Source organism: Dromaius novaehollandiae, chromosome 2 (genome assembly GCF_036370855.1).
Source record: "Dromaius novaehollandiae isolate bDroNov1 chromosome 2, bDroNov1.hap1, whole genome shotgun sequence".
In the NCBI taxonomy this organism is placed as follows: domain Eukaryota; kingdom Metazoa; phylum Chordata; class Aves; order Casuariiformes; family Dromaiidae; genus Dromaius; species Dromaius novaehollandiae.
In genome coordinates this window covers 127038326-127182504 of record NC_088099.1, presented here as the reverse complement: position 1 = coordinate 127182504, position 144179 = coordinate 127038326, and the positions used below count along the sequence as shown (strand labels likewise).

The following is a 144179-nucleotide window of genomic DNA, read 5'->3' as shown; positions in this document are numbered from 1 at the left end:
ATTCTTCTTTCCAAAAATTCTCCAAATATCTTTTGTGACTGACAGTCTGGGACTGTTGGCTGGTGAATTTGGTTCACCAAACCACAGATTACTCAAAGGCTTCTGACATCCAAGTCAAGAACTCAAAACGGGGTGAGTAATAAGCTTATATCAGCTGTCATGCACAGGCTGGACCAGATGACCTACTATCTGCCTGGCCTCAAATTACATAAATATCTTTGAAACTGAGGCTGTACTGTCTTGTGCCTGAACACTTTGAAGGGAGCAGGTTTACACAAAGAGAAAGGAAGAGCTCCTGGGTTGAAATAATCTATTTTTAAATTCATTATTAATTTCAATAGAAATCTTTTATAGGTAGAACTAGATCAGGCCTTGAATTAGAAAGATGAACTATTGCGAAATGACAGCAGAAAATCAGTGGAGAGAGCAGAAAGAAAAAAACACAGAAAACAAAAGGAGTGGAGAAAGCTACATTAGAGAAAGCATCGTTTGCAAAACACTGAAGTCTTCTTTCTTTCATTTCTTTAATTTTGTATTCAACGAGAACAGGTTAGAAGTGGACAGAGTTCTTATAGCTTAGTGATAGGATAAAAACTGACAAACAGGACTTTTAAGAAGAGACTTCATGAAGTTGTAGGAGATTAAATGATTCCTAAAAGGAAAAATTACCTCTGATTAGTAGGAAGCAGCACAAGCCAAGGATAAAATGAGAGAGCTAAGGGGTAGACAACAACAACAAATCATAAAAAAGGGTAATGATAGAAAGGAGGGATGAAAGCATGACTGTGAGGGCTTCAATTCTGTGTACAAAGACAGGGAGCCAGTAGACTGCCTCAGGGACTCAGAGAAGAGAAAGTGGACATGTGATATGGTGAAAATGATTAATAGGAAAGTGGTTTGCCCAAAATGAAAAGACAAATACAGAGATGAAAATAAAAAGAAAGATAAGGCAGAGTTTATTTAGAAATTTAACTATACCAAACCTTGACCACAATTTTGCATACACTATGAATTGTTTCTCAGATATTTGTATATCTTCATAAATGCATGGAAAATCTCAGGTTCCTCATATTATTAGCTTTAATATTACATGAGCTAATAAACAACATTATTAATTTAAAGCGGTCTTTATAAATCACAGTTTTAAAATGGGAATATGTTTCTTTGTTGTTAGAATGTGTCTCATGAGCATCAAATGAATGATCATGAATCAAATGAAAGTTACCACTATCACAGACTTCTCTCATACTTTCCCCTTCTGTAAAATGATAGATCTTTTTTCCTCCTTCCTCTATCTCTACCATTTAAAATGCAAGCTCTTTGAAGAAGGGAGTCTGTCTTTCTATGTGTCTGTGGAGTGCCAAGCAGAGTGAGAATTTAACCTCACCTGGAGCTTCTAAAAAAAAGAAAACTATGAAGCTGATATTCAAAGCTGCCCAAAAATGCCATATTTATAAGAATTATGAATGATAAATATATACTCTGTGTATTCCAGATAAATCAAAATAAACTTGTTGCGTCATGTGACATTAGGATCAAAAAACTTTGTGTTGTAAATGGGTCCATAGTAAGACATAAAGATCTATTATTTCTGTTCACTGTCATACTCTGGAATCATTCCTAATCCCAAATCGTAAACTTTTATTATTGTCATATTTTTAGACTTTAGCCAGCTCAGCATATTTTCAACATAATTATGAGTTGTGAAATTGGTATTTTAAAATGCAGTATATCTGTATAATTGCAATCTGTACCTCAGAGCTCACTTTTCAACTGCTAAATTGAACTACAAACCTCTGTGGTATTGTTTATGGAAAATTCCATATGCTTTTTACGACTTTTGACCTAGATTCCTTAATGTTTTCCTAAGCAGAACTTTCAGGACTTTACCAAGAGACTTGTTAGGTAAAACACACAGGAAATCAGGGAAAACTACATTTCCATGTTCTGGTTTCTGAAGTTAAAGATCTCATAATCCAGAAGAAAACTAATTTCTGCCAAAACATTGCCACTGTACAGAATAGTCATCTGTAGGACCAGTATCCTATCATTACAGAAATAACACAAACTCAAACAAACAGCAACCACAGTTAAAGGAAATGAGAAAGTTACTGATAAATGAATTGAGCTATATGAATAATCTTATAAAGAAGTGATGTGTTTCATACTGCCAGTGGAGAAATGCAATCACAAGGAATGCCTAACAGTTTATAGAGTTCTTTGTCTTGCTAAAATCTTCAAAATGACTTTTCTGTAAGGGACACCAGGTTCATAGTCTAAGAAACATGTATTAATTTATAATGTTTCTCTGAATGGTTTTAGCCAATGGTATCACCAGCACTTAGAGCCTTGTGAAGTATTATTAAAAAGGGTTAGCTTTTTCACTATACATTTGCATGAATATGCAGTGGTGCAAAGCTGAAGAAAAATCTTTAAGTCTCTGACCTAGGGTTACTAGAGCTCTTTTCTTCAAATACTTACTTGACCTTACGCTGATGTGTCAGCAAATTTGATTTAGGTAATGCTGTTCCCAAGCTCTCATTATGGCTCATATGTACATCCTGCAATTCATTAAAAAAACCTGCGTTATAACAGGCTAACTGTACACTTATTTGCATACACATCAAAATATAATTTGAATAACTCAAATTTACAGAATGGCTTTATTTTTTTAAAGTATTTAGATGTTTCATAAATACTCATAACTATTATTCATAGTTGACATGCATTTCTTGAACTGTCTAGGTAAGGATAATTTACATTTGTTTTTGGAAGTGGCTGGCACAGATAACTGGTCTGCTCAAGAACATCTAGTAATGTGAAATATGATTCTTAAAAAAAAAAAAAGAAAAAAAAAAAGAGCAGATTGCCCTGGGTGTGACATCTATGGAGGACAAGGAGAACACAGTAATGAGAACGGCTTATGTTTGCTATTCCTCATTCACACTGCAAACTTGTGATAAAAATGGATTACTTGCAGTTCTGTGCTGTTTTCAATTCTTGTCTTGTCATGATAATAAGACATCAGAAGTTTAATGTTTAATATACCCTGCGAAATACAATAGCATACAAAAATGCCTGGATATTAAAATATTTGCTACCTCGACCTCTTCTCTTTTCCTGATGTATCTAGAAGGCTGGCAAATTGGCATCACTTCTGCTGTTGCCTTCACTTTTTAGTTTCTTGGAATAATATTACATGCTTGCAGGAACCATGCACATCCTCCTTTACCAAAAAAGCAAAACAAAACAAAACAAAATCCCTCAAAAAATGATAAAGTTTTGATTTGCCAGCAATCTCCAAGTTTGGGGTTACTTAACTAATATTGGTAATATTTTTTTAGCAGCTGAGCTGCACTTCAACTTTTTTGACTCAAGAGGGAATTCTGCAAGGTGCTGAGCGTCTCTTGCAATGTGGTGTCAGTTCTGAGTTTCTAGTGACCACAAGGAGACCCTCAGCATCTTGTCAAGATGACTTTCTATTTTGCTAATTTACTGACAGGGTCTAGTATTCAGGATTGAACTCACTGAAACGAAGGAAACCAAGGATACCATCCGAAAACATTCAAGAGAGAAGCTGAGCCATTACACCTTAACTCACATGAAATTAGACTTGATGGACCACCCCTTGACAGGTACCTCAAAGGTGATAGAAAGGACCAAAATATTTGAATGGCTGTGGAGGAAAACCCTAATTTCTTGTTGCTGTTGAGGGCTGAATCTAGTCTTTATTCCATGAAAAGTGGCCACATTACTACAGATATAGTTTTACTTGTGATTTCTATATTTCTATATTTCTATATTTCTATATTAAAATGTTACAAAGGTCCCTTTAATACTGGTATATTTACTGAAGAGTTATGTTTATTTATGCAGCTATTCATTATGAGTCTCTATAGTCTATCTACAGGTATACCTCACCAAGGTTTGCAGATTAGGGTGCTATGGCTTCTCTCTCATTTAGTGTGTTGCCTCTGCCTTCGGTACTCTAGTAAAGACAGTTCTATTTATGGACACTGCATTTACTTGCAAGGGGCAGAGGAGAGTGTTGAATTAATGCTAGTAAGAATGGGACTGAATGCATATCTAACAACACCTATATTTCAAAAGACGTTATAGTTATTCAGTTTTCTGAGCTCCTCCATTCAAATGTTGCTTGTCTGAATAAACTCAAACTCAAACTCAAACTCAAACTCAAACTCAAACTCAAAAAAAAAAAAAAAAAAAAAAAAAGAACAGGAGTACAATTGAAAATGTCAGGCCAAAAGGAGCTTTTCTGTGGCAGCTAAACAAAAGCAGTGAAAATTTATGTTGATAATAGAAAAGTGTCTCAACCTTACCCTATAGAACCATTGCCCTAATGTAAGAGTGTGTGTAATCCTTCTAAAAATGTCATTAGAAGAGAATTTGTCACTCCAAACTGTAGTTACATTTACAGTAGAGTATTTGTACAAGCCAGTCACTGAAATACATCTGTTTTGATTCCTTAGTAAAGAGAGAGGAAAGGCAAGAAGCTCTAGCCTGTGTTTACCATGGCAAAGGCTCAAGATAAGCCTTAAAATTACTTTTTGGTGTCCAAACAGTGTGGTTTCCCCATCAAAAGGTTGTTTGTTATAAAAGAGCTTTATTTGGCAAAACATTGGGAACATTCACTTTTTAATTAGAGCAGCAAACTTCTGAGCAATCTGAGGCCAGAGTTATGGCATTTTATGATGCTTCTTTTCCTAAATATAAAAGAAACAACAAGTGCAGCAGAATCTATTTCATCCCCTGGGAATTCCCTATAGGTCAGCTACACTATGAAAAAATAAACCAGAAACTGTAACACTGAGTAATCTTTCTTAATGTCTTGAGGACTTGTTTAAATCCTGTGGAGCTGGAGGTTAGCTCCTGGTGTTGTTTCTTTGTTGAACCTCATAGTGTTAGAAATTTTAAAAATATGTTTCATTATTTTCCTTTATATATATATAAATATATTCTTATTTTTAACTCCATTTTTATTTGCATTTAATTTTATTAGTTAAGTGCAAGTAGGTCAAATGTCCATTTAGGTGACTTTTTTTTCAGTCTTTGAAAGAATGGGAGCTTTTGTTTCACTGGATATTTTTAGTAACTCTGCTCCCAACTACACATCGTGCTAAGCAGTTATAAGTCTTCCGGTCAAATCTAGGAAGATCTAAATCTAGGTCATCAACTTTGAAAATTGTAGCCAAACTTCCCAAAATAATACATAATCACATGAAATAGTTGACATAATAGAATAAATACTAGATTAAACTAAACTTACTCTTTCTAAAAAAAAAAAAAGAAGAAGAAGAGATACAACCTGCATTCAGTTTTTGGCCAAAGCAATGACACCTGTCTTTTCACATGGTAAGGGTTAGTAAGCCCATTAATTAAAACAACCATAGTGCATCCACGGTAGTTTTGAATGAATGAAAGGTTAAAATTGTCTAGTCTCTCTTTATGGATTAGGTAGCATTTTGGGTAGCATACAAGAAATTGAAAGTTAAAATCCTATGAAAAACTTGCCATACCAATTTTCTAGACTAAATGCAAAAATCTGATTTTAATACTAAATTTAGTGTTAACAAAATGCTAAATTTAAAGGAGAGCTTTAAAATAACCACAGAATCATCCATCATGCCTAAACAGTTTGGCTTAGCAAACTAAAAGTAAGTTTTGGAAGAGGCACAAAAGGTTACATTTAAGCAGAGAGAATAGAATTAGTCACTAAGGCAGTTTGAACAGGAATAAACCTGAGACACTACTTGAATGGAAAGACAGATCTGAGCATGCCTCAGCTGATGAGTGTTTTAAGGCTCTCTGATCAGGAAAGGTGTGTAACTGAATTCTTCATCAACCCTTAAGAACTGAAACAAAACAAAAAATATTCTTAGGCCACTATTTTTCTCTGTGTTGGACTAACATCTTAAATACTGTGTCCACAGTGAAAAGGTTCTAGCATAACTAGAAAAAGTACAAAGAAAGGCAACAGGGATAATGAGTGGTATGGAGCAGCTGAACAGAAGTTACGTAAACTGGGACTTTTCAGCTGGGAAAAGACAGCTGAGGAAGGCTCTCATAGAGATCTATAAAGATGAATTATGACAGGGCAAAGAGGAGGCGGCATGCATATTACTGTACAAACAAAAGGAAATGTTTGTGTAAAGCAGAGAATTAGATCGTGTAACTCAGTACCACAGGATGCTGTGGAGGCCAAGAGTATAAATGGCTTCAAAAAAGGACCAGATGACTTTCATAGACTTTCATAGGTCCATTGGTAATGATTAAACATGATGGTCTATGCCCACACTCTGGCACAAGATTTCTTTAAACTAGTGGCTGCCAGGAGTTGAGAGACAGCATTGAGGAACCTTTTTAGGAAGACTAAAGAGGCAGCTCATGAAAAACTCAGGTCAGTTGAGGTCATAAATATAAAATTAGGTTCCTGTATGGCAGTATCAAATACTCAAACAGTGCACACTAGCCTAAAAAGGCAGTTCAGAAGATATGAAGACCCAAGGCAACAGAAATGCAGTCATATCCTACTACTCATCAAGGATGCATTCCAGAAAAATGTGGCAGTTAGTGATATGAAAGCAAAGCAAATTAATTTAATAGTGAGGGGTTTTAAGATACACATGGATCACACATTGCAAGATAAGATTTTTCCCACCTGCTTTCGGTCAACCTGATGTTGTGAGGATTGTGACATTTTCAGAAATAGTCAAACCAGCCATGACTTCCTGTAAAGAACTCTTCCTTTCCCAGGGAAGAACTTGTGGGCTCCTGCTGCCTCAAGTACACAGGCTTTCAGCTTTCTCCTTTCTGGTGAGCTCACTCACTGGCATGTTCTTTTCATTCAGCTCTTCAGGCCAGGCCAAAAAATGTTCAATTTTCCCCATGACAGAGCTTCTCTGTTATATAATTTTCTTTGACAACAAAAGCACATAGCATTGTTGGGGGCTGGAGCACATGCTCTAGGAAAAGAGCTTCTTTTCCTTGGGGGGACCTAGTAGCATCCTTTCAATATCTACAGGGAGGTAGGCCAGAGCACGAGAGACAATAGGCATAAGTTGAAATAAGAGAGGTTCAGAGTGGGCATAGGGGGAAAAAAAAACCATTATGCAGACAGTCAAGCAGTGAAGCAGGTAGACCAGCAAGGCTGTGCAGTCTCCATCCTTGGAGTTTCTCAGCACCTGACTGGTCAAAACCTTGAGCAACCTGGTCTGATCCCATAGCTGACCCTGCTCTGAGCAAGAGGCTGGACGAGAGACCCCCTGATATCCTTTCCAACATGACTTATCCTATATTCCTACAAGTTCTGAAGCTCTGTGGAGATCCCAAATGAAGAATGCCTGAATCAGAAGGTGTAGAAAAAAGTGAAGGAAGGAGAAGTCTGCCTGGCACACTTAGTGTAAATAGTGAACACATTTTCCCTTTTCCACAGAGGTCATAAGGGTCATAACCGGAAAGCTTAGGGGAAGGTGTTCAAGAAGGAAGTATTATGAAAGGCTTACTTCCTAGAAGACATCATGGCTTGATAGAGTGGATGAGATCTGTCCATAACACAGGGTTTATCCAGTCCCTCTGTCAGTAGTCCATGAGTTTTTCAGTCATAGCACCTTTCAAAATACCAAACTGCCTATGCTATCTGTAAACTGTTTTAGGGACTGTACAGGAATTCTGCATAGAAACCCTCTCAATGGCTACAGTGGAAATTGTCACTGAAAACAGTTTGCATGTTCTAAGGAGATCCTGCTAGAAAAATAGCAGCTCGATATTGTCAGAGACACTGAGACTGTGTGAACATAAAAGAGCTGCTTTGACATATCAGAGTCCTTGGAGGCAGGGAAGGAAAGTATGTGTCAGTGTATTCTGTTTTGTCACAGAGGAGCTACAAGACCAGAGGTACCTATGGTTGGTGTACAGCAGTGCTCATGTTTCTTAGTCCCAGCTCTTTGTCTGAAACAGCATTATTTGCTTTACAAGCAGCTTAATCTATAATAACGTTTGTATTTCATAAGATCCTTGAACAAAGTGTGTTCCTTCACTCAAGTATACATTGTTACAAGAAGTGGATTCTTAAAAAGCTTTCATCCCCTTTCCCTGCCTCTGGCTACTTCTGCTACCCTTCATCTGAGTCCATCATTTCAATTATGCTCAGAGAATTGTTCATGAGGCCGTTCTGTGAAATGAATCAGAAAAATGATTTGGATTAAAAGCCATGCTCCAAAAGCTAGGGTTATTTTAATCTAAGGCAGGCAAGGGGAGATGGGAAATTTAGAGAAAGCATTTGAATAACTGCTAAATGCAGGAGCAATATTCCTTGCCAGTGCTACTTTGTTCTTTATTTTACATCTAGATACTTCCTACTAGAAGTGACTGCGTATGAGCTGATATTGTTATAGGATTACGGTCTGTTGAGTCTTAGCTTGCCACAGACATTTCTAAGCAGTGTTGCTACATTTTCTTGGGAAAAGCTAGAGTTTCTAGCAATTAAAGGGCTATAACTGAAAAATTTCATGACCTCTAAAAATAAAAGATGATAATCTTCTATATTTTGAAGCTGAACACTACAAAAAATAGAACACAAAATTAACTGACTTATTTCAATGCTAAATATTGAACAATGAAATGTAATCTGTAGGCAGATGTTTTCCAAACTGATATGAAAAAATAAGACTCAGTACATGGAAGAAACAAGCAAATTATTGCTTCTGGTATCTTATAGTCTTTGGATGTACAAAAGATAACAACATGTTGTGGCCAATAGATAGCAGTAACTGGTCAGTAACTTGCAGTTAATAACAGGTAGTAGTCTACCAGCTCTGCCAACAGGGTATTTCTCTGGGACAGTGATGACACATATCCTATCAGATGATACTTGGGAAGCGTAGAAGGAAAAGTTGGTCATTTTCTTCGATGATTTTAAGGTACACAGCTAGTAGTTAGGAAAGAAAAGCTGACAATACCGTAAAATCTCAGCACTACCTTGATGGTTGCATTTGATAATGACTGAATATCTAATTGGAAAAACAAAGTTAAATTATACCTCAAATGATTCAGAATTTCAAGAACTGTGTGAATTTATATAAGTTTGGACATGCTTTAAGCAACAGGAAGTTTACCAACATATTTACTTTCCACTGAATATGATAGTTCTGGCTGGCCCCTCTGAGATTGTGTAACCACACAAATATGGCTTTGTCACACTGGCTCGTTCAAACCTGTTACAATCAGTTCAGGCAAGACTGTGGCAGACAAGTTCCTAAATGATTTTTTTTAATTTATAAAATTTGATTTCCTGAAGAAGATTTACCATTTAAAATTATTTTTTATATGGTACTATGGCAAAAGTGAAATCCCACACACAAACACATAAGGCAGTGGGAAAGTACATATGTTATACTATATCAGCTTGCACTAGAAGAATATAAAACAAATTGGGATGGATTTCTGAAGCCAGGGGTTTATTTCCCTGCCAACACATAGCAGTAGGGAATACTTCTCTTTGTATTTTTTATATGGAAGACAATGTTTGCTTAGTGATATCTCATTTTTTTTCCTGTCAGCTTGAATTTTTACCTGGCACCATCATTAGTGAGGTGATATTTATTAGATATATCCTAAAGACGTCTTGTGTGTCCAGTGATTTTGAGCTACATAGTTATTCCCTAGATTATTGTTAATAATGAACTTTCTCAGTCTCTCAACTAGGACAATAAATCTGTGACTATATATCCTTAATCTGACTATGGACCATATGGTGAGAAACTAAAAAAAGTGAAAAAAGTGCAACTATGAAATCACGGTAGTCATGCAAAATATGGATTTCCTGATATTTCAGAAAACAAGTCCTGGAAAGAAGCCTGTCACTTAAAGATGAACATATACATTCTACTATCACCAAGTGCCCCCTACATTATAGAGTAATTACAAAAGTAAACTGCAAGCTCAAGAAATCTGCTCAAGTAATCCTTTTTATGGCATTCAATACAACTGTAGTTTTAATCTGTGACCTCTATTTGATAAGCATCTGTAAAATGCTCCATGTGGAATCAGTGGCTGCAACTTTGTGAGTTTATTAAATCATCCTACTACAATGCCAGTGATTTGAACAGCCACTATTGTACACAAAATATGAAAGTATCAGTCATGCTGAAGAACAAGTATTTTTATGGGCCTCCCCAAAAAAACAATACCTGTTTTTTGATGCCAAACAAATAACATTTTAGGATGGCATCTGAAAAGTGTGTTAAAGCTTTACTTGCTTACTTTAAGTTATGTGTCGCTCTGTACATGCTCTGTTTTCTATTCTTTCCTCATTCAACTCCTAGTCCCTCAGACTAGATAGACTTTTGCCTTGACCCACCCTGACTGTTCTTACAATCTGCTTACAATTTTCCCCATAGCCACTACCAAAAGCTGACGTTTCTGTCAGGTGGAGAACATTATAAGGACATCCCCCAAAACCCCACATTTTGAATTCTATCACTTCAAAAGACTTGCATTAGGTTTCCTAATCTCTCAGAGAATGAAATAGAAACCAGCATCCCCAAGACTTCAGAAGATCATTTCCCTCCTGTGGGTCACCCAAAAAAGAAGCGATCTTCAATCAATCTGAGCCAAATAGGAACCTGAACATAACAAAACTTGCTTGCAAACGTGCTAGAAAGATTTTGCAAAGGTCATCGACTTTGCAAAGTCAGCACACCCTTCCACCTATTGATTCTGCAAATCAAGAAACTCGCAAGCTTCTGCAAGTAAATCCAAATCCTATGAACATCAGGAACATGAAGGTTCCAGTAAATAATTCCTGTCAAAGTCAAGTCTATAAACAACTTATTAAAACACGTCAAAGTGTCAGACATCCTTTATATTTTCAATACCCTTTCCAGTACAAGAGATAAAATAAGAACTTGCTGATATTACACTACAGAAGGCTGTTGGGCTTGATGGTACCTTTCCAAAGGTCCTTAAGAACTTTGGACCAAAGGGAATGATTTGGCAAATTTCTTTAGAAATACTCATATCTCTGGCAAACTACTTAAGAATATAAAGTTGGAAAAGTTATAGCCTTGGAAGCAAACAGTCAATTCTACCATCTAGCAGCCAGTGTATTTTGCTGTACAGTGTTTATCACAGGTTGTTAAAGAGCTTTCTCCTCAAATAACATCAAACAGGCTTTTGAAACATGAGTCCAGATAGAGAAAGTGGAGGTCTGATTTAGTAATAATAGTCCTGGTAAGGTTCTAGCATAGTCCACCTTTGCAGAAATCAGCTATCAAAAGAAATTTAAGAAACAGTTGCATTACTTATGTTCCACATGTAATATTTGCAGGCAGAGACGTGTGTCAGTTAAGCTTATGTTACTTGTATTATCAAACATCCCTAACCTCCACCCAGCTCTCACATTGTTCAACAAAGTGTCCAACAGTAGAAAATCATGCATGCTTACCTCAGTAATCAAATCTTGGTAGATAGGCGCACCCAAGATCCACAATCAGTGATATTTTACCTACCACTCCATGCAAATTTATATATGCAAATCACTTTGCACTTGCAATCAATCTCCGTGCCTGAGCTGAGATCAGCAGACACTTCATGATGATCCTCAGAGCCTAATAGAAAAAATGAGCCAGAGACAGCTCAGCCCTGAAGGCAAATCACATTGCCCAGCTCACATCTGGGCATTGAAAAAATACTCTTCCCCTCCAGAACAGGATGGCTGCATCTGTACTACTTTCTGGGAACGTCTTTTGTGGAATGGCCACCTGTGCAAGAATATCTAAGCATTTTTCTGTCAGTTGACAGACAAAGTCCTAGTCGGTAAAGGCTAATGCAGTGCTGGTGAGTAAGCTAAGAATTAAATAGCATGGACAGTTCTGATGCAATGCTTAGCTCCAGCCCTTCTTTATTTCATAGCATAAATGTAACCTTAGATAAATACTTCATAATTGGGCAACTAAAACCTGACCTTAGGTTCCATGACCATGACTTTTGCTTTCTCTCAGAACAGGTAGAAAAATTATACGGAGTTATAGAAAAGTAGTAGCTGGTAGAAAGTCATAAAATGGCTCAAGAGGTTTGTTCAGAAACACTAATTAAATCACAAAATCATAGGATAATGCAGTTTGGAATGGACCTCAGGAGGCCATCTAAGCCTGCATCCTGCTCAGAGCAGTGTGAGCACTGCATTCAGACCAGGTCAGAGCTTCTAGCTGAAGTACTTTAGAATCGGCCTGGAAGCAACTGACAGTTACCAAGAACATTTTGAGAACACCAAGCAAAAGACAAAAGCCCAAGTAAATATTAGAAGGTAATAGGAACAACTCGGGGTAGTAATACATACGCCCTCAGGATTTTAAAACAAGGATTGGTCCTATCTACAGCAACGGATTGCTCATCTGTTTGTTATAACAATCTTCATACATAGTTGATCCCCCCTCAAATAAATAGCTCTTTGAGAGTAATAAGCAGCGCATTAAACTCAAATCCAATTTCTTGGCTTTCAATACTATTGAACATTCTGCCATCCAAATATTAAATGTGAAGCAGCTGTGCTATAGGAGTGCCAGAAATTTATGGTCAATAAAGATCTGCCACTCGAGGCTAACATAAACGAAGAATGAGCCATCTGCCTAAAATCTAGAAAACTGCTTTAAATATATGTCTCAAATCTCTGGGCAGTACATAACGATCTCACATCTCGATGGTATTTAGTATAGGTAGCCAGTAGTATCCTAAGAAATGCAATAAGAAATACATTTTTAATCCCACATGAGTAGTGCCAGGATTTACCATACCTCAGCAATACAGGACTAAACTCATTTGCAGCCAAATAATTCACAGAGAGTGTACACATCGTCTGCATAAGTGGACATAACTTTTTGAAGAGAACTTCAGACCAACATCCACATTATTAAACAACTCTGGAATGTACCGTGATGTAGGGAACATAAAGAAATCCATCAAGCCCTCCCAAAGTCTGGTGTAGCTTTTCTGTGAATACATAGAATATTGGTGCTTTTTTGAATGCCATTTGTAAGGCAGAAAGAGCACATTGAACAATAATTACCTAGATACATGCTGTTTTATAAGATATCAGGTATTCATGATTTTAGGAATTTATGATAAGGCATGCTTGATTATTTCTGCATTTAAGTGCTAGGAGTTTGGAGGCAATAGGCCTACCACTTCCACAGATTCCCTCTTACTCTAGAATGAACCAAAAACAGATGATGGAAATTTCTATCCTTTCTAAGAGAGCTCTTGAGAACATAGAAAGAAAAAGACTCCATAAGAAGTGTTCTTTTTAACCTGTGGAAGTCAAAGGAAAGTCAAAGTTAAAAAGCTGAGAACACAAGGACTAATATTCCATTTTGTTACTAGGAATTTTGGAACAATATTGATTTTTTGAGGAAAGAAGGCTTTAACACTTCTACAGAAATGAAGGGAGAATAATATCTTCCATTAAATTATTTTTTGATAATTCAAGATTTTAAATAAAGCTTAATAATGTATAGATGCTGAAAAAAAGTATTCATTCAAGAAAGGATAGAGCAACATGTGTGAGGATGCTGAGCTCTTTTGTTTATTATAACTTTTGTTATCAAAGATATCCATGCTTTGGGACTGCAACACATCCACAGTATTCAGATCTTCCTACAGAATGATAGCTATAAAATGCATCTTAAGACAGAGATTAACAATATATGAACATTCATACATACTGTGAAGCAATCTTACTTCATCAAAATAAGCTATGCTACAACACCAGAAAGTACCTTGAAAGGTTACTTTGAAGTATTGTCAGACATTTTTCTTTTCCTCATGAAAAGATTTTTTAAATTGTTTTTTACTACATCTCATGTAGGACACAGTATGCAGTTATCAGGTACAATAAACAAATATGTAATTCTGGCTCTGATGAAATCAATATAACGTGCTAAATTTGTGAAAAAATTACATCGCCTGATATTATTTATGGTCATCAAGAACACTACAAGCTTTTTTTTTCATAATTAAGTTTAAAACATAGTAAGAAGAAGAAAAAGCCCACATGGCCATCTAGTGTTTACTGCGAGAAATGCAAGTGATCTTCAGATTATCATTCCTCATTTCTTAATGAGTTCATAGGTCTCCTTTAACGGTGAAAATACTTTCATCACGCACGCTATTTCTGCAAATATGGGATCTGAAATTCTGGCTGTAACATCGAAAACCATATTAAACTGGCTTATCTTGTAGCTTCAGTTATTCCTATTAATGATATCTTTCTGTCTAGACTTTCACAATGCACATCAATATGAAGCAGAGATACTGTTGCATACAGCAGGGATTTTCAAAGGCACTCTCAGGGGTTAAGTAAAAACACTGAATTTCAGCTGTCAAATGGCAGTTGAGTATCTAACTCCATTTGGTTATGTAAATAACGCCACTTGTTATGCTAATACTCCAAATTGTTATTTGAGGTCAAATAAAGATTTTCTGCCTCTTCACATGGAAAGGCGCTCTGAGGTCAACAGCTACATCCACACTGCTCTGAAAGGGTGTTGTCCTGAGCAGCTCGGCAGCTCTCTGCCACACACAGTTGCCAGGCGTACCCTGACATGCGGGGTCCTGACAACATGCTGTAAGCCTCAAGTCTTGCTTTGAGGACAGGTTTAAACTCATAGTCTACGAGATAAAGACAGATTTTCAGGTTCAGTATTACTTAGAGTTGAACCAGAGCAAGTATTTGCAGAAGATCTGTAAGTCAGAGAGTGCTTATGCCTGTCAGCACATTTCAGGGTGGAATTATGATAAATAATTGTTATGATTGTATTATAACGTTTGCCTGTACATTCTATAAACGTATTCAATGCAATCAATTCATATTCTACCACACACAAAAATAGTTTTGTTTCCTTTGAAGGCAAGAGGAATTTTGCCATTGACTTTGGCATCAGTACATTTCTTATGACTTTGATTCATTTGTGCTAATATTAGTTACTCTTCACTCTTCAGTTGTAGAAATGATCATGGACTCATGGAAGAATTTAGGTTGGAAGGGGTCTACAGAGGTCATCTAGCCCAGGACCCATGATGAGCTGAAAAGAAGGGAGAACTCATTCCCCTGTCATCAGGATACTTCTTGACAAGGGCACCCAAAAATTCAGGCTGAATTCTTTTTGCAGATAGACAATATTTTTAGTACACATTTGCTATTTCAGTATGTTCTACCTGTCACTACTGGCTTCCATGCAGATGCAAAGGTAATGACCAAAATTTTTCAGGCAAATCAACAACTCTTCCTGGAAAGGGAAATCTGCCATGAAAGCAACTCTTAATACATCTGAAGGCACAAGAGGCACAGCTAAACATCTCATCAGTATATACTCATTAGAAATGGCCCTTTTGTGCATAATGAGTTTTAATTAGCACTACCCTTATCCTGACTGGGGTGTTCCCAATGACAGCTGAGTTCACTAGCTTGCTGTCATTCATAAACATAGTGAAGTGTGCCACTGACAGGAATCTATTCTGTACTCATATATTTTGGTTCTTTCTTGTCCTACTTTTGCCTTGTTTGTTAATTATGGCAACAGATAATTATGCCATCAAGCTTTATTTGAAGGTACTTCCAGCATAAAGATGGAAGAAATTAAATGACATTACAGCTAATGAGGGTTCACCTGAGCCCTTTAGCAGTCTCTACAGGCATGTGGGATCTCGAGGACTATTCAAGAATGTTGAAGAAATATCTGAGGTGATTTAGCTCATTAAATAATTCCCTAGGTTCTCACTAAGTACTGCATACACACAAGTCACAGTGCTCTCCTTTTCTTTTTTCCAGTATACAGTTAATGAGATGGCACGCTGAGAAGTAGCTGGATTTAAGTAAAAGAAGAAATGCCACATATGCAAATATCTTGAGGGAAACTCAGATAGGCATTCCGCAGGAAAAATATGTTAGTGTAATGTGGCACAACAACATTAAGGAATCTAGATAACTGGATTTACCCCAGAAGAGTGGGTGTTGCACTAAGGCAAAGTAGAAATCTTTTAAAAAACATCTCAGGGGTTATACATACATCTTCCAATAGATTTAGTGAAAAATGTGGCTAAGTCTCTGAAATAGTTTGAAAAATCTCATCATCCTATCAGCCAAATATTTATCGCCTATCACATTTCGAAAGACCAGATTCAGTCCTAGGAGAACTGCAAATAACAGCATGCTGTTAAAAAAATGGTAGGACTTAGATGAATATGATGAGAAGGCTACAAGCACTTCTGACTATGTCTAATATATCCAGCACAACCTGTAGCTCTTGTCACTTTGGTGTCTAGATAGGGGATGGTGTAGAAAGCATAGAAAGCACTCTAATTCTTCTCTAGCCTAAACTCTGAAGTTTTCCTTCCCATAAAAAGACAGGAACAGAGGAGAGTAGAGGCAGGACTGTTGACTCCTGAGTCTTACCCAGGTCCGTTAGTATGGATATAGTTCAAGGGCCTAAGCTTGTGTCTGTTAAAAACTGTAGCAGTTTTGCCTCCTTTTTAGAAAAGATTGAAATGAGACACAGAATCCTCACCTTCCCAGTAAAAGCAGAGGACAATGTTTGTGGCAAAACTCTTTACTCAATACTGAAAGAAGAGGAAAAGCCCTTTGCTGGATGTACCTACCTCATTGATTACTGGAAAGGTTTGATGTGGACAGGTTGCAATGATTCTAGGGCCATATGTCCACCTCATATACTTACCAGAAGTCAATTGCCAGTCCCACATGAGATCCATGCATCTACACCTAATAGGCAATGCAACGAAGATTTCTGTACCAGAATCCCAAATTGCTTTGATGCTGCTAACATAATTCCATGCATCCATCAAATGCGAATTCCTGGAGATCCTTGTGTCCACACTGCTAGTGGGGCACTGAGGATGATGGCCTAATGTGATGCCTCCACTGGGAAAGAAACTACTTTGAGCGTGTCATTGCTGCACTAGAGTGTGTACCACCTGAATTCTAGTATAGAGGCAAGGCAAGTTCTCGTCCAAACAAGAACACCTCCAGCACACTGGATCACTACTGTAGATGCAGCTGTGGTTCTCACATTCTCTTCCTCTGGACTTCAAGGAGAATGGTTCCATGCACACACAGAATTACAGAAGTACACATATAAAGAGATCAATCATTGCAGAGACAGGTGTTATTTTAAGTAATTGCTCTTCTAACATTCCCCTGCAGCCAGAACTGAGGAAGGAAAAGCCCTCTAACAATTAAAGGATGGATTCTGGCATAGTCTTACTTCAAATTCATATCTAACTCTCTTATTGCTACTATATCAGAACACTTCATAATCTCTCTGTATTTGTCTGTGCACTGTACAACCCCAAGATAGGGAAGTTTTAGCAAATTTTCCTTACAGATGAGAGACAGAGGCATAAAGATATTTCTTTTTTTTGTTCAGCTCCACAAAAGGAGACAACTGAACCAAAACCTTTCAGTAACAAGGCCCAGACTGACTATGGTGTAAAATTCAGACGCGAAAACATACTTTCAATAGTAATGAAATTATTTAGTTTATGAAATTCTGTTCTACTTTCTCATTTAGTGAATTATCTCCATTTTCCACAGTAATTGTAAAGCTTTCAAAATCTTACTACCAGTTTAAGAGCAGCTTATTACATTGAATTTAACTTCCTTAGTTGTTTCAAGGATTTCCCGATACCTTTTGAATGGATATTAGATGCCATTCTGCAAATGAAATTGTTTAGGGGACTGGTAACAGGGTACACAGCCCTACACTTGCTGGTCTGTGGCTGACATCTAACTTCTATCAATATTGATTATAGTAATGTGTGGTAGCTTATATAAAATAAATTGGAATTCCAGCTCAGCTTGCTAATTGATAATAACTATATCAGAAAACCACCCAGATGACTGACTTCTAAGTTGTGATGCCTGAATAAAATTGGTAAAAGAAGAGTTACCAGACTTCATTGTTATGCTTCTGGGACAGGCTTGGATCACTGGATAATTTGTGGAATTACTTACTATCTATACAGTACCTAGTAAATGACCAAAGAGAGAACTTCACTTTCCAGGACTGTCAATCTATCACCTTTCAGGAGCATTAAGTTCACTTAAAAAAATAACTTTAGCAGAAAAGGATGTTATTGCTTTTACTGAGGTCACTGAAAGGGTAATACTATTCTCAGTGATGCTAATGTGAAGGTACAGGGGTGAAATAAGTTAATTGCACAGTTACCACTCTATTATTGATTTATAATCTCCTGACATTTACAGAGAAATAAAATAGAGTTTACTTTATACACACTCTATCATGGACTATAGTCACAGGACTACTGTAGAAGGTGCGGAGTTGAATTATTAAAACTGTTGCATATAAAGGAATGAAACTAAGAAAAATATATATTTTATTTCTTTAAAATTTCTTTCCCTGAAGCTTTAAGGCTGTCATTAAGGGGGTTTGAATGAAAGCAGGGAAAAGGGATTCATTTACTGAACTGGTCAACTTTTCCAGTAGCTTATAGAAATGTTCTGCCTCTGTGACTGTCATAATTGCTGTAGTTAAGGCCCACAAGAAGACCACATAAATTTAGTTTGGTTTACGTATATCCAAGTGTCAAAAAATGAGTATCTTCAGTAGTAGATGAAGCATGAATGTAAGGGAATTGGTGTAATTTTACCTTTTTGCACTCTGACTATGACTCCTACTAATTTGTGTAAATAACTGTTCTTCCCATCTTCTGCCAACCAAACCAGACTGGTAACTCAGTTTGGTCTCTTTTGTTCATTCATAAGCCAGGACATCAGACTTTCTGAAAGCTGTACTTCTCAAGAAGTCTCAGTGCATGCAGGTTCTGCTGAACTACATCTGAAATTTGCTTCAGCCATAGGAAAGGTTTAAAAATCACATGCTTCTGAACCCCTTCCCTGTTTTGTATAGCACTGTATGATGCAGGGTACTAGGAAGTGATCCCCCAGTAGGCAAGCAGGTATGAACTCCACTTCATAGTACACATTTCCAGCCCTGGGGCTCAAACAAGATAATAGAAGATGAATCCGATACACACTGATGCTCGGATGCAACACAAACAGAACCTGGAAAAGAAGGCCCCAGTGCATGTTTCACATTAAGCACTTGAAAAATATATCTTAGGTCTACTCACCTGCACGTTCTATATACTTGTCTCAATTCCCATGCTAGACCTGTGGAGCGTACGGCTTTGTTTCTGGGCAGCATGGAGCCTGTTTTCTTTGCTGTATGTACCTATATCTCTCCTAGGTACTTATATTTCTCCCAACACTAGGAAGGTAACACTATACCAGCCGTATGAATTAGGAACTGGAACACAGAGAGCCTAAGCGACACAGTAAGTCTGTTGAGAAAGTAGATGCCTCAGCTATGTAATCTCAGAGCTACTGTCATAACCACTAAGCCACACTTCCACCTTTGAGCCTCCCATGTCTTTACCATTTTAAGTGCATATTCCACATAAAAAGCTGAACTGTGTCCCAAAGCGTTCCTCAACAGCAACCCATAAGCTCTGTCACAAGAGGCTCCAAAACCAGAAAATACAAATGTATAAATATTGATCACCCCTTAAAGTCAAATCAGCTGTTCCATGATGATAATAGCACATAAAACAGAGAAGCAGCAGCTCTCCAAGGGCATCCTTCTTGGAGGATCCAATATATCCCACATTGATGAGAGAGTTTCCTTTCAAGGTACTCTTTCCCTCTTTTGTTTTGCCTCTTTTGTATTATAGTGGTAAACCAATGAACTCCTAAAGTATTTTTTTAATAATAAGTTTGATGCATCTCCATTTCTCATGACCAACACACCATCCTAACTCATATGGTCTTTCTTTTTCTTTTTCTCATGAAAATGTGGACACTCTCAAAATTCGTTTACCATGAACTGGTTGTGCTAGCATGACGTCAAACTACATATACAAACTTTTCAAGAAAAAAACAATTGGAGTACTTTACTAAAATATCCTACTGTCAGGCTGGCAAAAAATAGGTATCAATCTTTCCCATCCCTTGAAAGAAAATACTTGTTTCTACAAATCAGTATAAGAAAAATACACTGCAAGCTAACAAGTGTCAATTTATATAGTGCGATATGAATTGTGTAGTGTGGTTATTCTTTACGGTGACCTTGACATATTTCCTTTTTTTGGTGACTGTCCTTTACTCATGATTTAATAGGTAAATATAGCCTTCTCTCAGCAAACTTAAGTGATGTTTAATTTCACACTTTTTTTTAGTAAGCTTTTAATGTAAAACGTTTAAATAAATGACAACCTATGGTTCATCATCAATAATATAAGCATATCTATGCTGTAATTTGGCTTTAGGCTAGAGTTAAGGTAGACTGTATTCTTTAACAAGGTTCTTACTGGGAATGTAAACACTGAGTTTTGGATCTATACCTATGTTAAATGTCAATGCTGAAAACAAGCTTGCTAAAAAGCCATTCTTCTCCATGTGTGTATTAGCTTAGAAATTAAAATTGGTTTATATTGTTAAAACAAATATGAGCATAATGGAAATTGAACACATCTTCTGAATCTTGTTGTGCTCCATATAGAGCATTAGGAATGTACAAAAATCTCAGAGATGCAGCTGGGTTCCAAACAACTTTATTTGGTAATTATATGAGCACATGCAAGATACACATAGAATGAGTTAGTCCTTTTGGATCTCGTGACATGAGAAATCATAGATAAAGAGAGATTCTTCCCCTCCCAGATTGTTGAAGTCATGGCTCCAAATTTTTAAACACTGCAGTTGCCCCAGTGTAGAGATACTCCTCTTCAGCTGCAAGCTGCCTGTCCCCTTTAATTTACATTTTGAAGATTATATCCACCCTCAAATCTGCTATCAGAACTGCATGCATATTCAATTCTATTAAAATCATCTCATTAAAGAGCAAACAAGCTAACATTTTAAAATTTCAATTAGATCATTTTAACATGGTTATACCAGGGGTGGTTGCTGGTAGATGTCAGGAACTGGCAGCTTTCAGCTGATGTGGGGGGAGTGGAAAGTTTAGGGAGAACTGTTTGGAAAAAGGAAAGAGTGTCACTATTTTTCAGCACTCCTTTGACTCAGCCCCCTGCTTACTGTTGATAAACATTTGCCACCAGACTCAGCTGCTGCTGTTGACAGTCAGGCCTTGGTCTGCACTGGAGAACTGAACCATGTGTTTTTGAGCAGACTGTGTTGAAGCGGTTTCAGTGCAACCAGCTCACTGAAACCACAGTAGTCATGAAGAATCAGTTTATGTTTTCCTAAACCAGCAGTTTTCAGCTGGTGATCTGTGAATCCTTGGGGTATGTGTGGGTTAAGGGGTCCTTGAGGGGTAACTGTGAAAAGTAAAAAAAAGCAAAGCAAGAGTATTGCTTTTATTTATGAGTCTGTACTTCCACTGGTGGGGGGAAGGTGAAGATCGACAAATGGAATGAGTTGAAAAGCATTCTTTTGAGTAATTTATCCTCCAAAATAGGCTCCAAAGCTTATTCTGTAAATCCAATGCCTGGCACAATGCATTCTGGGTTGCTATAAAAATAGCTGGTCAAGTTTAAGATTTAGGCAAAGTTGAACTGATTCATCTTCTCTGCATCTACACAAGAGCAAAAATGGCCCAGACAGACCAATTAGCTTTAACCATCATTTCTAACTTCTCAAAAGGGAATTTGTTTAAACTTTTTATTAGACTGATGGGAGGCTATTTTTTTTCCTGTGCCAACTAAAAGCATTGTAGAAGCTTCCATCAGCTGATTTCACTGAGATTGAATTATTCCCAATTCGCAACAAAAGATCATTTTCTTTTATCATGTCTACAATGGTAGTATCTACACATACACTCTGTGGATCCATATACGTAGAGTGTGATTTATGCTCACTCATTAGCTAAAGAAAATTTTCTTATGCCACATCTACCTTTTGAATTGAATCATCTCCAATTGAATCACTGAGAATCACTCATCCTTTTAATCTATATTCTCACTTGTTTTGGCTTAGCTGTGTTTTTACCATTGGCACTGTTGCAATCTCTTTCAGCAGCAATGTCCTCCATTTCTCTGCTGTTAGAGTTTCTAAGATATTTCCCAAGACCTGTATTACCTGGTAGACAGTCTACGGCTACCACTACCTATTCAGACATAGAAGGTGAACTTCTTGAGTTGAGAAGGAGAACACTTGAGTAAGAATCATTTCAGAGTAGCCCACGTTGGACAGGGCATATAGACTGACTGCTTTACCCATGTTGAAACTAAGTAAGTCATTCATATACACCTTTTTGGTCATTTATTTTATGGATAAGCATGAAGTATTCAAAATGAGATCAAAGGCACCAAATAGTGATAGAACTTCTCAAGTTCAGACCATGCAGCTAATCCTTAGAAAGCTATTTGGGCATGGACAATGTTTTTAGATGTAGTACATTGAAGTGCTTGAAATAACTATGAAATATTTTTCATCGCATCTTTTGTTCATGTTTTGTTCATCTGTTGACTATATTTTGGGAGGAAAAGCAATTAATCATGATTTGCATGGACACACCCTGGATTAAGCAACAAGAACAAAATAATATCTCTCAAAACACGGTTACTTTCTTCTTTGGGGGAATAGTTTTCACTGTATTCATTCTCATTCTAACAGTAACTACATTTGTGCTCCTGAGTTCTCATTCCTGCTAGTTAAAAAAAAAAAAGAAATAAAAAAAAACCCCACGGTGAGCGTGATTTGTACATCCACACATTCACTGCCATTATGTCAATGGCAGTGTCCTAGATGATAATGTCCCCCCCCCCCCCTTTATTTGCATGATTAGAGGACGTGCTTTTTCTGGCTGGGGAAGAAATTGATAGGATCACTGACATGGGTCAGGTGGAACAAACAGGACTGACACCCTGGCTCTTATGCTCTGTTTAGCAATCTATCTACGTGATGAATAAATGCAGGGTGAAAGGGTCAAGATGGGGGGTGGGGGGTGGCGGAGAGATGAATGAAGCATGTAGGGGGGGGCATATCTTTTGGTAGTTGGTTGTTTCCTTTTTCCCCGCAGCAGCTGGGATGCAACATTGTGACACGGGAACAGGCTTCTTTTGCTCACTTTTCTCGTCTAAAAGCGCTGCTGACGGGCGGCGCGGTCCTTCCCCGCAGCTCGAGCTGCTGGCTGCCGCTATCCCGCGGGGTCCCGGCGCGCCGCAGCCTCCCTCCGAGCGCCGCCGCGGGGCCGAGCCCGGGCCGGGCAGCGCGGCCGGGGCTGCGCGGTGCGGCGCGGTGCGGTGCCGCTAGGTGGCGCGGCCGGGTCTCGCACGGCGCCGCCGCCACCCGCCCGGCCCGGCCGCGCTACCTGCGGCGCTGCGCTCCCGCGGGCGCGCATCCAGCGCCCTCGCGCAGCGCAGCTCACTAGCTGCCTCCTCGCCGCGGTATAAAGCGAGCGAGACCGGGGCAGCAGGAGCCCCTTCTTCCCTCCGCTGCTAATGAGGGGAATGACGGGGGAGGGGAGGGGGCTGCCGGGCATCTTAAAAGCGAGACAGAAAATTACCATGGGAAACCGCCACGAGGCTGTTTTTGTTTCTCCGCTCTCGCAATAAACTCTTGTAATCTGCAGTCATTAGCATAATCTTCAAAGATCTTTAGGAGGATAATCTTTAAAATGCCTAGGGTGCTCGCTTGTGAGGCTCTTAAATACAGTATCATTGGAGGATTGTCAATATCCTTTGAGGTGCTTTTCTTCAGACTCGAGGGGTTCCTCCTCGCCTTCTGTTGTGCAGGACGATAATGTAATCTCCGCCTTGATGGGGGTCAGGAGAGCATTAGAGCCCTGAATACTCAAATCTGCTCTCTCGCGGGCTTTTAATTTACAAGGGGGAAAGGCATATATTTTCCCTCGAAGTTTACTTTTCGTCAAGGGTAATTATCTCAGTTGCATTTGAACTCTTCGGGGGACTAGAATGAGTTTCCAATCATTTGATTCCCCTGCCTGAAATCCATAGCTCTTTTGTGTGAGCCTTCAGAGCTCTGGAAATGAACAACCCAACCCGCGGTTTGCAGAAATGTTCATTGCAGCGAAGGGCGTGTTCGGAGAATACAAACAGCACCCACAGATAGTTGCCAAGGGCACCTAATACATCTCTGCATTACACCTTGAACTAGTCTGCTCATATCTGCGCGTTTTTATTGCACGGATCATAAATGGTTGTAAAGTCTGCAAATCTTTCATGAAACCCTGGCAATTAATAGTTTAGCCAGGGAACCTTTAAAGAAAACAGACTCTCTAATGCAGCCCTTGAAATCAGTTCATAGCCGCGTGGTGCCGGCGTAATCTTACGATTCAGAGTTTTAAGAGGTTTACAGCTTTTCTCTCTCTTTTGAACAATGCACTTTCTCTCTCTGTGTTTTTCGAGACAAGAAAACACAGGGACATCAGTTAGCACCAGAATGCCAGGTGTTCTCTGATCGGGGGAAGAAAAGGCTCTGCAGACTCCACTGGAACGCTCAAAAAAGATCCTGTAAATTTTCCCATTTATGGTTTCAGGTAACCACATAAAGCTAGCTGTTTTTTTAAACCAGTTTGGTCCTGGTCGTTTCCTGCATTGCGCTTTTAAAGCCAGAAGCACCCCGTGACCGTAAGTGACTACAGTTCCTGGCACCCGTTTAGACGGTGTTTGAAGGCACGCTGGGGTCCTTTATCAATTATTCGTGTTAACAAAGAAAAGCCTCTTGCCTGAAGATAGGAAAGTTTTCCAAGGGAAGCTCCTGAGAAGAGAGAAGTAGTGCTCAGTTCCCCATAAATGTTTTACAAGGCATGGATCAGTAACAGGGAAAAAGCAGCCCGGAGAAGCGAGAGAGGGCACACAAACAGTTCCTTCACCCAGAGGTTAATGTTAGCGAAATGAATCGAGGGGAGGGAGGCAGGGAGGGCTGCCGCCACGAGGTGCCGTCGGCCCCCGGAGCCTGGCTGCACCCGATCGCCTGCCCGACCAGCTGCAGAGGAAGCCCCATAAGCTCCCCGTGTTTTCCCCCCAGATTAACTGCTAGGTTCCTGGCCAGAGAAAGAGAAAAAAAAAGGAAAAGAAAAAAAGCCGCTGCTGGGAGCAGGTCGGGGAAGGGCAGATGATCTCAGAGGCGGCGGGAGCTGCCCGGTGGGGGCGAGCGGGGGCCGTGCGGGCGCAGGCTGCTCTCAGAGAGGGACGGGGGGAACCGGCTCCGCGGCCGCCGCCCGGCTCCAGCCGCCCGGCCCGGGGCTGCAGCCACAAGCGGCGGCAGCCCAGCGCGCAGGGGGACTTCTCCAAATTGGCGCAGAAAGTGCGCTGTCTGGGACTTTCCCCTGGAGGTCAGCCCCTGGAAATACTCGTTATCTGCCTTGCAAAAGGCTGCGCGGATTTCCTCCCCTTCCTAACCTCAGAGCCGTCGCACAGCCTTGCCTCCCGGGCTGCAGCTGGGGGAGAGACGGGGCCGGCAAAAGGACGGCGCAGAGGCGACGCCGCCTGCCCTGACGGCCCGGATGGGGGTCCCAGGCAGAGGGTCCCCGCCGCTACCGCCGTGCCTGGGTGCTCCGCCCCAAACTGCCGCGGGGGGGGGAGGGGGACAGGACTGCAGGCGGCGGGACCCCGCGCCCAGGTGGGAAGCGGAAAAGGTCTCGGCCGCGGGGGTCGGGGCGACTCCCGGCTACTGCGGCTCTTTTGGCGGTCGCATGATTTCGTCGTGGAGGTGACACGTGAAAATGCTGCTTCAGAGGTAGCTCTGGCGGCGAGGTGACCGTCAAGGGACTCTATGCTGCCCCCCACTCTTCCTCAAAAACGTTGCTGATAACTAAAAGAGGCAACCACTTCGTAAAAACCATTTAAAGAAACGCTGAAGTCGAAATGAAAACCACTAGTTACATTAAGGTTAAATCAAACGTGGCCTTATGTGATGAGAAATAAGCACAAATATTCCCCGCACAGCAAAGAAATTCCATTTACTATTCTGCAAGCTATTTGCTTTTGTTACAAAGCAGCACCTTTCCCGCAGAAAGAATAATAATGACGTTTGTATACTCTGAAGTGATTAGAATCAAAACATCCTGAGCCCCACCATTAAATCTGCCCGCATCTGCTTTTACGATCCATATATAAGTGTGGATATATAGCTGCTACAGATGACCGTACGGCTTTAGTATGTTAATTTCATTCCAATTGAGAGGGCAAAGAAATTATGACCAATCCTCTTTATTCATATCAGAAAAGTGATTATTAACCCCGACACTCAGGCATGGATGAGAATATAAGAAAAAAGGTAAAAAGAAAACAAGAAAAAAAACCCACACACCTCATGCAAGTGACAGTCACTTTTTAAATCGGCTATTTGCTCCTGCAGATTGCTCCGAGGCGCGCTTTAGCCAGCAGCAGTAACGTTTATTTCACTGTCGCTACTGCCCTTGCCTGCAGTATTTTATCTGCGGCAGGAGATGGGCAAGAACTCGTCAGAAACAACACTTCCTAGATGACTTTTATTGACCTTTCAAAAACACCTTGAAATAGCACGGAAGGACCTTGCGTGTATTTACACCTTCCTGGTGGATAACTGGGCAATTATTTCCACTGATTACTAACGTTTCGTAAGGGGGGAAATCGCCATGCAAAATTCTGTCTGTTCGCTCCCAATGACGATCGAAAGCCCCTAGAATTTGGATCCAGAATTCCCATGTGCAACCTCTGGAAATGAAGAATTGGCCATCTTAACGAGATATAATAGCATGGCAAGGTACCATCGGTAAGAAAGCAGTGCAGACTTGCTGATCTCCTTTCTGGGGAAACCAATCAATCACTGGCCGCTTTCAAAGGCTAGAGGAAGGGGGCATTTTTCATATATTTTCCCCAACTCTTTCCTGTGTGAAACCTGTGTAGTCTTTCTTCTGCGAGAGTGTCGTTAAATCATTGACACGTGTCTCCTGCTATGGGAGTCAGACATGTTAACACATCCAAGGCAAAAGCGAGTCCCTTTCCACGTCCAGCGAGGGGCTTCCTCCTTCCCGCACGGGAACTTCTTCCCAAGGAGGCCCCCCCGGGCGTTGCCTGGAGGGGCAAGACACCACCTTCACTACCTCGAATTTTTTCTTTCCTTCCTGATGCCTGCCTGGGTGTGAGCTGGTGATATCATAGTCAAGGCGTTAATTATTGTTTCGAGTCTGTGAGCGGGCAATGTCAGAGGAAAGTAACAATTATTATTTTATAAATACTTCCTTGTGTCGCGACTTTCCAACGGTAAGCGGCCGACAACGTGCCTCTAGGGTCAGGAACCGATGGCTTGTAGTGGATCCTAGGATCTGGTCCAGTTTCAGGACATAATCAGAGTCCTGCTAGAAAAGGGTCTTTTTCCCGTGACAGCTTCCGCGGAACAAGGAGAAGGAAGCTCGATGGGGAAGGCGCGAGGTCTCGGCGCCCCCCAGATCTGTGCCTACCCAACAGCTGCAGAGACCCGAGGACGGCGGGGTGGGCAGGAGGGGAGGGCGAGCCGCGCCGTACCCCTAGCCGGGGGGCCCGGCCGGCTTAGCTAGGCGCGGCGGGGCGGTATTTCCGTGCCCAACCGCGGGGCCACCTGCACTGCCGCGGCGGTCACCGCCCGGTGCGGCCGAGGCGGCCTTCTGCCGGCGCCGCGCAGGGGACGTCGCCACGCGGAGGCGCCGGCCGCAGGGCCGCACGTGTCCGCGCCCCGCGCAGCTGGCCCGGCCCGGCCGCCGGGAGGCACAGGTGCGGCCCGGCCGCCCGCACCGAGCTCACCGCGGCCAGGAGCTGCGCCGGGCCGGGCCGGGGCTGGGCCGGGCCGGGCCGGGCCGGGCCGGGCCGGGGCTGCCCTGCCCGTGCGGCCGGCGGCGCGGCTCGGGGTGCACGCAGGGCAACCTGCTGTCGACAGCAGCTTTCAGTTTTCATTGAGGCTGCTGGTTACTGTTTAACATCCCCACCCACGTTTCAGTTTGTTTAGTAAATCGATCCGATGCTTGGGCTGAGGCTGCTGCCCTGTCGCCATTGAGCAAAGTTAATTCCCCCCCCCTCCACAAACACACACACACACACACACACACACACACACACACACACACTCTCTCTCCTCCTCCTCCTCCTTGCCGCTACGGTATATGGTAAAGACGGTGCCAGCAATACCAAACAAGTCGCGCAGCCCAGAGCCGGGACGCCCGCGGGGAGCCGGGGGGCGCGGCGAAGGCAGGCGGCCCGGGGGATGCCGCGGCGGCCGCCGCCGCCGCACTGAGCTGCGACCGCGGCGCCGGAGGCCGAGGGACGGCGCTGCCCCGCCGGTAAGTTTCCCTCGGGCTGGCGGCGCCGGCGGTGAGGAGTGACAGAGCAGCGCGCAGCGCCGCGCAGCGCAGCGCCGCGCACCGCCCCGCCGCGGCCGCCGGCGCCGCCGGGGAAGCGAAGCTCCGCGCTGCGGGAAGTGGACCCGGATCGCGTGAGAAGGAACAATTGCCGCTTTGGAGGACTCCTTTATTTGCTTTCTATATATTCATACAGACGTCTATATGTATATACCTGCACACTTTTTTTGGCTATACGGCTGGTCACGTGCGCGTTTTGTCAGCGCCCCGGCGCAGGTCCCCGCGGGGGGCGGTGTTCGCGGCCGGGGCTCCGTCTGCGCGCCGGCGCCGCGGGAGCGCAGCGTGGCGGTGCGGGGAAGCCCGGCCTCCCCTGTGCACTTTTGCACCCCGGACGGCGGCCTGCTTCCTGCCCGCCGCGGCGCGGTGTGCCTTGGAGCTGCGCAGGTATTTGTGGCGCTTCAGCAGGTGAAGCCCCAGGTTTGCATCAGGTTTAGGGTGATTTTTTTAAAAAACTGCTCCTGCCTCCCCTCTTTATTTCTCACCACCCCCACCCTCAGGATTACCTGTGCAGCAGATGGATTTATTATTGTAGCGCTGTTCTTGGTAATAGTACCTGGCCATTGCTAGACACCTTGTTAGGGAGTCCTGAAATACTTCCCTGGGGCCTATGGGGGGGGGGGGGGGACGACAACAACAACAACAACAACAACAATAACAAAAGGCATTAAAAGGGTAAAAAAAGTCAAGGATGAATTCTGTATGCAGATCCAGCAGTGTCCGTGCTGCTTTTATGCTGTTGCAGGTGCACAGTTTACAGAGTATCTTTGTAACTTTCACAAAAGCCAGCTTGCTGGAGGAAATAGTGCAGCCTGTGAGCCTGACATCTGTTCCTGTACACTGACATGGGAGATGTAGTCAAACATTTTCTGAAATAGTAGATTGCAATGATAACAGTATTTTAAAACAACTAGTCGCATGTGCTGTAGCAAATAGTACCCCATAGTAAACCATGGTTATGTTAAATTGAACTTTCCTTTGTGTAGGCCATTTTTTGTACAATGCTGCATGTACTTTCGCTTATTGTGATTTCTCATCCATATTAAGAAGACAGTAGAGTCGTTTAAAGTGACATCTCTATTGTTATTGCTGCTGACTTTGTTAAAACTCACTTAGTGAATGACTGATTATGCTACACAGCTTTCCAAGTCCCTGAGTCTCTTATGTGCCTGAGAAAACTACAATGCGCTATATAGTTCCCTATATTCCTTAAGAACAGTAGGTCTTTCGACTTATATAGGAGGAATATGAAATATTTATATACATGCAGCTGTTTTTCAAATGTTATGAAAGCTAGATTGGTCATTTCTTCCCTAACCTGTCTCATTTTTCTTATCATAAAGTGGAAAAAGAAAAAAAATGCTTAAAATGCTCTATTCTTACTCAGTTCACAGTTCCCATCATCTCTGAGTCTCTGTGAAGCTTTGAGATGAAAAAAAAAAACCCAAAAAAATCAAGTGTAGGACAAGATCAGAGATTCATTTTAGCAGCTTGCATATCTGGAGCATACAACATTCCCAGAACTAATTCCTCGATACAAAGCAGAACTTTCCTTCCGACTTATCTTGCATAACTAGAGGAACATCTTAGGCCAAATTTTGCTCTCGGTAGAGCTACTGTGAAACTAGAACAATGCAAAGGTCCAACTTGCATTTCCAAGATGGCTATTGCAAATACTGATGTGCAGTATATCGAGGAGAGCTTCAGGTGGCATTGAGCTGGCACTGAAGTGCAACAAAGGTATTCCTGTCGTCTGGCAACATCCAATAATATATGAGTGCTTGAATGGTCAAGTGTAAATTAGGGCAGCCCTGATGTTGACTGCTATTTTCCAAATATCACTAAATCATTTCCAGGTCAGTTCCTTTTTAAAGGCATTCTTGTATAAACCCATCTCTCCAGAAAATGTCCTAGTATTGGTTGGCCAGATTTGAATTTCTGGATTGTATTTTTGATTCCATTGAGTTTAGTAAGAAATTGCAGCATATTAAAATTTGGTCTTCTGGACATGACTTCTGATTCAAACTTTGCTTCAGAATTGCTGTCTACCTGGTGCATATGGGCTTGATATTACAACAGGCTAGGTATCACCAATTCCTATTGTCTCTCTGGACTTTTCAGGATGGAAATACGAGGTGCAGCACATATGTTTAGTGTTACTTGTAAATCTAGAGTCATATGCATCCCTTTCCATTGGCTTTTCATCAACTACAAGGTATAAAACATTACTTGAAGCAATACTAATTCTTTTCTTAGAGCTCATCATTAGAAAAAAAAAGTTCTTGAAAAGATTCAAAACTAGTGATGTAGTAACCTACCCTACGGTTGTTCCCTTGTTTTCACTTTTAAAACAGCACATTCTAAAAATCAGGTCAGAATGCTGTGCATAATGTCAGAGCTGAGATCTATCAAACTGAAAGGCTCCAACAACATTTTCAAACCTTTCTCAATTGTCAATTCAAGTTAATTGAAAATGAAAGGTCTTGGTTTCAGGATTGGGCCATTCAAATGGAATCCTGCTGCTTTCATTTTGTAGAAGGGCAATCTCCCTCCACATACGTGTTTTTAAAAGGTTCATTCATAATTCTCCCTTCACACTTCTATTGGAAATGACAGAATTCATTATTTTGAGTTCTTGAACTATTTTTCTGCAACTTGGGTGATGAATTGTATGAGATCTAGTTCATAACATGACATGGCAACTCACAAGATTTAAAATTCTCAAGGCTAGATCTGTCTCTTCATGGCACTTGGCTGGCAACAATGCAAGAAGCCTCCACGTGCATCTTCGACATGTTATGAAGTAGTAGGTTGGGATTTTTTATCTAATATTGTCTAGAAAAGAGACTCGCACCCTTGCTTGGTAATTCACCAGAGGTATTGAAGCAACAAGGACATACATACATTACAGTTAGCAGCATACAGGGTGCTGTGTGAATTTTCTTTGCTGCCTGCGTATCTGGAAATCTGACTGCAATAGAACTATACAAATAATGCTGTTTCCACGATCTATTCTTAGCATGGTAAAGTTTGCCCCTAGACTTCTCTTTTATAATTGCATATAATTCTCTGACGGAAGAAGATTTCTCAATGTGAAAATACCCCGCTGAACATAGGGATTAGACTCAAGTGGGAGAGGGACAGAGAGGTAGTACTAAATGCTCCGAACTGTGCCCAAGAATAAGTTCCACCTACCTGAAAAGGCAAATAAGATTCGGCTTGCAAGTGATAGTGCATCTATGACAGTGTTGCAATGAGAATCTCGTTGATCCTTTTTATATAGAGTTGCTAGGCTACTTGAACCTGGTTTCTGCTTGACTGAGGAAGAGCTAGTTACACTGTCCATCAGTAACCAGCTACTTGTTAACCAAGATGGTCCTTACTCACAGTAAGTGATGCGGTTCTTTGAACTTCCCTAGTCTTTCTTAAACAAGGCATTAACTCATTAATTGTTGACATATAGAGTATCAGCACTGGGCTCTGGATGGGACCAGCTTATGCTCTCAGAGCTTTTCCAGACACTTGAAGATTGCTCACTGCAAGGATCATGTGTTCTCACAGATCTTAAGGCATTTTGTGTCTCTAGCAGCCAGAGCATTTTCTTTTTTTTGGATTGATAATTCTGATGAAAAGCATGGTTCCTGTTCATACCGCCTGTTTTAGAATCCTGCCCAAAATTGTCTTGTATACAGTGTCTTTTGATATGCCCTTCAGAATAATAGTATGTATTCCTCTTGTAAGGAAATGTCAGGTTAACGTTGTATTAACAGATGAAATTCCTTCAGTAGAGAACTAGAGAGTACTCAGAGAACTCAGACGGTGGCTACACTGTCACTGCACATGAACACTCACTGTCTTCTGTCTGCACTTGATAGGTGTAGTCAAGTGTTGCTTTGTACCTGCTATTGAAGTTACAACAATTAAATTATGATTTCGTGAATTGATAGCATTTTGTTCTCCTAATTGCTAAGCATTTAATCTATTTATTACTACCCCACTTCTCACTGGCAAGCAATATTGGAATATAAAATGGTTGTAGTTTTTTTGCACTTAAAGGTTTAAATGGACTGATTTAAAATAAAAAAAGAAAAAGAAAGAAACTTTTGTACTTACTCAGTACAGATCAGGTAAAAGTGGGTGCAGGCTAGCAGCAGTATAGAGTTTGCTTATAACGCTTCACCAAATATTTCATTTCAGATTTGGAGATTCTTCTCGTAAGGGAGAATAACATCTATAACACCCTTGGCCAATATGCTGAAATTTAGCATGGATGCAAGTTACTTTTTTTTTATATATATAGCGATGTTTGTTTCATTAAAATTAAGAAGGTACAATAACATTATTCAAGTTGCCACATAAGCATTAGATAGCACAAAATCAGTTCATTATTAGTCTGAGATACATTTCAACAGAGGTGCATGGAGCAGAGAAGTTCTGTATTTCATTTCAAGTGGTTATAAACTGTTTACTGTCCATCAGTGTCAGTGGTTTCTCAGATAAGTTGAACAAAGTCTTTTCTATTAGAGTGTTTGGTAGGCACTCCGTAACCATGTTAGGTTGGTTAGCTACCTCTTATGTTGCTGACCAAATCATTAGTTTCATATGATTTCTGGCCAGTTACCCTTTGGTCTTATGGTATTTCTGGTGTTATGGTCTTAAGGTATTTTTTACCTTGGCATCATCAAAATGAACGTATTTTTTTTACTTACTAATAGTGAAAACAGAACATAGTTTTTACTTCTAGGTCAGATTTTGGTGGTAAATGCTATCTCCATAATAGGTATATATATTCTCCTTATTGCCTTTTGGGAGAACAGTGATATTCTCATTTTTAATGTCCAAATTCAAAACATTTCAAAAAGATTTACATTTTTAAAGAGCCTTTAATGTGTTACTCTTGTCTCAGTTCACTTTAACAGTGTCTTATGTTACTGCTTTTAACTTTCTTTTTTAACTTTCTTTTTTCCCCCCTTATTATCTGGCTTTTTCTTTGAGTTTCGGTGACTTTTTATATTAATATTAAACATGTAATTTTAACAAAGGGTTTAGGGAGACTTGGAGACAATGCTTTTTTATTTTCAGACAGTTTTGAAGTGCCAGAACTTGATCTGACATACATTTAAGGCAGAACTTTAGATTTGAGTATTATGACAGGAATAACTTTGGCCACGACAATAAGAGTGAAAAAAATAATAAGCTAAGAAAGGCATACTAAGTTTTAGTATGAGATTTACACTTCTGTGTTTCACTGCAGAATCCAGTAGATAAATTACAGGAATTCGCACTAGTCCTTTTAAGAGTTTGGGGTCGACACCCAAGCTTACATGGAAAGCCTTGTCATTATATCAAAGGCAACCCCGCATCTGCAAAAATAAAACAAAACAAAACAAAAAGGAGGCCCTACACTGGACTTTCTCCAAATAGTGAAAAGTAGCAGCAGGATTACGGTGAAGTTTTTATAGTTGTAAAAATGTAAAATGTATTCGGCTAATTCCAAATGTATTAGGCTAACTTTGTGTATTTTCTTTCACTTATTCTATTTTTTGCTTTGGTTTGGTTTAAAGCAAGTCAAGATGAAAACAACATATCTCTTAAAAAAAGCAGTTACAGGGTCCATATCTCCTTACTGCTGTTACTCAGCATTGAGTGTAAAATGTAAATGGAATAAAGCAGAGCCTTGGCTCCCAGGAATGTACAGTCCGTATTGTGTATAAAATGGGTGCACTCTGGACTTTGCAGAACACAGGTTTAGCTTGCACTTTTGAATTGGCTTGGGATACACCTCCCCAGCCAAATTTGTCAGGCTTTTTTCAGATACTTTTCTTTGCAGATAAATAAAAGCTGAGTAAAAACAGCACGAGTTTCCTGACACAGGCTGACACAATTCACTTCCATTTTCAGACTCGACTGAAACAACTGAGGCAGGTTAAGGCCTTATCGCCACTTGCTTGTCCACTTCATCTCCCACCTCTCCTGAAGGTCATTGTCCCTATAGCAAAGATAACAGAATTAATACAAGTCCTTGTGCACAGTTGGGATACTAGCTTAACTTGGTGAATACGGGGCAGCTTGCATTGATCTGTGAATGCTGAACCTGAGGTGCAGGTGCATACCTGCCTCTGCTGTCCCCGCTGAAGGGAATGATCAGCTCTGAGGAGAGCTGAGGCTGCTGTTTTAAAACATTGCAGCCAGACCTGAGCAAATTGTTCTGTCAGAAAAAGCAGTCATTTCTCTTCTTGCCAAAAGAATGAACTATACTGGTGGATGGGTATTTGCTTACTCAAAAACGGACAGAGGGCAACTCATTACACATTTTTAACAGCATGTTAATTAGTGGTAAAGAGGAGAACAAGTATCTCCACTATAGTAATCTTTCCAATAACAAGTCAATGAAGATATCTTTAATAATATAGCAAATATGTGAAAATTTAAATTAATAGGCTTACATTTCAAGGGCAATGAACTGTAACAAACTGTAGGTTCTGGACAAGAAAGGAATTTAAATTTTAACAAAAATTTCCATATAAATTTTGTTAGCACTGAGCTTAACAGTGGAATTTTTGTCTTATTTTAATCCAATTGGTCAAGTAATTTATTTCCCAAGATTTATTTGAAGCTGAAAGAAGGTAGAAAATGAAAAGCATTTCCAGTGATCATTCCCAAGTTCCTATGGTACCATAGAGCACAAGTAGGTATTCTGAAATTAAGATACGTGTATTAATAGCAAAGGCAGAAAATGAGCACAGCTATGACTGTTTGGAAGAACGTATCTACAAGGTTACAGCAACCATTTTAACTCTTTTGGATCTCCTTTGGAATGTAGAAGCCTCAGTTTTTTAAACTTCCATGAGTTTAACTTCCATAAGAGGAAGAAAAACAGCATTGTTGAGCAGTTCAAGTCAACAAGGTACTTGTTAAAAGTTAGCTTTAGTAGGAAGGTCCTTGAGGAAAACATCTCCTAATGTAAATGTAGTTCATCAGTTGAGCAAAATAACGTAGTTACACAGATGTGGGGAAGCTGCTGTTTAGTAAGGACTAAAAACATCACCAAACTTGGAAAGATGATATGCTCTGGGAGATGACTACAAAAAATGGCTTCTTTGCCTGCCTTATCTGGTAATTGTAGGTGATCAAAGTAATAGATTTCTGTTTCTCAGTCTATGAGCTCTATTCTACCTCAGACCAGTATAGCTGAAAGTAGAAACCTTAGGGAGCCCTGGCTTCAACCCTGTAACAGTTTAGAAACCTTGAAAATGGATTTTATGGTGCACTTCTCCACAAGGGATACATCTGCCTACCACAACCACAGCTTATGATCCTGAAATATTAAAGATGCTCCATTGCTCTTAGATAGCTAAAGAATCCAACAGGTCCTGTACTCCTTAATGAGACAAGATCTTTTTTCTCAGATATCAAGGATATCTGTGGCTTGCTAGTGGCTGCTGCTTGCAGGAATCTTTCATTTTTACCTAAGATGCTTTCTATGCAGAGTTTGGATTCAGTGTGCCAAAGAACCCAAAACCTTCATCTTTGCCTCTTTCTCTGTATCCTGATCCTAACCCCACTGAATCCAAAATTCTAACTCATTTTGGGTCAGGTCCAGTGCTGGCTGCCTCAGATGGCCATGACCAGAGGGTCTATGTGGTTATATTAGAACCGTTAAAGGAGCTTGTGCATGCACAAGGACACCTTCTACGTGGAAACCCTGGGAACGAATTGTAGTGTATGTCAGCATTTGGCTGAGTGTATATTTTCTATGGTTGGGGGTAAATCTGCACATAATACGAGTTTGCAAGTTTCTTGCCTTCTTGCCCTGACACAAAACATTTAATCCAGTTATTGGTATGTGACAGATTCCTGTTGAAAATCAATAACCTTCCTATAAAGTGAGCCTTACAGCTTTTCCTAAATCCATTTAAAATCATTTTATATGCCTCGTTAGCCTTGTAATTTAAGAAAGAACAAAAGAAGACAAACAAGCCACCTACTGTGAAACAGGGTATTTCATTTAATTTTTCCAACCAAAGGGAATGTTTATGATATTACATATATCTGCTAGTCTATAAATATCTGTGTTTGGAGTTGAACAGAGTAGTGTTTCTCAAACTGAGGTCTGTCAAATGCTTAGTGATGATATACAGTGTACTGTATGGTAGTATGATACTACTAGTACATTTCTTCCTTATTTCATCTGCTACATTGCTTTCATGGGAACTAAATGCACTATATTAAATTTATTCCTAAGTATTCTGTGCAATTGTCCATTAGAAGGTGGGTGGTTAATGTGAATAGATAGGAAAATTGTTTTGAAGACAGGCCCTTTACTTAAGCACGGTCAAAAATTTAAAGAAAACGATACTGAGTTCCTGAAAGGAAAGATACCAGATGACATGGAAGAATAAAACTGACTTTAATATAAAACTTCCAGTGAATTTTTTGGAAGTTCTCTGAGCAGATGACCGTGAGACAAAGGGTCATCTACTTTTATACATCTTTGTCAACCTTTAATGATACTGAATCTTTGAAATTCTTTGCAGTAACCCTGTGAGAATTATGCCAAATTAATTAAATGGGATGGGACTGATGATGACCTACAGAGAAACCAAAGATAGGCATTATTTGAGTTAGAAGTCTATCGAGTGTCATATATAATGAATGTCTGAAGAACTAAGATCTGCTATGTTTATAAGGACAGCAGCACCTACTTTTTCATGTAGTAAAATGTCCAGCAATGCCAAAGCAGATGGAGGTATACTAGATATAGTTGCAATTAAAAAATACCGTTAAGAGCTGCTTTATTAAACAGTTCTTCATTTTTATAATATTTTTTACTGTATTTGTATTTCTTTCTCAATGATAGTCAGTGGTTAGGAATTCCACTGACCTAAATTAAGCTGTTTGCTCACCTAAATTTTAGTTTTTAGAATAACCCTCACCAAAAGGAATCTAGAAGCAATGAATAATTTAAAGATTTGGATTTTTAAATAGATCCTTAAAATAAAATTTAAAATAAAAATATAAAACTTAAAATAAAATTGAAAGAAGTGATTGATTAGTCTAGGTCTCGGCAACAGATTCTTCAAATTCCTTCATTTCTAGGAAATCTACTTAGAAGACTTTGGAACGATGTTCCACATATATTTTGTGTCATATTAAATTTACAGTTGGCTATTATTTAAATTAAAAAAAATAGCGGTTTATTAAGCTACTCTAAGAAACAAAGTTGATTATGATTAAGGAAAGAATCCAATAGATTTTAAGCTTCCTGAGTAATTTTTTGTTTCATCCTGTTGCCTTTTATCACATTTTGTGCCCACACTGAGAGGTTTTACTTGATATGTGTTATGTCTGTATTGACACCTATGTTCCAACAACTAATTTCAAACTTTCTGTGTGTGTATCTGAGGAAGGAGAACAACTATGGACACTTATTTTAACAAAACTGTAAATAATTTACATTATATGAAGGTAAAACTTGATTGCTGCCATTATGTAATTTTTCCCTGTTTTTCTAATATAGCTGGCATCTTCCTTCAAGATTGCCTTACCCTACCGAATCAAGATAGGGTTGGGCAAGTTATTTATACACATTAGGACTAATAAATAAGAATAGAGTGCAAACATATGGGTTTTTTTCTGTACAAAAGCTGATCATGTATGCTTTTTCTGTTTGGTTGTTTATTTCTGAGTAGCCCACCAGCTTTTGCTAAAGACACAAATAAAGCAGGTGGAATATTAACTGTTTGCTGGTTCGTTGGCAGTTGTAGAATAAAAAAATGTGGCATACAATATTCTTCTTCCATTGTTGTAGATTACTTCCAAGCAAATATTTTGGAGAGGAAGAGGCTGAATGTTGGAGGAAATTTATTCTTTCTTTTTAACTTATTTTTTGGGGAGGAACAGGAGCATCATTCTGTATGTAAAAGGGATTAAAATCCGTATATTGTAAGACTGGAGAGCTTGGATTTAAAGCAGATGGAGATGTAACAGAATTGAAAAAAAGATGAATATCAAGATGACAAATTTGGGGAAGATGTATGTAGGGTCTATTTTCAAAGGCTTTACTTTCCCCATCCTATGTTTGGAAGGAATAAAGTAGAGTGACTGGCTTCCAGCAGCTGCACTTGCTATGGCCAGGAAGACATCAGGTTCAACATCACTCCTAGTGGATGCTGAACAGTGGAGGACTTCTAGGTGGAGGTATTTTGAAATGTGACAAAGCCTGCAAAACTCTCCATTGCAAGGTCTCTACAGTTAAACATCACTGAAGTGAGTATGGTGATTAAGTTACAGGTGACTCATGACTACAGGTAAGATGCTTAAGAAGAAGTAGCAAGGTGATGGGAGAGAATAGAATAGAGGGCTCATAACTGAGCCTTGCAGGACTCCACCAAGGAAGGATTCTCTACTTAGAAGAAAATAAAACACTGAAATATGAAAAATGACTGTTTCCCAGACAAAGTAGTAACAGGAAATTTAGTTTCCAGTACAGCACAGAGAAAGTAGGAAGAATTAGAGAAATGTGTATGTATTAAAATAAATGTATACATATGCATTTTAGGTTATTTTTAGTATGTTGCAGCTTGCCAAGTTCATTAAGATCTCATTCTATACCACGTGCACACTTATGGAGTCACACCAGGGTAAACCTGTTAACAATGAGGTACAGCCCTGAAAAGCTGTGGAGAAATGCTGGCAATTTTCAACAGTAACCTAATTTTTTAAAAGGTCAGTTGAAGAGTCAGAACCTTGCTTTTTTTAATAACATATCCTATTTGCAGGTGAATAAAGTATTCTAAGTACTGCTTTTCAACAAACTGTGAAACTTTCATTGGTCATGGAGACTATAAGGACATCTGCATCACACTACAATATGCTATTATTGGTACATTGCCGTTTACTGTCATGCGGGAACTGTTCACACCAATTCTGCATACTCTTTTTTTTCTTTCTTTTTTTTTTTTTTTTTTGCTAATCTAACTTCTATTAATTGAGTTACATCAGTTTAAAATCACTGTGACAGAAGGAAAAATGAGTTCCATTATTTTAATGAAGATTAACAATGATTGTGCAAAACACAGTAACTTTTTAATTCAGGGATAACTCTCCTTGCATGTAATTCCAGTTCTAATTGCATGGACTTGTATAGATTGTACTTTGACAATGGTACCATAGGGACACAGTCAATGACTTCTTGATTGCAGAAATTACCTACAGATACTATTATCTGACAAGTCTTTTCTAATTGTAGGGAACTTAAATAGATCCTTTGCTCAACCCTTTTAACTTGCAGGCCCACATGTAGTGGCTCAGTTCCAATATATATAAATGTTTGGTACATAAGTGTTTTACTTTTGGTATTTTCCAGAGTTGCATTTGAAGGAAAGGCTTCATGATCTGGTCCTATGAGTTATAGCTATTACAGATTTCTTGGGAAGGCTTTTGCAGGTGGGGGTCCTAAGAAAACAATTGTGGGCATATGAATGGGAGAAAAAAACACATACAGAAAGCTGAGGGAAGAAATTACAAAGCTTTCAAAAGGCAGTCTAAGAAAATGCAATGAATACCATACATTTTGAAACAAACAGAAAAAAATCATTCTTATCTAAAAGTTCTATAAACTGAGATTTTCTATAGCTTAGCACTCTGTGTATAGGTATAGAGAGCAAGAATATAAACCTTTTCTCTGCCTTCCTTGTTGCTAGGACTGTTAAATGTCTCCTAGAAAACTCAGCTGAGCATAAAGGATTTCAGGTATTGCCGTTCCAATAAATAATTACTATTTATAGCAATCATGGTTTAGTAAGTAATTCTGCCAGATGTGTGATAGTATGCTTCCTCATTTATTCAAGCAATAGAGTTTCTGCTGTTTGTATTTCACTTTTAAGATCAAGAAGGATATTTCAGTAGTGCCAAATCAGTGATTAACATTGACACTCCAATGTCCCTGGAAGAAGTTCTTGTTTTTATTAACACTTTCTCATTTGGCAATGGGAGAGGTGATAGCACTTTTCCGTAGTTCAGGTTTACTTGATGAAACAAAATAACTTGCAGACGTTGTGAGAATGGGACCCGTAGGATTGGTTGTGGTCCACTTTCTCCTTTGTGATTTTCTCTTTTTCATTTTGTCTGAGATGATTGAATTTGAGAGAGAGCTTTGTTCCGGACAGTAGTTTTTGGCAGTGGGCTGAAGAGATGAGATTTCACTGAATCATAGAACTAATACACAAAAAGAAAATATGTGAAAATTGAAATGACAAGGTAGAGGAGCTTGGTTGTTGAGGTAGATAAAATAACTAGGTTCTCAGGGAAATGAGGTGGGGATTTTTTCCTGAACTAGATTTAGTCTGAAAGAGAATAGTTGAGATGGAAATCCTAGACATTATAAAAACTTCATAAAAATAGGGGGAAAAAAGTCCTCCTTTTTCTCATAACTTTTTGTTGAAGGATTGTAATGTTTTGATCCCACAGCCCAAAGAAAGCAAACCAGAGTCCATTTTGTCAAATTAACACAGTTTAAAGGAATCATGAATATGTTTGATGAGAGGAGATTTCTTTTTACTTTATTAACTATGCAACGTTGGTGTCAGAGCAGCTTGTGATATTGGAATGCACAGGAAAATCAGTAGTACTCAAAGAAATATGTGTGTTCTGCCAATTTTTTTTTAGCCTAGAATAATAGTATATTTATTTTTCTTCCTTTTTCCTTTAGAATCACTGGGGCAAGTTGTGACTGATCTAAGACATGTGAAGTACCTCTTTGTGAACAGAAGAATAAAGTCAGCTTGGTGTAATCATGTCGCAGCACTGACAGAGATGTATTATTCTGAGCTAAAAAAAAAGCCAGGAGGGCTGCCAGGACTCTCCAATTTCCACCTAACTGTCCAGTCCTCTCTGATGTGACTGGAAGAAAGGGAATTATTTTGCCTTTGATTAATAAACAGTTAATTTCAGTAAAGCTTCCTTTAGCGCTTTTACAAATGCTCATGGAAAAAACAATCAGCACTGGCATTGGTGGCACACAAGGGAGTACGCCTTGGGGAATGCGGAGCTTTGTATTGAGTGGAACAAGCCTGGGCTGAACCCCAAGCAGGGCAGGATTTCTGATTTTTTTTTATTTTCTTGCTTTCAGTGCTTGAACAAATGTCCATTACAGTCAAATCTCATTTATTTTGAACTTAGGAAAACTGTGAGAGAGAGATCAGATTTTGTTGATTTGTTAAGGTTTCACACAAAGAGATATGTTTTTTTCTGCTTTTAAAATTTTGTGTTGCTTCCAGTAGATTACCATGCGGTATTGCTTAAAAATACATCATGTTTTGTCACCCTTTTCCAAAATCATTACTCTGGCACAAAACAGCCAGCTTCTCTTCCTCACACTATCCACTAAGAATTGCTTCACCTGTGAGGAACACTTAGCAAAAAGTGGTTGTAACTAGCTCCAGCTCCTCTTCCTCACATAAACAAGTGGTGACATCTCATCCTATAGTTTCACTTTTCCGTTTTGCTGATAGCTAAATACCTCTGTTGAAAGCTGCCTTAATCTGGAAGTGTTAATGGTGCTACACAAAAGTATATGATGGGGAAGTTTAAAAGTCAGTAATTTAATTTGAGTGCTGACTTATTTCTTTCCCTACATCTAAGGCTCAGAGCAGACCAAAAACTCAGTTGGATCATTATTGTTTTTCATATATTACAGTGACGCCTGTTGGCCTTACTGAGGCTGGATGCTATGTGCTGGCACAATAAAAAGATGGCCTTTGCTCTAGCGCCTTTAGTGTTTTCTAAAGTATTATCAGTAAAGTTAATATTTCTAGTGCAGGCCTGACTTTCACAGCCCCTTCCTTCTATTTGCCAGAACAAATCAAATTGGCTTCATATTCCACATGTGGAGCTTTCTGGCAAAACTGGGTTAGCTTTTGAAAATCAGAGTTTACCTGATCTGCTTGTTTGCCTGGATGGCAATTTGCAAACAAGGGAGAACTTTTAACTTTTTGAAAGCATCTTAATATTTTTTTTGTTTGCAACATAGAAATCTTTTTGGCTTTTTGTTGTAAAATGAATTAGCTTGTCTTCCTTGGAAAGCACAAGTGCCTCTGTTTTGGGAAAGTTGATGGCTTTTGGAGGTGTTAAGTAGGTGTATTAGCCAATGTGTAATTTTGAAGAGCCATAAAGCTCAGTCAAGGTCTGCACTGTCCAATGTGTCCATCACAGTCTCTAAAATAAATTGACTGAACATTGCAAAAAATGTAAAAAATAGATTTTTTACTCTTGGATGACTTTTTACCAATTCTTTTCCCCCACACTTCTTGCTGCCACCTGCTGAGGTGGGTTTTTGTTTGACACTGACACCTTGCCACAAGGAACTTGGCTGGAAGTGACTCTTTCGAGTGTTCTGGTGACAGTTGGTTAGTTGTTAAACAACCCAGTGGGACTGCCAAGTTCCTTTCTTAAAAACCACAGAGTTAATTAGTCACCATGGATAGTATAAGAGGGTGATGAGGCATATTTAATATGAGTGAGAAGAGTGATCATCATAGGAGATAGATAAGTTGTCTAGGGTAATATTTTCATTAAGTTCGCTTTTTCATTCTTTTGCTGTACAATGTCATAGATACAAACAGCTCTGATAGCTCCCTAGGTCTTCCTACACTTACTAGAGCACTGCTACAATTTAGGTTGCATTACAGAGGTGAAAACTAAGTGCCATGGTATCTTGAGACGGGGAGTATGTGTGATTACTGGGAGGTACTAATGCTATGACACTCCCAGTAAACCTATGCTTGGTTTCACGCCATGCAGTAGGTAATAGACTAGACCAGAAAGGTATTTTCAGGCTTCCACTACGGTAGCTTCATATCAACTAATTTTGTTTTGAAGTACTTTTTGTTGCATTAGAGAATTAAACCTTTTTAAAGCAGAATTTTACTCCCTGGTTCAATAACAACTTTCTCAAATATTTTATCTTGATATATGTTGCAGAAGGATTCAAAATGTACTGGTCATTGTCCAATAGCAGAGGAGGACACAGCCCATGTCCCAGAAAACAGTTAATGCAATGAACATTTTCAACTGACTTTAGAAATTAAATTGTTTTCTACAGTTAGCTTGTCTTTATTCTTATCAAAACTGTGGGGCGTTCCAATGTCAGGACACTTAGTTGGGTGGATACTTCTCAGAAGACTAGAGGACTTATCAATGTTTGCTTAGGATCTATTGCATTCTCAGCCATAAAAGTAGCTATGTTGTCTATAGCACTCATAAATCTTCATCTAGTCAAGGCTACTGTCTCTTTCCTCATTCAAGCTTGCATTTAAAAATATGGGCATAAACCAATTACATGAAGTAGTTATAATCTCAAAATGCCTGATTTCTTCATTACCGGTTTTAAAAAGTGATATCATAATTCAGTTTGCAAAATTGTCCAAATACTCATTAGCTCTGCCACAAAGTCTCTGTCTTAAACCTCGTAATGAAAGGATATTGCTAGGGCACGTACTCACCAGAGAGCACTGTTACACATATTCTTACAGATAATTTTTCTTTTGGTGAGAATAATGTCTGATCTTTGAGGAGAGGTATATTAGTGTTAGATTTTGATGCATACTTTATTTAGGGGAGCTGTTGCTAATAAGCTAGTTTCAACTGTGTTTAAGTCTCTTTAACTGGATAGAGTACATTCTTCCTATTGAAGAATATAGTGAATGAGGTGAGGTGGCCACTGGTATGAAAGCTGAAATTTCTGAAGAGGTCAATTCTTAATGTGTGTAAATTATGTAATTATGTAAATTATGTATAAAGTACATATACTTATAAAAGTAAATTATGGCAAAACTCTTCAGACTGCATATAATTTTAAAAGGTAAAGTTTAAAAGCCCTGAATCTGTAGATTTCTGCTGAAATGGTAGCAGAAGGGCAGTGACATTTCTGTTCTTCCCGTTTGTTTGGATGTTGAAAAGAACGTACAGGTAATATCAAGTAAAACCAGTAACTCAGCTTTAGATAATTAGTATGTCTGCTATTTATTAATTAAAAAAAATACTTATGCAAAAATGTGATTACACAGGAGATCTCTTGATCTACTCATTTACACAGATTTCCATTGCTATTAGGTGAATAAAGGTAGATGGAAAACTAAACAGTGGTAAAGTAAATGCTTCAGGCTATGTTTTTTTTGTGTAAATAGATTAGTTTTGCCAGCTTTCTTAAGAGAATCTTGCTCCAGTAGCCTTTTGGCATGATTATGTATTTCCTGAACTGTTTGCTTATATTTTTTTGTAGCAAAAGGTGTTTCAGGTTCTCTAGTATCCATTTGGGCTTTCGTATGTATATTTTTGTTTTGTTTTGTTTTAGCTTTTCCAGATAAAATCATGCACACAACAAGCTTAGCATTACCACAAACTATATATGCATTTCAGAAGCCTGAGGGTCAGAAAAATAGGCATGACAGAGGAGGAGGTGTTGGGTCTGAGAATCAATAATAGTTTGGTTCTGAGCCCTAGCAATAGCATCTGAAGTTTGTTATCACACGATAGCTCCTTCATGTTAATAGAGCATGCCTTCACAGTATGATTCCTCACCACTTTAAGAGCTGACATCTGTATTGGCAGCTTGAATTTGTGCCCTTGCGTTTACTGGGAGAGAGTGAAGTGCAGTTCTTGGGCCTGTAAAGAATGTCCTAGCAGGTGCTGTTGGGTGTGTGGGGGAACCACAGAAGAGAAAAAAAAATTAGAAAAGAAAAAACAAGAAAAATAATAAGAGATTTTGGAAGAAATTCCTGGAAGTCTGAAAATATTTTTGTGTTAATAAGCTCTAAACCTATCAGAAGAATTTCTGGTTTACTGTCACTGCTCAGGTCTACCTAGTTTGCCCTTGTACATAAAGGTTCCCTCAGTGTATATTCTTGGGGGTACAAAATGCTTCCTGTAGATGCCCTGGGACTGACTGAAGTTCATACTGAAATGTTTTCGTTTGCCTTCTCATCTGACCTAGGCAAAACCAAAACTGCAAAACTTTGCCAGTGCAAATGCGTTGGCTTTTGAGAGGCTGCATTTTCTTATCTCTGTCCTTTTGATAATAGCAGAAATTAAATTACAGGTTGGCAAAGTTATATAAGATGAAGCCCAGCTGTACTGCAGCCACTATACAGTCTTCTCCTTGATCCTCCCCCCCAAAAAACCCCCCCACCAAGATGAAATAACATTCATCATGCCAAAAAGAGACCTTCCGCTATAAATAAAAACAGACATTTATTAAAGGCCACATATGTTCCTTGTTTTTATTAGGTGTGCTCCAATATCTGTTATTTGTGAATTTCAGTGTTTTATTTGATAACAGAAGGTTTTGTGTTTTTTTGTTTTTTAAATGAGTTCATTTTCACTGATCTGTTTGGCTATGGCTGAAAGAGAGAGAGCTGCCATCAAGAGTCTGAGCTGGCTACTCTTCATTTCGTATTATGAACAGTGAGCTGGTAATTTCCTTTGTCCCTGTGGAAGCAGTCTGCATGACTTCAGGAATCGGAGAACCAATATTCTTCTTGTTCTGCCTTAAATGTTTTCTGACTCACCTGTTAGACTTTTCCACAGGAGGTTATTACACATAGCACTGGTAAAAAGGTGTGCTATTTTAGCATGCTTTTCACAAGTAGGAAAGATTCCAGAAGGTTTTATTATTTTGGCTATCTTGTTACAGAATGATTCCTATTCACTGATCTGCCTCACTGCTCTGTCTGTTATGCCACCCTATATCCCTGTATCAAGGTACCAGAATTTTGTGCAAGACAGTAAATGCCATGCAAATTTTTTTCAAAAAGGACTCCACTTGAAATCTGAGGAAGTGTGGTGTGAGCTCTTTGCAGAAGAACTTATTTAGATCGACGATAAATAGAATCTTCAGCAGGACTAGACACTGTATAACCTTTGAATTCTTTTAAGGAAAGAGAGATATTATTGATATAGGTTATGCCTCAGCTGACATCCTGGTGTTCTGTGCTCACTTTATCCTGCTCCCTTGATTGCCCTGTCCTGAAAAAGTAAGAAGAAGCCATTGCTCCTCTTCCACCACCAAAGCTAGTGAGAGGAAGACCTGCTGCACATCCAGGTCTTGTCCCAGTACAATTTGGGGCACAGCTGAGGTATGTCAGGCTTAGGAGCTTTGAAGTACTTTCTGGTCATGGTTTTAGACATGGTCACAGTACACTTAATTTTACAAAAAGCATGTGGAAAATTTCATCAGAAAAGGCAATTAGAGAAAGGAAGCCAGCATGGGTTAAGATGGAAGTATTTCTCATGGATTAGTGATTGCTTAATAGATAGGAAACAAAGGGTAGGGCTAGGGTTAGGCTTAAGGTTAGCTTTCGTAATGAAAGGAAATTGCTAACAAAGTCACGCATAGATCTGTGTGAAGAAACAGATATCCCTGGGACTTCTGCTATTCAAAATATTCATAAGCATTTTTTGAAAAGGGTTGATTTAAGAGGTGATGAAATTTGTTGCTGTTGCAAATCTATTGCCGCTGGGTACAGCCAGGGTGCAGCCACATCTTGAGCTGTGGCCATGGATCTGGCAACCTACTTAAAAAGATTTAAGAGGACTTGAAAAGATACATTTTGCATGTCATTTTGGTGTCAGTCAAGATGGCAGCCATCACAGTGATACTGGACAGGTTTTTGTAACTACTTCAAGATTAATAGCTTTGGGAAAGGAGCATGATAGTTATGCACTGATACATTAGTTCTGTTCTCCATAGACTCTATACTAGAAAGCCTAATAAAACAGATGTTTTAAAATAGTCAAACAATGCTAAGTTTGTGGGACTTCTGAGCATGTCACTTTCTTTTGTATTAAGTGTTCTGTAATTTCTACTGAGTTTTCTGCAAGCCCATTTGATTATACTTAGTGCAGTCTTGATGCAGTGTGCTTGAATTGCTGTATCAGTGAGATTTGCTAAAATAAGTCACACATGAATTGTAGGCTATTATCTGTCATTAACTCATCTAGAATTCCATGGTGAACTAAGTGCTACGTATAATGTGTTTTCTCAGTTGCTACTTGCTGTGTTGTCTTGGTACAGCATAATGCAGCTATGCTAAGCCACAGGCTTAGTCCAGTCACGTGTAGTTCTAGTACATGGGAATGAATTTTGGGGGAAAACATGGGTTTATTTAATAACTACACTTATTTAGAATGATTTCAGTTATTTCAATTAATTGAAAATCATTGTAGCTAATATTTATTATGTGTTTATTTTACACTTATTAAGTGCATACATTGCCCATGAAACTAACATGTATACCCATAAAAAAATAAAGAAGAATGGAACTTGGGCACTTTTTTATGATATATCTATTACAAAAATGAATTTTCCAGTTAATCAGTCAATATTTGTATTTTATAAGACTTTGTTTTATAAAACAGATTTCATTTTCACCTGGAGCTGAGCTCTAAGAATTTTCCACTAGCCTTTATGAGTGCCTTAATTGCTTACAGTTAATTGACAACTGATGAGCCCAAAGCAAAAAATGGTCTAGCAAATGCAAACTCTTACGATTCATACTTCTCCAGGGAATACTTAGGACTGGAGGTCAGATTTTCAAAAGGGTTCATACATCAAAAGATGCAAATAGACAGCTAGTGAAATACAACCTGCTTATCCTATGCAGTGTCTGTAAATTTGGCTCCCTATCTGTCAGCAAAAAGGAGCAGGGTGATCAAAACTGTCATAAATAATAGCAGTTGCTAATTCTTTTTCATGTTCAGAATGGCATTACAGTGAATGCTCCATCTACCTCTGTGCGTGCATGTGTGTGTGTATGTGTGTGTTTTAGGGGGAATCCTCTTCAGTTTAGGAAAAGTCCCCATACAGGATACCTGCTCTTACTTCAGCTTCTTCTGAATGAGTGTTCCTCTCCTTTCCTCTTTCAGTCTTTCAGCTGAGAATCCCATGTTTCAGCATGCTGGTTCCCAGCAGAGTGAGGCCAGCTGCTACCAGGCACTGCTGGTGCTCTGGAAGCACATATGTGCATCTTAAGGTTCCTGAATGCTTTTGAAAATATCTTTGGCTTCTTTTTTGGGGGGAACTTGATCTTCTGCTGGCCAGTTGTCTATGTTTCTCCTTTCAGTTTGCCCAGTGTTGTTTTGCTGAGAGCATGAGTTGTAAGCTGGTCCAAGATCTTTGCCCTCAGTTTCTTTGTCAGTGTTTAGAAATGATGGGGACAAAATGTAGTCTATAGAAAGCACATTACTAGGCTGGAATATTTCACTCTTTCTATTTCATTTCATTTCATTTCATGGAGACCAGCTAGTGCTTTGCACAATGATGTTTTCTATACCATGTTTTGCAATAGTTAATGATCTGTTTCAACTAAAATCAATGGCTACCTCTGATATAGCATAAAACAATTGCAGAGTTTCTTTTAATGGTATAAAACAATCACAAACTTTCTTTTCTCTGAGTAAATTACAGTTCTCTTTTAATCAGTTTTGACATCAAGCCACCATCTGAAGCTTATCCTCAGACTCAATGTGAGCTTCTATTTCTAGACTTACATGTCTTTCCTAATCTTATGAGTATGATTTTTATACAGCTTTTCTCCCAGACTTTTTTGAAAGAAGCATCCTGAATGGTGCACCTTTTTGTAAGCTTAAAGAGAGTTGCATTCTTCTTTGTCTCTCAGTATAATCTAGAAGATGATGTGTATTGCTGTTGTGGCAATTGTTGTACTGCATTGTAATAATTTGTGCATATTGTGTGTGGATTTGGTTTCTGAGCAGTATACTCTATGACTACATTCAATTAAATTTTGGAAATATATTGTATGAACATATTTGTTTAGATTAATAAGGATATGTTGGAAAATCAAGAACAGTGGTTTAAGAAAGCACTAATCTACTGAAACTTGTGGGATTATTATAACGGTTGACTTTTGCATACCTCAGGCCAGCAATGATTTCACTGATGAACTAATCAATGTGAGTGGTAAAGTCTATGTTCATTAACACTGGAAAATAAAAGCCTAATAAGACTGAAGAGGATAAGAAGCAAGAGGGGTGGCATGAAGAGGTAACAGCAAAGAACAAGTTAGAAATTTCTTTTTTTTTGCTAATGCTTTAAAGGATATTTTTTGTTTACTTTGATTAGTAATTTTTCATAGCACTATTTGATTGTTTATTTAAGAACCTGAGACTCCAACTAACATTTAATGATTTTGATAACCAACTTGATCCTTTTTTTCATTTGTTACTGCCAGTCTAATTTTTCTGTAGATGTTTTTTCATAAAAACTATTGGATATATCAACTAAATTTTTGACCAAGCCTGGTAGTTATCATTCACATTCTGGAAAAGTTTTCCTGATAGAAAGTCAAGAAATAAATCTATTATATTTCTATAAATGCACATCTTTCAACTTTTCAACTTAGCAACAAATTTCTTTAAAGAGAATAAAGAATAACGTTTAAACATAACCCTTTCATAAAATAGTCACCAACCCAAGTTGCATAACACTCTTATTCTCTGTCTATATATACATACACACAAACACACATATATGTAGACAAAAATAAATATCCTAATACAAAATTTTCAGGCATTAATGTACTTATATATTTCTGTATTTGTTTACTTAGTTTCAGTATCCAGGCAAATTGGCACTGTATTTCATTCTGCAGTCTAAAATTATAACTATTAATGTGAATATATTTGCTTATCCAAGACTTTGGTGCCAACATATGTAATTAAGATTAGGTAAGGTTCATGTTAGCCAACATTTAGTTTTAACTTTGAATTCTTACAATAGTTTAAATATGTAAGTAAACAGTATATATAGGCAGCGTCATTTGAAAAAAAAGAAAAAGTAGAAAAGGTCATCTATGGAAGTCAGCTACAAATCACATTTTCTTTCTGTTGCCAGTCAAGTTTCATTGCCACTATTTATGTTATAAAAGTTCTATTTAAATATATTAAAACTGCCTTCAAGTATGTTATTGTTAGATAATTCAAACTCCATTATTGGCATTGCTTCCTGATTTATATTTAGTTTCCCTATTCAGAAAAGTCTTCTAAATTTAGGGAGACATAAAGTTGACATAAAACTACATATGTTTTCCCAGCCCTATTCCAATTGCTTGACATTTTGTCAACAGTATAAAATTACGTAGCAGAGAGTAAAATATGGATTAAACAAAATTCAGTCATCCTGAAAGGGGCACTCTTTTGTTTTGTTCTTTCTCCTATTATTTTCTTCTTCTTTTTCTTTTTTTTTCTTCTATCTTTCCATGTTTTGTTCTCCCCAGCTTTTAAGCAAAATGCTGTGATTTATACACAGTGTTTTACTTTGGACTCTGGCTCAATGAAGCAATTCAACACATAGCTCTTTTTTATTGTGTTTTTATTCCAGCAAGCCAGTTTTGCACAATAGCATACTGTCTGGTCTCTTGAAAATTCATGTGAAATGGGAAACTTTTTTCTTCAGGGTAGTTTTTGAGCAGCTTTCCTATTCAGAATGTGTTTTTTAGAAAATGTTACCAAGCAATATGATCTTTCTATATATCGTGTACACTTGCTTATGCAAACACAACCTGTTGTATCTTATTGCTTCCAATATTAATGCAACATATCACATGCTATCCATGTCAGGTAATTTATTTGTTCTGAGCAGTTGCTAGTTTATGGCTGGGCTTCCACATCTTGTGTAGCTCATCCCAATTTGAAAGAGAAGGACAGGTTCCCAGAGCTCACAGATGAGGAACAAACCACTGCTGAAATCTGTAGTAAAAAAAGTCCCTGACAAAAGACAGGGAAGAGGGAACATCTCTGGAAAAATCCAGAGAAGATGGAGAAAACAAGAGCAAGCAATATTAATCTGTGTTAAGAGGAATGCGTTTAAACAAACAAACAAACAAAATATTTAAAAGAAAACTGCAAATCTTATTTCTCATTTAAACAGACTAAATAGGAAGCCATTCAAAGAGCTGTTCTGTTCAAATTGCCACAGGAGTTTTATAGTTGCACTCAAGTACACTGCTTAAAAATTTACTATGAATGTTTTAAAGAAGAAAGAGTGACATCTGCTCACATTTCAGTAGGATATAGTAAGTAATGCAACAGTATTCCCGGTTCGGGAGTCTAATGTTTCCCTAGTCCTGAAAAGTGGTTCCATGAAAGAATTTCTCAAATTTCAATACCAGTCTAAAGACATGTTGACTTCATGATATATGCTATTTTTAATTAGTTTGAAGTGTCTTTTATATATTATTATACAAAACAGCCAAATCAAGAAGAGAAGAGAGTGACTGAAAAGCAAATGGGGCGGGTAAAGAAGGAAGAGATATTAGCAAGGAAAGACTGGAACGTACAGAGCTCATGGGTGAGGTGAACGTAAAGTGACTGCAAACATTTTACATGATACCAAAAGGCATCCCTAAAATGATAAAATAGATTAATTTTTACGAAAAAAAAAAAAAAAAAAAGACACCCAAAACCATAGAAGTCAGGAAAGGCTGAAAGGCCTCCAAACTGAGAATACGTTACTGTTATTTACCTTTGACAGTAATTGGCCCCTAGAGTTTTGGTAGATTCTATGACATTGTCATCCTTAAATCAAAAGGGGTTATTCTAAAGGACAAGCACAAGTTCTTGGTCCATATTAACTCCGTCAAATTGCATTTTTCTGTGTTATTCAGAAGTCAGTGAAGATTATCAGAATTTCCTCTTATGGGAACTGTGTTTTAAAGCTTTTTAGAGAATTAAATAAATGGAAAAGCATAGACAGAGGAAACTCTACTTACCTCATTGATAGTTGATTATATCTATTTTAATTGGAGAGATGTGGTATTTTAATAAGAATGGATTTTAGATCAACATAGTAGCGATTGTAACAGTAATCACAACATGTTATAGTTAGTACATCTTAAATTTGACTGCTTGTCAAATGTTTTGAAGTGAGGAAAGCCTGGCTGGCCATCATACTCTCAAGCACATCCTTAGATTTTAAATACTTTTCTTTCCACTAAGGATATGTCTAGACACTAATCACTACAGCCACCGAACACTATTCAGTATTTCAACCATTTGTGTAGATGATTTAGATAATATGCTTAAAGATTTAAAGCATATGCTGAGAAATTTTAACACAATCTCAGTGCAGCTATATGATTTTTGCATTGCATCTGACTCACATCCAGCCAAGTCAGAGTATGGGCAACAGAACTGCAATCTGTACCCACCTGTAGAGACAGACCAGATGTTCACCTTCTCTACCATTCTGCCTCCTCTACCAACACTTTATGTATTGCTTTAAAAGAAAATTGATTTTTGCTGAATTTGCCAACACTTCTTCATAAAAATAATCTTCCTTTCTGTGAGGGGTTTTTTTTTTTTTGGCATGGTTTGTGTGAGGTAGGCTTTAAAGCATTGGACATAAGTATGAGAATAATGGTATCCAGAGTTTTGAGACAGAGGAGAATTAGTAGCAGCTCCAGGTATCACTGAGTACGAAGGTCTCTGTCATTAAGAACCACAACTAAGTAAACATGCTGGGATATGATTGCTTTATTGCCCTTTGCTCATTTTATGCCATTTTATTGCCTTACTAATGGCTGTAGGATTAGGTGTGGAAGGGAGTTCTGAAAATGTAGAAATGGAAGAGGTATATAAAAAATTGCGTGCTTCCCATAGAGATTCTAACTTTTCCTAATCATGAATGATGAAGAGACTAATTTACCTTGTATACATGAAGGAAGGTAGAGAGAGAGATGCAGAGGGACTTCAAGGATGCATCCATTTCTAGGCTTCATCCTCACTTCAGTACAGCTGACAATTTTTATGTGCCTTTATAGTGGCCCCAAGGGAGAGGCTACATTATTACAAGTACTGCACTTTTCCTCCACAATTAGCCAAGTGGTACATTTCTGATCCATGGTCTATGCATGAAAATATGATCACAAGAATTAATTTTATATACACTTAACTACTAAATAATACACTCTCATTTCTGATATTGCCAAAATCAATCTGGGATACTGGTGTTGCACTATCACTTCTGAGGACAGAAAGTACTGATGGGCTAATAATTTTACTGCTTTCTATTTTGCATGCACTGCAGTTTACAAGATCAATAAAGAATATAGTGCCTCAGAAGACCTACAATTTAGACTGTAAGAATCTCTGTTCCTGACTAAAGTCTTGTTGTACCTAAATAAGGGGAGCTATTTTCATCCCTGGTGTCCAGAAATGATTTTCTGTGTTGTCAGTTACTTCCAAGGGCAAGAACAATGTATGACCCATAAGGTTTCTAGTAAAATAAAAAGCAAAGCAAAGAGTGCTGTTGTAGCTGAAGCTACTGAATTTTTTTTTTTAATACAAAATCCTGAAAATGGCATGCTATTATTTGGATTTTAATAGCAAGGAGTTAGATTTGGGATGCAGAAGAAAATTTGTCTTTCAGAACTTTATCAGTGGCCAGTGTATATTTTGTTTATACTTAAGAATTGCTCATAAATATAAAGAATGAACATATATAAAATGTATAGAATTAATAGGTAGCCTTAACATAAATATATAGAATAGAAAGAGATAGTAATTCCCCAGCTAAGGCTTATCATTTAAAGCTGTAAGTTGACCCAGAAAAGTCGGTGTGTTTACAGAAGGTGTAAACAAGTTCTCAAGGTTACTATAAAATGTCCTTTTGTTTCCCTCATATCTTCATCCTTCTTGAAATCCTCTGCAAATGGCCAAATTAAACTTATTTTTCTTTTGGGCTTTTCTACTGCAAATCCCATTTTAGTATGTAGTTTACCCAGTACCTAAACATTAGAGTCATCCAAAGAGCAGGGTATCTTTTATTCATATGCTTCTACGTGTCAATGGTACTGCAGTCTTAAAAACATTTTGTCTTTTTTTCCCTATATTTAATCCTTCCAGATAGTATTTCAAGACATTGTATAAATTCTATGCTTTTTATTTTACTCTCTTTTCTATTTTCTTTTATTCTATTCTTTTCTAAGTGGAATAAAATCTGACAACACTGTTTGATGACTTAAGCATCTTCTTTAAGATTTTTTAATCTTCAGAAATGCCTTTATACCTTGAGTGAAAGCACTGTATTCTCAGCCTTTATAAACCAAATAAGGATTTTCTTTAGCAGCATGATTTGTTTGCATTAGTTTAGCATTTATTTTACTCTTGCTGGCTGCAGGTATTACTTATAGGTGAGAATGGAAATGGTCTAGGAAATCAGCCTTCCATCATCTGTGTGTGGAGAACTGAAACTACTGTACTCTGTTGCTTTGCTTTTGAATGTAAGTAAAGATTTGCTGCATGCTTCAATAATCTACTTGTGTACTAGAGACTACATAATTAACTGCCCAATTTCAACATGCAGCTCCCTCAGAAAATGATGAGCAGTTAGAGACAGAACTGTTGGGAACGTAATGTGCTCCTGAAAGCCACATAAATGCCTATTTCCAGATTGTATTACCTTTTTCATACTATCGAAAATTGATATTTTGTACCACTTTTGGAAGGCTTAGGGAACAGGGCACATGAAGGAGCTACAGATTCACTGGAGAAATTGGCAGCAGAGAGATGGAAAGTACGTACACCGTGAAGATTTTGCCAAATGATATCAGTATGTTATTCACCCAAGGCTGTGTGAACCATATGAGGCAGCTCTCATCATATATCCCAGCTTTCTCCAGCAATATGTGTCTTCCACTATCCTTCTGGGAAAGATGAACAGCTGACCTGTGAACCACTAGTTTCTTCTTCCTTTTTTAATTGGTTTGATTTAATCAGCTAAGTAGGAACTTTGCAACTCCCCTATGTATTGCCCTTTCTCTTGCTTTCTTTCTTTAAGATCCTGAAAGACAAGGAATTTTTCTACTGATTTCATTAGGCAGTGAATGATCAGAAATTCTTCAGTTCTGGGCCTTAAATATAAAGAACTTAAAAAATATTTTTCCCTTTGCCACTGTTAACATTTCCCTCTCTCCTCCAGTGAACTCCATGATTCTTTTTCCTTCCTACCTGGCAGCAACTCACATTGTTTTGAATTCAATCCCACTTGGTCCATCGGGATGACTTCTTGCACATTTTTCCTGTTTAATTATATAATGCTTCTTTTGTTCAATTTGTGCAAACATCCTTTAGACTTATTACAATTTGATTTTCTGTCAGGGATAGTTCCAAAGAAGAGAAAATCATGGGCAAAGGAAATGATACTGGTGTATATCTTATTTGCAATTCTAATAACAGCTTTGTGAATTCAAACACGTTAGTAAAGAGCACTTCAGTGAAGTGTACATTACTTTACTGCAGAACTTGCTAAACATGCCTAAGAATAATGCTATTCCAGTCTGGACAAATTAGATGGATAACATCATTTGCAACACTTGTTAATTATGTATCAGCTGTAGTAACAGCATAATTCTATTAATTGCTTATCACACTAAGTTAGCTTTCTGTCATTCAATGTTGTTCAAATCATAATTGGAATACCAGGCATGGTATTGTTTACTGACTGATTTTTTTTAAAAAACAGTCATGATGAAGATTTCAAGGAACATAAGGAGTAAGACTAGAAGAGATCTCCTGAGTCATCAAGTTGACTGATGTCACTAATGCGCTACCAACTTATACTATCCCTTTCGTAGATCTCTCTCTCTTAAAACCAGTTAGGTTTCTTGCCTTCACCACCAAAATGGAAGTTTGTTACAGTGCCTTAATCCTCTCATGTTTAGAAGCTTTCCACTTCACAGTCTAAATTTTACTCCTTTGTTTTTGTGTCAGCACTCTCTTATTATCTAAATGTTTTTTCCCCCTCTATGATGTTTAGTCTGCATGATTTATTTGTAGAATAATCTCCCTCTAGTTTTTCACTTCCCTGAGCAGGGCAAACTGACTCCTTTTAGTCTGCTTCTGTAAGATGTACATTCTCATGCCATGAACATGGCTGGCAAGTCGTTAGTGCTCCTTAATTCTGGCTGTAATGGCAGCTTTTACACCCCCCCCAGTGTAGATGGAAATAGAAACACAGTTTACTTTCAGATGAATGACAGATAGCAGGAGGTGTTAGATGAGTTCTGATGGCTCTACAAAATGTATCCAGACATACTGATGGAAGCGACTGGCTGATCTCTTGTTCTGGCTAAGTGAGCAGATACAGCAGTGTTTTAATTAAAACTGTCTGAGACACCTGAGTCAATCTTCTCGAATCAAATCCATCATGGTAACAGCTAGTTTATGTATAAATCTTAAAAAAATAGCACAAATAGAGAATGGTGTTGTAATTTACCCGGGGGAGGCTACAAAGGTTTTATGATTCTTAGAGAATAAAAATTGAATTGAGAACTGAAACTGGGGATGGACTGGCTAGGGAGCAGCTCTGCTGAGAAGGACCGAGGGATCTTGGTAGACAGCAGACTTAGCGTGAGCCAACAGCGTGCCCTGGCAGCTGAGAAGGCCAACAGCATCCTGGACTGCATTAACGGGAGCGGTAGACTGACAAAAGTGATTATCCTCTTTTACTCAGCACTCGTTAGATGACATCTCAAATACTGCATCCAGTTTTGTCCCTTCCCCCTGCCCCCAGTACAGGAGAGACATTGATAAATTGGAATGAGTTCAGTGGAGGACCACCAAGATGGTCAGGGACTGGAGCACTTGCCCAGTGAGGAGAGGCTGGGGCTGGTTCAGCCTGGGTGAGAGATGGCTGTAGTGGACCCCACAGTAACCCCTCAGTATCTGTGAGGAAGTTAGAAAACAGAGCCATACTATTCACTGTGGTGCTGGTGTGGGGACAAAAGACAATGGACATAAGTGGGAAAAAGAGAGCTTCATACTGGATATAAGGGGAAAAACTTCCCCTCTGAGGACTGAGGGTACAGGTCCAGCAGTGGAACAAGTTGCCAGTCTCCATCCTTTGAGACATAGAGCCTGACTGGATAAAGACCTGAGCAACCACATCTGACCTCACAGCTGAGCTGCTTTGAGCAGGAGGTTGAACTAGATGATGTCCTGAGATCCCACTAAAATAGTGGATTAAGAATGTATTCAGGACTGCTTATACCCATAGTGGTATTTTATATACTTCCTCCTTTGGACTCATAAAACTGATTATTGGATGCCATAGAGGTGCCCGGACTTTTAGTTCACTTCTGCATCTTTTCTTTTTTGACAGAATTTTATTTTCAGATCCCCCTCAGAGAGCAAAATCAAACCAGTCTTTTTTTTTTCTTCTCCTATTCAGAACTATATTCCACAGCAATCTACTACTGTGCTCCTTTGGTGGCTTTCATTTTCTTCAGCTTCAGGAGTTAGCAAAGAACCCTGTGTCTTGTTTCTCCTTTGAGTCTTCTCTTTGTTTTTCTGTCCTGACGAATGAAAAATGTGACTTTACTTACACAAAATACAACTTTGCTTACAACAAGGATTGTGTCTTCATCTCTTTTTAGGATTTCATTATTCTGAAGACTTTGGGGTCCCAAAGTAATGATTTTAGACACACTTCTCCGAAATTGGCAGTCTTCATATTTTTTAAAGACTATTGTTTCCAAGAGATGTGCTGTAATTTTGTTTCATTTTTTTCCCAAGAATGCTATGCAAGTCCATTAGATAAGCCACATCAAAAATGTTTGTACATTTGCAATGGGAAAATATTTATCATGTTTCCTGTCTCTAACCCTCATTACCCAAAAAAGCCTGACAAGAAGTCAGAGTGTTTTAGTTGTACCTATCCAAAGGCCCAGACAAGCGGTTTGTAGCAGGAGGTCTCATCCTTTATTAGACCAAACAAGCAGCAGTTCCTCCAATTCCAGAGCTTACATCACCTATAAAAATAAAATTCTACTACCTGTAGATTTTGAGTTTTCAAATATGTGCTGTATTTGTAATAAAACCTTAAGATAATGGTTAGGATACACCCAGTAGTGACCTTCCTTTCACCTATCTAGGTTAAGTCACCTTAGTTTGCTTGCACACTACGTCTACTGACTCAGCCTTCCTGATTCCTGAAAAAAAAAATTAGTCCTATTGTTCTTTCTGACTAAGACCTTGTTTTCTACTATGCTTTTGCTTACCTTTGGAAGTTAAAAGACTAACTTTTCACAGGAAGGTATTTTTACCATTCCCCCAAATTAGTTAGGGGTATTTAAATACTAATGTATTTTAAATGCTGATGTATTTACAGAACTTATTGATCAAGTGGACTGTTACCTTGTGTATGTTTTCACATATCTAATTAAAGCAATATTATTATGTGGAGAATTAATCAGTTTTAGTTAGTGAGGGTTACCAGAACATTTATTCAGTACAGAATACGGTTTACAGCTGCTTTTTCTCTTTAATCAGATGAAAAGATCTATATCTTCACAGAATTGTTTTCGAAAAATCACCAAAAGCCTAGCGTGCAACAACTTTTATGTCTCTCTTCTGAAATATATTTAACAGATTAGATGTGATTTCTCCTTTCATTCAATATAGAGTATACCTTTATTAAGGCAGCTTAATCTCTAGTGGAAAGCTGCTTCTGTGGGTTTTCCTACACTGTGGGATAAGTGTTTCACAGCCCTGACCCCAGGGAATACCCCTGAGTAGTATCTCAAGAGGAAGAGCTGAGGAAGTGGGCTGTGTCCACAGCATGCCCTGTATTTCTGGGTCCCCAGAGCAGAGGATGTATTAGCTTGGCTCTGAGCCAGTCCACATGCTTGGTTTTCTTTCCAAAGGAAACTATGGCAGAAGGAGGCATATCCTCAGGTTTTATCGCAGCAGGGATTTTGGGTAGACATCCACAAACCAGGAGTGCAGGCAAGACCATGCAGTATATCCATCCTGCATTCAGGTAAGGCCATTCCATGTTTGCCTTGTTGTTTACTGTTATGAGGAGCATTCTTTACTTAGATTATTTTGGTGATTTTATTAAACATATCTCCATTTTTATTGAGTGGAGATATACCTGGGTATGATTCTATTATTCATCACTCGGTACAGTGGCCATCATTTTTTGACTGCACAACGGCTGTTCTTGTTAGGTTGGCTGACTTTCTCCCTAGAGCTCACGTATTCTGAAACGTGTCTTCAGCTCAAGCAAGCATCCATTATATGCACTAGGACCAGAATAATGTTTTGAGTATGTTTTAAAATGTGATAAAGGATGTGTTTTCTCTGTTATTCATAACATGTAGAAGGGAAGTAGTTTCAGAAAAAGTACGATGGAGAGTTCAGGAGTTAGGGCTCCATCTAGGGTCTTGGCCTTAAATTCCCTCTTCTGCGACTTTTGAGAGTCATATGGGTGAGACTCACCTCACCTAATTTTAGATATCTGCTTTGTATGTGGAAAGAAACTGACGTTTTTGAAAGGTGACTCAACTCTTCCTATTGTCAAAAATAGATTTGATGAATCTCTGTTTAGACACGCCTGTTTCTGTTCCTTGTTTACAAGGGAGTTAGACATCTAGTTCATGTATAGATGACTATATGGTAGAACCATACAGTCAGGTGTCATAACCCCTTTTTTGTTGTCCTTGTTCTTTATTCATAAAACAAGCAATGCAATTCAGCCCTCTTTGATTGGTACAAAGATCATGTTACTAACTGGAAGATTCTCAGATATAATGATGGTGGAGCCTATATGAACACATTAAAATCAAGGAATATGACCACATGAATATTGCTGACATCAGGAAAACTCAACCAGACACAAGGGGTTATCTATAATATTTAAGATAGCATTGATCTTGTAACCTAGGTTGTTGTAGCTACACATAATTTTTCAGATTGGAACTTGATGATCTGCATTGTGCGTTGACCCATAATTGCACCCATGACCATTTCTCAGAGTTTCCTCTTGGTTAAGACCAGGTTCAACTTTGAGGCGCTGCTTCCCTCATAGTTTCCACACCGGTGAATTTTTCAGGCTCAGCTCAGTGTGATTATTCTGACTTTATTAATCAGAGATGCCCTCCATCTTATTTTTATAATATTTATCACCAGTGTTTTAAAAGAGACTTTCACTGATTTTGAACTAATTAAAATTACTGTTAAAAGTTCTGTTGGGATCAGGTTTATTTGCAGCTCTTGGAAGGTACAGTAGTTAATGTTTTATTCCTTCCTGGGAACACACCAAGCATCCGTTAAAACTAAGGCATAACCATTGGCCAATTGCAGAGCTGGTCACTATGTGTACAACAAAGAATAGACTTAATCTCCTTCCCCCAGAGGTTTCTACATTTTATTTGCTGTGAGATCTGAATTTACTGCACTTACAGCTCTGCCCATAAACATACCAAGTGTACAGAACCTTCCAGATTCTTAGGACAGCCCTGTTGTTTCTGTTTTTAAGGAGCTACTTCCGTCCTTTCACATCTGATGAAACCAAGAATGACTTGTTTCTCTTTGGAAAAAATGTAATAATTTTAATGTGAAATTTCTTGGCTTGTAACCTAACATAATGATTTTATTGGCCCAATTTTTGATTTTTAGCAGCTTGGAATTATTAATTTTAATAGGATCTATGAGCTAAATTTTCAACAGTACTCAGTCCCATCATTTATTATTGTTCTCAGTGGAAAAAAATATTTCTTTGAAAATCAGGTTATCTTATATACATTTCTCCCTAGCAGATGAGTTGTTCTAAAAATCTTCACATTTATTTGGTGCATAAAATGGACTTATTTTGATACCTTAAAGAGCTGACCCCAAATATTATTAAAACAAAATGTATGCCTTTAAGCTTTCATGTTGTTCCCTAATTCAGGTAGTATTTTGGATTTTCTCTTTACTGTATTTTAATTTTACATTCATACTCTTTAACACAAAAACTTCCCATTAACTGATCTTCATAACAATAAAAATGAGAGATGTTGTTAAGCTGAGCGTGGTCATGACAGTGGCCTTGCAAGAGTTAAGTGAAGTGTGTTGACACAATGTTTTTTCTGCAGGAATGTGATGAGTCAGTTTAGACTCCAGTTAAAATTTTTAATTTTAAATAGAGTAACTGGAAATAATGGGACTTGTCTGACTATTCAGTCATTTAAGTAGCCTTTTGCTTAGGACCCAGAGTTATATAGTCACTAACATGGGCAGAAGTCTATTTGTGCTGAAATATTATGCAGGATATAGATTAGCTCATTCAGCAGGGGATAGACTATAGAAGACTGCCGTGATTAATTCACCACACAGAAAAGAGATATTCTAGGAAGGCTAAAAAACCCTACCCAGATATTAGATAACCCTTTTTCAACTCTTGTTGTGTATGACAAAGACGAGGCTGTTTATCTGTGAGAAAAAGAAAAATATATGTCATTAGATGGTATTTGTCAAGATAAACATGGATGACTTGTATGTAAAAGTTATCTAATTAGCTATATAAAACATTGTTTATGAGGAAGGTTGAATAAAAACCTGCCGAGAAGGCTTTTTAAGAAATTACAAATCACATGAGGATTTCTTTAACAGGCGTGTTTAATCTTACTTATCAACATCACGATGATTTAGTTTTATCTTACACCTGAACTCTCTCCTCTTTTCTTCTCATTTCATTTGGTTTTCCAGGACAAGTCTCTGATTAATTTTCCTGTGTCTATCAGAAAATAATAAGTTACCTAATCTAAGCAAATAATTAACAAGTGGCTCCAGTCATTTAACTGTAACTCAGCAAATACCACCACAAAATTATATGCTACAAAAATCCTTTAAGCTCTCTAGACTGGCAATACCTCATGGCTACTGTGAGTTTTCAAAATAAAATGAACTAAGGAATATTCAGTTAAAATATAAATATTAAATACTAAGGTCTACCTAATAGTAATTCACATACCTAACAGTAAACCTTATCTGCTGTCATGTAAAAAGCAAATATATCCTATTTTTTATCCTTTCTCCCCATGAAAATGTACAATTATCTAATAGTGTCTGCTAACCCCAGATAGGGTTAGAAAATTTACTGTTAATCTGGACACAAAGCAAGAACTGGAATGGATTGAAGTGGCACAATACAGCTTTACTACTAGCTAATGGAGAGAATCTGCACATGCACAGTATACTGTCAAGAATTAGTAGGATTCAGTACTTAGGTAACAAGTGTCAAATGAGATTTTTTAGAACAAGAGCGAGAGCTTCCTCCTGTCAAATCCGTTTTCGTAGTTCTATTGAATGGTAATTCATAAGCCAAATCCAGCTGTCACCAAAACACTTAAAAGAATTTCATACTTACATACACACACACACACACACACACACAAACACCAATATGTATATTATATATTATATATGTATGAATATATATATATACACAGATACATGAAACAAGATTTTAAATCTGCATGACGTTTGATATCTACATGTGTCTCAAAGTCCAGTGTGCCTGTGTTAGATGCCTCCTGGAACTGCTAGATAAAGGAATATAACTGCATTGTGTCCTCAGTCTTTATCTCCTAATCCCCATACCTGGCATACTATGTCCTGACTGTTGTCAGATTGCCACTTTTTCATTAGCTATCCCTCTAAATCTTGCCTTATAAATGCACTTCTTCAACAGGCACCATCATGGCCTTGGGTTGTCCATCACCCAGACCATGCTGCTGTCCATCGGTGTAGTTGCACTGCTACTGACATTTTGTGGTGGCTTATATGCAGTGGTCCATGTGTGACCTCTTGGCTGTGAGCTGGCTTTCACTGGACTATTTCCTGCTCTTTAATGGTGGTATGCCTTGGTCTAAAGCTGTCCAAAATCTCTATGCTAAGGTGGAGTCTGAGTAGTCTCTGGGGAAAGTTTCTACATATTAGCTGCTGACATACTATCATTATAGATATAATCCAGCTCTCTGTAACTGAAGAAATTTACAACAATATGAAAGCAATAAAGAAGTAAAATAATAACAGTAGCAAAAATCTTCCTGAATCTGGTAGGTGCTTAAGGGTTGGGGAATGCAGCTGCAGGACCACCACACATGCATACATCACTGATTTCATTAAACCATTGACAGAGAGTAGCACAGCACATGGATTAATGACTGCAAAAAAGCAAAAGATATTGTCTTAGTAATTTTGGTCTGTGCAGAATTTGGGTGAATGTGATATGAGAAAAGCCCTCAAAACACACCTTTCTGTAAAAGAAAGAGAACAACTAAGGGTTTACTATCTGAAATGTGTCTTGTACTTTGCAAGATGTACACAAGGCACTCACTGCAATTCTGCAAACTGATGTGTATGTGCATGTATAATTAATCAATAAAATCAGATAAACCAGATAGCTTTGTTTATCTTGACCTTACATAGTGGGTGTAACATCTTCCCTTTATGTCTGGCACCATTATATTACTGTTGCTATGCCAGTAGCATTTCCATTCAATGATATAGTGGAATATAGAATATATAAAACTTTTATTCCTTTATAATAAGATGTAGAGAAAGATATTTGGAATATGGAGGGAGCATCTGAAAGCTGGCTAAATCCTCAGCCAGAGTAAATTATCCTCAAAAGCTCTAGCAAGTATTCATCATGGTTAAAATATTTTAGAGCTTTAATATTCCTTTCATATGTTCCCTCAAGTACAGACATGGCAAAGACCTCAGTGAGTGCAAGATGGAAATTATAAATTGTGATTCGTAGGATTTGGAGTATTGAATCTCCTACTCAGTTTTAAACTCTAATGTAGACCAGTCATTGACATCTTCATAACTGTTTGGGCAATGTTTTCAGCTTGTCAAACAAGCTAAAAATGGTGGACCTGTAATGTTCCAAAAATCAGAAGCCAGCCATATTATTTTGTCTCTGTATGTGTATTTGTGGCTGTTGAAGTTACAGCTGAATGTTCTGAAAAATGGATTCTTTATGAAGCCAAAAGCACAAAGACAATTCAGACATCAGAGTAATGGTCTGTTCCCTGTTACTCCAAAATGAAAAAATACCCCTCATCATACCTTATTAAAGAAAGCTGTGAGCTTTTTTTTGCTGCATGATACAGCTCAACATAAAGAATCACCAATTCAAATGAAAAAAGAGGCAAATTCAATATGCACAAGAATCTGGCTTTTTACAGAATGCTTGGGGTGGTCTAAGTGTCCAAAAATGTGTTTAACGGAAACAGGCTAAACCAAGATTTCCCACAAAGATTTATACTTATGTTTCACCTGGCATGATTTGTTGCAGCTAATCTTACTGCCTAGCCTAGTAAGTGTGCCATGAAAACCTGTTATTCAATTCCGGTACTGGCTTTGCTTTTCTAGTGTTTTATTTAACCACTGTACTTCCAGAATAAAGTCAAAAGAAAGACGCAGCTTGAAAAAAAGACAGAACAGCACCTAAGTGCCATAAACATATCCAGTAAGGGTGATAGTTGGTGCTGAGTTTGAGAAGGATGTATTGGATTGTGCCTTTGATCAGCTTACTGGGAGCAGTTATTCTGCTGTGCATTTACTCTCATGATTCAGAAATTGCTTTGAAAATTCCTGTAACATTAACCGGCTCAAAAAGCAAGTTTGTTCTTGTTTGTCTCTGAACTTTTTTCCTGGGCAGGGGCAGTAGGAATGTCAATGTCTGATACTTTCTGTAATGTTTCAGAATTATAGAGGACTGCAACCATGTTTCCATCATGATATTTAGGTCTTAAGCACAAGAGGCTATTTATTTTCCAGACTTCTAAGAAGTCCAGTATGCACATTTAGATTTAACATTCATTTTTAGATCTATCTGATTCAATTCTGACATTTTAATTACTATTTTCTAAATTAGCCAATGATCTCTATCAGATAAATATACTAACAATATTACAAATCTTTACATGCCAAACATTCATAACATCATAATCCTAAGAATACAAACCAACATTTCACAGTCATTCCTCATTGATCATTTATGAAATAATTAGGGGTGGGTATCAGCAGGGCCGAGGCAGCCGTTCTGCATCGTGTTAAGGGCACGTTGCAGGAGAGGGACATTCAACCACCGATACGCTGTGGAGGTGTGCCTTTCTAAGCCAAAGGTGAGATTCCCTGCTGGAGTGAGGAAGTGCACACACAGCTTCCTGTCTAGCAAGCTTTTGGCAAATAAACAGAAACTCTAACTTGGAGATCTTTGGCTCAGTTTAATAAGGTGACGTTTTGGCCTGGTGCATGAGGTTTCATTAGGCTCAGTTAGTGCAGAATCCCTGCGTACCCGGTCTCTCTTGTGTGCCTGCAAAGGGCGGGAGAGAGCTGTAGCACAGTGTCTGTTTTACCAACATGCTGGATAACTCTGCCAGCTTATTGATAAAAATAGGATGCATTTAGAGAGGGTCCGCTGCAATTTACTCTTCTTATAAAACAAAGAGATACTGGGACAATGTATTCCTTACTCAGAATATATTACAAAAGTGCACTGGAAAACAAGGAAAAACAACAACAACAACAAAACCTACCTTCAGATAAAGACCTCCTTATAGGGTCTTTAGATCCTAAAGGACATTCCAGTAAGCAGGAATAATAAAAGGACCTATTGCTGCATTAAAAAAAAAAATGTTTTTTCAATAGAGATAGTAGCTTGAGATTTGTTTTTCTTTTCAGGAAGACTTTTATTGAAATAACCTTGATTTTATTAGCTTATGTTCTATTTTATACCATAATCAGAAAGAATGATTACATCTCATATGGAGAGCTGAACAATTAACAGGCTTAATAGTCCTAAAGATAAGACAGGAATGCTTACTGTATGTGATTAAGTTCAGTTTTAAAGAAAAAACAAAACCACATGAACAAAACCATTATTGTGTAGCTTCCTCGTTCTTCAGAATTGCTCCTAAATTAATTCTGAAAAATCATTTCTTACTCAAGTTTACATAATCATTTATCTGCAAGGAGTGTTTTACAGTCTGACTAGTTATATAGTTTTAAAACTTCTGCTTATTTAAGGCTACTATTTCTTGGCTGTCAGCAGTAGATGGCTTGACTTAGAATTTGAAAGAACATCTTATACTACAAGCTGCAAGGTCTTACAGCATTTGAAAAACACTATAAGTGTCGAGCAAGAAAAGAATACTGCTGAGTGTGGGTCTGAATGTTAGTGAACATTTTAAAGCTTGGACTGACATAGGACCAAAAGCCATTGTTCATCATTGGCATCTCTTCTCAAGCTGTCTAATTCCAGAACTGCATTGTGATCCACCTAAGACAGAAAGAAAACATATTAATATTTTATGGTAGTCATTTAGTGTACATTAATTGTTGATGATTTACCTCATGCCAGAATCCCCCCAGAATGCAGATTTTTATGAATGCAAGATTTGACTCTAATAAGTTTCTTTAGCAAAACATGAAAAGAATAGTGTAAAGAACAGCTTTCCTGTACTGTACATTTTTCCATATTAAAAAATCAATTGAAATGCGTTTTTATGTGACAGAAATACAAAGGGTCAATTCATTCCCTCTCTTTAGTAGTCACTGAGGGGCCTGGTTTGGCAGCACTGAAGAAGTTCTATTAACAGTGGAGGCAATGGTAGGATTCGATCATGTCATACATGATACCTTCCACCTTACATTCATTCCTTTATTTTAAAGCTATTCACATGCTGAAGTGCTTTCAGAGCTGGAATTTTGAAATATAACTCAACTAGTCTTAGATATCTTCATATTTGTGCAACATCAGTATGAAAGAGCCAGAGATTATTTATAGAAAATCCTATCAAAAATACGCCCTAAGGAACAAAGATAATTCTAATTAACATTAATACCGTTGTATATCATTTTAAGTAGCATATTTAATGCAATGGATCATTTTAGTAACTATTAGCTAGGTTTTAGCAATTACTGCATTGCAGCAAATTCTGCTATTGAAGAAACTTTTCAAACTGAACTGTCAGATGATACAAAACGATTCCATTTCATGATGAAACTGCTGTGATTTCCTAAATAAATATGGGCTTTCAGTAATGAATATAGCTTTTCATCAATCTTAATTTACAAAAATACTTAATCCATTTCTTTAGAAAAAGAAAAAAATATGGTAGCTGTGGTTAAAGACAGGAAAACATCATACACTTCCAATTCTGTGAAATTATACTTTCTGAAGAGAATTTCGTCCATGTTTCTAGACATGAAACAGTTATTGGCTCTAACTAATTAAAAAAACCGGATAGTTCTCCTATATATGCAATCTTTAATGCAACTGTTGTTCAGTTGTGTAAAGAATAGCTTTCTGTAATAAATTACTTGAGATATCACATTGTTTGAAATTCTGCTCTCCACCATTTAAAAGCTGATTAGCAAGTCAGATTCAGCTATCTTCTTCCCTCCTGCACCGAGACTCAAACAGCTTTACAGAAAGGTTTTTACCTGGGTTTGTACATGCAGTGTGTACTAATGAACAATGAATTTGCCCACAATTTCTGCCTTCTTTTCAGAGAAGATGAATGATTTGTTTTCCTGTGCCTCTCAATGGTGCTTGAAAACGACATGCTGCCGTGACATCCTTGTATGAAGAAGAGTAAAAGCAGGAAGCCCATCATCTGAGAGTATGCAAGGTCCAGTGCCTAGAGCCATCACAACAACACAGTATGTGGTGGAGAGGGTCTTTAAACTGGCATTTCTTGCTGCAGAGTTTGTGTTGTGTAGGGTGTCTGAACAGGCAATTCAGCCGTTCAGCTAACGGTTGTAGAAACGGGAAGTTTTGCAGTTGTCTTTTAAAATATGATGATGAATGTATCGCCCACTAAGAGAGTCCATACTCACATCATATTTTCTTACTGCTCTGAAGAGGGAGAGAAAAATGTCACATGGAAATAGAGTCTCTTTACACAAAACCACCAGAGTGGTGGGTTTAGGACCTTTTACACCACGCATTCACACAAAGTGTGTAGTAGGGCATAAGAGACAGGAAGCTTCCTGGACATACTTGAGTTCACTCAAGAACGGGTCAGCACAACTCCTGATAAGGTTATTCCAGAAAGCATTCCAGGATTATCAGAAGGGTTGCACTGTATCATAAAAGAAAAAAAAAATACAGGCAGAATATAGCATGCAGAAGCAGTTTTACAGCTCCTCCCATTGCAGCACGTTAAGTGACACAGTTATAGTTAACTTTGGATTATCAACCACTGTGAAACAGAATGGAGCGCTTGTACATTTGAGCAGCTTTTTTACTGTTTTTGCATTCAATGATGAGGCTCTCGGAACCAATGTTAGACATGGAAATGGCAAACTACAGTGAAGTTTTAGACCCAACGTATACTGCACTGGAGTTCGAAACTATGCAGATTCTATATAATGGCAATGGTGAGTTCTGCTCCATGATGCAAAATCAAGCCAGTTAACAGAAAAAGGGAAGTTATAGTATAGAAGTTATAAGGTGTTAGTTAAATGTTTTATTAATGGAGCATTTGAGGGTTGTTTTCAAGCTACAAATATGTTCTTTTACACGTCTTCACTAACTCTAAGTTAATAACATTATAATTCTTTTACATTAAGGAAAATAAAAGAGAGGTTATATGTAATAAAGTAACTGAACTGTCCTGTCATCAGTCAGTTAATCAAAGGAAGAAAATGGTGTATTCAGCGGTTGTTTTATTTACTGTAAGACAAATGAATAACTAGTATTGACAGTTTGGACATTAAAGTATATTTCATATACAACATTCAGAAGGACAGGACAAAACTATCCAGAGGCTTGTGAGGAAATTAGGTCTTGTTTCTTGATGTCTAGTTTGTAATTATTGAACTAATATTTTATTTATTTAAATGTTAATCTAGCCTTTCTAGATACCTGTATATACAAACTAGAGTGATTTTTTTAAAAAAACACATCGGCTTTCTGCATGCTAATGTTTAGCTGAGAAAAACTATTGGTATTTGGCTAATGTAACTTTTTAACTTAAGGTGGAACCTTTTAATGCAATGAAATTTTTAGAAATTGAATTTAAAAAGTTGTGCCTCAAACAGGAAGTACACTCTTTCATTTCACAATCATTGAGTACTGACAAAAATTCCAGTCTATCAAAGAGGAGAAAATTAGCTGGAGAATTAAACTACTCTAAAATGACTTTCCTAATCTTGTATTCTACTTCAAAAAATGTTTTATTATACCATAAAGTATAATTCTTAAATCTATTATTGTGTATAGATTATTTTAAAAGGCAGAACAAATATTTAGTGATTTGCAGGAAAAATACTTGGTACCTGCATTTCCATATATTGTCTTTGATCTGGATAGTGATTGCTCTCAGTGCCTGCCATATAGAACCCAAGTTAGTTTTTATTGTTGGATCTTGAAGTTTTATTTGAATTGCTGATATTACTTTACAGCACTCATAGTAAACAGAAAAGTAGATTTGATTATTGATTTAGAGAGAAAAATGGACCTTCATATCCTAAGTGATTTTGAAGCAATCAACAAGGATTATATAACTTTTAGATGATTTCTCTGCTGTTTCTGGTCATTTGTTGTTTTTGCTGAATAGCACCCTTTCAGACCTGTTAATATTACATGAAATGGGAAAGCAGATTAGGAAGGTTCATAGTGCTGGTGATACAGCTAGTTAAACTATTCTTTGTAAATGATTAATTGGCCAATTATTGATTGTCAAATGCAGCCTTTTTCTTTTTGGAGTTCACTATAAGCTTAGCATAAATATTGCCTGGATGATTTATAGAAAGATCGTCTTTTTGCAGTGCCAGTCTGAGGCCTGGCTCTTCTGACCTTTATGTGTGTCTTTTTTAGCCTCTTAATTAATTCGGAGATATTTAATAAACCACATTCAGGCACACTAGGCAATTCTTTTGAAATCAGAGCACTTTGCAGAATCATGTCAATTTCCCTGGCATTCTGTTTCAGAATAAAACCAATATTATTACTTTCCTGGTATCCTGTTACAACTTATATTACTATGAAATATTTCATTATTTAATCTAGCTACAGTAATTTTTAAAATTATTCTCCTATATCATTATAATACAAAATTTTTAAAAAGCTTCAAAAGAAAGAATTTATTTCTTTCCTAGCCAAAGTACTTCTGTAACCCCCCCTTTTTTTGTAATCTTTTCACAGTCATGGCAAACCCCATTTTAAAATAATAAAATCTTCACAGAACTGAATATTTTTCATTTTTTCATCTGATCGATTCTTAATCTGATTGCTATCAACTGTTTCTCTGTAAAAAAGGAAAAAACTGTTGCTTCTTCTTTCTTTGTCTAAAGAATTCTGCTTAAATTGTAGGCTCTTTGAGACACAATAAAAATGTTATTATATGTTTGTGTAATACATTTCAGATGGATCTACTATAATATGAATAATGATATATATGATTATACACAACTTTACTTTTTAACCTGTCCATTGTTCATGAACTCATCACATCCTTAACTTTTTATGCATGCTTCAATGAGTAAAATGGCCTTCTTTCCTCTTCTTTCCTGACTGCTTAACCAGAAATGTTTAGGACATACTGAAACAGCCTTCCTTTCATAGAACCAGAAGTATACACAGAAAAAGTTTGCAATTATTTATTTGAGCACACATCTGCTAAACATCGTCACTCAAAGGAGAATAAATGAGGTAAAACACTATGTCCATTTTGATTTCAGGTGAATTTCTTCAGTTCTGTTCACTGCATTGAATGGCTAAGTATTAATCACATGTAGATAATAGTCTCTTATAAAATGTCTACAGCAATGTTCCTTTGGAAAATTTGTTCAAGGAAATAACACTAAGACAGTCTTCTTAACATGTATTTTTTTCATTAGCTATAGCACAGAAACATTATTCTCTTTTTTTATGAAGTAAAAAATACTTGGTTGAAGTATGTGTTTAAATCTTTGTATGATAGTTGCCAGTTATTGCCAGTTCTTAGATTTGATTTACACGGGCTCTGCCAGCTAAGCAGGCAAAAATGCTTTATGCCAAAGTTCCTCTTCGTGCTAGTAAGAACATATACATAATTATACTTGCAGAGTTGCACGTTAATTTTTAACCCCTTTCAGTCTGAAAGAGTTTAGACAATCATTTGTTGCTGTGAGGTTCATAAATTGTGCTAACCAGCCAGTATGCATTTGAAAGAGAAAAGGCCAGGAAAAAACATGTAGATTAATCATGGCGGGGTTGTTGAAAGTCTTATCCATAACTATGTATGTTGTTCTTGTCTCTCCTCAGACAATTCAGGAGAAGCTCTCAACATGAATGCTGCTGACAGCGGGGTCAGTAGTCTCTGTGCAATATGTGGAGATAGAGCGACCGGAAAACATTATGGTGCTTCCAGTTGTGATGGATGCAAGGGGTTCTTTAGACGCAGTATACGGAAAAGTCATGTTTATACATGCAGGTATTTAAAAAGTTCATACTCTGGCATTAAATTAATTAATTTAAGCAAAAATCACTTTTATACCCTTCCAGATTTTTCATAAATACATAAGGATATTTTCAGCTTTTTCTTAAAGGATTCTAATCAGCACTTTTGGTAAAGCATGTGGTTGATGGTTTATTCTCATAAGTTGGAAAAAATTCCTTTCATTCAAGACTACTGAAGTGGATTCTCTACAAGTGGATTCTCTGAAGTGGAATCTCTATAAGAGCATACACACTCCTAAAGACAACATATTAAATTAATATTTACTCTCATACAGGAGTCAGATTAATTGCTATCACTTTTTTCACCTATATGACATGTAAACTAAATCATAAGGTTGAAAAGTTACTAGGAATAAAATTAGAATCAAGGTAGTACTTTTTGAAAGTCCTATCTTAATTCTAGAAGTTAGGCAGATTTTTTGCTATTATTTTTGCTATGAATTATATTTGGATTATCTTTGATAGAATCGAAATGGTTATACAAGGACAGATCCTCAGCTGTGTTTTATTGGGGAAAATATGCTAATGTCACAGCTTCCAGATGCCTTTTGATGTCATTGATGTCATTACACCACTGAAGAGTTGTTTACTCTTTTATTTATGACTACAAAGGGCATCTCCTGAAGAAGGAAAAAAACTCAAGTTTTGACACCACTGGCTTTGTGTAAAGTTTGATTTCTAACTCTTTTCTAACAATTCCTTCTTTATGCTCTTTTTCCTTACAAAGGCAGTTTCTGAAAAGAAAGTCTGATAGTCTAAGGATCTTGGTTTAAAAACTGTACATTTGCACATCTTCCCACTTTGAGTGACACACTGCTTCTTTTAGTGAACATACCCCCCCATCAGTCTGAATGGCTATCCGATAATATCTGGATGTCTGGCTGCCCAAATTGTCACAGTGCAGGTCAGTGTGCAGTGTTCAGGGAAATTGCTTCGTGCATACACAGAGTCTGTAAGAAGTTAGTTTTAAGCCATGCACAGAACATATGCAGAACATATGCAGAACATATACTACTGTGAGTTTAGACAGATCAGTAAAAGAGAAATCTTCTTATAAAAATGCCTTGTTGCTAGAAATGTTGTTTACTACACTCTTCCTTGGTTGCTCAATACTCGTATGCTTAAGACTCTTGTAAGGACGTATCTCCCTTACAGACGTGCCATAGATGACATTCCCCTAAAAGGGTGTGACAGAGGCTGAGTAAGTGAATCCAAAAGGAGCTCTGGAAAACATAGATCGATTTATCAGTTCATCTAAAGGTCTGAAACATGCACAAAAGAGGGGCAAAAGCAAATGGAGAGGAGGGGGATGTCTCATACATATTCCTCTGATGTGCGCCTGTATGTGTGCATGAGAGTTTGAATAGGTTTGGTTCAGCCCAAAATTTTTCCAAGCTGGAATAAGCAAGCTTTCCTGCAGTCATGCTCTACGTGTTGTTAGATAATCTTCCTCTCATTTCCTGTTTAGGTTAACACCTTAATGATATAACATGTAGTTAGTTCATTGGTTCCTCCTACAAAAAGTAAACTTTGCCAATCAAAGGCACTGGTTTCCTAGCTAAGGGCTGCTCAATGCTGTTTAACCAGTGGCACTTATCATTTTCATTGATTGTCCTATCTTTTTGCTGTTTGTAGGTTTTCTTCTTTTTTTCCTATTAAATACTCTTCTGTGCAGCTGGTTACTGGCATATCTCATAGGTAAACTGAGGTGTAAATGATACACACAACTCCTAAATTTTTCACATATATTCCTGCAAAATGGGGAGGTAGGAAACACATCTGAAGACCAAATAATGAGAAAAAAAAGGAAGAAATTCTGTGGTTATAGACATTATTCTGACAGGCCATATTACTTGCTTTCCTCTTCATAATCAGGGTACTGTTATATTAATGCTTTATATATTTACCCTTTCTTGTCTCTGATAGATTCAACCGGCAATGTATTGTTGACAAGGACAAAAGGAATCAGTGCAGATATTGTCGTTTAAAAAAGTGTTTTCGAGCAGGAATGAAAAAAGAAGGTAATGGAGTCCTTTATTGTTTGATATAAAAAAAGATAAATAATCTGAATGAGCCTGAACATTTAATAAAAATTCTAAAAAAACAGTAGAGTAATTCAATGAAAAAGTCAGTTTTAGTGCCTTCATAATGAAGAAATTATTTTACTGATATAAAATATGCTTCATTTAATTTTCAGGTGGGTAAGCTGTTTTAAAACTTGGACATTATCAAACTGAGGGTTTCAAAGTGAATTTGCAACTGTTTAATCTATTAATATTGGCAATAAAACTAATTCATTTCTAATTTTTTAACCATATGCCTGGAAATGTTCAAAGCGTGGAATTTTAATTTTAATTTTGATTTTAAATTTGCTACATAAAATCTATATTTAGGATTTTGTGTGTCATTACCTAAGTAATGAGAGTCAATGCCAATTTATTGGTTATTCCCTTTGATTTAAATGTTTGAAGTCTTTAAAGCAAAGGAACAAGTGTGGCGCTGAGAGGAAAGTAGCGATGAGAATAGTAGTGGTGACTGTCAGTGGAGGGTTCACATTAACTTTTAAACTTTCTAGATTAGGGCTTAATATTTGAACATGGGAAGATCATTACTTATGCATCTCCCTGAAAGACATGAAGAAACATGGGTGTCACAGTGATCTTTCTCTCAAAGTGGAAGGACCAGAGCATCACAGGAACAGAGCAATGGCAAAGGAAACTGTGTAGGAATATCACAGGAGATTTTGGGGCTTATTGGGCCTATTGCTTCACTGAGAATTACGATGTAGAGGCAAAGGGGAGCCTGACCTGATTCAAATAAGCAGTCAGAAATGGTTTTCTTCACTGAATTTCTGTTTGTTGTGCAGTTCTTTTGCAACCTCTTGCTACTGATCAAGTTTCTGTATGATACTAAAATGGATTTTGCCCTTGCAACTGCATGGGGATATTCTTACCATAGTTACACTCATGTATCTGTGAAAAAGGATGTCTAATTTTTGTGGATCTCCTTGAACAGAGTTCAGCCCTTTGCATCTGAGCCATTAGAATCAAACATATTGGATATATGTTATCAATCTGATAGGAAGGAAAAGGGAGACTGTTGTCATCCACAGCAGCCCTCAAACTTCTGCAAAAAGCAGAGCTTCATAGACTTTAAAAAAATTGCAATCACAGAATAATTTAGCTCAGAAGGGACACCTGGAAGTCATCTAGTCCAGGACCTTGTTCAAAGCAAGGCTAACTTCTAAGTCCAATCAGGTTGCTCAAGACCCCATCCTGTCCAGTTCAGACTGTCTCTAAGAAAAGAAATCACGCAGCTTCTCAGCAACCTCTCCAGTGCTGGACTGCCATCATGGTAAATAATTTTTTTCCTTAAAGTTAATTGGAATTCCCTTTATTGCAATTAGTGTCTATTGCCTCTTGTCCTGTCACTGTGCACCCAAGAAGAGTCTGGCTTCATTTTCTGTAAAGCACAGCAGTGAGATGCCCCATCTTCTTGGTCCCCTCTTTCCTGGCTAACCACACATGCCTCTCTCCACCTCACCTTCTACATCCTGTGATCCAGCCCCCCATCATCTCTCTAGCCCTCTGGTGGACTCCTCCAGTTTTTTAGTGTCTTTCATGTACTTGGAAGCCCAAAACTGCACATGGTACTCTAGATGTGGTCTCACCAGGGCCAAACAGAGAGAAATAACCACTTTCCTCCACCTGCTAATGCAGCCCAGTTTGTGGTTAGCTAACTCCATCGCAAGGGCAGAGTAGTGACTCATGTTTTTGAAGTGAAAAGATGCATCCTGTACAAAACCTTTAACCTAATTTACACAGCTCTGCTTCCTCCGGTCCCACTACCACTTCTCCATTGTGTTCAAGTCATGTTCAAGGCTTCGCAGTCCTAAAATAATTCAAGAGGCTGAACTGTAAATTTCATTGCTTGCACATTGTCACATGTTGAGAGGCATGTATGCCTCTCTACACCATCAAGGGATGTCTCATAGCATAAATACAGCATAGTATATATGATGTATTCTCAGCTTGCTTCCAGTGGCAAAGGTGAAAAGTGCTTCAGCTGGTAGAGGCTATACCTTTTTCAGCAGATATTCCCCCTTGCTCGTAAAGTCTCTCTTTAAGGTAGTTTTGGCCTGTATAGACAAAAAGGCTATAGCAAGACAGACAATCCAGTCTGCATACACAATTCAGCATTTCCCTATAATTCTGAAAGTGCTTTTACTACAGATTTTCACTAGTGACTGTCAGAATAACTTGCTATATTCCTAATGCTAATCAGTACTGACCTTATTTTAATTATCTACACAGTACTTAGCTACTGAGATTGGAGGTGAATGGATTCCGTTTCTCCATTCTAAAAAAGGTTTTTTGCTTCATCTCTACATGAACATTTATCACTTTGTGTTTATCACTGCACAACTTTTCTTATTATGACCTAAATAAAAGGCCCGTCAGTGAACATCCTTGGCAAAAGTTCTGAGAATCTCTGGAATACTGCAAGTGCATTGTTCAGATAAACCCTGAAAACTGTTCACTGCATATAGTTATTTTATTTTATTTTTTAAAGAAGCCTTTGGTACTGCTCCTAAATTCTGTAATACAGATTGTTTCCCACAAAATAGCAAACATATCTTTGGAAATAAAGCTGTTGCTCTCAAAAGATGATGAGATTCCTTGTGTAATAAAAAGATTTTGATCACAATTCTATGGGTTTTTTTTTTTCTTTCTCCTTGGCCTAACCTTGGTCATGATCTAAGTTTTAGAAAAATCTGAATGATAGTTTTATTTTTACTTCCTCCTTGAATTAAAGCCTTCCTTGAAGCAAGCCCTGTTGCTTGTCTACGCTGATTAAGGATTCTTATCCACAGTCTTTTCAACCACAATTTTTGGACCCGATAAGGAAAAACTTACCTGCCTGGATCTGCCTGGATCTTTTTTGGCATTCCTTTTTTTTTTTTTTGGGGGGGGGGGGACTTGGTTAATATTCTGTAAACAGACTTGGAGGCAGAGTCCCTGAAGACTGCATGACGTTACAGCCTTAAAATTGTCTTACTAGAGGATGAAGTTCCTTATTCCTTCCTGTTTTAGTGTTTCTTACAAGAAAAGCAGGAGCAGGGCTTTCAGAATTTCTCTGGTTCAGGCATTTTGTCAGTGGTGGTGCTGTTGTTCTTGACCTGTTCAACAGTCTGGACATGTCTATTTCTACCACAAAACCTTGTTAATTAATGTGGGTAGAATGGCAAAACAAGCAAATGACAGAATGAGGTCAAGTTCAAAGGAGGAAAGATGGGGTTGTACTGTGATAAAGCCAGTCCACAAAAGTGCTGATAATTCGGTATCTATCTATAATTAGTTATACAGAGTTTTACAGGCAAACATTGTCATGTGGATAAGGAGCATAAATATCTGTTGTCATTCCTTCTCATTACTCAGAATCTTTCTTGAATGTCATACCTTTTGATTTCTATGGTTATATAGTAAACATCTGAAATGATACTGTGTGGCATTGTCTACAAGTCAATAAATCAGATAATTATTCTTTTTCAGCTGTACAAAATGAACGGGACAGGATAAGTACAAGAAGAAACACTTTTGATGGCTGCAACATTCCCTCTATCAGCACACTGTCACAAGCTGAGACACTCTCCCGTCAGGTACTGAGATCTATGACAATGTTATTTAATGTTTTTAAGACCATTTTTTTCTATAATGAAATACTTTTCAGTTTCTCATTGTATTAATTATAATTATTGAGATTACTTGAGTATTTTTCTTCCAAAACACACCCAGCTTCCTCTTACTAGTGGAAGAATGAGTAATAGAATACATTTTTAAAACAAAGTCAATAAAGAAAATTCTACTTTTGTCTGGGACAATATGTCCTAGGAGCCTTCCTTAATAGAACTTTATAATCTTACTGCTTTTAAATCAGTTGCTGTCTCAGGCAGCTGGTGGCATCTATCTATTCCTTGAAGCTGGATTTTCCGTGAAACATTAGGGAAAAATTGTCCAAAGTCATTACTTTTCAAAGGGGTGTGGACACTCATTTCCTTACATTATTTTGAAGATCCCATTTTTAATATCCTTCGACATTATAAATAGGGCAAACAGAAGTGTTCCAACTGCTGAGTCTATTCACATCTCACTTTTAAATTTTCTTTGTCTCATATGAACTTGATTTTCCTTTTTTTTTTTTTTTCCCTCCTGTTCAATCAATTGCTGAATGGAACAGTCCAGTCCTTTTCTGCAACTCGGATAAATAATGGTCATAGATTCTGCATTCTTGCACCTCTTGCTAACTTACCTAGAATTTAACTGGCACCTTTATGATTTCATGCTGACTGATTTACAAACACCCAAATGTTTTGTAATCTTGTGCTTTATTGGCCCCTCTCCTAGGGTAGAACTGTCTCTAAAAGAATTGATGCAGGAATTACTGGGTGATATTCTTTGGCACATATAATATGTCAGGGCTGTCTAGATGATCATAATGTTCCTTCCTACCTTTCATACCTATAGAGAATCTATTTTTACCTCCTTAGTAATTCTTTGAACTTGCTTATTGTGCTTGTCTTGTGTTACCCTCTTAATCATCTCCAGCTGACATATGCACTTCATGAATAAGAGCTGTCTTAAACAGAGTCACTTCTTCAGCCTTTCCTGCTACAGAGATCTTTTCAGCCAGTAGATTCCTGGCCTGAAACATCACCTTGCATATATGAAATGCTTTATACTTATTATTTGGTTATATTGTAGTAGGAGAGAATTGTTCCCCATATGCCAAGCAGATATGAAGGTACACTCTTGGTCTCAAAGACCAAGAGGTGACATTAACAGGATGGGAAAGTAAAGTCTTAAAATTCCATTTTTCTCTCACTCACTAGACCTATAGGCTGAGTTTAGTCATGAGGAGAGACTTGTAAGAGATGAGCGTCACAGGTCTGGCCAAATCCTTCAGCTGTGAGAAGTAAGCAAAAAGGTGTAATTTTTCCCTTTTTAAACTTCCATATGGAAATAGAGAAAATAAATGATTTTGTCCCTGAAGACACCTTATAAGAGTAAATTGTCTGAGTTCTTCTACTACAGACTGAAGAGAGGCTTCCAGATTACACAAATATGAAAGGGACATGCTGGAATCACGCAGGAGCAAAGATATGTGTCACTGACGGTCTCAGAAGAATGGGGATATAGTGCTACAGGATAACGTTCATCAAGTCAGCAACTTCCATGATGCACCTCAGAAAAGAGGGACAGGCTAAAACAGTAGAGAAAGAGGAAGAGGGATGTTCATAGCTTTATCTCCTTGTGTAGTGATGCAACTTTAGGAATTCATAATGAACTTTGTGGGAGTCATCCAATGAATCCTCAGAAAAAATTCACCAAGTAATTTCAGAGCAAAGACCACGATTTGTCCTATAAGATATAATTTATAAAGATACATAGCTTTGATTAAAAGATACTGAATGATGGAGAATGTATTAAGTTCATGAGTCAGTCAGTAGTTGTAATGATTAGACAAACTGGCCGTTCTTTACCATCTTGAATTCACTTATAGTTGGTGCACCTTGCTATGTCTTTTTCTGGTGGATTAGAGAGCCTTGTACTATCAGAACCCTCTCTCTAGCTGTAGGTGCTTTTGAATTATGATCAAGACTTCTCTTACTCTTCTGGAAAAAAGTGAAATATATTGAGTTTCTTTACTCTTTCACTGTACTGCAGGTTTTCTAGACCAAATAATTCTAGTAGCAATTATCTGAATGATATTCAATTTTTTCAACTTCCTTTTGGTAGAAAATGTGCCAAAAAAGAGCTCATGATTATAGCAGGGATTTCACAAATGCTCTGTGTACAAGAGGACAATACCTCTAACCTTTTCCTACATGATAATCTTTTTATGTGTTTGAGGACTTTTCACCTGCCTAGCTTCCATATTCCCCAGGAACTAATATTCAGCTGATTAACAACCATTAATATCTTTTTTTTTTTCCCCCAGTGTTTTAGGCTATTGAATTATTTAGGAATCACTGGGCTTTAGTTCAGAAGTGCAGCTCCTTTGACCATGCAAAGATAATAAGATTTCACCATGGCTTCCACTGGGGGGATTTAACATGGATCTGAAAGTGAGGAAGATCTGGTAGGAATTAACCTAAATAGCATCAACCATCCTGAAATTTGGAGGGACACAGTACTAGAAGACCAAACTAATTTTTTTGGATAATCAAGCCACAGTATTTCCTAAGGATGCTTTATTAAAAAGTCTGTAGGGTGAAATTCAGTTTCATAGGCCCTGTGCAGGTTTTTTTTCTGGTTTGATAGAGCAAGGACATATCTAACTGTAATGTGGCATACTCTTCTCAGACCTGGTTTTATCTTAAGTTGCCTTTCCTACCTGGCTTAATAGCAAGTCTAGTATTGTTCCTTTACTTGAAAAGTCATTAAGAATTTCAGGATTTGGCTCGGTGATTATATCAAAATGCACCAGCTTCAGACCCAGAAGGATGTTGCGCTCTTCTTAGTTCACAGAACACTGTGCACTGCAGGTGTCCCGATACACACTCGCATTTGCTGCATTCCCTGAAACATCTCAGGTCTCAGTCTATATTGCTGTTTCATCACTACACATTGTTCTCCTCTAGGCACTAAAAAGCCCCTATTTTACCTTTTGAAGTTAATTATACTTATGTTTTCACTAAAAGAATACACTGCCCTTCTCTCCCTTCCCTTAACTTTATTGCAAGCCCCTATGAGCCCTTTCTAAAGTGAGGTAGATGTCAGCCATTTTAGAAGGAAAAAAATAATACCTTCCTTACCTCCACCCCCAAAATAGTGAGGACTTTGGTGTCTTTAAAAATAATATCTTGCAATGGAAGATCTGGTAAGTCTTAACATAGTTTAATATGCACTGATAATAATGAGAAATAAAATTTTATAATTTACATCCAGACTAATGGTTTGCACAGTCAAGGAATTTGCCAATAGTTTGCACGATTACTGGTGTGATTTTTCTAAAATACACTGTTAACCGGTGGAAATGCAATTATATGAAATTTAACACTGTTCATTTTTCTCTCTCAATATGGCCAGATCTCAATCTCCAGTCCTGGTGCAGGCACTGACGTAAATGTTAAGAAAATTGCTGGTATTAGTGATGTCTGTGAATCTATGAAGCAACAACTTTTGGTCCTTGTGGAATGGGCTAAATATATTCCAGGCTTCTGTGAATTGCCATTGGATGACCAGGTATAAAAGGAGACCAATGAGAGAACTTTAATTACCATTCCATTATTTTTATGATATTTAAAATTATGTGTAAACCCTCTTTTTCTTGTCAGATCAAATAGAACTGGGCATTAGGCCCCCATTTTAAAACAGTTTTGAAATAGGACCACCACACAAAAATAGAAGTCACCAAAATGGACCTAGCATGTTAAAAAAAGGAAGCAAATCTTCAGCAAACTAGTATGTCTTTCAATGTTTTGTGCTTTCTGTAATTTTTTGGAAACAGAAATATAAAGCTAACGGCAAAAATGAAAAAAAAATCCTATAAAAATAATATCTTTTTTCCAACCTTGCAAAACATTTATTTTGTGTTCACCTTTCATTATAATAAGGTTTTAGTCAGCGTGTTATTTAATTTGAAGCATGTTTTCTGTACTTGCAAAAAATAAAAGCCATTAGAATCTTGAGCAAATGCCAAATGTATATTGATGGCAATCTATAGCAAATAATCTTTCATATAATATAATGCACTAAAATTATATTATATATAACAAGAACATAGGGAGAAAAATCATCTAACCTTGAAAATTCTTAAGGATTTTTATGACAGAGGTCTGACATATCACCACTTCTGTGATACACCAAATGTTCACAGGCTTTCAGAGTAAATTATAGTGAGACATTCAGAACCTCTTTCTTCGTATTGCAGTAAGCAGTTCTGTCACCAGCCAGCTGGGCAGAAGGTTAATTCATGGCTACGAATCTCCTGATTCGGGTCCTCTGAAATCTTTTTCAGCTTGAAAATGACTCTATTAAATGGCATTGTGTAATTCCTCCTCTTTGTCTCTTCAGTCTCTCATTTTTTAACAAAGTCTTGTGAAGAAGGTTGTATCACCCTTGATTTTGAGACTCAAGCTGAGATCATTCACTCTTATACTCTTCTTCAAGAATATAGAGTGTTCAGACCATTGGAGACCTCTCAAATTAGGATCTTGACAATGTCTTTGCAGATCCACAGAACACAAGATATGTGCCCAAGCTCAAAATAGTGGAACAAATTAAAAATCTATTGTTCATGTAAAAGAAATATTGCTTGATCTTTGAATGTCCTGTTTCCAAAAGGGCAACAAAAGCAAGCAATAAATATTGCTATTTTTACTTGTTAAGATGGCATGAAGGAATGAAGGATCAGACCTCATGAAAAAGTTAGCGTCTGTATTCTTTAAGAAAAAAAAATATATATATCATCTTAGAAAGATAATAGGCAACAATTTAGGCTGAAAAACATGTCCGCATTGTTTAAAGAATACATGTGGGGAAATATTTCCAAACTTTAAGTACCTTAGAAAACCTGATACTTTGTTACTTAGGAATTAAAACAAATGATTCTTTTGTATTTGTGATAAACTCTTTCCAATAGGCTTTATGCATTTATCTACCCAATAAACCATCCGGTTTTGAGCAAATGATTCCTGACCTTGAAATCAACCTGGTTTACAAATTGTAGAGCAAGCCAAAGCAGATAAATTAACTCTACTAAGAGTCCACTAAGGGTGTTGAAAAGTCTTAACGCGTCACAGAATCACAGGATAGTTTAAAAATTTAGGGAATTACTTGCAAAAAGAGAAATTTCATGAGATAATAGAGGTCAGCGCTAAAGCTTCAAGCAGACATTAAAACCAAAGGGAAGTAATTAGATGACAGAGTAAAATAGTGACCATATTTTTAACTGCCTTCTTGGTATGAGTCAGGTTTCTTCTTTGTTGACTGTTGTGGATACTTTAGCATATCTGGCTTTGTTGGGAAAAACATTTTCTTAAGTAAAAACATGACAGGTTTTTGGTTCAAGGTGAGAAAAATGAAATACTGGTAATGCAGAATTTAGCATAATAGTTCATTCTAGCTCATTGGAGTCTTTAGCATCAACTTAAAATTCCAGGACAAACTTTGTTAAGGAAATAAGCACTAGGAAATAAATGCAAATATTGTATTTACTGAGAAGTGTTTTGCAAAGCTGTATGTTTAAAGTCTAGACGAAATGCTAGAAGTGACAAAGTATGACAATTTAATTTTACTGTACTATTAGTACAATGTTACAAAGAGAAGGGTTTTACATTCACTTATATTATTCACTTTATGTTCACTGAAACATACATACTAATTTCTCTTGTCCCTATTGGAACTTATTGCTTTATCTTCTAACGAGCATGCTGTTTTTTTCTAAGGTTGCCCTGCTAAGAGCACATGCTGGGGAACACCTGTTGCTTGGAGCAGCAAAACGGTCCATGGGGTATAAGGACATTTTACTTTTAGGTAAATATTGGTTTTGTTTTAATTAAAAATAATGATAGTGTATTACACTAGCAACCATGTAATCATGTAAGTGGGTCAACTGTTCTGGCACAAACAAAGCAATGCATTCTGTGGATGCTAAATAGTTATTAATGACATGTCATGTGCTGTGTTCCAGCAAAAGCAGGTGGACAGTTTCCTGCGAATTAGAATCGCAAAAGGTTTATTGGATGGCAAAAGCCACGGCTTAGAGAGTTCTTGGCAAAATGTCGCCTTACGTTAGCATCTTCTCTGGCACCTTTGTCCCATTAAAAATAAATAAGAAACCTTTATTTAAGAGAGGAACAGCCAACCTCTGGATCATGTGCTGAGTTCAGTCTTGGTGAAAAATATTCATCTGGCTTTTTCCCAAAAGCCCATCTGAGATGGCCACAGAAGAGACTACAGGCTGGAAGAATTGTTCAGATACAGTTCCTGGTAACTCTCTTTCCTGAAGGCCTTCTGCCTCCTGCCTTGACAGTCACCATGTGGCCATCACATAACCAACATGGGGGCCCCAGCCAAGCGAGAGTTGTGCCCATTCATGGCACTGGGATAAGTCTCATGTGCATAACAGGCCAGGAGAAATGCTTGTCACTGAATCTTGACCAAATCTTGATCACTGAAAGGACCCCCTTGTCTGATTACAGACCAAGAGTGTGCCTGTTTACAGAAGGGGACATCACCACATGGTGCATGAATGTTTTCCATTCGTTCACGCAACAGAGATGCAGAGTCATATGATGAGATGTGTGCTTGCGTGCACAGTAACATGATGAATGCTTATCCAGTCATTTGTTAGCTTTGTCTGACAGTACCGTCAGTCTGAATGCACCCTGCCAAAAATGTTTTCATTAAACATACGCAGTACTTTGGCTGTCTTGTGAAAAGGTGTGTAGGTCTTCTTGGACAGGATCTTTGATGCAAGCCAAGACCATGAAGAATATGGACTCAGACTAGTTTCTTCATTTGTGTTGTGGTACAAGGGTTTCTCCCCTTCTTGTTCTACTTGCTTTTCAGGTCTGCCTTTTCATAGCTCTAAACCTGAATTTACTTTTACACATACCATAGCATTGAAGGCATAGGAAGGGCTTGCTCTGGAGATGTTACTCACATCAGCAATCTTTTCAACTTAAAAACTATAAAGATGATTTTTTAGATCTAGTTCTTTCCTTAGATGCGGTTTAACTGACAGAATTAGCAAAAAGAAAAAGAAGTATTTATGGTTTTATTGGGACTAACACATGTTAAGGAAAGATAATGAACAATTAATAACCAAATATTTATAGTCATCATCACCAGGGTAAATATATACCACAAGAAGAAAAAATTTGAGGTACTAAGGCTTATCTCTGGAGCGCAGAGGTAGACATCTGTATAGCTCATAAGTCATTTTGGCATGGATTCTTTTGACATTATCATTGGCTTTTCTTCCTGAGAACTGTTTTGTGGCTTTTAGAAACTCTGTGGCTTTCCCACTGCTATCATATTTTATGTTAGGTGACTTTTGGACAGATGTCAAATTAAGACGTCAGGATGATGTCACACCAAAAATGGAAATTTAAAGTGAAATTAGCAGGGAAAATTCATTCTTTACAGAAAATTTTCTGATGCTTCTAAATTTTATTATGACTAATAGAAGCAGGTTAGAAAAAACATATTCCTGACATCTTTTCTGAAGGAAGGTTTTTCTGTCCATTGACAAATTCTGGTCAATCATCCTGAGACATATTATTATTATGAGTGAAGAAGAAATTTAAAATCAGTTTAATGTTACCTATCTTTTACGTAGACATGAAGGCCTACTTTATCCATGTTTGTGCATTCAAATATGGACCTCAGTCCTGTGGACTAATCAGGACGTGATGACATATTCACATGCACAGATTGTTTTGATGGTGAGAGCTGTGTTTTGCCCATACACTGTATTTTAAAAATAATAGTTTTGCATGGTGTGAAGGAGAGTTATTGCATGAAAAAAAAAAAGTTCAATAATTTGATTATGCAAAATGAAATGCGCTTTTGAAAATGTGCTTCATCACTTTACATCTAAATGTTTGTGAGATATCAATCCATATACTGGTATTTTTTCTCTCCAAGGTAACAATTATATAATCCATCGCAACAGTTCTGAAGTAGAGATCAGTCGAGTGGCAAATCGGATTTTGGATGAACTAGTTCGACCCTTCCAGGAAATTCAAATAGATGACAATGAGTATGCTTGCTTGAAAGCAATTGTGTTTTTTGATCCAGGTACATTTTCCAAAATATCTCTCAGAGTTATTGTACATGTGATTACAATGAAAATAATTACTGTTGATGTAGCATTGCTCACATTGTCTAGCATCTAGCTGGATGGAAAAAAGAGAAAAAGAAAAAAAAATAAGATGATATTCCCAAATCATATACTGCTTTGACCTGAAGATTTTCTAATTTTTTTAAGATGCAAAGGGCCTGAGCAATCCAATCAAGATTAAGAACATGCGGTTCCAAGTCCAGATCAGTTTAGAGGATTACATCAATGACCGTCAGTATGACTCCCGAGGAAGGTTTGGAGAACTTCTGCTTCTATTGCCTACACTCCAGAGCATCACCTGGCAAATGATTGAGCAAATACAACTGGTCAAACTATTTGGAATTGTTAAAATCGACAGTTTGCTTCAGGAAATGTTACTGGGAGGTAAGTTAACAACATTTTAAATTTATCATATTATGTTGAATTTACCATATGGGGGAACTGAAGGAATCATGATGTAAGCATTGCAACCACCGGCCAGCTGACTGAGCTTTGGAGTCACATAAGTGTTGGCTAAAGTCCTCTTGTGTTGGCTATTCATCATTTCCTCACTCCGACATCCTCAAATTGTGCTGTGTATTTCTCAGACATTGCAGGTTATTTAGATGTACAATTCCCTAGGCAGACTGAAGAATCCATACACACATTTCATGAAATCCCATATTAATGCAGTCAAAGCAGTGAAAATAAACATAGTACTTAATATGGTTGAAGTCTGGTTAAATTGTTTAATGAATACCCAGAGGCAATTATTCAAATTACCAATCAAAATATTTGCTCTACAGAAATGTAATTATTGCAGTATAATTTGCTGACAACAACATGCTCTTTTGAATTGATAGGTGCTCATGTTATTTTTGCAGGTACTTCTAATGATGCCAGTCATCTACATCATCCAGTACATCCTCATTTAGCCCAGGATCCATTAACTGGCCAAACTATCCTCATAAGTTCAATGTCTGCTCCTGTACATGCAGAACAGATTTGTAAGTAATTGCAAGCTAGCCTTCTGTCATAACATTTCACTGTTACATTTAAATATATTAATTAAAATGGCGGCCCATCAATGCTTGTAGAGTTATTTCATTGCCATTCTTAGTATTAAAATAACTGTGCACTAAAAACATATGCATATAAACAGTGCTAAACAAGAAGCTTGACTTAAATTTAGTCTAGTTTTAAAAGTTTGTCACCGCTCTGATTTTATCATTGGTTTCACATGCACAGTTTTTAATAAGTTAAAAATTCTGATAATTAAAATGACCTATTTACCTAACATGACAAGTGTAAAAGAACTTAGTTTTGGGGCATTAGCATGTATATGAACATGCAGATTAGGCCAGAATATAAAAATTCATAATTGTCTCTGAATTCTTTTTCAGCAACTCCAGAAACTCCATTACCTTCCCCTCCTCAGGGCTCTGGGCAAGAGTACAAAATGTCTACGAATCAGGCTTCAGTCATTGCACAGCAATCTATTTTGAAACAAAAACCATTGTGATAATGTTTCTCTCTCTCTCTCTCTCTCTCTCTCTCTCTCTCTCTCCCCCTTCCATCCCTCCTTCCCTCCTTCCATCCTTTTTATGCACTAGATAAATTGTTAGGACACTTGCACATTTAATATCTCAGGATAATAAAGGAGATTATTCCCTCGGCAGCCACTACTGTGGGTGTTTCTCATGACTTTTCTTGCATGATTCAGAAAGTAATACTGTTCTCACTGCAACATGCAACTGTAACTGTGGATACTGCAGTCTGAGAAATATGTATGCAAGTTGATATTATTTTTAGAACTTTTACTGCACATATTCATTTTTTATTTCCTGTTTTAGTTGTCATCTTAATATTATTGTTTTAGATGTGTATATAATTTTTTTCATTGTGACTGAACTGGTTAGTGCTTGTTTAGCTGTGAATAGTAGACATGAAAAAGTGGGTTAATCGAACACAAGCCAAGATTCCATAAATAATAAAACAGTAAAAGTAGATGTATTAAATAAAAAGGAGAAAATACTTAATGGACAGAAATATCCAATTCATTTTAAAAATCCTAATATGGAAGAACTGTGTTCTTCAACTAAAATTTCAACAAAAGGTTTGAATGTGTTAAATAAAATTCTCCTATCTTATCTATTGGTTTGAATGAATCAAAGGGCCCACTACATGCAAATATGTTTGAGGTTTTGCATACACAATAATGTCTATATTAGTCAATTAAACAGTACCAAGATATGGGTGCAGGCACCAGTAGGCTTGCATTTATATTGTTAAACTGTTAGAATGGGACCTGGTGTGCTTTTGGTCAGGACTAACTAGTACTCTCCCAGTTTTTGGGCATGCTTTGCAAGTTAGGCCAGTCTAGGGACACTTTTCACTAGGCACTTTGGGCATGGCCACCTTTCTTTTGGGGCTCAGAGAGTATAACAGTATGAATATGTTCTGACCATGCCACTTGACCTCAGGGCTGGAGAGTAGACTTTTATTGTTTAATTTGCTAGGGTATATGTAGTCACTGTGTTTATTTGCCTAACAGGCTTGCGAATGCATGTTTTAGCCATCACTCTGAACTTTACATACAGAGTAGTCATAGTTAGGTAGTTATTATGTGTCTGGAGAGATACGGCTTACTAACTGAAGTGGCAAACACACAAAAGTTTAGCTCCATGTGTTCCTGGTTTGAGCCACAGTATTTCAAGCCAGAAGACAGCCAGCACACAAATTAATTAGTCTCTGGATTTCAAACTCTTATAGTTTTCAGAAGCTTATGATGAACCCTCTATTTAATGTGATGAGCCCCTTCTGCTCCTCTTTCTCTATTTCCAGTTTGGGGGGATCCAACAGTGACTAAACTTCTGTGTCTGGAGTCTATAAAATCCCATCTGGATTTGCACCCTCTGGATTTCACAAATGAGACCTTGTGACACATGCTCACTTGGGCATACGTTCACTCATAGTTAGAATTTGTGAAAATGATCTAAGCTGATATATAAAGTGATTCTATTGCTCATACAATATTGACATCATAAGAAAATCGCCACTTTGCACATTTTATTTATTCCAGACAGCAATGATTTTCCCTTTGTGCTTTAAAGTAAACGTTCTTCCCAGAAGCTGTGTAATAGAACAACAGGGAAACAAGGAATGACATTTTGTGATTTGCTGAACTATTGAAATGAAAAAAAAAACCCAAAAACCACTAGAGTCAGAAATTCTACGAGGTGAGATGTTGATCATCCTGAGCCAGACACCTGCATTATAACCATAGCATCAGAAGTTCATACATCTACCATAGCATAGTTAAACCTATGGCTTTTAAAGTTATTCAAACAAACTAATATGACCCTAGAGATACTTTTTCACAAAAAGGAATGCAACACAGTAAATGCCGTGCTCATCTGAACATTCAAAAGGCTTTAATAAGATTATGCTTACCATCAGGTAGATGCTGTGTTTCTTCAGGCTATTTTGAAGTAGTTGCTTGTGAACTTAAATCTGCATATAGTAGCTCTCAATGTTTACCTTTTGCTTTTTAGAGAAAGTTTTTCCTTATGCAAAGAATGTTTTTCTTTTTGCTGGTTACTTTTTATTTTTTGCCAATGCATTTCTCCTTTTTCAAGGCTTTTTTAGCATGAGTTTTTATGACAGAATAAAGTACCAAAGTTTTGCCATTAACTTTAGGAGGATCAGGACTGCGTTATTTTTACAAGTAAGCCACCAGTGCTTTTTGATCACACACATAAAGCGTGCATGAAAGCTAACTGACTGGGGTCACTTTGTGTACCTGCTATAGGAAGAGTGTTTTTGCCCAGCTGGATCTGCATGCCTTTACTGGATCGGATTAATTAAGTCAGACGCATAAACAAGGTGGGTTTTTTTCTGGCTTAAAACATTTGACTGAAAATAAAGTTAGTCCATAAGTTGGCCACCTTTGCCTTATATAAGCAATGCACAGAGTAGCTTATTGGATTTAGTTTTCACACTGTAGTTTAGATATCAGATGTACAATAAAATGCTTTCACACACTGCCAAAATGTACTGGATGAAACATACTTTAGTATTTTATCTTACTGAAAGCTGTTATCTATTTTGTATGGTATACTACATTTTTGAATAAGAACACCACTGTAATTTATTGGGAAAAGTTGATTTATTTTATAAATGTAACATTATTTTTGTAAATGTAATTATGCAAAATCAAAGATGATTAGCTTTGTTAAATATTAAATTATAATAAAATGTAACATTATATGTTTGAACTCTGATACCAAGTTTTTGTGTTGAATATTTGGAATACAGATGGTTGCTGGAAATGTTTCAAATGGACTGTTTTTCATCAAAGCTCAATAAAGAAAAATGAATGGTCTAAATATCACATTTGCCTTTTGGTAATTTTTGACTATTTACATAAACAATGATGGCATTTCATATTATTTATCTTATTAATAAGTATAAAACTGTAGCACGCTTTCATCTCTACAATATTGAAATCATATGAAAATGCGATGGCAACATTTTAGCTGATTCTACTGTAACATGGCTAACTATTACATAGTTATAATTTTCAATTTTTATTTCTGACTCAGAAAAGAATTCATGCACAAGCTTAATTCCATCTGTGTTTAAAACAAAGCATGTGTTCAACAGTCTTCTTTTTTCTGGACAGGGATAACTTAGCAAACCATTGCCTTTAGTTGCTCTGGTGCACTGTTATTTAAGCTAATTTGGTAACAACTAAGCAGTTCTTTGTTTTATAGATAAAGATATTTTAAACTTTTCAGCTCATTCTTTCTGATACATGTTTTGTTAGGTAATCAGTATCTACTCAGCCTTACAAAGTATATTTACTAGTCTGTCTCTTCTAAGCAGATTTCAAAGAGGTTTTGGTTTTGGTTTTGGTTTTTGGGGGGAGGGAAGAGGGGGATGACACAAAGAGTTGCGTTGTTTGCTTTTGTTCAGATATCATCTACGATAGCGTGCAGAGCTACAGGGCAAAGCTGCCATGGGAGGCAAAAGATTTCTGCTGGAGATCTTCAGGTTCTTCTGCTGAAGACATCTGGATGCTGGAGATCTTCAGGTCCCTTTGAGCAGCTTGTCTCTGTAACCAATTATTCTAGAGTAAGAATTTCTCTGTGTTTTACTTGTATATACTGACTTGGATGAAAGAAGCTAATTTTTGAAAGAAGACAATGAAAGAAAATAATTTTAAGGAATAGATTTTATTTTTCAGCCTACAAGGGAGAAAACATGGAAAATCCTCTAAATCTTCAATGCAGTGAAGTGCTAACAGAAAGACTCTTCTTTAAGGATTTCTATAAATCTACTTTACAAACAGCTCCCTATGTGTATACACATATATTTTATATATAGAGAGATGGATGTACTAGCTTTCCATTCTAATCACAGCAAAAAGTTCCTCCCAATGAAGGAATTTTAAATGTAGGTAAATGTATATATTGAATTTCAGGAACCTTTTGTGACAGAAAATTTAACATTGTCAGAGTCTAAGAAGAAAATATATTATCAAATCTTTGTTAATATTTGTAAAGTTGACAGTTCTGTTTTCACCTGAAGGATGTCTGTCAGTCTTTGACTGAGTAAAACGTTTGGCCTTCCAATGGATTATTTCTAGTAGTGCATCTCTATTATTTGTATATACTTACCTAAAATATATAGAAAGCAAAGACTTAACTCCTCATTTTCCATTAATTCTTCCATAAGTCTTTTGTATTGGTTTGCAAATTTCTACATATTTTGTATTGCCCCAATATAGAGTCCTTAGCTTTCTTCTTTCCCTTCGTCCTCCTTACCAACAACAACAACAACAACAACAACAGCAACAGCCACAGCCACAGCAACAGCAACAACAACATTATTTATCCAAGAGTTTAAACTCATTGTGTTAATAGGTTTCTTCCTCTTTTGACAGCTTTATAATACAAAAAGAAAGGGAACATAGTTCTCATCAGGCATGACATTAATCACTGCTTCCTTCTGATATCTTATTGTCTTGTGGCAAATCAAAATATTTTCATTAATTAGAAAATCTACTTATAAATAAAGAGCCCCATACAAAATTAAAATGTAAATTTGATTACCGTTAGGACCAAAGGTGCTGAACTGCAGGAAATATATTTTCAAAAACATCTTCCACAGAAATTGAATTAAAATGCAGACCTGATTTCTAATCAAAATGATAAATATTTATATGAAAGGGTAAGAAATTTAGAAATGTAACACAATGAAAGAGGACTTCAGTCTTCTATAATCAGATGGAAGGAGATAAACCATTTTCATTGAATACATGTATAGATAGCATCTAAACAGGATGGACAAAATCTCATTAAGATAGGGGAATAAACTTATGCCTAAAATGTTATTTATGCTATATCTAAAAAAAAAAGAAAAAAAAAACTGATGGTGATGATCTCTATTCCATAAGGTTGGAGTAGAGATACAATTGCTATCAACATTATCTGGTAGTTCATCAGAATTAAGGGTCAAAGATGCTACATCAACACTGATTTATTGGTGGAGCTAAGAGGGTTTTCAGCTCCTCACTAACACTGCCTGATGTGGCAACTGTTCCAGGTCACATCATTAGGGAACAGGTTTGTACCACCACAGAACTCTTAATTGCAATTGCTGATGATTCTGGGCCTGATGCCACTTTTTCCTTTGGTAAAGGTAAAAGTCACCAGTGCCTACCATAGTAGGGTGTGCTCCACAGGCTGAACAGCAGCAAGTCTTGTTGGATTTTCTTCAACCAATCTGATTAAAGGGTAGTGTCAGCTAAACCTCAGGCAAACTACTGGCTGTGCTCTGAAATTAGAAAAGAAAGCTTAGAAATTCACATTTTTGTATCTCTGTAACTTGCATCTGAATAATGCTGTCCATAATTATGTTGTCTTTGAGAACAGACTTAGCCTTATTGTAATAAGAAGACAATTTTTGAACAATTCAGAACCTCATATGTCTGAGTAGGCTCAGTGGCTTTGTGGTGTCTGGTCCCCACATAACTTCTATCATTTCGGTACTGAGTTGGCCTAACTGACAGCAGCTGCTGTTTTAGTTTGAGAATCCCGAACATCTTCAAGGAAATGTAGTAGCAAAGATTGCACAGGGAGATGCATCTCAGGGAGTGAAATTATGTTAAAAAGTTAAAGGAGACAATAACTGGTTAGAGAAAAAGTATTAGAACAGAATGTGTAACAAGGTCAACTACAGTCTTTCGAGAGAATTAAGTAAAAGAAGGAAGAAAAGATGGGCAGTACAAATCCAACACAACCACCTGTTCCTTGGCGACATGAGAACCTCTGCAGAGGAGATGCGAGCTTGGACAACTTTGCTCAGTAGAGTACGATTTGTGTTCTAGCCTGTCATTTGTTCACCGCAAATTTGGAATAGCTGATTCATTTGCAATTTTTCTTGACCTTTGAGCAGGTCATCAAACACACCTCAGCAGCTCAATATGCCCCCAGATGCCCACAGACAGCTTGTCGGCTATCTGTGGGGCAGCTGCGCAGGCAGGCCTGAGTGCCTTATGCACCATTGCTCTAAGACCCTCCTTTAAATTATGTAAACACATTCCTTGTCAATGGGTACCAAGAGCAGAGGAATGCCCTTGCACTGGGAATGAAATGGGACCTTCTGTCTAGCCCGCTGCAGTGCTTGCTGTTTCCAATATCCTTTTTGTCAAAGCATCTTGTTCCCTGTGGTGCCGCTGAACCTGCCAGTCGCACCACCTGCATATTCGTGTGCCCTGGCCACTTTTCCTGGAGCAGTTCTGTAAATTCACCCATTCTGGAAGCACTGCAAGGCAGGGAGCATCCAGATGATGATGGCCAGGAGCCAACCAGCAAAGTGATCATGGTAGCAGCTGATCCATTATGCTAATACAAGTACTTTTTATACTTGTCCCAGGCTGCCTGACATGAGATAAAAATATCATCATGTTTTAGTATACATATGGATAAGATCTAAATTGGAGGCAATGTCTGAATTTGATACAACTTTGTAGAAAAGACAACCATTGGAGCTGGTAATGCTGTTTTGATCTTTCACCTCAACAAGTGTTATTAGCCACAATTGAAGCGTTCTGTCTGTGGAGTGCTTGTGTCTCCTATCAGAATGATCTCTATTTCCTCTCCATTTGAATAAAACAGCTAAACAGATTGGGTTACAACTGCTATCAAGCTAAAAGTATGCCAAATTCATAGACACCTAATTCTGAGATCATATAAATACTTTTTTTAGTCTATGCATTTTTCTGCATGAAAATGAAATGGCACATCTTACGCTGCATTTTGAACAGCAAGCAGTTTTTTTCCGCTGGTTTTCTGACCCTCCTCACAATTGAATGAATCTTCATGAATATGACTGCCCAACAAAGAATCCCATTTTTCAGATGCCTGCCTTTTGTAATTTCAATAATGCAAGCATATGAACATAGAGATTTTGCATTAAGAGGCAAAGGCAATCTTACCAAACTAGTTTGTTCAAGATATTTCCAACATCTATTCCAAGATATAAGTAAGATTACCATGGTCCAAGACTAATTTGCTGTAGTTTCCAAAAAATGCAGCAGATAGCAACTGCAATAGAGGACAAGAATTTGCCATGTAGACTTTTTCATTGTCATATTAGATTTTTAATGAGCATTATTCTTGATCAGAAATGTAATAAAAGGGCACAATACTCTAAAATATGCAGACATACATTATAAAATAACAAACTTTACATATTTAATTTATATACTTTGAAGTAGACTTTTCTCTTGCAACATGAATGTTAATATCCATTTTAATCTCAGCAGCAAAATCACAATTTAACTGTATCATGACCTGTGCTCTTTTTAACTCCCTTTTTTTTGAAGGTTGATTAAAATTGGATCATGTGATTAAATATATAGAGGCAGATATTCCATCCCTGTGACACTGTATCTGTTCAGAGATTGACAGCCTTAGCTGCTGCTCATTAACCAAAAAAAAAAAAAAAAAAAAAAAAATTGAAAATGAGAATAGGGACAGCATCCTTCTGAAAAGCAAGAGAGGAAGCCACATCTTCCTCATCTTGAAGAGAGCACTATTGAAGCTTTCACCGGCTGGCCTACAGAAGGAAACATCCGTTTAAGAAGAATTTTGCAGTTTAAGGATAGAGAATAGTTGAAAAAAAAATCCCTTAAAAAATAAAGTGTTGCTTATCTCAAGGGTACCCAGTTAGGGAGTATCAGTTCAACAGGGTTTGGTGATCACAGAAGGACAGTCAGTCAAGGAACTAACAGCACTGTTGCCTTTTGTAATGACTCTGGAGGCATATGAATTTGTGAAAGAGAATATTATTTTTTCCATGGACAGAGCAAGCATCAAGGCATTAAGAACCTCCTCAAACAATGAAACTTATACACATAAATATCAGAAAATAAATTATTTAGATTTTGAAATAATTCAATATATTGATTTTTATACAAGTCAATCTTTCTCATATTTTGAGTACCGTTTCAAGATTTTAAGTGCTTGGAAAGTACCATGTTATGTCAGATGTCATCTCTGTGTTTTGCCTGGTGAGGGAAAAAATGAAGACATTAGAAAGCTAAAAGAAAAAAAAAAAAAGGAACTCTCAGACTCATAGAATATGTCTCATTCAGCACACTAAATAGACCCATGGGACCTACTTCAACTAAAGCATGTTAATGGAACTATTTGCTCAAATTATTGTGTTCAGTCCTAATAATATTGCTTACTGGTGATAAAGGCTCTTTAGTGTAATAACTATTAATTGTTTTACTCTGCCTTCTCTCTCACCTGAATCTTATCTTTCCCAGAGTAAGAGTCTGTATTTATTTATAGCTTAATTTATTTTGAGTCCTGTATCTGAGAATCCTTGAACCCATCAAGCCTACAGCACTTGTGTTGTCACAGCTACCAGCCCTGATTCACTTGAGCTTGGGCTGAGTTTTCTGGGGCAAAATAAGTACCTATTAGCTAGAAGGACAGAGCAAGAGGAAAACAGCAACAGATTTAAAAGCATGCAGTGCTTCCTGCCATTTCTGTTACTCACTGCTGCTGAACACACAAGTCTACTATTTACGACCTCTGAACATGTGAGCTACTGCAAGTTACTTCCTCATGTCACAGGGGAACTCTCCACGTATGTACTGTGTGCCATGTCATGCCCTGTTAGGGGGTCCGTCGGATGATGGACATCTCGGGGGTCCCAGCATCTGAAGGGACATAAGATTATCTATCCTCTTTTTCCTTCTTGTGTTAAGTCCAGTAAATGGTATTTTAAACTGTACCTTACGGAGTCTGAGCGCCTTTCTTAAAACCATCTTATGTGCTTTATGTATCATAAAGAAAATTAGCCTTGGTATCTTGCACCCATGCACAGCAGGGACATATGGTGACACAAAAGTCTATATGATGTTGCTACTCACTATATCAATGCAACTTACATCGGTATTGGTGTAGGTGAGGGGCGTTTGGAAGAATGTGAGGAGCTCAGTTAGTTCATGCCATTCTTTAGTTTAAGAAGGATAAATGCATAAATCATTCTTTGTCTCTTTGCACTTTATTTCATTCCTAAATACTGATGCTAAAGTATCAGTAAAATGTAACATTTGGACAAGATCCTTAGCTGATGCATTTCACTTTATCTCTGACTATCCTGCTAAAATCAGTTTTCAATAGTACTTATTTTCTAGTGCCAATGAATTTTATTACAAGGTAGTCTAAGATTTTAGTCTAAGATTATGATGTGTGACTATGTGAAGGTAACGAGGAATACCAATATCACTGTAAAGAAGGCATCATCACAGTCTGAGTGTTTGCAACAATACTTTCAAGCTGCTCTTCTCTGAAGTTCTGTAATTTGGGTGCAATGTGTATTACAGGTTAATCCCCAGTACACACAAACCAATTCACCAATTTAAACCTCATTATTTCATGTCGCTCTGCTTTATACTACAACCGGCACACAAGACAAAGCTGTGCCCTGTGTCCACTGTCATTTGCTTTATGTATGGAGACACTGAGAGTTATTTGCTGACCTTTGAAGTAGAGTGTCAAGCTCCTTTAATATTCTTTCATTTCAGATGATGAGGGATACAACTGAGCGTGCTCAGTCAGTCTCATGTGACTTGTGTCCTCTGTGGTAAAGAGGCTAAGTGGTACAGATGACCTTTAATGTAAGAAGGGAGCACCAGAATGCCTGCTCTAGCATGTCTGTAGGGCTACATCACCCTGTAGCTGGAATAGTTACTTTCTGCTTCTTTTTTTTCTGTGGAATAAAGACAGTCCGGCCTCCACTAAAGCTGCTGCTCCATTGAAATGACTCTTATTCATTAATCAACCACTTTGTTTTCTTACATTAAAAATATTATGATACAATATTACAAAACAATACAAAACTTTTTAGTATTATTGGGAGAAAAAAATACTAAAGAGCATGACAAGTCTTCCTTGGAGTTTGGTCAAATTCTGCCTTATAAGTAAGCAAACGTGAGGAAAGATAGCAGAGGTCCTATTATTTCTGTGCGTACAGAAAATCGAAGTATCTGTGTATGACTCACTGAAGTTACACATTCTGTATCAATAAGCACCCACTGCACAGGGCATAAGTTAGAGCTCTTCAGACTGCTAAAATATTTGAGATGATACATTTTTAAAATGTGCTTAGCACTCTGAGTTGATCCAACAGAGCACTTAAGCGCATGCTTAACTTCAGAGTCATGGTTGACTTTATTGGAGCTACTCACATGCTTGTGTAGGGAGAGGCTGCATGCCACCTTGCAGAATGGGCAATATTGCAACCCTACAGCATACAAATTATTCCTGCTTCAGTCACAGCATTTTACAAAACAACAGCTTACAGCAGAAAAGATGCTCTCTCCAGGAAACAATATAAATAGACAAGATGCAGACTGGGCTAAGTAGATCATGTAAAAGGCAAAGGATGCATGACCTCCTCATCATTTTGAATAGTGAATTAATCACCATTGATGGTGAGAGGGAGAGAGTAGCTCTTTTCAATTGTATATGAAGGGATAGTGGAGCTGACTGCTCAGTTATCAGCTGGGTAGAAACTTTCATCCTATCACAAAGCTACACTCACAAGTAGAGTTACACTCCCATCCCTGCTGCAAGGTCAGCAACTGAAACTACTCTGAAAGACTGCACTATGTTCTAACACCTAACACAGTCCCCCTTAAAAGGAATCTAGTGATGGGAACTTTGTGCTATAGCTAATATGAGCATGTGAACTTTGGCACCAATCTTCACAGGTATTTCGGCACCTAACTACTATTGAAATCAATGGAAGTTGGGTACCTATATTGTAATTATATGCCCATGTATCTCTGAGGGTTTGTGCCTTTGATCTCAAAATCTGTCAGTCCAGCTTGTTACAAGCTCTACATTTACTTTAAAAATATACGAGGAATGAATTAAGGATAAGATTAATTAATAGTGGCATTAACTGTAGCTAAGCAAAGAGACAGATTGCACTGACAAAGAAACTAGAATGGATAATGGATTTAATGGCATGTGTTCTAATGGGAAAAAATAACCTACTGCACGAGAATGTCATATCTGAAAAAAATGTGGCTATCATTTACAGTTCATATAGGGACAAAAAGGTTTATACACTGGCAGTATATAAATCACTGAAAAGAGTAAGCTGAGATCTTTATAGTAGCAGTGATGTATTTGCCCTCATGCAAGCCCTAGTCCAGTTTTGTGTCCACAGAATTTCTTTCTGGCTCAAAGGGCTGACCTATCTCAAATATGCAGCACTGAAGAGGGATGAATCCTGTGTGGAGACATTCAGTTCCTCTGAGCAAAGACCCTTTGAGGAACAGGCACAAGGCCTCTCTTCATTTTTTACTGGCTAGCTTAGGGAACTCACCATTTACCTTACTAGCTGCCATAATTATTATTTAAGGTTTGTCCCCAAGCAGAGTAGGGACAGAGCCCCAAAATGAAGACTTAGGGTTCAACCAGTTGGCAGTGAGCTGAAAAGTTAAATGTTCCAAGGCAAGGTATCTCCTGTGCAAGAGTTCTCATCAGCACTGAGTTAGCAACCAAAAGGCGAGAAAGGACATTGCCTCCTTCTTGAGCCCTTTTCTTGACCATGAGGAAACTTGATCATCATCAAGCTCCAAACTCTTGAGGCTCAGATGTTTCTCCCTCTGAATACAAGCAAAAATTTAGAAGCGTTATTAGAGGACTTTGGTTTTGGGCTGAGCAGAGTTTTGAGGACTACAGTTAGGACCTGCACCCCTCTTTGGTCCCATCCAGATTAAATGATACTGCATGATAATGTGGCCTCTGAGCTACCTCTGGGCTGCCAATAACATGCCCGTTATCATTTGTAAGCAGTATACCTGTGTCACTATAACATTTAGCTCAAAATTATAATGTACCGATATGGCTAAACTGCCTTCATACCACAGTTAGTCTCTCCACATATTTCTGTGCTGGCTTAGTATTCTTTACATATACTCCATTGTGCAGGGCAGACCTGTATTTCTGTTGGATCCCTTCATGGATCTAATTTTCAATTCTTTCTTCAGAAGATTTTTTGCCACTGATCTGAGTGCGACTCTTAAACAATGAAAGTGATTAAAATGACAGATGGAGAAATGGAGGAGGAAGCAAGTAAATTTAAAAACTAAATATAACTGAACATAATAACTGATACACTAACTTATAGTCAAGCTGTTCAAGAGTGCAAAACATGATGATAGCAGTACTTTTACCTAGAAGTGGTATGGTGAAATCTGTGAGTGAGACTTAAGTGGGGACAGGGTTTCATCCTTCTTAGAAGCAGGTGCCAGTAAGACCAATTTCGAAGTCTGATGGCTGCATGCCAAGTACAGTTGGTCCGAGTTTGCTTTTAACATTCCCATTATGCCTGTTCTGAAAAAGAAATGTATGGGCCAGATCTTCAGGTATGGCTGACAAGTGCATGGTGCAAGTCAGAGAGGGCAAGGAAGGGAAAAAAGAGAGGAGCTCTTACCTAAGCACCCCCTCACCCGGGGGCTGCCATGCACAGGGCCAGCCCTCAGGCATAGGTTAGAGCAGTCCTGAGGTTACCTTGCTAAATAGACAGATCCTGCTGCAAGTGCAAGATTACTCCCAAAAGAATGTTATCGACTGTTGTGTTCAATCTGGTTTTAAATGATTCATGTACTAATTGTGCTTCTACCACTACCAGGTGAAATATTATTTGACCTCCCTGTTAGGGAACACAGTTCTGTTCCAGTGTCCTGATAACTGTTGTGGCATAATTGACCATCACCACCACAAAATAAACAAGTGGCCCCAGAATGAATTCTGCTGATTAAATTTGCTGTGTGAGAGTGATCAGGTAAATATAGTGCTGCAGCTGATCTTTTCAAGTAACAGATCTAAGAAATGCTTCAGGGCACCAATGCAAATAGGCAGAAACCAGAACCTAGCACAAGCTGAAAGCAATGCTCCCCAGTGAGTTACGTGTTCAAATGCCCTAGCTCATACTAGTAATAGAAAAATAGCAGACAGCAATATATGATCTTCATCATAATGATTTATTAAAACACAGAATACTTAAAAGTTCAGGTAACAGCTCAACAGGGAGGTGATTTAAAGCATACCTGCCAAAATTTCTCGGACAAATATTTGGTGGTTTGGTTGGCCTATATTTCTGGTAAGTATATTCTCACTGAAAGACTCCCTTCTTTCCCTCCTTCCTTCCTTCTTTCTGTAGTAGTTAATGCATCTCAAAGCACTTCTTTTTGTTTGGGCAGTGCCTTTTTACAAGCATTCATTTGTGTCACAAAAAAGTTTGGCACCCTAAACAATTTTGATCTTAGATTTAACAGCTGGATATGTTATTCCTTGTGTATTTTTTGTTTACCATTGGAAAAGGAGCTGAGGTAGCTGATCTAATTTATATGAGATGAATTTGTCCATGAAAGAATTGAAAGACTAAGTGCTCAATGGAATCCGAATATCACGGTGATTCTATCACTTGTGGTAACAAGAATTCATCAAACAAGGGAGTTATCTGTAGCCAATTTGTCTCAAAGACTGGTTCACTGGCATACCAATACTGCTGCAGTACCAATAACTTAGTTACTCTTACCTCCTGGACCTCACAAGCTTGGCCTGTGCCTGGAAATATTTTTATTTCCAACCAGATATTCAAGGGCCAGCTCAATGGAACTAGATTTGCATGATATTGTACTTGACCTTGTACATCCAGCTTCAGTGCGAGCCCTTTTAGATTATCCCGTAACTAAAAAGTTATAAGGTCTAAATAAATTGTCTTTTTCTCAGTAAGAGACAAAAAAACAGAAACACGAATGGACAACTGACTTTCAGTACAGTTAAAAGGATGACTAAGATGCCCTGAAATTATGTAACACTGCTCATGTTTCTTGGTGGTTTAAAAATCAGACCAGAGGAGTTTCCCTTGAAGGAAAAGACGAACTACCTAAGACAGCAGGATGTTTTTTCAGTAAATATATTTAGTGTCTCATCTCCCTTCGCTGTGATGGCTGCTTTTCATGTCTGGGATGCTACTCCACTGATTGGTTTGCTGTCCAGTTACTATTATAGGGGAGGTGCCACAGCTGGAAGGAGGCTATGGCAATGGACAGCAGCCCAGGAACATCTGATCATACAGAGCCCAGCACCCAGAAGAGCCTTAATTCAAAGCATAACCTGCCTTGCTAGAAACTTATGCTTAATGTGTTCCTAAAAAGAGCTTCCAGTAGCAATAACTGGGATGGTCCAGGACCTGCAAAACACGTATAGCCCCCACCATCCAGTCATACAGTATTTTGTTTCTGGCTTTGCTCATTAGCTTAGTGTCATCTTTGACAGTCCCTATTTTTCATAGTATTTTTTGACCAGAAATAAAATGGATATTTTTTAATTTGCTGCTTTTAATCTTCAATTTATTCATAAAAGGATGTCAGAATGAATATTAATAATCTAATTTTCTAGGTTACACCCAAATGCTCTATAAGAACTTTACTGTCCAGAGATCTGTATAGGAGATGAAATAGAAATTTGGATGCCGTATTTCTAACACATAATGCTCACACACATCAGCTGACAAAATAACTCACAGCTCCAATTCATTTTAGTGGAATAAAAACAATTTGAAAAAGAAACAAAAACAGCTTCAGATTACTAGAAAAAATTGAACTCTGATGTATGTTAGTGTTCAGATCTTTCAGGATGATATTTTTGACAGAAAAGGTTCTGTTACAACATTTTTAGATTTCTTTCATATTAAATGTGTGTATTTATGAGTTTATTTAAATAAAGTGTATATATTATGGTGCATGCACATATAAATCATATTTGTGTATGTTTTATATTACGTTATTCATCTGTCATATACACATACCTACAGGCACAATGTCTTAGGAATTCTTAGCAGATTCTACTTGTTTTTCTCTGGATCCTACAATGAATGTTGAATTATTCCAGCTGTATCAGTGGCTTTAGGAAGGAACAGATCTTTTCCTAAGTATATATATGCCCAAACTTAGGTATTCAAAATAAGCTAAACGAGTCTTCCTTCTTCCATGGAAACTTCAGTTTACTGTCCCACATGAAGACACTGTTTTATGCCTCATAATCATAAAAGTTTAGCACATTGTAGAATATTATCCTAGTTTACTCACTGAACTAGACTCAAACTTTTCAAGTTTGAACTCAGAAATTCAAGTGGTAACCAAAGAAAGCTATTTTTGGTGAAGCTAACCTGCCATATGAGATCTTCTTCCATTTCTAACAATGATGCTCACTGGAGACATGGATATAGAAAAACAATCTTTTTATTCAGGAGGGTATATTAAAATGCAAAAAGTCTTCTGTTGTTTCTTTGATTTTACACACTCTAATTGTAACAGTCACATTATCTGTAAATATCTAAGCATTCATATTACACCTAACCTATGCATGAGTAAAACAAAGATGATAAAGAGTATTAAAATGGTGGCTACATAACACGATGAGAATTACTTTATTGTATCATTGAATTTCATATCCACAAATTGGAATTTGGGGAGAAATCTCAATATTTAAAATACAAAGAGGAAGGGGAAGATTTGACATCTCAAGGAAGGCTGATGCAAGTTTGAAAACTAGCCTCTGGAAAAAGTACCACAAACTAAACATATGGATTATCAAAATGTAAGATCCCAGACAAATTCTGATCCCTTGGATTTCTGTCAGAATGAAATTCCTGGATGTGTATTGTGGATTTTGGATTTTTGGGGGGAGAGAGGGTTCCTATTTTCTGAGAAATGTCTATTCTTGCACTGGTTCTGCCCATTCCAATGAAAGCTGCAGGTGCTCAGAGGCTCTGGAAAACAGAAGCCATCTGATTTTAAGTGGAAAACATGTATACATATACATGTACATGTACATTCATATACATATACATACACACACACACATACACACACATATATATACACACATATACATACATGCATACATACAAATATAAAGCAAGCAGAATACTCCATGACAGGAATTTGGTTTCATAATAAAATAAAATACTAATACAATTATATAACACATCACATTCGAACACTGAAATATGGATGATGCTTCAACATTGACTTTATAAGTGTTTAAACTTTAAGAAATGAATGTCTCAGTTCTATGATAAGTCAATATTAATTATAATAGATGTGGCACAGATTTAGAAAGCCAGGCATTTACTGATGATGTAAAGGTGGTCCAACATCCTTATGGTATGTTCAGGATCTTGGCGGACATTGTAGACTCTATGATTCCTAGAATTATTGATACGCTCTCAGTACCAATATGTGAACCAAGTATTACTCTCTGAAAGAAGTAGCATAGAGTCTAAATGAAGAAGGTTTTAATATAATGTTTCTTCTCCACCTAGTGTTGGAACTTACCCCTACAAACAAGCTTCAGCTCATTCTTCTTTTGTAAAAATTATCCAAAGAAGAGTATTATTCGGAAAGCAGTGAATATGCAGAAGATAACAATATCCTGGATGTAAGCTATAGGGAATCTCCTTAGACACTTTCATCACTCCCTTCTCAAGAAAAGAAACTCACTCTGCAAGAAGACTAGATGAAGCTGCCTTGGAGCTCATCAGTTATATTTCTGGACTAGCACAACGGGTTGGGCTTTTATTTCAGTGAGATTCCAAGAACCGAACAGATGGCAACCGAGAAGCTTCACGGGTATGCAGAGAACAGTCTCTTGTAGTAAGCCAAACTGTTAAGAGCAAGTTTTTCTGGTTCTTGCATGCCCATTTTTATATCCTGTTTTACTTTCCCCAATCCCAACATCATAAGTGAAAAATATGATTTAGGAAAGGTCAGAGAAGTGTTGAATTTTTCATTTTTAAGTCTGAAATCTGCTCTGAAACTGGACTATACTGTTTGTCATCAAACTTCATCACATCAAGCTGCACTTTATTACATGTGATATATATTCATAATCTCAGTGTAGTTCCTCTTCTTCGAAAACTAACATTTCTAATCCCTAAAGCAATCTACCTAACTAACTCCTAAAACTCAGTACCTACTTTAGTTATTCACATCTCAAAGCCACTGATATACAAGTGGTCTTAATTGGAATACCTTTGGGCAGGCTCAGGAGAAGAGAAAAACTGAAAGGATATGTTAAGCTTACCCGCAAAGGCAATCAGACTCACACATATAGGGCCACTGTGTGGTCAAAATTTTGTGTTCCACTTCTGTATATTAGAAAGGTTTCCTAGTAATCTTTTGTACCATTCATGAAGAGTTGCTCTCTTTATTCTTTTTTTTTTCTTCCTTTTTGTATTACTAAAATAAGAACAACAGAAGAAATATTTTCTGCTGTCCTAGTTCTGGAGAACTTTTCTTACATTTTGGATAAATATACTCATATTCGAGTGCAGTTAATATTTTTCCAGGAATTAATATTTTTACTTAGACTCTTCCTTCTGTAAAATGTGATTACTTTACATTAAAGAATGACCCAAGCAGCACTTGAGACTAAAGTGAAATGTTTTATAAAATATGAATATTGATTTTAACCAAATGCAAGCTTTTTAAATAAAAAGACTCTTCAATCCATATTCAGCACACCAAAATCTAACTTTCCTGACTTTGATCATACAAAGGCATAGAGATAATCTTGTCAGAGATGAAATACAGAAGTGAAAAGAGGTGAAAAATGAATGAAGTGACATTACACTGGTTGAGCTTTGTTGTCCTTGCTGCACTATAGTAGAACAAGCACTTCTTGCTAATATGATGGAACAGCTCAACAATTTTCAAGCACAAAGACTACTTGAGGGAAAATTCAATACGTAAGTTAAGAATACCAAACTGTAATCAGGCCTTGGGGAAGAAGCAGTATTGAAACACAACTTTTTCTGACAGTTTTGAGTGTAGCTCTGGTGGTCTGTTTCAAAAACTGTCAAAAAGATGATAAGTGGTCTTAGGAGTCTAGTTTGATTCTTAAACCAAATAATCTGGCTGCCTTCTGGTATTAGTGCCTTTAGCAATATAAAAAAAACCCTGCTTTTTGAAAGAGAAGAGATGTTAAAATAGAAATTTGACTATGGTGGATGTAGAGTAATTACTTTGTATGCCATCCTCATTGAAATCAATAGGATTAACTAATTAAGACATCTAAGATGAAATCAATCGGCTCTGACAGCTAACACCTCCCTATAGCGATATGCCAGCATGAATAATTTTGCATCTATACTGATGTGAAAACTAGGTAGTCCCTTTTCTATCACTATGCGGTAATTAACATTTTCCCTAACAGCAAAACCATTCTGTACCCAGTATACTCACCAAGTTCCAAAATAAGAGCTAACGAAATTGATATACCTTCCATCTTGTAGTGCACATTTGCTGCTTGTTACAGTGAAGCTTTCATAGGCGTGATATTTGGATTCTCTTTCATAAGATACTGATGAACTGTAACAGGCAATTAAAATGCATGTCATAGCCAATAGGATCAAATGCAAAACTAGAAGCTGAGGATGAAGAAAAAGGCCCTCTCTTCTTATTCTTCCATTAATGAGGTCCTAATGGAAAAATCTATGGGTGGATAGGAACCACAGCTCAGAGTTTCTGCTAGTTCTTCCATTGAGGGTTTGCTCTACCTTCCAGCAGGCGTTCAGTTTTCACCAAGTGGATTTCTGTATAATTGTGCAAAGTCTGAGCCACAATACTCCTGAAACTATGCTCCCTGTGCAGTAGAACAGGCTTGAGTAAATCATGTCACCTCAAGGCTTTCTCAAATTGGAAGGGTGAGAGAGGCAAGAAAGAATCTAAATAAAAAGTTGGACTATCCAACAGAAATGCAGCCTGAGGTGTGCTTTTTCTGCAAGTTAGAATCTGAGTCCTCTTGGAGCTTTTGTTTCTTCTTAATTCTAGACAGAAGTAATCATCGATGACTTCTGTTTCCCATCTTTAGTTTGCAGTAAGGCTGTGGTTCTTCTTTCAAATCATGCTGATAAGCATGGTAGTCTTCATTAAGTCAACTGCATAACACGCTTGGCATAACACATAAGGGACCTTAAAGACATATCAGAAAATCCAAGTAGAGAAGAATGTGTCAGCAATGTCTTCTGAGTTATTCTGTTGTCCCTAGAATTCACTAGATGTCTGTTCACTTCCTGATCATTTTTTCTCCTTCTGATTGCTGTTGGATTTTTGTGCATTTCTTTTGGTATCTCATTCGTGGTTAAATGAGAATTATTGTTTTTAATATACTGGTTGGTGTCAGTCTAGAACCATGTCTCCCAACCACTAGAGGTCACAGCTAACAGCCACTTGAAGACATGTTCACTACTAGCGGTGGAGCTGTGGACACATATATGCTCTTTCTCTCAGGTATGTGCACAAAATTTATTTGGAGGTAGAGCATAAATTTAATCATGCCTATATGAGATCTAAGTACTTTGATTCATGAACTTTCAAGCTAAAACTTAAAAATCTTTAAGAACTCAAACTATACCTTGTCTCAATTACAAATCCAAACCAATTAAAACTGTATTAAAAATCAAAATATTTCCAGCTAATTCTCTCTTATTTGAAAAATAATTTCCTGCTCCTCCAAAGGGTGTATATGTACAGAAATCAAGAGAAAAGACGTTACTTGATTCATGCTAGAGAAGAACTGAAGTCCAGAGGCCCTAAGCATGCAGGAAAGCTTAAGATCAGACATATCCAAAATTTACTGTGAGCACGAGTTTCCTTCCAAGAAATTTGCATCTGCATGCAAAATCTCCATTTGATTTGAAATAGGAGCGTGTGTAGAATGAATTAACCTGAAATGGGCTGGCAAGGACATTCTTGCCAGTGGGTACCTTTATTATACATGTAATATCTTCCCTAGCTTTGTTAAAGTCAATGGAGTTCTTCCATTGGATCCAGCCCCCTGAGAATTTAAGAACCTCTGCTGATCTCACCTGCAGAAACGTGCCTTGGAAGTAGAGAATGACATTCAAGTAGACACTTCCAGTTCATTTAGGAAATTATGCTGAACCTGGTTCAATGACCTCTGAATTGTCCTCCACTACTACTACCACTACAGCTAAAACGACAATTTTAATGTTATTTAATTGTAACATTTTCTTCCCCAAAAATGGCTGCAAAGAAAATTAAGTTACCTACCAGGTGTTAAAAGATGGTATAATGCCAAAATTTTGAGATGGCAGGAGACAAATTCCATCATGACCAATCACAAGAAATACCATAACATGCTGTCTATTCATTTTAGCAAGAAAAGAACATCTCATACTTACGATGTTGATTAGGAGCAATGGTTTAGTTTGCATTTTTAATTTTTTTCCTGTGCCTTTTGGAAAATCTCTTGGTCCAAATCTTCAAATAGCTTTTAGGTGCCATCCTCAACATTACTGTCCGAGATCACGTGGGAGAACATGCACAAATCTGCCTAACAGCTAATACTGCTCTAGAATGGACAAGATGCTCAGAATCAGAGCTTATAAAGCAGGCATGTGAAGTGGATTTTTCTTGCACGATATTTTTGACTTGTGTGTCCAGCCAGGACCCCTTCCTCTGGATGTGAGGAAAACTAGATTCAAATCCCTCTTCTGCTTCTTTCACAGCAAAGAGACTCAAAATCTCCCATGTTGTAGATGAAAAATTGCCAGTTAAAGGGACACTCTTTTCATTCTTTCTAAATCATTTATAAAGGATAGAGCAGCTCCAGTAGGAGAAATGTATACTTCACTGGAAAGTGAAGGATTTTTTAATTAAAGTTCTCACATGGAAACAGGCAGAGCTACAGTGAAAATTCTTGTTCTAGCTTAGAGGCAGAAGCAGAAGTTGAATGCAGATCTCCTACCTCTGTGTGACTGCTTTAGACAGGTTATTCTATAGTGTGATACATGCTCTTTCTATCATTTTCCTTGCAAAAGGGCAAACCAGGTTTTAGTTCATAAGTCCTACAGAGGGTTAATGACCGAGTATTCCATTATGTGATTGATTCAATTTTTCAATACTGAATCTTTGCATTTTTAAGGGGAAAACTCTTTAAGTTGCTCTCTCTGTCCCTTGTCTACAAAAATGGAATATTAGTGCTTCCCACTTCCTACAAGTATGAAAATAGCAGGATGTTCAGGAACAAGGTTAATGGGACCATGGAAGTTCAGTGCTGGATATCTAGCAGCACAATAGTGCATGCACATGGTGGGCCACTGTCATTATTGAGCGACTTTCACAGAGGCTGAGCTGAGAAACTAAAAGAAGAAACTCATCTGACTTTAAGGACCACACTATGCATTTCTTTTCTGGAGGTTCCAGGTTTCAGTGTAAGATGAGCTGCAACAGAGGTACTATAGAACAGACATGTCCAAGACTGAAGGGGAAAAGGATTTCCATAATGACTAAGCCTGTGACATGTGAGTTTTGTAGCTATAAGGCTGTGGCTAATCTCTCCCATCTCTGCAATATCAAGGAAGGAGCTTCATGCAATAAATATTAAGGCAAAGAAATATTTTTACGTTATCATTGCCATAAATTATTTTCATCAATACAGTCAAATAAAGGTCTGTCAGAAAAGCATTGCAGAAGTTAAATAACAAGGTGCAGCTGCCCTGGTTTAAGCCTGCAGAGCTTTCTGTGATACTTCTCAGGAGAATACCTTCCATTTAAATGTATTATATTCGTTATTCCCTTCCTCTCCCTTCCTCTCTTCTTACTTTTAAATTCATTTTGCGGCTTCCTCTTCATCACATGGGCTTTTATTTTCAAAATAAGCCATTTGTGCAGTACCTTTGCAAATGCCTTTGCAAAATTTAAATATATAATGCAGCTATATTCCCTTTATCTGTCATGCTAGCAATATCTTCAAAAAGTCTAGTGTATTTGTAAAGCAAGAGCAGCTCTTCTAGCATTCTTACTGCATCTTGTTAACTAATCCCCTTGTCACCACCTCACTTTCACTTTCTTCTGCCACAAATTAATCCATCAACAATCTTGTAATTTGAATGATCTGGTTTCCTTCTTTTTCCATGAAGTGACATTAACTCGTATTTGAGCTGTAAGAAGGCTGCATATTTCTCACTGAACAAAATATAACAAATCTTACTTCTTTTAAATGCTACTCGAGGGTTTTGCTAGTTACTGTGCAATGCTCTCAGGGTTATTTAAGAACCTAGACAGAGGTGAAATGCGGATTGGTTAAGATGTCTGATCCAGACCCCACTGGAGCCGGTGTAAAGCTTGCTATTGACTTTGCTGCCACAGTGCTAACACTTCCTCTTTTGCTGGGAGAAAGCAACTTTATTTTACTGTATGCTGGGGAAATAAAAGTAGGGTTCCTTGAATGCCCTATTAAACTGAGGGGAGAAGATAAATATTACCCTATATTCCTCAATACCTTATATTACCCATAAAAACATTTCAGAAATAAAGCATCCTCAATTCAACAGAACTTTCAGGTGGTGAAAATAATGTACATGAGGCACTGTCTAGACACCTGTAATTAGGCATTTAGGTTTTCTGGACTGCTATGAACTGGAAACTACTACTAGAAGGTAGAACCAGTTCAAGTACAAATTAAAGCCATAGGCTTGTTTCAAATAGGAAACAAAGGACTGTGGAAGCAATAATGCAAGAAAGTATAGTTTTAACAGGCAATTCCATTTTCTGGATGACTAAAGCCACTTGACCTTCGTCCTTGCTTTTTACAGTCTGTCCAATATAAACAGAAGTTTTGTGCAATATACACCTTGCTAGGTGCTCTTGCATAAAAAGGAAGGGGGCTGGTTCTCTGTTGTACTGAACTTCATTTAGCTGTTTACCCTAGTGCAAAATAATTGTAAACATTTTCCATCTCAGCTTGGTATCACTTTGTATCCCTCTTGCTCCTTATGATGGGGCACATTTGACTATAGAACGTACAAGACAACTGAGAACAAAACCAAAGAAATTAGCCCAGAGCAGCAATATAGTAGCCTTCTCCCTGGCCATCCCTCAAAAAAGCCCCTCCAAAAAAACCTTTAAGACTTTTAACCTCTTAAGCTCATTTATCTCTAAGATTTTTGAAATTTGGAACTCCAAAGTCACTAGTTCCACATTAAAAATACATGCATTAGAAAGGAGATTTATAGCAAGGAAAAAATGACTATCATGATCCAGATGAGATCGGCGAATCTCATTCAGTAGAGCATCCTTTATCATATTTTACATTAGTAACATGGAAGATTCATTACTGTGAAAATTTTATGCATTATAATTTTTTTAAAAATACAATTCCCACAAGCATATGAGTTATGATAAAATATACAATTTTGAAAGGCTAACAAATAACTTCAAACAAAATGCCTGGTTTGGGGACTAATCTGTACCCTATTCCTTACTCAGGGTATTTTAAGCCCCAAATTAGCTTTTTCTCTAGAACTATTTTGTTTCTGAATCTCTTCAAAATACAGGTTCATAAGAGTTTTTTTTTTTTTCCTTTTTAATGTGTCATTCTGCTAACTCTTGGAAATAGCTGAAAACATTTACAGTCTAAATAATTTCATTTTACGAAGAACCTACACTCACGTGATCTCAGACCATAAAATCAGTATGTCAGAAAGTTATGAAGGTCTGAATTTGATATTGAGAACATGAAAAGGTTTGCACTGATGCTGTATTGTTATGGAGTCTGTATCCACAGTCTCCCATGCTGAGAAGGAAGGCTCATGTTTTATACATCTGATTCATATGATGCCAAGAAAGACATACTCTTGATGATAGAGATGTGCTACAGTCATGCAGCTGAGCATGGGCATGTACAAGAATTTCTGTGGGAGAAAAGAATAATGTCTGGAGCTAGGAGTTAAAAGCTACAGAGCTGAGTTTGTGTTTCCAGCCACAACTCTCAAGTTTTCGCTGCTTTGGCCCTAGAGTCCGTGTTATAGCATCTATAGACAGAAGGCTTAAAGACAGTCCACCTTTAAGGAGGCTCCCACAGCTGCTTTTTCTTCTTGCCACTGAATACTGTGGGGACCAGCTCCAGAAATGTGTTTGGGCAAAGAGAGAAAATTGCAGAGGCAGAACAGGCATGGAGAGAGCAGTCACACGCAGTGGGGCCCAACTGTTCATTAATATTTTTCACATTATTTTTCTGCTTTTATAGCTTGTTTTTTTTATTTCAAGCACTAGGCATTGGATGCAAAGGCAATTATTACCCCTGCATGAAAGTTGTGCTTTTTCATTTCCATCTCTTTTATTACGGCAATTGAATTCTCATCACTGCCCCATATTCCTTCTTATCCCTATAGGATATAGACTTTCACTTCTTCTCTCCATTGCTCCACTGTATTGATCAGGCAATTTGCAACCTGTCCTTCCTTTAATGCCATTTCCAAACTTCCATCTATCTAGCCTCCTATCTCTCCCAGGCAAATGATTGGTGGATGCAATCTTGTCCAATATAGCATGGCATTATTTCTGTATTTAAATATGACATTATATGCATAAATGGATGCATGGTATGCAGAAATTCGTGAAGAATCTCCCTGTAGGTGTCTAGCAGAACCTATTGTTTTTATAAAGGCAAATGAGATAGAAGGATGGCTTAAAAACAGACAAATAAATAAAAATGATAAACAGAGAGATTTATAAAGGACAGTCCTAATAATTGTCTCCTTCAGCAGTCAGACCAATAAACAAACAGAAAGGCCCCAGGACAGATAATAATCTTCCCCTCTATAGGAGAGCATACATTTATTCAATTTCCCCTGAAAAAGCTTGAATGCTCAGATTCTGTTTGGCATTGTACTGATGTAAAACAAGCAGTTCCAAAAGGATGATTCCCTGCCTGTATCAGTGGTATGAAACTGAATCCTTAAAGCAAAACAAGTGCTTTCACTTTCACTTTCACACAATTGCTCTTTGAGACATTTTCTCCAGTCTTGTACAAGCTGACTCCTAAAACCTAAGCCTTCTGATAAGGGTCTGGCCTCATGAAGAGTGAATTTTTAAGTCACAGGAACACAAACTATCCAAACAAGGGGGTCGTTTGGGGCAGAATCAATGACTCACTATAGTCACTTAGATTTTGAAATTACATACTGGGAAGTTGAATTAGGGGAAGAAAATGAAGAATTTATAATAACACTAGCCAAGACTCCAAATTCTTGTAAATAAATAAGGTTTTGGTTTGCAATGTAGAGTACATCAAAGAAAAATGTCTGTTTAGCCTTCAAAAAGGAAATAAGATTATGAGAAGATCTTTCTAACTGAAGGAAATAAATGAAGGCTTTTAAAAGCTTTTCCAATTTGGTGCTGAATAGAATATATAAATTTATACATGTAAGTACTTTTTTTTTTCCCTGCAGCCCTCTGGCTTGTGGAAACCAAGTAAGTATTTGAATGCTGCTTGCTGTGCTGTTTGTCTTTCCACAAGTGTCCCCATTCCTGCAATTGGGATGGACTGCAAAGGGCTGGTCGCAGAGGTTTAACTGCATATTTGAGACCTTAATATATGATAAATGGGAGATGTTGTGGGAGAGCTTCGCTCCTGGGAAGCAGCAGGACTTCTGATCACACTTTGGTGTCATACCATAAACCTCTTGTATCTAAAGATTCTGCATGAAGCATAAAGCATTGAAATAAAACCTGTTCCTAGCCTTTTCACACAAATTTGCACTTTGTTCCTCCCTAAGTTTGCACCGTAACCATATCGGTGAAAACAGATGAAGAGTAGCTTTGTGCTCCCATCTGAAGTTGGTTCAGATCACTGGAAGCATGTTCTTATAAACAAAGAGCTGCAGGCCATGTCAGAGCCCCTCTCCTCCTCGTAATCCACAGCTCAGTTAAGAAACAACATGTTTTTCTTCATTCGGTGCTCCTTTTATCTTTTCTCCTTCTCATGTGTCTGTGGGGTGTTTTTTTCTTTCCTCTTTGGTATTGCACTGCTACTGAATGTTGATGAGAGACTACTTAGGCCAAAGAGAGAGAATCTCCCCCCCCCCCCCCCCCTTTCAGATCTGGCAACACCTGATCCTTGCATTTAAGGATACTTACTTTACTTACATTACCGGAATAGTAGGTGGTGTCCTACAATGCTGTTGATGGAAAGGTGCTGCATTAAGAGAAAAAGCTGAAATGTTTCTCGCAGTGAATCTTGCAAAAGAACAAAACTGCTGTCTTTTGTGCCATGTGAGCAAAAATCACAGGATGGGGCCATATTGGAGAGAAGAGAAAACAGAGGTTCAAAGCTGGTGTTCTGGGTCAGTAGGTTCCAAATGTATACTTACTTTTACATCTGCTGGACTGATTTATATACATGGCGGAGGTTAACTGTTTTCTGTTTGCCTTTTGCTACGATGTTCTCTGAGCTCAGACCATATGCTTTCCTGATACTAATTCAAAAGAACCTTGCTTTTTGAAGATCATTTGACTTGGCCTGGTTAAAAGTCCCTTTCTAAAATTGTATTGTCTATGCTTTTTTAAAATGTGCGGAACTCATTTCCATTTTGCTCTGTTTGCTAGTCACTAGCTGTATTTTTAGCAGTGGTGGTTAGTAGAAAAATATATGCTCAAGACTTTTTCTGCGCAGTGAAGTTTTGGTTGTTGGCGGTGCTCTGTTGTTGATGGTTTTCTTCACTGGTTGGAGTTGGAGAGATGAAAACATTAGTTAGGTCTGTAGAATGGAAAGTAATGAGGTACAGCATAACAGAAAACTGCCAGGAGAAAATAATGCCTAAACCAAGGAAACAACAAGGAGTCTGGCCTCCTACCAGGTAGGGTCAGATCAGGTTATCACTGATACTTGTATAAGCCCCTGCTGCTATCTTACATTGATGCACTTCAGCCAATGGTAGGGGAAGAAAGGCACCGCTGGTTATCTTTCCTTGTACCAGCTAACGACAGCTGATATTATACCAAAGCAAAACCTTTCCATACTGCTAATGAGGAAGGTGGCAGAAAGGAGTGAGGGTTTCCCAAAGCTGTGAGGAACCGCGCTGGTGCCGGGCAGTGCTGTAAAACGTTTATTGGAGGATTTTGTGGTAGGGCAGATACAGCTTTTTTAGCAGAACAAAATATCTATTGTGGACCACTGAAGTGCACAGTTGATGAAAAGCATGCAAATCCATTGGCTTCAATAGGGCCATTCATGTATGTAAAGCTGAGCACGTGCTTTAGGTCTCTGCTTGGGAAGGTAGTGATGTTTTTTGTTACTTCCAGCCCAAGCCATTCTGTTGTTAGTTCGTCAAGAAAGCAAAGTAATTTCTTTAGTTTCTGCCTTGGTAACATTTGTGAAAGTACTGGTAGGAAAAACTTGCACTGGAAAATGATATTGAAGGTTTATAATGAAAATGAAAATATGCTCCTGATTGTCACCAAAAATTTTAATGGAAAATTTGGTGGCTCTTGAAGAATCCCAAAGTGGATACCTGCTGCAAATGTGAACAGCAAAAGCTTGTTGCCATCCCAGATTTGTCCGATCCTCACAAAACGAGCCATGCCAAAAGTTAGTGGGACTGCTTGTAGAAGGTAGCAAAGGCTTTCGACTGAGTTCAGTCTTCTGAAGTAAGTGACGTATTGCAAAAATCATGCCTTGTTTGAGCAGTGGTGGCTTGGAGAATACGGTTCACATAAAGCACAATATTGGAAACATCTGTATTACAAAGTAGGCAGCAACAAACATTTCTCAGTAGGTGTGTGAAAATACAATGATCTGTTTTGCAATGGAAATCTCTGTATGAGGCGATTCTACAGTCTCTCAAGCAAACACCTAAAGAAAAGATGCTAATAGCATAAAGCATATTTTAAAAGCAAGTGGTAAACCTACTAGTTTCCTATATCTCCATGTATTTCTTACTTACCACATAATACTTAAATGTTTTTACATTATTTTAAAAAACCTGCCTGACCACACTTAAATAAAAACCTCCTTTCACTTCCCATACTACAGATTTCATTTTATCTGTATGAGAAATGTGAAACTAGGGAATTAATAACTATTTCACTTGGAAAGGTATGAAGCAAATTCCATTGCCTTTGTCTGATTAGAATCTTCGCTGCTGGTTTAATTAAAAATGGCCATGTGACAAGCAAAGAAAGCATCTCTCCTTTGGGGTGGAGGGGGAGGAAGGAATTGTATTGTATTTTCTGGTAAACAGTGAATCCTGAAGCTCCAGAGTTGTAAAATTTAAATGCTTAATGCAAATGAAAAATGTAGACTCAGGTCAGCTATAGACAAATGTCACTAGACTGGATGCAAAATGCACTGCAGGCAGAAAAGATGACATTTATCAGTCATCCATACATCAGTAACTAAAACAATTTTAGGGTTGTCTAGACAGGCATCTATTATTCCTTAAATTTAAAAGCTTTAGTAGAAAGACAACAGCAAATGCTCTATTTATATTTAGGGCTTTTTTTTTTTTTTTTTTTTTCCTAGAAGAGACAAGATAAGGAAAGGAAAAATGATAATTTTCAAGATGAAAAGTACAATTTTTTTTAAATCTCTTTTGCTGCCTGGGTAAAGGAGGTTTTCTTGGCATGTTCTGAAGGCAATTTAAGTGAATTATCAGAGTGCGCATGCAATGCTGGCTGTAATTATTACAGTACAGCCCTGTAATATTGAGCTTAATTACTGTGTACAGTGTTTGGCCTTTATGTTTTCTGCTTAATTTACCCTGTATAGTTAACATGAATTTAGTGAAATCATTATGCACCTTTCAGGTTTCTTCTTTGGGAAAAATATTTACATTCTCAGGAGAAACAAACTAGAATAGATATAAGCATTGAAGTAAATTATTCTGGTGGATGGATCCATTCCCTCTGTTACTTATGTGGAGCCATAGTTCTGCAAATACATATTCACACGCTTGGTTAAAGTCTGTGAACTGTCCCATTAGCTGCAATAGGACTACTCACAGAACTTCAGCCTCCACATCTGACTAAATATTTTCACTATCTGAACCACACACGATAAATGCTTTTTCATTTTTGCCCTGTATAGTACCAAGTGCGCTTGTGTGAATGTGCACAAAATTGCAATTGTTCTCATTGCTTTACAGAATACCGATGACATATTTTGGAATGAATGAAATTATTTGTGTGATGAAATTATTTATATTGCTGCTTTAAATTAAAGATAATCTAAGCATATGCTATACTTAAGCAGAAGCACTGTAGCCCTCCTCTTCTGCAGTCTGTTGTCCATTAATATCTCTCCTGTTCACAGGTCTCTTTTATATCTCTTCCTCTAGTAGGAGGAAACAGCTCAGTGTCAGATTACCCTTCTGGCAGCAAGGCTGGAGTGTAGGCTATTCAAGCCCTGGTCTTTACTGCCAGCGGTTTAAAGCCCTGCAAAATGTAAGGTCAGTTCTGGCTGTCACATGAGGAGCGGAGAAACTGAATAGTGGAGAAACTTGGTAAAAATACAGAAGAAAAAGACATTGCTTACATGGTAGGCCTTAAGAGAGTGCTCTGAATTTTAAAAAGGTGGACCTTTTTAATGGGCCAAAATGAAATGCAGACTGCTTGTGAAAGAAGCATTTAGGGAAATTTTAAAAAGTGAAGAATAAAAATGAAATAAATCAAGGGTTTCAGCTGAGAATATTCCATTGCATTTACTTCCTTCAGAAAGAAAAAAAATATATATATCATAGAACTATGTTCTAAAACATAACAGCTGTACACATTGAAAGAGCTTTTTATTTATTTATTTGCTTGGTTTTTTTCCCTTTTTTTCTGCCCACAGCTCTTATCTCCAGTATCTGCCGTGAAGAGAGGGTGAGTTTGTGTGACACAAAGAACCTCTCATTTTGTCAGCTTGGGAATGCCAGGAAAAGTTAGAGAAACTGAGGCACAGAGAGATTTCAATAACTTCTCTAGTGGCTATTCATGTCACTTTGAAGCAATTAATGTGTTACAGAAGTGCAAATTGGTACTGCAGTAAAGCGTGCATATATATTCATTTGCTTGCCTTTACTTTGACTGAGGTCATAGGAAAATTTTGAATGTATTTAAAGGTTTAAACATCTTTTGATTAAAAGCATATATAATTTTGACAGCTTCGTATATAAAAATATATGTATTTTTGGATGGATGATGCTGCCAGTATTAGTGAATGTTATTTTCTGACACTGCTGTCATATGAGTGACAAAAAAAACTAAACCAATCTCTCTCTTTGGAGTCTAAATTAGAGTATTTCGTAGAGTTGCAACCCCCCAATGCCTGAATCTTGCAAGTGAGAGCAGCATGTGGAGGCGGCGAGGGGGCGGCCGGCGCTGAGGGCTGCGGGCTGCAGCCCCGAGCTCCGCTGGGCGCCGGCCGCGCTCGCCGCTCCCTGCTCCCGGCGCGGACTTTCATTGCATGCTGTAGTTTCTCTCCTGCTCCACTAGGTGGAGCTGCAACAATAGTTTTCCCGTCTTTATGATGAGGAAATAGTTATGAACCTATTTGAAAGGCAATGTTCGCCTTAACAATTCAAATGTATTCCTGTTAATTTGTATTTGATAAAGGTTCAGAAGTCTTTTGTTGTATGTCTAGTTAGCCTGCATGTTACAGTTAGAGCATGTGCAAATTTTCTATTTGATGGTGAGCCTTACTGTGAATTTTTATGTGGCTGTATACCTGCACTTTTGTTTATATATACATATGTGTGTGTATTTTTGTGTTTATAACTGGAAGTATGTGTGTGTGTGTGTGTGTGTGTGTGTGTGTGTGTGTATGTATTTCAAGAAGAAAAAGCTGTGTCTTTGCAGTTGGTATTCTCATGAATGGACTGAAAGCACAGAGCAATGCCTGGTACATGTACGACGTCAAGACATTATTTAGAGTCAGGTGGAGATTAAGGATTTGACTGTCCTTCCATGTAAAACTTAGCAGGTCCAGTGTTCAGTACTCAAAACTGAGACGGAGGACAATGCTTAGTTTTGAGGAAGCTCCTTTTGCATTTGTGTTCCTCTTGGACAGCTAATTCAAGTGGGAGCTCAACATCCTTGTACCAGTCTTTAGCATTTACTTATCATGTCCTCCTTTTAAAGACCCTCAATATCAGATACCTCTAACACTGATAAGTGAAAAAAACAAAAAAGTCAGATATGGCAGATGTACGAGTGTGCTTGTTATTGGGATTTAATCAGGACTACCACTATTTATGTGGAAGTGCCTGTGTTTTATTACCCAGATTCGCAACTGCGGACATTGTCTTAGATGTTAGCTGAGGGCAAGAAACTTGAACTCACTAAGTGTGTCCTTTCTCTTCCCTGTTATGCATGGGCATTGCAAAATCTTCGTTCAGATGTGAGATCTTCTGGCACTAACTAAATCTTTGCCACCTCTGGCTTGCTTGGCTGCAATGAGCCCTTAAAGATGCCTCAGGGTTCAGCAAATAGTAGTATATCTGGTTAGTGGAAGCAGCGGTTGATACTTGTTCTCCAGACATTGCACCGTCTTCTAGTTTGTTTCTTTGTTAAATGTGAGATGTAGCTATGATTATTAACGCTTTCTGTATTTCAGATGCAGTGTAAATCAGATTCTCCCTCTTTTGATGCTGAATCCAGTATCAGACTAGTAAACTAATGACTGACATTTCCAAAACAGCTGGGTGATTTTGACACATAAGTGGAATAAGCATCTAAATGCTCCTGTTCTGGGAATCTCGGTCAGGTATCAGGTTTTGTCTACACCGGGGATGTCTCTTTGTGATACTTCAGTGTCTGGACCCATGGGCTTGACACACTAGCAGCACATTTTAGATAATACTAATGATAACCTGGGGGGAGGGGTCTCAGTGGGTGTCTCCAACCTGGAATACAGTAGAGTCTTAATTTGATATAGTTTTCAGTTCTTTTCCAAGTGGCAAACCTTGAATGTTTATGTCTTAATTAATAGGTCAGAATCTAAAGAAACATGAGCACCTCTGATCTGAAAATTGTGTAGGGTTATGTTTTTAGTTAAGCACTTTTCTAAAATGTTACTGTGATAGCATCTCTCAGTATTTGGATGGTGTTTCACTTTGATAGCTGACGAGAAAGAAGATGTGAATGCAAAAATATAAGCAGGAAAAACATTGTGAGCCTGAAATTTTGATGACGCTTTACTTCAGTTTTTTTTTTTCTTCCCATGAACCACGTTACTGAGCTCTGACATGTAGTCTTTAAATGGCAGTCTGTGGGACACTTATTTTTTAGTGCCTTGCTGAAGATGTGTGTCTGAATAGGGCCTTCTAATATCTCAGTGTATGACAACAGTAAAAAGAGCTAGACTTTTGGCTCAAATTTTTGTGCTGATCAGTCCTACAGATGCAGAGATTATTTCAACCTCCGTGTTTCTGTCTGCTTTTTCTAAACTTCAGCTAAAGTCACTGTACTGCTGTAGATCAGACTAAAGTAAGAAGCACAGGAGGACTTCTAAAATGGCATTTTATCAACAGGAGAATGCCTGTCTCTGCCCTTTTCTTCTTTTTCTTTAAACTGTCCTGTAAGTTTAAGAAAAGGTAAGAGTGTTTTAGAGCCTTTTGCCTGCAGGATAATGGCTGAAAGAACTGCAGAAAATGAGAGAAACACTTCAGAAAGCTACCTGAGCCCATGCGAAAATGACTAGTCACAAAAGGAATCTGTGAAGCTGAGACTCTCACGGCGGGACTAAGTAAATCGCTAACACAACTAGGTAGGCCACATGAGTAGTTTCAGATGTGACTGTCCCAGGTTCTGTATGCATACTATATTCATCTCACAGTGCATGTGGATTTTGCATATTAGTTTTAGATAAAGAAGTGGGCAAGTTCTGCAAATATAATAGGGCGAAAAGCAGTGTGAGATGATATAGTAGGAATGACAAGACTTTCCTGCTGTGTGTATTGGTGGTGAATACAGTACCTGTGATGTAACCTGTTACCTGTTGCATCACTTTTTCTTTTTTTTTTTTTTCTTCCAGGCAGCCTTTTGTACTTCAGAACCCTTGGAAGGCCATCTGTCCAAAGACTGTTAATTAGAAGTTTTGTGTACCATGACGTATTTCAAATTGAACAATCTTTTTGGTCTCCTTTCTTAAGACACAAGACCATCTATGAGTAACTCCTTGAGAGGCTGGGCCTTTGAATCCAGCATAAGCTGTAGTTCCAGAAGGTTTCTGGTCAACTGCAGGAGGCTCTGCACAGCAGTCTACCATGCATTATAGCTGTGTTTCTGGAATGGATTGGGGAAATCTCCTGCCACAAGATTGGCAGGAAAAAAGTGAGTCTGGGAAAGGGTAAGCTACGTATTATTTCATGTTAAGTCCTGTAAAAGCTATATCACCTCTTTTTGAAGACTGGAAACTGTATTTCTGTAAGTAGTGTGATACAGGGAGACCTGTAGGCAATTAGTTCACATTCGCAGAATAATCAAAACTGTTGCATGTGTGTGAACTAGTAAAAACATTTGTCAGGAAAGCAAATATCCAAACTTTTTGGAATCATGTAATCTAATTCTAATGAGATGTGGTAACCTAACTCAGCAAATGGACACTCATGCTACAGTTGTGGAAATGAGGGAAAAGGAGGAGGGAAGAAGTAAAAAATAAAAGTTAAAAAAAAGAAGGATTTTACCTCCATAGTGGTTATTCAAGTTCAGTAGTCAAAATAAAGATTTTAATTGGAATATCATTTTGTAAAGACATCCTTACATTTCAAGTCAGAAGCAGTGCTATGAGCAGCTCTTAAATGTTTAGTGTCTCAGAGAATTCTTAACATGTATTATCTAGTGTGGGTGGAATATACTACAGGATAATACATTCTGGTATCTCATAAGGCCATCACAATTTATGATAGCTGAGATGTGCAGCTCTTCCATAATTATCTTTACTTACAGAAGACTCTGTTGCTGTGAGAAATGCATAGCAAGCCAAAAATACAGAACAATCCAAAGTTAAAACAATGGTGTTTTCACACGTTGCTTTCCCAGCTCTGAGCAGACCTTTCATAGCAAGGTGTTATGCTACCTACTGTGATTACTCGCTGCATCCAGGAAAGCTACATGGGGTGAGAAAATACACATCCTTTATTTCTGGTAACAGAAAAGACAGTAAGCCTCTTAATACATATGAACGCATACAGCCATATTGTCTATTGAAAAATAGCCAAAAAATTACTTAGAAGGGAAGTACATACGGATTTGATTTCTCTTCCATTTGACAGAGTGTGAGGCTATTGTGATAAATTAAGTTCCACCCTGGTATAAAACTGAAGCAGGTAAGAAGACATTCAGGCCAAATATGCTGGAATAGTTTAACGTAGTGTCAGTCTAGAAGGGAAGCTGTTGATCCTCTGATCATTGCTAGAATACAGTGTAATGGTTCCTTTGACACCTTTGTCTTTTATTTCATCAGTATGTAGTACATGACATTTTGTAGTTGTGAAAGGTGCTGAACTGACAGGCCTTGAAACTGAAGTCTTCTCTTTGTACACATAACAGATGATACGTAGACAAACACAGAATCCACTCTCTGCCTCTTTCTGTCTTTCGTGCACTTCAGCTGCTTTCTTGTTGCTTCTTTCTCATATGACCACCATTTGGAGTGAAAAAGATAGTCCAGACTCTACTCTATTTGGTAGCTACTGTTGGCTATTAATGTTACCAGTAAGGTTCCTAGTTCTGATTTTTTTGTGATACGGACACCTATTTACCATGAATTTAAATAATTCCAGCTCATTTCATGTGGGTCACAAACCAGCCATTAGGCAGTAGTATCTTTAGGTTACCAGTGACCTGAGCCAGACTTGATCTGGTAACCTATAGCAGAGGTGAAATGCTCCATATCCTATTTCCATTCCTGCTCATATATGAATTTGTTCAGTATAAGGTTAATCATGCATACAGGAGAATTTTTTTTCTCTGAAATGCACAGTAGATGTGTGCTTTTGTCCTTTCTGTCTGTTTGGAACAGAAAAAAGGGATTATGAATAAGTAAAGTAGAAATTATAGTGTTAACAGTGCCAGTGAATGCATAGTCGAATTATTATGTTTCATAATATTAGTGAAATTTGTCTCTTTATTCACATAGCACAGAATTCCCATCGGGAATATTGGATCCACCATGCAGATCAGAGAGAACAATTTTGCCTGTAGGATGGAGTTCTAATAGTTTTACCATTCTCAAATTTGGAGGGGAAAGGGCTGAGGGGGAAGGAGTTATTGTCTCCTCTCAGTGTTGAATAATGCGATCACTTAGAGAAAAATAAATTATGAAACTATTGACATTCAGGACCAACAACTTGCAAAATTTAACTTCAAAATGTGCAGCTATTTTCTGTAGTTGGCACCTCCCCAAAGTACTCAAGAGTTATTTTATATTTGTCTATAATTTAATTTAAAAAAATAGTTCAAATGATTAAAAAAATAATAATGCCATCCTCAAATAAAAATAATAAAAAAGGTAGTTTCAGGCTATTTATATCCAAGTGTAGCATGGAGTGGGGTTAGGAGGCAAAGTTCAAAATTCCTGGTAAGGCAGTTTTATGACAGAAATTTTGGGCAAGGTCTCTTCTTAGCTATTTTTATATCATAATTAGTACGATAGAGACCCAATATAATTGTACTCATATGCTGCAATAATACACAGATTAATATGTATTTTAATTATGTATTTTTTAGAACTCTTCGAATCTTTGTACTTTTCCAAGATTTTTCTTGATGTGTGGAAATGATTATATTTTACCTCTTCTTATAAATGTCTGCTACGTACTAAAGTCTTTTGTTATCTTTTACCAGATGTTGTTAATTATTCTATTTTTAAAAGACTGTCAGAAGGATAGCATTGTTGTATAATTTGTTAATGCTTTGGTAGATTATAGAAGAAAATCGGTAATATAAATAGCACTAAAAAAGTAGGAATGTTTGTTTGGAAGAGACAAAAGAGCAGGTTTTTTTAATAATCTCTACCTCTGCAATAATATAGGATGAAGTTAATATTTTTAGTAGTAGCATCATATTCCTATTCCACTTACTCATACAAGGTATCATATGAACATAGACTTAAATTATTTTTGTCAGGACTGGGTTTGTATTAAGGATCTGTTTAGTGATTAAGGCCAAAAACTGCCCCCTATCATTTTTCACACTTGCATTTACTCATACTTTCAGACTTGTCTCAGCTAGATCAACTAAATTTTCCCTGAAAGATTGAGAACATATCCGGCCTCACTCAGTCACAGTCCAGAAGGAATTCAGTTATTTCAAGAAGTCTCATTACACAAGACCCTTCTATTGCCTCTTGTTATTTATCTTTCAGTACTATCACCTTTTACTACCCTTTCTTCTTTCTTAATTCAAATTAATAAAGTCCTGCAGTGAATGATTCTTCAGTTCCTTTGAAATTTCTTTTGAAAGAGTGAGAAGTCCTCAGAAATCACAATACTCATAAAATGGTTGAGGGAAAAAAAACCCTTTATTCTTTCCTCTAGACTTCAGTGACACTATGAAGTTTCACATAATTTGCAGACTGCATCTCATAAAATACCGGCAAAATTTATTCAATTCAAATTAAATAGATGTAGCACAGAGTAATCTTTCTCTATTAAATATGTCACTTTTTGCAATTGTTTCTTAATATCCCTCACAGCTTCCATCTAAGATTAGCACTTTCTTTGCTGCCACAGTTTCACTAACCTACTGAATTATTCACTGAAGCATAACCTTCAGATATCAGGTTAGAAAGACCTTGATTATGGCAGGAAGTGAACTGTATAAACCATTTTTCTTTAAAAGAAAATTTCTCAGTATAGAAAAGTCTGAAATGAGATAAGTAGTAAATGTGTGTAAAAATTAAGTTCATAATTGATAGGAATTTAGTCAACTGTGACATGCCTGTATTTTGTTTATAATAATGTACAATAACATTCTAGATACCATTTAATCGTGTAAAAACGTGCATTTTTATGGTGCTTGTTTAAACTTTAAGTACGAGCCAGGATTTCCATTTTGGTCTTTGCTGGAAAGTGCAGCTGTGGAATCTCTCGCATGGGTTTAACATACCGGACAAAGAATATTTACATCCAATTCCTGATTTTGTCCCATTTGCTGCAAATTACTTTTAAGGGGCTCTCAGCTCTGGAAGCCATGGTGACAGAGTGGAAGGCTTCCCTCCAGCAAACCGCTGTTATTGACCATTACTTTGTGCCAATCCACTGCTGAAAGGTCATTTGAACACCTACCAAGGAGACAACAGCTTCAGGAACACTTCCTTTGCTCGTGTTGAAATACAAACTCACCGGTCACGTGTCCGCTTCTCATGACCTGTCTGTTGGCACCCATGAGCTGAAGTGTAATTGCGAAGTGTAAAGGCTTAAATGCCTTCGCTTTTAGACGTACTCTGATAGTAAAATGTCAGGGCAAACAGCATTCTACAAATTATTCTGCTAGTCATGCGTACAAATTTTCATAATGACTTGACCTAGAATAGGAACAAAATGTGTTTTCCTAACGTGGGTGATAACTGCATAATTATGCAACTGATTCTGCTAATATTATCAGCCTTATGTTACTTTCCCAGATGTCAGAAAAATGGCACAGAAGGAGAAAACAGGTGGCTAGATTGTTGGATATTACGTATTACTACAGTTCCTAATAGAATTTTCTATGTAGATTTGTTGACCATAGTTTGAAGAAGTATAGTACGAAATATGTTGCACAAGTATTTAACGTCTTAGATTTAGCAGAGCCTTCAGCAAATTTTCTTCTATGCAACAAAATGCTCTCTTTCTGAGGCATGTTTAAACCTCTTGCTTTCTCTTCTCTGTCTCTCTTTCTCAGAGTTTATGTTTGTGGTTTGTTGGGGTTTTCAAAACATGAAAGTGTGTCAGATATGGGTAGTTAAAGTCAAATATAATTTAAATGAAATACAAGTAATGTACAGGAAATTATTGTTTTAATTAATTTTTAAAAGAAAGTACATGTATTGCTCTTCAAAGAGTCCTTAAAATTTGAGATTCATTTGAAAGCTGTGTGAGACATCAAAAAATTGGGTTCATGTTTTGGGTGTATAAAGGAAGTTTTTCCTCACACTTTAATATACATATCTGTCTAACATACCCTGCATTCCTGTATCCTTATAAACATTTATTTGATAATTCAACTCTGTATTTACTCCATGTTTATTAAAGAAGTCTTCCTTTGACAAAAAGGTTTGCAGTTGAGGCCTTTTTTTGCAGACCAAAAATGTAGATGTAAAAGAATGAAACTTCCACAATGGGAAAGAGCCTAAAACGTGTACTTAGGGAAACTGATCATTTTGTACTCAGAAATATATGATGGAAGCCATTGTAGGCATTACTTAGAGTGCCTTGTTAATTTTATTTTAACCATATCCACTGAAGCTACCAGGGAATTGGATAGAAAGTGTTACCATTTCTTTAGTTTCTGCATTTTGTCTTTTAGCAATGTTTGGTAGAAATCTTGTCGGGCTTAAAATAATTGGAAGCAAATTACAATATCGTCATTGAAAATGAAAGTTGTAGAAGAAAATAAGATGTGGTACTGGTTCTTCCAATAAATTGGACAAAACGCACATCTCATTATGCGCTTGGAGATTGTATGATAATCTGAAACCCTGATTAAAAGGAATACTATTAAACTGATCTTTTTTTTCAATGAACTGATTCACCGTCAAGCTGGAAGGAAGGTTGTGTAATGTAAGGCAAACTGCTTTTATATGATTTTTACCTTCCCTATTTACTGGGAGTGTTTTGAAGAGGAAATTATTTGTTAGCATGTAGAAATTTCATGTTTAATGGAGTGATAGGGGAACCCAAACTATAGTAGGGAACATAAATATTTTTGTTCATTTATTTCTGGAAGGGGTTTGTACAATTTTTGATTCTGCATATGTACTTATGTAGAGTAGCTTTAGATTTTGAATCAAAAGACAATTTATATGATGAAAAATAGAAAAGTATCATATATGTAAGAACTTTTTTTTATGTTAGGACTTTGGGTAATTGATGGATAAGCACGGACTTCAAATGTTACACTTTTTTTCAGGATTGTAGGCATTTGGAAGGTTAATATCAGACATATGTTACAGTGGTTGCCAATAGTAACCCCTGCAATTCCGGTTGGGTTCAAACATCCATTCAACCCCACTTGTCCACACACATTAATTCCTAAAGCTACCCATGGAGATTGTTTTGGGGGTGGCACTTTCCACGTGTGTCTAGCGATCTCTTCTGTACGTATTTATCTAAACATTTATATTGCTGCAATCACCACATTACACAAGTGTGAATGAATCTTGGCTGACAGCATAGCTGTGAGGAATGGAGAAGGGGTATTATCTTTCCCATTTAACAGTGGGAGAAAACTAAAAATTTAAGACTTGCTAAAGTTTTTGAGAAAATAGGTATCGCTGCTGTGTATTACCACTGAAGTGTCCAAGTCTTTATCTGCTGTCCACTTTTTTTCCTGTGTGCAAAAACATACCTGAATCCTCTGAGCAGAGGCCTCTTTGGGTTGCTACCAGGGACATTAGGCTGGTGATTGGGAAGGGCTTTGGAATCTCTCTTTGGGGCTTAATGCCACAATTTCTAGCTTAATTCTTAACAGTTTTTGCATGGAGTAATTTGGATATTTAGATATATAAGTGAACGTATATATGCATGTTTTGTTATTCTTACAGTGCTTAAATATTGAGTGTCATTAGATAGGCATATTCAGACATTTTTGCACAACTTTGACCATACTCTTTGATGATACTCAAATTACTTGGGCCTCTACTTGCTGATACCTAGTGGAAACTGTTCCAACAAATGTCTGCTTTTCTCCTTAAACACAATAATAGATACATCCCCTAGTCAGAACACATTAGCGAGGGACTTTGAGAAGCCATGCCCCAACGCAGATGAACTGCACCTAAAGAGATCTAAAACATTATGCAGATGATGTAAAACAGAAGTGCTGATTTACGAACTGTTACGTAGCTTGTGGAAGAAAACTCTGAATCATGGTTTGAGTCCACTGTTAACAAGACTTACTACGCACTTACTATGTGTACCTACTCGTTTTCCTCATGCCTGCACTGCATCTCTCAAGGCTGAGTCTGTTGCTCCGTTATGTGGTAGAGGGGGAGAAACAAAGGGGAGACTGCATGCAACTGTTGCTGCTACTTTTCAAATCCAAAGCTAAGAAATGTCCATCCTAGCACACTCTTAGACTGTATTTACTTCCCATTTATATTAACTCATAACATGTCAGTGACTTATTTGTTGTCCTGTTGCATTTTCAGTGAGAAACTTTGTTAGACATCAAATCCATGCTCTTCTGAGATCTCAGTCTCTAAGTAGTAAATTTTATGTCCTGAGAGGAAAGGAGAGTTCATGTTAACTGAAGCAACATAAATAATTTTATGCAAATAATATGCTGGATGTTATTGCCATAGACAATGGCAATAGGTGTTTTGTTAGTGGCAATACACAGTCAGTGCTAGACTGTTTGAAACAGGTATTGTAGTTCTGACTAAATTACTATCCAGCACACCTTCATACTTTTGATGCCTCATGCTTTCTGTTACTACAGTCTATAATACACACTGAGGCATATTCCTGAAAGTGTGCTGCTAAGCCTGTTGGACAATCACGTGCAAACGTGATTCTCAGAAGTAATGAAAAGTACAGGAAAATAGATATAAATGCTACTTGCTGTTATGTGGCAAGATTGTGTCTCCTTGGTCCCCAAAGATCTGCTAAGTACAAGGTGGTGGGAGTAACTGAGCAGAGATTTAGTGTAGCTGCCCTCTTACAGACAGCATGTATCTGTTCTAACATAGGTGCTTCTGGTGAGTGTCTTTCAGGTCTAAACTGGTTCAAGACTCCTTGGCAGTAGAAGATAAATATGATGGAGTTTTTTGCATAGGCGAGTGCAGGAAAAGGAAGGCAGCATAGGTATAGATGTGAAACTGGAGCGCTCTTCCCAAGTAGAGATTTCCTCCACTGCAGAGGACTTATTTTCTGAGAACTTGTAGTGGATGTTTTACTCTCCAGTTTGAACCATATAAAAGATACTGTGAAATTACTGGAGGTGATTCGGTATGTAGCCTTTTCCATTCCCAAGCAGAACTGGAACAAACTTCAGTGTTCAGATGCATTTTCAGAGATGTTGAGAGATCTTCGGCAATAATGTTAATGTAGGCTTACCTAGCAAAGTGGCAGCTAACTTAAAGGTTCAACAAGCTATCATGTGGAAATAGGACACATATATCTAAGGTTAAAGAAAAATCTCTTTCTGTATCTGAGAGCTCAAGAAAAGGAGTGGCTGTTATGAAGCTATAGCCCTTGTAAGGCTGTTGAACAGGAGCAAGCTACTGTAATGTAATGACAAGTCTAGGTAAAGCTGCCTGCTCATTTCATCCCCCAAAGAATATCTGTTTGTAAATGAAGAAAAAGACCTTCTGTGTCTGTGATATCTGGAACACCACTTTTCCTTTCTTAATTTTATTTGTCCTAGAATAGGCCAACCTTTCCCACAACCCTTCCCCTGGTATCCCATTCCACTGTCTCTCAGACACAACAAAATTTTGCTTACTGCGCTGGTATTAAAAAAATAATTCCAAATGCCACTGGCAGAAAAGAGGTGGAAAAGAGCTTGCAGTGGTACCATGACAAAATAATAGTGTTTTAAAAGGAATCAAAATTAATTTTTCAGGCTTGTTACGAGTAGGACCAATTCTCCCTGTCTTGCCCTTAAATTTATAATGTTATTATAACCGTGGCTGTTCAAACTGATGCATGATTACCCTGAACCCTGCGAGGTGGTCAGTAAGGAGCTTTGTCCACAGCAGGCTTGACTGTCACATGTGTCCCCAAATGACATCCTTTGGGAGTGATGGTCTCTCCCTTCTTCTGCCTGGATGAGAGCCCCAGTAGGGTCAGGTGTGAGGTGGTTCTGCCCTCTGCTCTCAGGCATGAGGTGCTTTTAGTGTTCCTCTTCTGCTTCCTCCCTTGCCCCATGCTATCGTTATTAATATACCAACATTACAGCTAAGCACTGCTGCTAACAGGCTAAGATGACCCAACTTCAGGTCAGGGAGCTGCTCCACATGTACTCCACTGAGTTCTGCTGCAAGGAACGAAAGCTGGTGAAAGTCTGTCTCAGAAACACATAGTGGAGACAGTTATGAAAGAAGGGCGGAAGAGAGAGGTCACAAAGAAGGCTCAGGAGAACTTGCGGGAAAAAAAGGAATTGAAATAAGAAAGGAGGGAATGTACTTAGGACTGTCAAAAAGGGGAGCAGTTGGAGAGAGATTCAGTATTTACAAATAGGGGTGAAAAATTAATCTGGAAGGAAAACACACCAAAGGGACTATGAAGGCAAAACTAGTAGGAGAGGGGGAAGGAAGGGGAGCTGGAGAAAGGACTGGAGGAAGAACAAAAGAAAGAACAAAGGATGAGAAGAAAATCCAGCTCATATTGCGGTTATTGTATTTTGGACATAAATATTTGCAGGTGGTTACAGTAGTAATTTCCCCACTTCTCCTCCCCTTTTCTCTTTTAGAACCATCTCACAAATCAGTAACATTTTTTTCAAAACAGATGAAACTTTTAAAATGTGAGTTCTGTATCTAAAACCACCACAGTCACTCCACAACATCCATATCCATTGTAACGATGTTAACCTATTTTTCAGAATGCTGCAAGGCACACTGAACTGGCATGTTATTGTATTACTCTAAACTTGAAGCCTCTCTTAAAAAAACAAAACAAAAGAAAAGAAAAAACAAACAAAAAAGAACAAAATAACTTTTTCTCTGAGCTTCATTAAAAGATTCTAGGCCTGTAGCTTCTCTTGTTTTATGTTTTTAGCTGTATTTTGGCATTTTCTTAGCATGTTTGAGCTTTTACTCCAGCTTACTTGTGTATTACCCACTTACTATATGTATTAGTAACAGTTTAGAAGTCTGAAATGTTTCCAGAAACTTGCCCTATTTAAGTCACTGGCAAAACTCTCCTTGCCTGTGCGAGGGGAAAGTTTTCCTGCTCACGTGTGTGCTGTGCACATTAGAGTTCCGATGCTCTTTCGCTTTTGCTGTGGAGCGCACACAAGAAATTGGAAAATGTTTGCAGCTCCGACTCTCCAAAGTATTCCTATAGTTTGTGCGATAATCTTTGCTCACTGTTGCGCTGCACTGTGTGTGTGTGCAGCAGTTTCACCTGCCCGCTTCTATGTTTCATTAGTTGTCACGGTGTTCCCGTGTCTGCACAGATGCTTCTTCACCAGGAGTAGCTTCGACATCTTGTCTGGGCCTTGGAAATCCTGGGAGCGGGTCTGCGCACGCAGCAAAGGCTCTGTGACCAAACAGATCAACAATTAACGGCGGCGCCCCAGTTTGGGTGAGGGAGGAGGAACCCAGTTTGGTCACGGGGAAAGATGCATTTCAAGGCTTTCCAGCACAAGGCAACATTTTGCAATTCAAGCTACAGTTTTAAAGCTCTGGCAGAGCTCTGTTGTGCCGAAGCTCAAAGCCTGAATTAATATCTGCCATTTGCAGAGCCCCGCGACTTAGGTGGGGGCTGGTTTTCAGCTGGTAGGAATGTCATTGGGTGACTGAGGCATTATCACTTTGAAAAGGACCTTACTCGAGTGATCAGTCTATAAATTAGATTTAACTTGGTGTGAGCAGAGGTGACAGGACTAGACCCCTTGACTTCAGAGGGACTGTTCACTTGAGTAAGGTTTTACATGAGCAGGACCTTAGATTTAAGAACAAATACTTCCCCCCCCCACCCCCAATTATATAATAAGAGTAAATCTGACCAAATTTTTCTGAGCTCTGCAATGCTAAAAACATATATTCATTTAATGTGCAGGATTTCTGTTTAAAATGGATGTTAAATGGAGGGAATGTCAGTGAAAGAATAGGTGGACTTAATGGGTTAAAACTGTGTAAATGTTACTCTAGTTAAATTACAGCTTGTTGTTCAGATGAATACTCTCCACTTCTCATATAGCTTTAAATTATGGACAAATGCTTGCAATTGTGAACTACCTACATTGTGGCTGCCTGTTCCCAGGCTTCATCAACCCTAGCTGTCCAATGGGATTACTGTAAGCTTTCACGGCAGTCTGCCAGCCACTGATCAGAAATTCATATCCCTGGATGTTAGATTGCTCTCTTTATTCCATCCTTGTGATGGCTGTGATTGCTGTCATGGTGTTAGGTTAGAAATTAGCATTTTGTGGCCCAAATTTTGCCATCCAGAACATAATCAGAAAAAAGAGAGAGAGGGGGGAGAAAAAAATCAAAGAATAGTAATTTCATCTGTCAAAGAAGGGAAATGCAGTGTTACCATGATACAGATGTCTATGAAACTTAGGTCAGGAAATGTTGTGGTATTTATGGTCCTATTTGGCAAATGCTTAGGCAGGTGGTGCTTTTCTGTTACTGCAGACCTCTGCTCATAGATTAATGCTTTTCCTCTGCTTTAAAAAAAAAAAAATCCATCAGTGAAACTATAGGTGGGCTTCAGAAACTCTTAAATTAAAAAAACAAGGATCTCTAGCAGATACTTTCAAGGACATACTGAATTAATCACAAGAGGCTGGTTAGCAGGAGGTCAGAGAGAGACTTCTTAGCATCATTTTGGGTCATATGTCTAGAGGCGATGGCAGTATGTATGTGCTGTATTGTAATATTCCCTTTCTAGTTTTATTCTCTGAGTCAAAAAGGATGAACACATATTGCATAGGGCTGTTGAAAAGAGACACATTGGTAAATATCAATAGTTTTGAGGGGTTTTGCTGCTCTTTAAAACTGAGTCATATCTGTGTAGGTAACAAAAATACAGCATTTTTTTTTACCAGTTTTGTACTATATTCAGTAATCCTTGTATTCCTTATATTTTAATTTTTCTATGTTATACCTAATGATACAAGGGTGGCTATTAAATGGCACAACAGTAGTCACTGAGACGTTTAATGAACATACATTATTGCTCTAAAAAAAGATCTTTGCTATTAATCTGTTTGAAAACAATTAATCAGAGCTTATTACAGAAAATTATGGAAAGCAACTGTTTAAAATTTAGTGTACAGGTAGGGTTAGGTCCTTAAAGGTAGCTTGTTATTCTTTTTAGGCAACTCACAGACATGCTAATTTTTCCTGTCATTAGCACTGAACAAGCTGGAAGGATTCTGACATGCGAGGTGCACAGATTCTGTTAGGAACCTTGATTTTTATCCACCCAAGCTTATCCGTCATCTTTAATCATGCAAAAAGCAGGATTACTTAATCATTTCATTTTATTGAAAAGAAAAAGAAAGATTTACATTAAAATGATGACATGCAAGAAAAAAATAAATTGAAAATGATTATGAATAAAATGTAATGTGGAGACTAAAGCTCCATTGGTTTCGTGATGCTCATTTAAAGCAATGATCTAGTAAAGTGAGGATATAAAAGTAATGATGATGTTAGCTGTTGAAGTATAACCATCTTATCTTTGCATTTTAGCATGCATTCTAACATGTGTACATAGTCAATTATAGCAGATAATCAAGAAAGATAGTTTTTCACCTATAGTGTATTTTTCCTTACATTAAGTTGTTTCTTTGTCTGAACTGAGTGTATTTTAACACGCAAATGTTAACATGCAAGATATGCTAGCATTTTCACAATCATTTTAATATGCATGTGCCTATTTGTTAATCTCTTTATATAGAACAGGCCAAAGTTCATGATTTTTAAACTACCATATTGAATTAATCTAAATGTGAATTATCTTTTGGAGATAAATTAGCAAACTCATCATGATTGACTTGGATATCTTTTGGATTTTAGACATTACACTCTATTCACTACTAGTTCCAGGTTTCATACACTTGATTTAATATATTCCATTTTTTGGTTCTATTTTTGTTCTCTATACTCATTTTATATATTCTTTAAGATTAATATATTTTTCTTATATGATTCTTCTGTCTAGGTATGTCAGAATTTAGGTGGTAAAAAGAGTGGGAAAATATACCTGCAAACTTCTGATGTCACAAAACATTTGTTCAGGAAGAAGCTTATAGTTTCATAAAGAAAGTTTGTTAAACTAGAAAATATGGAGCTGTTTTCTTCTTTGAGTATATACAGCAAGTGGTGTCTTTCACCAAAGAGAAATTATTAAAAGTACCAGATTTTTAGATCTTGGTCTGATATTTACATAAAATGGTGCATTAAACAAGTAATTACATTACAAATCAATGTTTACCAATTAGATCATTAATAATTCATTGTACAGGACTAAGTTGAGTGAATTTGAGGTTGAATACTCTTGTGCCAAATTGTTTTAAGTACATTAACATTTAATGAAACCTGAAAAATATCCAATTCTTTCTTTTAATAACACATTCCTAGGTGTTGAATATTCATTTTATTTTTTTTAAAAAAAAGAAGAGCGAGGGAGAAAACAAACTTCAGGGTGTTTCAGCTCTAGCATCTGTCACTGATATTGGAGGAGATAGTGTAGAAATAAGAAATAAACCAGTGAAGATAAAAATAGGTATATAGTGATTTATTTCAGTTCAGTATTTTTTGAAAAATATTGCAGCATTAGCTCTGTATACTCCTTGGTTTTGATAGTTGCCTGTTTTGACAACTAACATTCTAGTAGCAGGGAAACAGTTAAAAATGTCATATGGTAAAACTGTGTGAGTGGGGAAAAAATTGAGAGTCTCTAAACTTTAGAAATGTAGCTGTTAATATGTTGCTCATGAGTTCTGTTTTAGAAAGGATACACGTTTTATGACAGAAAAAATGTAAGTAAAAAGAAATCTAGCATATCTATAGCTTCCTTATGCACCAATTACTATAAAAATCCCTAAAATTCTCTTTGCCAGTATGGAAATTTTAAATATTTTAATAATTAAAATATAGCATTTACTTAAAGACAATGTAAACACTCATTTTTTAAACTACTTTCTGTTCCTAACATCCTTGAACACGTCCATCTGTCTGACAATGTCACAAATCTTAGAAATCTGGCTGGGCTAATAGTGAGACATTTTAATGGAGGCTGAACTTCAGCACTTTACATTGCGGCTGTGGACATTTTGAGGCAAAAGAACCATTGTTTTGTATTTTTTCGTAGCTTTGTATTATTAGAAAACAATACAAGAGAATTTAAGGGATTTTCTACAATATGTAGCTACTTTCCTGTAATGATGAAGTCAACTTATTTTACAGTCACAGTCTGAGTAATACACTGAAGATAAAAAGAGGCCTTTGGACAATACATTTTCTTTCAGAATGACTAAGTCATCTTTCTGTATCACTACTAATGAACTTAGATGGTACTTATATAATATAAACTTATATAACTTGTGTTATTCTACATTGAAGCAGCTACCTTCCTGATTAATACCTATGACTTTCCATATCTAGTAAGGATAAGTATCTGATTTTTAGTCTTTTGTTTAAAAAGTTGCAAATAATTTTCTTATTCATTTTTTTTTTTTTACTCTTTTTTTTTTTCTGTCTAGGTAAAGTTATTCTATTCTTGTTCAGCTGTGGAATTAGTGCTCTTCTGATGGTTGCCCTGAAAACAGAATTATTTGCTAAGAAGAATTAGGTCTAGTCTTATAGTGACTTATTTCAGTGGCTTTATATTTGTTTCTGTAAAAGAGCTGCAGATGTAGGTTTATAATTTGGGTATTTGCCTAGCCACTTGCAAAATGTTGGCAAAAAACATGTTATTGTGGATGGTATGAGGTATTTTTTATTCTAATCAACAACTTGGAATTTGCAACAATTGGTGTATTATAATGTAAGGAATTTTTTCCCTATTTCCTGCAAGGATTTTTATATTTTAAATAAAAGTTTATATTATTTTCTAGAAATTTACTTTCATAGATATGTAAACATTGTTTTGTTAGGTTTCCATTAATTCCAGATACATTATAGCCATACTAATGAAGGTAGGCACTTATTATTTTTTCAGCATGCTTGAATATCTAAATCTGAGTAGTTTATTAGAAATGATGAAAGCGTAGCAGTCGAAACAGCAAAGGTAAGTGGCAAAAAAAATCTGCAACAAATTTTGGTTATTATAACGTTTAAGCAATAGGTGGCAGTGTTACCTAAATACTCTTTGCTTTGAATTGGAAAAGAATGGGAGTACTTAAGAGGAACAGGACATTTGTTTTACTTGTACATAACTGCAGATTTATACAAACAGATTTTACATTGTTAAGAATGTTTTAGAAAACTTTTCCTAAAAAAAAGCCTTTAATTCAAGTATACATCATTGCTTAAATGGCCTACATTTTTGTGCTATATGATTTATTAATTAAAACATGATAGTGGAATCAAAAATATTCAACTTATGTCTGAAAAATAAGAACACTTTCCTATGACATGCCGTATTTGAAAATGCCATCCATTTTAACTTCATTACATATTTATAGTAATAAACACCAAGCACAGCATTAGAAAATATATTACAGAAATTAGTTTTCTGCTTTATTACAAATTTATAATTTTAGGACCTAAAAATAAAACCTGTAGCACATAGGGCTTCTGCAGAACATACAGAATAAACTTTATGAATTCTTTTAGCATGTAAATCACTGTATCACTAGAACATACCTGCACTAATCTACAAATCTCTCTGTAAATACAAGCATGTACTCCTATTCTCACTTGCTGGAAAGCATGCATTAACCAAAAAGGGATAGCATTGCTTAGCAAAAGCGATGCATTAATATACATTTCTAAACTGATTATGGCAGTATGCATACTCATTTAAACATAAAATGCTTCACAAAATGCGACATTGTACAGCACAATCAAAAACAATTAGCTTAAATCATTTTGGCAATTTTGAGTTTTATCTATGTATATTTCATCATATAATAATTAAAATACCATACTGACCAATGCAACAGCCATATTCCATACCATGTGCTCTACCTTTAGGATACAGCTTTCATATAGCACCTTCTCCAAGAGATGTATTCATCAGTGTGTGATAGAAACACTATGCTGTACTTTTTTTGCAGTTTGAAGGAAAAAAAAAAAAAAAAGATTTGCTATAGTAGGTAGTCTTAGTTTGACAATTAATCTTTACCTATTTAATATTTTATACTAGTTTATTTTTAATCTAAAATTAGTATGTAGCTTGTAAGAAGGAGAAAAGTAAATGATAACCATGCTAGCGAAAGAAGATAGTGATGGATAGAAGCAATGATGAAATGTGTCTGATAGGGTAGTTTTCTTCTGTACCACCATTTCGTTGCTGCTCTGGGATTACAGCAAAATGGTGGCTACTTATATTTTATGGAAAATGTAAATTTTATCGTAACCTTCCCATAGAATCCAAATTGCTTCCTCCCTCCATCCCTGTTATATTGCTTTGTTAGAATGAGCATGAGGTTTGCCTTCTAATTCTTACGGTCCCGTGAAAAAGGGAAAAGCTCAGGTACAAAATTCTGTATTGAATTCACTTACGTATGTATGATTAAAACAAAGCTTAATCAAATGGGAAAATCTTGTTTTCTTATTACTGCAAATAAGGTATTAAATAGTCACAGGTAAATAACTATGATTTGAAGTTTATCCTTGTTTTGCACAGCACAGAACTATTGTAGCTCCCTGCAGATGACTTCCTTCCCCCCAAACCCTCTGCCCTTTGGAAAAAAATTAGTCTTTATTATCAAGCAATTCTAATGAATAGTAGAACTCAAAAGGAGATAAGAAATAAAGTCCTAACACTTTGCTCTCTACCCTGACTGTGTGTCTACTCCCAATGCTTGACAGCTCCGTGGAATGACAACATCATTGTCTTGTTAAAGATCCCCTTGCTACCTTCCTGGATAGGGGTAAGGGACTGAAACAGTATGAGCACACTAGCCAAACACTTTTTTAGGGTTTTGCAAAAGGACATTACTTCAAGTAATACTATTTTTTCCCAGGTATTTACTTTGTAGAATTGAAGGGAATTAACATAGGTGGCTAATAAATCTGATTTTGTTAACTATGCGCATTAGAGAGAATGCAGGCGAGCAAAGAGCAAAGGGAAATGAACAGAAACAAATTAAGAAAATGAACTGAAAGAGGGAAAGTAGGAGAAACATTACAATAGGTGGGGTTTACAAACAGATGGCTTTTTTCTTCCTTTTAAAAAAATTCTGAGGGGAAGGTGCTTTATATAATACTTTGTTTCTTCAATTACTGTATTATGGTTAAATAGTATTTTTCAATGCTGAGGATATCTTTAAAATGCAACTTAATATATATGTATGCTTAAATGAAAAGTATATAATAATACCTAAAATTTCCTTGCCTAATTTTACGAAGTGTTTAATATAAGTCACCTCAAACAATTTTGAAGATGTGACATTTTAAATGGTAGAAAAAAAAAAAAAACAAATAAAAAGAAATCAGTTTCTAGAGTCATGCTGTGCTGTTTGTCTTTGTTCATTTACCAGGTGGATATAAATGATTTGATGAAGTACTGAATTTAAAGTGTGTCATAATGGAGTACACGCATTGATACTAATTAGTTTGGAAGAAGCAAGTTCTTTCAGGTGCAAATTCCATGTTTGAATGTTTGCATATGTTATTAAACTTGGCATCGTGGTGACTGTAATAATAAAATCCGTGTTAGACTGTATTTTATCTCCAGAGATGCTTGTTACCTGTATTCAGAAGTGGTGAATAGATACTGAAATTTATATGAAAGTGCACACACACATATACTCTGACTAACCTCATTAGCATATCGTGCCAGCCAGAGACAGAAGTGGTACTGTGTTTCAAGTGTAGTTTTAACTTCCTCTTCACTCGCCAGACTTTTACACAAGTGAATCAGTAGATAACCCTCAGAGTAAACGGTGAGTCACAGCAATATGTAAAATCAACACTGCTCTGGATTATTTCTGGTGACTGAATGAATTTAAGGTCCAGTATTTTTGTGTGTGTGCATGTTAGTTTGTTTATTCTGAAATGCTCAAGCATTTTTGAATAGAGATTTTAAATGTAAAATTGATAATGCCTTAAATATTTTTCTGATGCAATCATAAGCTTCCAGGCACAATACAACCACTTATTTTGTTATTCCGGTTTCTAATTTATAGCCTCAAAGTTGGCAAAATTACTAGTGATGACCCTGTTAGATAATCATTCTGTCTTACCTAGCAAAGCAATACACTGATCTCAAACTATGCAATGTGATTTAAAATTGTATTGATTTTTTTTTCATGTGCAACTTGATTATTTTAGCTGCATAGTTATGTGTAAACCTCAAAATACTTTGAAGTTCTGTGGTAAATGAAATGATACTCAGGAAGATCTACAAATCCATTTCTTAATTTTATTTTATTTTTAAAGATAACTGATATGCATCATACCATTATTTTCATAGGAAATCACAATTCTAAAATACATTAATCAGTGTACTAATCTTTTAGTAATATTTATCACACTATAAAACGTGATGTTACATGGTATAATTTGCTACTTAAAACTGCTAAATAATAACAAATAGTGGTATAACATAATCTGTGTATTTCTGGTATATAGAGAAGTTCTGTATCCAGTCGCTTTTGGAGTTCTCTGCTGTGATATAGAAATACAGCTTCTGATTCTTAAAAAATGCTGAACATATCACTACAAACATTATATATAACGAGCACAAGTTTGAGCAAATTTGACCTTGCATAATAAACATAAGGAAAAATTAGTCCAAATGCAGCAAACCTGTAGTGTGCTCATGCCAAGTCAAAAAAAAAAAAAAAAAAAAAAGTGAGCTGAATCAAGTTTAATCTTACAAAATTTCTGCTGCTCAGTTTAATGTTGGTTTGGCCAAGTTCTGTCCAAGTAGGTGCTGGAATCCCTGTTTTCGCTGTAGCTCAGGACTCAGGCTGAAATCCACTATGGGTACCGTCAGCAGATGCAGTTTAAAAATAATTAGTTGTAACGCTTTGTGGTATGTTGTTGTAAATTTCTGGGTTAAAATAGGACCTAATGTTTAAAGAAAAAAAAGATGTATTTTAAATCCTGAATGGAATATAAACTATTTAAATATTATAACAGCAATGTTTAAAAACTTGTCACAATGCTTTCACATGCAATGGTATTAAAAACAAATCAGTTAAATATTTTAGTTCTTTATTTCAAAACATATGCCAGTTGTAATAGATATGGAAACTATTCAGAGGATTTTACTATGTTTTGATAATAACAAAGCTTTTCATGCACACATTCAAATAATTTTTTTTCCGATGGACTACTCTGAATAAGTTACCTGCTGTATCAAAGCAAGCATTGAATAGCTCAAAAGTTTTGTGCTATCCCAAAAGACCCACCACCAGGAGAACAGTCTGATACATTTTATTGAATAGGTATTGATGTCTAATGGGTATGGCATAGTGCACTTCATGTCTGCAAACTTGCTTTCAAGTTGAACACTGAGAGAAAGTTCTCCAGTACATTAAAAAAAGAAAAAAAATAACTAAAATAGTACAAATTATGCAAATACATTAATATTGCCTTAATCCACTTCTGTTGAGCAAACATTATTGTTTGTATAACGTCCTGTGAATCAAAGATATTTCAGAAGGATGTTAGTTTTGATTCTGAATTTTCAGCCTTACTATTTTTTTTGGTGTGACTGTGAGGTCTATATTTAAGAGCATTCACTTTTTCTTTTTTATTTCATGGTTAAATACATTTGATAAAAAGTTTAACAGTTTAAATTGTTCTTATTTAGCACTTTTTAGCCCTGATAATTTTTGTTGCCTTAATTTCAGTGGAGGTACAAATTATTATTAGGTACCTCAAATATATTTAATCACTCAGACCAATAAAACAAATGTCAGCTAAAAAGAAAAAAAGAGAAAGAGAGATTTTCTTTCCTTTTTTTCTTCACATGCCAGCAAAGATAAAAGCAGTGCAGTTTCATCTGAGCAGCCAGGATTCTGAATTTCACTAGATTTGTCAATCAGAAAGCTCAATTTACTTGTTCACTTTCTTGAAATTTAGAAGTAGGCGAGAGAAAGGGACCTCATCTTCTCCCTGCACCAGTGCAGAATTGTTTCCACCCTGTATATTTGGTAATGTTTTGGCCAGTTATTTTAAACTTACCTAGCAGTGGACCTTTCTTTGCTCTCCAGGGAGATTTTTCTATTGGTTAACTAACAGTCAGGTTTTTCTTTTCCCCCCGCTGATATATTCCCTTTATTAATTTCATCCCATTACTCCTAGTTATACCTCCTTTTACTATGCTAAATAATTCCTTTTATGCTAAATAATTCCTTTTTTCCATTTTTGAGTTATCACACTGTAACATTGCTGTTCTCCTTTTTATGGAAACTGTCTCAAATTGGCAAGATCTAAAATATGCTGAGTTAAATTTGCTATAAAAGACTTTATTGACAATTACTATAACTTAAACATAGTACTGCTTTAATAATCTCAACTAAAACTGAAGCTTGAGTAATTTTTGTTAGCTGAACCAAGAAATCTACCAAAAAGAACCCTCTATTTCGAACTGTTTTGTAGTGATATAATGGGACCAAATGATTAAGCATAACCAAGATAGCCAAAATCCTCTGGGTCAAATTACCCTGTCTGCTGAGAAGCGCAACAGGGTTAAAAGGAGCACAGATGCTGGACAAATGTTTGTGGCAAGAGGAGAAAAAGTAGTACAATACTGTCTCCTTTTTTCAGGGCTGAAGCTAATTTACAGTAGGTTCTCCTTTGCTGCCTGTGGGTTTTCCTGAAGGCTGGGGACTGCGAAGTGCTGAAAGCTGTGGGTCCCCTGTCCAAAATGTTGTCCAAAAGTCTGTAGGAAGGAGGACATGGTGCTGCATACTTTGGCCCTGTTCTGGTCCTAGCTTAGAAAAGAGCTGTGCTGGCATGTTAACTACATGTGCCTCCAAGATAGCATGTAGGTGCTTGGGTAGCGGCCAGAGTCAGCCGTTCTGTTTGAACGCTCTGAGGTCGAAGATCCTCTAAAGTTTGACCGGGGCATAGAGGAGGGAACTTATCTTGCAGTGGATGTTATCCACAGCCTAAATTTGTGGCAGGTTTTGGTCGAAAGGTGATGCTGTCAGAGCAGTAGCGACTTCGTATCTGCTAGGGGCACAACTAGGAATAGGGGCACCAGATATGGGCTGGCTTCTGAAGGATGTGCTGCCTAAGGATGGGGCGGTGAGATAGCAGAATTTATGTGCAAAAACTCCTAGATTTTAAAAGGAAGAAGCAGGTTTGCCTGTAAATCTCATGGCACATGAATGACGCAAAAATCTGGATGGTAAACTTGGGATAAACCATGCTTAGTTTTCTAGACTTTCTTCTGCCTCAAATCCTTTCTCTGGACAGGCCCCTAAATTTAGTTACAGAGACTTTCACACCAGCGCCCTGACAAGGCGACTTACACATGTAAAGCACTGTGATAAAGTTGCACTGATGCATGCTACAGTCATGGTTACAGTGAGCAGGTTTGCTGTTGTCTGACACTGTGCATCTGACATTAGTAGCTATCCATTTGCATCAAGTCTGATTTTGCAAAATAGCAAGTGGATACTACTCTAGCTGAAGCTAATAGAAGCTGAGGGCTCATTCCCTTGGACAAGCCAGACATGCTTTACAGGTACCTGTGGATGCTTAAATGGGGACTTTGGTATTTTACTTCAGTTGCTTATTTTTGTAAAACTTTGGTTTCTGTATCTCATAGGATTGGGCCCGCCAAATGTGTGTGTGGCGGGGGGATATAATTGCTCTTTATTTTACTTAAGTGCCTAAACTGATGTGAGTTTGTACAAAGCTTTCAGTGTTGTAGTGATAGCTGTCTTTATTATATTACTTTTGCTGGAAAACTCATTGGTCCCAATAAAAATTAGGGCTGCTGAGATTCACCATATTTTAGAGTTAAAAGCTGCTTTTAGAGTATTTTCTCTTACCTTACAATATGGTCTCTTATCCAGGATGTCTCCAAAGCGACAGACAATGTAGGCAAAATCCTACAAGAAATAGTATATATTTTGTTTCACAATAACATTTAAGATCTTCATTTTTTTTGTTCTGGTGTAATATGCTTAAAACTATTCTGTGATCTCTTTGAGCACATAAAAGGTGCTCCACGTAAACAGGTCCCTCTGCCCTTGTTCTTTAGACTGTAGTGAGGCTGTTGAAAGGTTTCTGAGTGATGGTGCAATGTTTTAAATTAAATATAGATTTGGGGTTCTGAGCCTGCTGAGTTGAGTGCTGTAAACATTGGAGGACCAATCAAAACAAACATAAGTGACACAAGTGATCTTCATTGAATCATTTGGCATTTCTCTTGACTTGTTTAGAGAAAAATGCTTTTTGTTTCCTTTTGTGGAATATTGTTTCTAGATCCAGTCAGAATTTTCATTTATAGAGAGTCCATCACAAGATAAATAACAGGCTTTTACCTTGAGCAGCTAGTTAAAAACAATGCATAGCATAAAGCAAGGAAGCTGTAGCTTTTGGAGGCTCCATTTTCCTCCTGTGATTAACTGTATTCCTTTCCTGATCAGCCATTCTCTCCGTTTACAGTACCCTAATTCCATCATGTGCATGTGCTGTTTACGAGTCTAATTTCCAATATAAAATTGCTACGACTGAGATGGAAAAAGTATTACGTGTGTGTGTGTGTGTGTGTGTGTGTGTGTGTGTGTGTGTATTTATATTTGGGGGAGCAGGTGTTGAGAGCTCTTCCTCCGTCGTGTGAATACGTTTTGCATCGGTGGAAGGCAGGGAGAGATCACACACTGCAATCTTTTGTGAACGGCAGCTTCACATTCCTTTTATTGCCTTGCTAGAAAGGGACCGTGTAAGCCAAGGCCCTTCTCCAGCGCTAACAGCTCCAGAATATTGCTCAGCCAAGTGATGAAGAGGGCTTATATGCTGAAAGGATTTCTGAGAGAGGGTTATCATTGAAAAAAACAGAAACAAACAAACACAAAAGTCAAAGAATGTTTTAATTGGTTAGGAAAGAGGGGCAAGGGGGTTAAAGCCTTTCCTTAGACTTTAACCTCTGAGTACAACAGACTCAGCTGGAGGACTGAATTTGAGTTGGAAGACTAGGTGATCGTGTGCTTGCGTGAGGATTTGATTTTCTCCCTTGTGGAGTTAAAGAAGCTGGAGGTGTAGCACAGCAGATGTAAGGGTATTTATTTATTGTTTTTTTCCTTCTTGCTCTGTGCAAAAGCTTGACCTCTCTCCTGGATGAGCTGATCAAGTTGTTGTCTTTTTAGCCCTTTCCGGACCTTTTTACATCCTCAGTCATGTTCGCTAGTAAAAATGTGACCAGCTATAGAGAATTTCCCATTCCAGCTGCAACAGAAAAATGTGCTCCCTTAGCAATAGGGAAGACCGACGGAGGTAAAACAAAGATTAGGCCATTTCAACAACAATCCCTTAGCTGTATAGTACAGTTCAAAACACAGTACAGGGAATCAGAGAAATAAGGAGCAACCCATGCAGCGGTGACTCCAGGAGAGAGTAGGATGAGATGTTAAAAATAAACAAAACAACTCATTCATGAGAGTTATGACTAGTACAACATGCATCTTTCCCCTTGGAAGGGCAACATCACACATCTACACTGTCTCATACTGGGTCAGAAAAAAAGACTAGTTAGTAGCCGAGAACACCCTGATGTTCTGTGCTACAAATTGAAAGTGAAGGTTACTTTCTTGTAGACTTTATCTTAAAGCAGTAAAACAGGTAGCTGCAGCTACAACTGAAAGTATTGATTTTGTAATTTCAGCAAATTAAGAACAAGACAGGAAACCTATTAAACCTTTCCACTGATTGCCAGGGCACTTTTTGGTGATGCTGGTGCTGACATTAAAATTACAGGCGCCTGTCTCTTTAAAGCCAAACATATACATTTTACAGAAGATAGTGCCAGTTAACATGCTGAAAAAGGATCTTTATAAATCTGTGTAATTTCACATTTCAGATGTGAAACTTTTGAAGCCTGATGACATGAATGTCAAGCAGCACATCTAAAATTTTCATAAATTATGGTTCATGTTAGATGTGCTTTTATTACATTTTAATAAATTAAAATTTTCACAAAGCCAGAAGATTTTTTATAATAATAGCAAAGATGGTAACGCTAGTAATAACATTATCTGTCAGAACATTATGAGTAATGATTATGTA

At 37.4% G+C, this 144179-nt stretch overlaps 1 protein-coding gene across 3 annotated transcripts; it reads left to right on the top strand.

Moving 5' to 3' along the window:
* The first annotated feature begins 28182 nt into the window (after positions 1–28182).
* HNF4G (hepatocyte nuclear factor 4 gamma) lies at positions 28183–89929 on the top strand. Of its 3 annotated transcripts, none has more exons than XM_026115254.2 (10): positions 28183–28328; positions 71512–71680; positions 73633–73727; positions 77259–77365; positions 80796–80951; positions 83156–83243; positions 85362–85514; positions 85705–85941; positions 86421–86543; positions 86940–89929. In XM_026115254.2, exons 2-10 carry the CDS (start codon positions 71535–71537, stop codon positions 87056–87058), a joined length of 1224 nt encoding a protein of 407 aa, XP_025971039.1. In that variant the 5' UTR covers positions 28183–28328; positions 71512–71534; the 3' UTR covers positions 87059–89929. The 3 variants fall into 3 exon arrangements, with proteins under 3 accessions (XP_025971039.1, XP_025971037.1, XP_025971038.1); XM_026115252.2 differs by lacking the exon at positions 28183–28328 and adding an exon at positions 68429–68642; XM_026115253.2 differs by lacking the exon at positions 28183–28328 and adding an exon at positions 70796–70917.
* Positions 89930–144179: the final 54250 nt, after the last annotated feature.

Coding starts and splice junctions, on each gene's coding strand:
- HNF4G (XM_026115252.2), top strand. CDS start 68,525: ATGATGAGGCTCTCGGAACCAATGTTAGACATGGAAATGGCAAACTAC. Junction 71,681..73,632: donor AGTCATGTTTATACATGCAG/GTATTTAAAAAG, acceptor TGTCTCTGATAG/ATTCAACCGGCAATGTATTG. Junction 85,515..85,704: donor AATTGTGTTTTTTGATCCAG/GTACATTTTCCA, acceptor AATTTTTTTAAG/ATGCAAAGGGCCTGAGCAAT.